General features: G+C 41.3%; 1 protein-coding gene across 11 annotated transcripts; it reads left to right on the top strand.

The window, feature by feature from the left end:
* The first annotated feature begins 38,345 nt into the window (after positions 1–38,345).
* Positions 38,346–123,880, top strand: LOC148037934 (AT-rich interactive domain-containing protein 5-like). 11 transcript variants are annotated; one of them, XM_087676957.1, is made up of 13 exons: positions 38,346–39,222; positions 39,376–39,415; positions 45,314–45,366; positions 45,453–45,498; positions 68,828–68,950; positions 70,756–70,872; positions 70,973–71,024; positions 71,128–71,393; positions 97,383–97,436; positions 102,198–102,287; positions 120,144–120,236; positions 120,373–120,465; positions 123,842–123,880. In XM_087676957.1, the coding sequence occupies exons 1-13, from the start codon at positions 38,483–38,485 to the stop codon at positions 123,863–123,865; spliced, it is 1,791 nt and encodes a 596-aa protein (XP_087533083.1). In that variant the 5' UTR covers positions 38,346–38,482; the 3' UTR covers positions 123,866–123,880. The 11 variants fall into 11 exon arrangements, with proteins under 11 accessions (XP_087533083.1, XP_087533084.1, XP_087533079.1 ...); XM_087676958.1 differs by lacking the exon at positions 123,842–123,880 and adding an exon at positions 123,363–123,494; XM_087676953.1 differs by lacking the exon at positions 123,842–123,880 and adding an exon at positions 122,492–122,756.
* The last annotated feature ends 20,299 nt before the right edge of the window (positions 123,881–144,179 follow it).

Genomic DNA, 144,179 nt, shown 5'->3' with positions numbered 1-144,179 from the left:
ATTGGTAAAATGGTTGTCGTTCATGTTCTCAAGGAGGGCCATGCAAAATGACAGGAGTAAAGTAGCGCGTAGCATTCGCCGGAGTCATGATGCATCCATCTATTCCCGCATTAATCTCAAAAAAGAGCAGCGGGAGATGGTACTCTGCTGGTGCGGGGGGGGTTGCGTAGGGAGAGTCCTAAGTAATCTAATATAGTTACATGCTGTTACAAAGGTAGGGTTTGGCCAGGAGGATAATTCCATCAAAGTCATATCAACCATGGATATTAGGGTCAAAATCTACTTCCACCCTTCGAGGATATGATAGATAGGTTGGATCATTTCGTTCGAAGGGCGAGGAGCCGCAAAATGGCATCCACACATCCACATTGCCGTTCCAGACTCTTCTCTACTTAGATTGGGATTTGTAGCCTTTCACTGTGTAGGGTACCTCCTCAACCTTGTTTTCCCAGTAATTTGGATATTCAGTCCCCCAAGCGGTTGGATTTTTCTCTCTTTCAGCGAGCCATCGGTCACCAAGCTTTCTTTCCATGGCAATTACTTCCATTACCGCTTCGGTGGATAATACTTTTCTCAGGGCTATTAAGTATCGAAAGGTGAAATTGAAGGGTTGGTGGCAATTTTCCCACTGCTCCCGAACTGATAGCTGCGTGTTCCAATTCATGGGTGAGCAATCCCTTTTTGGTGGGATGGGAGGCTCTGAAACTGCAGGTGGTTGCTCTTTTGCCCTTTTGAGTGCTTGATCAAGCATTCTAGTCCTCTTTATTTTAGCTTCTGCCCTTCTTTCTGTTGTGGCATCCTGCTCTTGAGGGGGTTTTGGTTGTGACGAGGGAGGTGGTGGAATCCACTCCTCATCTCGTTGTGCCCCGCCATGGCTTTGACCCTGCTCCTGCTTCCTGTGGTTGTTCTTCTTGGAGTCCCAATGTGTCAATCTCTTGTGTCATCAAGCCCACTCTCAACAGATTTTCTCGCTGATCTTGCCCAATTGGATTGAGGTATGTGTCCTGGATTTGGGAACACAATCCTTGTTTAATCACCTTGCGGGCTATTTCCAGTTTTCTTTTAAGCACCTCAACTGCCTCCTCCTCCTTAGAGAGTGTGATGTCTAAGATTATGTTGAGGAAGGCATGTTGTCGGGCTTCTAGACTAGTCTGAGCGGCACTTGCCCTGCTTTCTGCTAGTATTCTGCTTCTTTCTGCAAGGGCTAAGCGGCTCACTAGGTCCTTCACTTTCTTCTCACTCTTGGCCTCCCAGTCCCTTGTCTTCTTTTTCATCTCTTTCAACAAGCCCTTGCTTTGCCTTTGTGACAGGGCCACTATCATCGGCTCGTGCCTTTTCCATTTTTGCACAAGTTCTTCTTTTTCTTCTATCAGGCGCTCAATCTCCTTTTCTAATCTTGCTTATTCCTCTCTTTGTCTTTGCATTCCACACTCTGCTTCTTCCCTCTCTTTTTTCCGTTTCTCTTGTTCTTGCACTCTCTCTATTTCCAGTGAGACGAGCTCTTCCATGTCCTCTTGGAGTTTTCTCATCTGCGTTTTGAGCTCCATCTGCAATAGAAACAGGAGTTTGTACTCCCTTTGCATTCTGACCAGCTCCTGGTTCTTTTCTTCCAGTCTTTTTTGCCACTATTCCTCCTTGGCCCTCAACTTTGCATTTAGCACGTGGATTTCTTTTTGTTGCATGGCCACTTGGCGTGTCTTTTCTAGGAAGGCTTTTGACATTTCCCTTTCCGTTTTCAGCTTTGTCATTGCGACTCTCTTCTCTTCTTTTGCCCTTTCCAATTGAGCGTAAAGCTCCCTAACATGGGCTGCGGCCCCGTGGTAGTAGTAACTGTTCTTAGTCACTGTTGAGATGCGACATCTGTAGCTGCCAGTCTTTTTATTCCTGTCGTTGGAGTTCCTACATTGGAGGCATGCATTGGTGTATGTGCCTTATTGACCAAGAACTGCACCCATGCCATGAGGTTACTGGCATCTATTGTGGCTGGGCTGTTTGGCATTACTATGATGGTCGAGGTGTTCGACAAGATGGTAGGCAGGATCGGGTGGAGTGGGGCCTTTCCCTTTCCCTCTGGGATGGGTGGAGGGAGGTCTTCTGATGCTTGGCCATTGGTTCTCGACATGTCCTGCCTTGGCGGGCTCATTGTTGCTAGCTCCTCATACATGCATTGCTACTCAATGGACATGTGTACGGCTTGTGTCAAGTCCTCTTCTTCTTTTCTTCTCAACTCTTCTTCTTCTTCTTCCCCCTTCTTCTGTCATTCTTCCTCTACCCTTTTCGATTCTTCCATTATTTTCTTCAGTTCAGCCTTCTCCTTGTTTTTTTCTCTCTTCTTCGGCTTTCTTGGATTTTCTTTGCGCTTTTATTAGATTTTCCTTATCCTTTTTTGTCATTCTCTCTTCCTGTCTCTCTCGTGTGGTTTCTTTATTGGTCATCTTTGCTTTCCTTTTGTTGGATTGAGCTTCTTGCTCTCCCTCCTCGTCACTAACCGTCCTCTCACTTGATTGTTCTTTCTCATAACGAGGAAGTGACATGTTAGGTGTTTCATTCGCTCATGTGGCTCTTTTATCGCCTCTTGGATAAGGGCGGTTAAGATTCCTCCATACCCAATGAACGCGGCTTTGACTGAGGTCTTCTTCCTCTTGACTCCCTTTGACGTTGGGGATTCTCCACCCACTTGGTCTACTTCCAACGGCTAGTACTCTAGCGGATTGGTCAATAGTTTTCCTCACATAGCCGTTCCAATCCACCTCATCCAACGAGTGAGCCGCCACGCTTTCGAGCACGGGCATGCTCATCCTATGCATTGAGCGAGTTGTATCTTTGGTTGGAGAAGAGGGAGTGGATCACCTTGGCTTGCAATTTGACTTCCGCGTCGGGGATGTCCTGGATGCTTATGCCATCATTCGCCAAGACGCTCTCCTTTCTCATCCCAAGCATGGCATAAACGTCTCCTTTTTGCCTCTTTTTCACTTTTAGTTCCAATCCTAGTGCCTTCTCCACCAAGGCCTTATTGAGCAGGACCTGCACCTGCTTGATTCCTTCTATACTTCCCACGATTACTATCCCACTCTCCTTGTCGGGCTCATATGTCCTCAAGAATTTCGCACACTTAGTGTGGTCACTTTTTAATGTACTTGGCAAGGTTGCATTGGTCTACAATCCTCTTGAGACAGCCTCCTCACTGGTCACCACATCTTCGATGTTGTGAATGCTCTTGAATTTGAGCTAGTTGTATGCTTGGTTTTCAAGGGAGAGGTCGTACTTTGCTCTTTCCTATTTCGTGAAGGGAAGGCGATGGGCTCAGCCTTGCTGTGACATCTTCAACTTTTGTCATAAGCCATGGTTTGTCATTAGTGCTTTTCAAAATAGTCACTTGCTAGTGGAAGAAAAACTTCATGCTTGTTGAATTGAAATGTTTTTAGTACAAAAATAGACTTCCCTTCTAAGCTTTATTTCCAAGTTTGTGGCATTTTCCTCAATTGCTATTTAATGTTTTCCTTCCTTTTTTGTTCTTAGATGTGGATTGAGGCTTTAAAATGTGTTTTTCCTTTTCTTGTTTCCTTAGGCGTTTGATTTGATTTCGATTCACCTTACCCCCTCCCCTTTCTGAAATGAGGAGAATCCTTCGAAGGATTAAAGAGGTAGAGGATGAAGGGCCTTCAGCACATAGTCTTAGTGTTTTACTTTCGCATGAGCCAAGCATGGAAGTTTGGATTATATTCCATATGAGTGTATCAGTCCATGTCAAGAGGTCGGATGCCTACTTGGGTGATGTAAGTAAGGACATTGAGCAAGAAGTCACCAGAGTCTAGGCAACTAGCAATGTGCAGTTTCTCCTCGGTGAGGATCTGATCTAAGTAGGGGTGTCCTTGAATATGTTCTTCCATGGAGCGATCGAATGGTCGTTAATACCCTATAAGTGGTTGGAGAGACATAAGTTGGGTCGTACTCCGATGTTTTGATTGCATGCCATTGCTCGGCATTTGTCATGATCTGACATCCCTCGAGCTCCCATTGAAGGTGAAGAATATACCATTTTTTCAAGAAAGGGGAGTTGTTGGTAGCAAGCTGTTTCAGGTCTTCTGCCTCTTGATCGTTGGCATGAGAGGGTGTAAGGCTGGTAGGTAGTTGGGTTTTGACTGAGCTAGAAGGTTCAGCAACTCTGCTGGTGGTCGCTTTGATTATTCATGAGCTTGCGGTTGAGCCCTCTGTACAATAGGCTAGGTTGTGGCTGACGGTGCATTATTACATTTGGGTGGTGTTCCATGAGTTGTAGGCCTAGTCATGGCATGTGTATGGGAGGTAGGCTGTGGTTTGGGTCGATAGACTCACTCAGTTGTCATTGATTTGTGTGTTGGTGATTCTGAAAGCTTTGAATCTAGAGGCTTTTTTAGCCTTGGCCTTGGATGTGGCATGTGAGTTTGTGTGGTCAAGTTTGAGGGTGGCGTTCGATTAGTTTCTTGGGTTGTTTTGGCCTTAGGCATCCATATCCAGGCGTTACCCTCATAATAGCCTTGCACTTGTAATAGGGTCTTGGGGACCTATCACGGCTTGACTATACATTGATGTCTATTGTTGCGTGTTGGCCTCCTAGGGCACGAGGTGGGGTTCTTAGCCTTGCGGGGCTGTGGGTGTCTGCCCCTAGGTGGCGGTTGTTGTTATTTAGGCATCCATTGAAGCTTTGGCTCATGGGATTCATCTTTGACTTCAGTGATTTGCTGGTCTTGAGGCTTGGTGGGTTGTTGACGAAGCACCACCCCCTCCTTAGACTTGGCAGCATGTTTCTCCATCGGTGGCTTTGTAGAATTAGAAGGAGCCACACAGCACTTGCTGAAAGTTATAACTATGTAGACGTTGCCCATGGCTAGATGGATACACTGCAACTCATAGTCGACATTACAACGAGCTTGCTTCTTAAAGATTCGTCCTAACAACGACTCCATGCCTGTATCTTTAGTGTTGGGCAAAACATAAAAGATTATCGGCATGCTTTCATACTCAATAGAAATTGCAGCCTTGCACTTTCCCAAGAGTGTGTATGATCGGCCCCCATGGCCAAGTTTAGTGTTGGTGGATTGTAATTGCGGTTTGCCAATTTGGGTCCAATGATCACGAGTTAAGACATTAAGTTTGGCTCCCTCATCGATCAATGCATTGAGGATGCATGCGTGCTTGGCAATGACCATTATGCTTAGGTGGACTGGTTGTTCTACAACATCCTCATCCTCATCATCCATGTCAGTGATGGTGGCTACTCGTACATTGATTGGGGACTCCAACATTGGAGGCTCATGCAGTGGCTGCATGGGAGGGTAGTAATTTTTTATGCGACTGCCATTGAAGAAGCATATGCCCTCACCTTCCAGGGTTTCGAGTTCCACATTGCCAGTTCGGCTGATGGCCCGAAATCTGAAAGGTCCTAACCCCCTAAACTTCATTTTTTGTTTATGTCCCTTGACTGAGTATAGTAGTACTAAGTCACCCTGTTCAAAGTCTTGCTGCTTTGACATGCTTGTCAAACCAGCTTTTGTGTTGGGCCTTCTCGAATATTAGTGCATGGGTGGCTAGAAGCCAAGTTTTCTATAAAAGCGAGCTCAACTAGGTGTTCCGTCCATGCCTCCTTCCTGTCCCATCTCTCTTGAAGGGCTATCCACAATCTAAATGAAGAATTCTAAGGGTAGAATTGCCTTGGTTCCATAGGTCAACCCAAAGGGAGTTTGACCCACAACCATTTTATAAGCCGTGCAGTAGGTCTACAAGGTCGCCATCAGCTTGTTATCCTAGTCACTGCGCGAAGCAAAAACTACCCTGGTTAGACGTTGACTAAGATTTTATTTCTGGATTCAGCTTGGCCATTTTCTTGAGGGTAATAAGGTGAAGATTTTTGATAGATGATTATGAAGGTGGATAGGAGATGAGCTATCGCTTTGTTGATGAAGTGTGTGCCTTGGTCACTAACAAGCTCAATGGGACAGCCGAATCATGAGATCACTTGCTCCCATAAGAACTTGGCAGCAATCCTCGTATCATTTTTTCTCGTAGCTCGTGCTTCTATCCATTTCGTCAGATAATCAGTGGCAACAATGATGTACTTGGCTTGTGAATACTATGTTGCAGGACTAATGGGTCTGATGAAGTCAATCCCCCATTTTTCGAAGGGTTTTCGTGCAATAATTGGGGTTAGCTCCATGTGATCCTTACGAATAGAGTCCTTAGTTCGTTGACACTTGTCACAATGCGTTACGAATCGTGCTGTATCTCGAAAAAGAGTAGGCCACCACAATTGGGACTGCAGCACCTTGCGGGCTGTCGTATTTCCATTGAAGTGTCCTCCTGCGATTCCACCATGTGCCTTTGTGAGTACATTATGCATTTCATACTCACACACGCATCTGCGTAGCAATCCGTCTTGCCCCAACTTGTAGAGTTGGCTTGCTATCAACTGATAGGGTTGGATCTTCAGGATGAGCCACCTAAGTCAGGCCTTTTCTATTAGTCATTCAGGTAGTCCGTACTCAAGTACTTGAACTATGTCATCTGCCAAATATGGCACCATGTCGACTTTAAACAAATCCCTTTGCAAGATAATCTGAATAGGTGTGTGTCCAATAGTTTGTCTATAATGCCTTGCCCGACGGATTCTCCTGTGGAGATGTGAGACATATGATTAGCCATGTAGTGCTACTTTCCTTTACGTACCACCACAGAGAAGTTAAATTCTAAAAGCAGAAGTAGCCATCGAGTGATGCATCCTATAGCGCAAGATTTATTAATAAGATATAGCAAGGCTTGATGGTCAACAAAGAAGGTAAAAGGCGTAGCCAAAAGATAATGCCAAAATTTATTTATAGCAAACACCATGGCCAAACCCTCTATCTTTGTTGTTGAGTAATTAATTTTAGTCTCAGTGAGTTATTTGCTAGCAAAGCTCAATGGGTAATCCAGGTTGTGTTTACTAGGCTGGCACAAAATAGCTCCTACGACAAATTTCGAAGTGTCAATGTGCACATGGAACGCAAGTGTCCAATTTGGGGCTTGTAGAATTGGTGCCATGATTAGAGCCCTTTTTAGTTCCTTATATGTGCATTGGCATTCCTCGGTCCATTCGAATATGATTAGCATCTTGTATAGAGGTCTAGCAATCAATGCACAATTCAACACAAACCACTGATAATACCCTGTATGGCCTAAGAAGCGCTGGACACCCTTGTAATCAGTTGGGGGTGGAAGCTCGACAATGACCCTAAACTTCGAGAAGTTTGTGGCAATGCCATTCTTTGACACTACGTGCCCTAAGATGCATCCGTGTTTTACCCAAAACTGGCACTTCAAGGGGTTCAATGAGAAATGATATAGTCAACACCGTTCAAAGACCACTCAGAGTTTAAGTATTCCGTCCAAGTAGAGTAAATACACATGTCATCTACGAAGAACTCTAACTCCTTCCTAAGCATGTCTTTGAATATAGAGCACATAAGTCGTTGGAAAGTAGCTGGTGCATCAGTCAACTCGAAAGGCATGACTATGTAGGCAAAGACGCCCCACTCAGTGGTGAATGCAGTCTTATGCCTATCATTAGGATGCACTTGCACCTGATTGTATCTAGAGAAGCCATCCAGAAAATTGTAGGCCTCTTTGCCAGCCACTCTCTCGAGCATGTGCTCGATGTACAACAATGGATAGTTATTTCTCTTCGTAGCAGCGTTTACCTTCTTGTAATTAATGCACACTCTAATCTTTCCATTTTTCTTCAGTACAATGACTATGGGTGAAACCTAGTTCATGTGCTCAATTTCCTAGATGAATCCTATTGTCATTAGCTTGTCAATTTCTTCCTTGATAGCGTGGGTGTGCCTTGGATTCATGGGATACGGTCGTTGCTTTGACCGGTGTTGCGTTAGGTGTCATGGGTATGTTGTAAGTCACTACACTCGAGTCTATCCCTTTGAGCTCTTCTAGGGACCAAGCAAAGACATCTATATACTCTTGTAAGAGAGCAATGAGACTTGATTCCTCTTCCTCAGTCAAGTCATTGACTATAAAGACAAGTTGGTTTGTCTCCCCTTCCTTGGCTAAATTGACCTCCTTGACCTTGGCGGGCCCTTCGATTGGTTTGCTTCCTTGTCCTTGTCGTTTGGCTCCCAGCAAGATCACTACCCTATCTCCCTTTTTGAATTTCGTGAATCTCTTTGATAGGTCTTATGATTTTCGCTACTCCTCTGCTTGTGTTTTCTTAGGCAGCTTCTGTCGTTCCTCCCTTAGCCGTCGGTGCCTTAGGTGGATGGATAGGTCCCCCTTGGTGTGTCTAGTTCTGGAAGGTTGAGGAATCTCAGGATCACTATCTGAATTGACTTCTGACTCAAAATCAAATTCCCTATTCTCGCTAGAAGAGGGAGTCTCTCCTGGTGGCCGTAGCTCAGAAGGTGAGTCCGTTCTTAGTAGTGCCATGTCACTTGGTTGGGCTAGGCCTGGCTGCTGGTAGTCGATTGCACACATGTGCTCCAACTAAGTTCGATCACAATCCATACACATGACTTCTTTCTCTATCCTAAAGGCATTCTACTTGCGTGGTCTGGAGTCAACTTGTATTTGTTTGATTTCACACCCCCTAGTGTCGTATTCTATAGTGTCTGCTTCCCTTTCACTCTCATCATTGAAGGAATATCAATCTTCATATTCATCGTTAGAGCTATCCGTGTCCGATTGCTCATCATTTCACAAGTTCTGATATGTCTCTTCTTGTTGGTCGGGGATTAGGGCCCAATTGTACATCAAGTTTAAATTGTGCACCTTGGACCACCGCCATTCAGGCTCATCCAAGAGATCTTGAAGTGGCTTGAGATTCGTTGCTGGATTGCTAGCCAACTTGTCGATCAAATAGCCTAGGATCTCCAAGAGCTCTCGTCTATTTTTCGAGACTTGTAATGCGACAGGGTTGGGTTTCTCGCATATGCTTCGAGCTATCATGCAAACTTGGTACTGAGGGTGTGTCCTTGGGCTTGCTAATCGTCTTGATCGCTTGTTTGTACTCCTCATTGTCAAAGAATGACAAATCGATGGTAGCAAGAACATGCATCTAGTCTAGCTCCTCCTCACGACACGTGATATACTTGGTCAAGGGCTCGTATGATTTCCTAATTTGGCCGTCTTCGCCCTTCAGCATGGTGCATATGTCATCTAGGTCAACTGACGTAGTCTTCCAGGTGTCCATCTCTACCCTTACAACCTCTATTCAATTACCTAAGAAGATGAGCCTTTTGCCCCAATCTTTTATGACTCTCGCATTGTGCATCTAGGGTTGACCTAGCAGGATGTCATAGTCCACTTCCTTCATGACTATAAAGTCAACAAAGAATTGGACTCTTGTGATCTTCACTGGCCAATTTTTTAACATGTCGAATGGTTTCACCTTCATTCCGTTAGCCAGTGTGATGTTAAACCTAGTAGTCTTGACCGGTGGGTTACCCCAAGTTTGGAGTACTGCATGGCTTAGCACACTCACTCTGGCCCCCATGTCTACAATTCCATTTCTTGTGACATCTCCAAGAGCTAAGAATGGCATGATTGCATGCATCTCTGCACCTTCCCAAAAAGCATTGACCTGCAAGGATTTAGGCATGGAGTGCAGCATCAGGCTCGGTAACTTGCTCATTCGATTCTTCGACCCATTGTTTCAGCTCTTACCATAGCATTGGATGCTACCTAAGTAGGTCACCTAAGCTTAGAGTGACAGGGGTGGTCACCAATGTATTAAGGAGGTTGATAGCTTCTTGCATCTCTCCTAACTCTATGGTTCTTGGCCAATGGCATTGACTAGTTTGTTGGCCCGTAGCATTTAGAATTTGTCTAAGCAGCAGCACTGCTTGTGATATCATCGCATCCCTCGATTTTGGTCGTGGGGGTGAGACTAGCATGCTCATGCTTGAGAGATCATCGATCTTGTCTTCTAGTTTGGGCTCAATGTCTTTTAGGTGCTCTTGGGCTTCTTTCACCCACTCCTCCATCTTCTCGATGGCTTTGAGTCTGCGCTTTGAATTGGGGTACTCCTCGACCTTAGCACTTCCCTTTTTAGCCGTCTTTTGAGCCTTGACATTTCTACGTTTGCGTCAATGACTTTCTTTCTAGCAAGCAGTGTCGTGGCACTTTTGGTTTTGAGCATGACTTTAGCGTCAAGCTAGCAAGAAGAAGAGGAGAGCCACTTTTGGCCATACACAAGAATGAGCTTCTCATTCACTTTTCAACTTTATATACAAAACCCTAAATCCCTTTTGGGCGGTCATCCCCTTATCCCCTTTTTTACATGACCGGCCATGGCCTAGGCCCTTTTTTCCATTGTCCTGTTATCTTCTTAGCTTCCTTCCTACTGCCCATCTACCTTTACAAATTATATGGGTGAGAGCCCGGTGCTCTTTAAATTAAATCATGATGCACTTGCGCTCTTTTACAAAAGTATTGACTTGCACTTTTTCTTATGCGCATTTTTCCTTTATTTGGGACTTTTCTGCACTTCTTGTGTTTCCATATTTTTCATGGTGCACCTTCGTCTTATGTTTACTTTTGCCTTGGCCTTTGTCTTCTGCTTTAGATTTTTTGGATTTTCCACCTTGTTCATCTAAGGGTTAACATTACCCCTCTCCTAGACGAGTGCCAGTCCCATGGCACTCACAGTCGTAGGTAGCAAGCTTTGGCATGCATTGAAGACGTGGGTTGAAGGGACTGCAGTGGTTGGCCTTGGAGGGGTTTTGGTGGTGGTGCGGAGGAAGGTCATTGGGGGCACATTGTTGGCTTGGGTGGCTGTTGGTAGGGTTGTTGGAGTTGGTGATAGGGCTGTTCTTTGTTGGGGATTGCACTGATGCTGGCATAGGTATGGGTTTTTGGAGATTCTGCACATGACGATTTGTTGGTGGATTGCATGATGATGAAGGATAAGAATTCACAGTTGAGTGTTGCTGAAGAGCTGACGGTACTTTTGTTGGAGTTTGCAATACCTGCAATTGAAAACCTCTCATATGTGGTCTCTCCCTGGGGTAGTGCTAGTCCTCTTATCGTGCACAAGACATAATTTGATTAGTTTGGGAGACAGGTCAAACTTAAAGCATTCTGAGAGTAATGTCTTGCACTTGAGGACCCAAAGTGTGTATATATTTTGGTGCAGATATTATGTGAGTGCTCATGTATACTTAGATAGTACGTAGTTAGAAGGCCGCGGGTTGGGTTCCTCATAACATGTGATGAAGCAAAATTGTCCTTGTTGAGGAGAAGTAAACATGAAGGTGTATGAGACATCCTTTACATTGTGACAACACCATGCAGTATAATTGAACATAGGGGCAGCACACTTTCAGTATAGCTGGTAGCTATTGGACTTGCTCAATGAGTACGGTGTACTTTTCATGGCCATTCGTGCGGTGCTTGCCACGATCGATTGCATTGGTATTAAGGCTGAGTGCAAAAAAGGAATCGTACAAATGGGTCAAGGTGACAGGTCTAACCATAGGCGAGACAAGCTCCCTAGGTATGTCCTACCCTTAATGTGCCTTAAACAATTATGGGTGATGCTAGAGGGCTAGGGGACTAGGGACTGAGCCAGCTGACTGAGGTCACTGGACGTACCTAATTTGAGGACCCCTAGGTGTTGTGCGGTGATCGTGCGTGCTTCTTAGATTTTCGTTTTTTTTTTTTAAACTTGCCTGAATACAACCATTGCAATATGTTGAGGCTATCAGCCTTTCAATGGGTTGGGAAATGTTGAGCTTCGAAGGCTCAAGAAATGGATATTACAACGACGATTGTGCCCTAGCCTCGTTGTTAGAGAAGTAGTTGTTGAGATGGGGAGATACGCTTGAGGTTTTGCAACCCTCTTTGGAACGTGCGATGTTGGTACAATTGAGGTAACGGCTGTCGTGAGTGCCTAGTGTAGAGTATAACCCAGAAAGAGAAAGTGGTGATCATGCTTTGGGCCATGCGATATGGGTGATTAGCAAGGGTGATTTTCGCTTTCGGCAGCGCGACTTTGTCATGGCTCTTTGTGAGGTTGGTGGTCTTGCGGTGACTTGGGCATTGAATACTTTTGCACAAAGACCTGCGTCATCCTGCATCTACTTGTCACTTCATGAGAGTATATGCAAGTCGCATGCATCAAGTACAACAAATATATGCAATCACGTCAAGATATTACTTTATCAAAATCTTATGATGCTGACTGCGATGCATAAAGACAAAAAGTTATGGCAAGATGGCCTTTGTCAAAGGATATACCGGAAAGGGGAAAGGTGTATAGAAAGGGATGGTGCTCCGTCTACACCATCAGAGATGTTGGTCAGGGCTTCCTATGGCAGTAATGAGGGTTGCATGTGCTCCACCTGGAGGCGGGAATGGTCACATGATTTCTAAATATGTGGTGAGAGGAGGACCTGAGGAGCTTAGCCTGTCAAACCCAACTCTTCTCCCTACACTTGACTATTGTTGCTTGTGTGTGTTGATATTATCTACACAAAGTCACAAAATTCATTGTTTATAATGCATTAAAATAGAAAAGAAAGCAATGCAAGAGATAAACAAGAAGGGCACATGAACCTTAACAAAAAGCCTTTTCATACATGGATTTGAGCAATCCTGTGAGAGGGTGCAAGAGGTGTAATGGTTTGAGCAAAACATCTACATGTAGATACCATTGACCATTGGATGGCATGTCTGAAGCAAATGTGTCAAATATGGGATTTTATGTACTACCCAAAATCCTACTTCCAATGTCACCTTGCTCGTATCTTATAGTAACAATGTAGTTTTGATCCTTTGTTAGCATTTTAAGTGAACAGATCTCCTTTTAAGTGAATGACCCTCATTGATGATTCAAATTCTAGTTTCTCCATTACGTGGACACTACTAACCAATATTTATGTGTTTAAATTTTTGCAATATAACTAACCACAAAACAAGAAGAGAAGTACTTGTCAAAACATGCTCATATGTAAGTGTTTTGGTTCTCTTCTGCACATGCTAGTATGCAAAATAGAATGTCAACTTATTGCTAAACTGATCATGAAAATTTTAACATATTTGCACAAATATATTTTTCAAAACTCCCCTAAAAATATTATTTAAAGCTTCTTCATTGCTAATGTAAGAAATTGAAAAGATTTATATGTTTTGATATATTTGGGAAATAATACCATCTCACACTAGCATAGGTACAAAGATGCAAGAGACTTGTAAAATTTTCACCATTCAATAATATTCAAAGTAGTCTCTTCATCTCTCGAACTCTTCCAAGCTTTCATGGCTTCTCTCACCTCTTTTCCCTCATTTGTATTTCTATCTCATCTACACTCTTCTCTCTCCTCTCTATCTGCTTCATGACGATTGGTATCAAAGCTTTGGTCTTTGGTCCCATTCAATCCCAATTCAATGAATCTTTTCTTGTTCACTCGGTCAATCCAAGGTTACACAAGTACATTAGGTACAGATCTCGAAGGAGAGTGGTGCAGTGACCAATGGTCCTTCAAGTGAAGAAGGCAATTTAGTTGAAGGCTATTTCAAGATATAGAGGCAAAGTTGTAGGCAAGGTAGATGAATTAGCAGGTCATCATCAAAACACAGGGCATTTTGGTAAAAGAAAAGGTTTCAATAGTAAGATTCCAGGATGGACAACCCTTCCATCTCTTCTCCTACTTGGTGAAGCCTTCATCTCCTTCCAAAACCGTGGGGCAACCATTCCATGGAGTACGCTCAATATGTAGATGACACTTTATGTGGCACTTGAGCGAAGCACAATAGCAACCAACTCAGCATGATTTGCAGTGAATTTTTTCTTGAATATCTTATCCTCTATTAGTCAACTACAACACTCCATCTATTGTCTACACTTCGAGCACTTGATAATCATCAAGATTCTTTAGTAATTTAGCAAGTTTGCTTCATCTTTGGTCTTCTTCTCTTGTTCTTCAAAAACCCTAAATGACAATAGGGCAGCCATAGCCAATAGCTTGAAGCTCTCATATTCTTGAAGATTTATCACTCTCCTAGTTTTAACACTTCTCTACAATGTCAATGAGCTTATGGTCAATTCATATTGGTCTATTAATCTTCATAAATCTCTAAAAGATATAATTCACTCATTAATTTTTGAAATCTCTCTTAATCCATTTGTTGTGGCCTAATCCACTTATTGACGAGAGATTATGACATCCATAGGCTTCAAATGCATAATAAATTAGAGAGATACCTCTTCTTAGATTAATAGAATCCTTTTTTGTTGATTCTCAAGATTAATCTCATTTGGATTGATATTACATTTCAAATTTCTTATGCATTGATTGGATAACCCTGATTTGTGATTGGATTCTTATTGCTCCCAAAAGTATATTGTAAAGGGTAAGTTAATGCAACGAGTCAATGAATTGCAATGGTAAGGCCCTAATCCAATCTTCCATTTCAAATCTCTCTTTCCAATTGATCCTTGCACTTCATTAAAAGCTAAAACCTTTATCTCTAAAAATGCATATCATCCTTGATTTCTTAGATTAACATGCTCTTACCATGTGGAAATACCTAACAAGGAAAAATATGAATGCTATGAGAGATAGTATGACAAAAGAGAGGTGACCCTTCCTCACTATTGAATATCCTGATGGGTTGTGACAACCCAACCTGGGGGGGAATTTGCCTACCTCTCGGTGATTCTAAGGCCATGTAGGGAGCCCATCATACCGCTTTATCCCTCACAAAGGTACAATGAGAGGAGCATTGAAGATTCGAGTTGAACTGAAGAAAACAAGGAGATTATTGATCAACATGCATGGTTTACATGTTATCAATGCCTTGAAGAACAAGTTAAAAGAGCTTAAAGGTTAAACATGGCATTTCACGCCACTTTGGGGGTATTTTCCACTCATTAATAGGTGCTACTAGATATTTTAGAGTATATATAGATTGAGTATATGTCATAACTTTTTGAGCTCCCATAATCCCATAGTGGTTCTTATAGGGTTTAGACACCTTATATTGGACCTATGGATGGTCAAATCTCTAAAACAGGGCATTTATAAGTTACTGGACAATTCTATATAGCTATAAAATAATATTTCCAAAATATTCTATTATGATTCTAATGAAGTGCTTGATAACTCACCTCTAAGAGCTCATCCATGGCTTTGTTGGAATCATAAAGCAAGCTATTTGCATACCAGAGTCAAGCATTATTGCCATCATTCTTATGGGTGGTTTGTTTCGACAACACACAGAAATAGTAGGGAAGAGAAGAAATAATAATAAATAATGATGTTCAACAACAAATAAGGGAATCTAGAGATGTAATGATTGATCAACAACATGAGAAAGAGGATTCTCAAGAATATGGGACATATATCACTCTTAATGCCGCTCTATGCAACCATGAGACCAAGCATTCAATGAGGCATCTTCAGCTTGTGTCCAAATTGGATTACATGGTTGAACAACTAGTAAATTTAAGTGTCCAAACCAAGGAATAATCGAGCATATGGCTCAATCTACTAAAGATTCTTTGGACAAATTCACAATCTCTTCCAAGGATTCATAGGATAAACTCACTGCTCAAATTTCACAACTTTGGTAGCAAAGATGGTTGATAGAGAAAGTAGGGACAAATTTGAACCAAATCGGTCGTTTTAGCCCCCTAATCTAAAATCACAGCCATGAATCATTGGAGGTAAGGAAATGTTCAATACCACTTATGAAACAAGGGAAGCATCTCATGGGAATGAGAAGCCTATCATGAGCATTCATGCATCTAATACTCTAGGGATAAGGGTTCAACTACCTTTAGGAAGATTTCAGATAGCTTATCAAAGGGGTGCCTCTAATAATTTAGTCCCCACTGGAAGTTACTTGGACACATGTCCCCAAACTTCTAATGTGCAGCAAGGTTTTGTTGAAAGGGAACTCCACATTAAGATAGTATTGACCAAGTATAATGAGAATTCATATTCCCCTCCTAATCTAGTGTAGTAGACATCTAAACTCAGGTCCTATTTTGACATTTATCCTTAGATCAAATGATCAAAAGATTCACTTCACTACTCTTCACCTAGAGGGCTTTGCTCGTACATGGTGGAGGTATGTGAAGAGGGAAAACTAGCAACTTGATGGTTGGGAAGACTTCAAGGTGAAGATGAACCAAGTATTTGTGTCTCCCATTGAAAAGAAAAAGTTGGCCAGGAGGTGATATCAGTTAGATTAAAGGAGTATAATTGTTAGAGAGTATACCAATTAGTTCCTAAATCTTACCATGTATGTGGAAAGTTTGAGTGACGATGCCAAGTAGCACAAGTATGTTTATGGTTTGGAGCCTAGCCTCTCAATTGATGTTATGGCCCAAAAACAAGCCACACTTTTCCAATCAATAGAATTAGTTGAATAGTATACTCACAAATATAGAAAGGATGTTTCTAATTAGCCTTGATTTGGACAACATAAGGTTGTAAATAGATAGGGTAACTTTAGAGGAAATGTTGATGGATTAAATACATCTTTTAGTAGCCCTAAAGTCCCTACATACCTGCCCTTTAATGCTTCAAGATAGCAAAGTGATTTCAAGGCAACAATCAGCCCTAAGTTTGAGCATAAGCAATAAGACAATAGGCCCCAGAATAATTCACCAAGTGGTGGACAATAAATTATGCCTATGGATCTTATTAGAGAAAGGAAAGAAAATGGTCTATGCTTTAAATGTGGAGAAAAGTATATAGTTGACCGTGCTTCAAAGTGTACTTTCAAGAATACAAAGGCAAATAACTATAACATGATTGTCCTTGCAAATGTAGAACAAGAAGAAGTTGAGGATCAAAATGTTGTTGGGCATTCTGAAATTGAAGATCATGATGAGGACTTTGATCAATATAAATTTATGGCCCATTAGATGGCTTTCCTTTTGACTCACATGGAAATGCACCATTCGATTTAGGTGAGATTGACTTACATACTCCTGATACTACACTTTGCTCTATCTCTATGGATACCTAGATAGATTCAAGAGCCCCAATACACCATATGCAAGGTAGCCCCAATAGACTATGGCAATATCCATAGTTTTAACCATAAGTCAACTATTGATAGGTTGAGATGTCCTCCCACAAATTTACAATAGCCCACTAAGATGAAAGTAGCCAATGGTGAATAAGAAATTAGCACCCAATTGTGCTCACAAGTTCACATACAGTTGGCTAAAAATTATGAGACAAAAGTAAACTCGATTACTTTAGAAATAGGGCCCATAAATGTGGTATTAGGGTGTGATTGTTTGATGGCATTGGGTAAGACTACTATGGAATTTTCACGATTCTATATGGAGTTTGTTAGTGATCCACAACCTATACATTTACGTGGAATCCATAGCAGATTTTATTTTCAGCTTTTCACTATAAAATAGCTAAAAAATGAGTTCAAAAGGCACTCACTGATATTTGTATTGTACCTAAATAAAGAGGTATTAGATTAGTCCAATAATCAACAAATAATTTGGCATTGAAGGCTCTTCTTGTTGAGGATTACAAGGATTTATTCTAGGTGCCTACAACATCACCTCCTAAGAGAGTAGTTAATCACCCTATTGATTTGAAGCCTCACTCCAAGCCAGTGAACAAGCCACCTTACAAGTTATCTAAATGTGAGAGTGAAGAGGTTGCCAAGAAAATCAAAGAACTATTGGAAATGCGATTTGTTGAACCCAATTCTTCACCTTATGCTTCACAAGTATTGTTAGTTAAGAAGAGAGACAAATCTTTTCAGGGCGTGCACAAATGATAAAGATCTTAATAAGATCATAGTGAAAAATAGGCACCCTATTCCTAGAGAATATGATTTGTTGGATGAGCTCAAGGGGGCATGGTACTTCACGAGGATAGACTCAAGGTCATGCTACCGTCACATTCACATGAGAGAGGGTGATGAGGTAAAAATAGCCTTTAGACTAATCGTGGGCTTTACCATTTCTTGGTTATTCCATTTAGATTGACTAACACCCTAGCCACTTTCCAAAGTATAGTGAACAATATATTGTAGCCATTCCTCTTCAAATTTGTCTTAATGTTCTTTGAGGATATTCTTATTTACAATAGATCATTGGAGAACCATCTCTTGCACATGAGGAAGGTTTTTGATGTGTTGAGATGCCACAAGCTCTTTGCTAAGGAGATGAAGTGTTCTTTTATGCACGTAGAGGTGGAATACTTAGGAAATACTGTCAATGTGACAAATGTATCCAAGTTTATCCTAAAAAGGTGCAATATGTTAGAGATTAACCAACACTTGCAAACATTATCTCTATTAGAGGATTTCTTAGTTTGTCATCATTCTATTGCACATTTATCAAGCACTATGCAACCATAGCAATCCCTTTGATTGACATATTGAAGAAGGAAGCTTTCTTTGGGATACCATTACATATAAAATTTTAAACTAGTTGAAGGATCTCCCTACTTTTTTTCCTATTCTAGTATGCCTAGACTTCTCTAAGGAGTTTTTTTTTAGTGTGATGCTAGTGGCAAAGGTGTAAGTGTTGTATTGTTAGAGGAGTATAGTATTATTTCTTTTGAGAGTTGCAAGCTTAGAGAGGAGGAGATGGCTATGAATGTGTATGACCATGAGATATTGACTATCCTCCATGCAATGAACAAGTGCCACAATTATTTGTATGGTGGCTGGTTCAATGTCAAGAGTGATCACATGGCCCTTATGCATTTCCTCTCTTGATCAAATCTCACTCTAAAGCAATATAGCTAGATGGCTACATTGTAGAATTATGATATTGACATTACACATACAAGGGCAAGAAGAATATTGAATGGCTACTTCTCTTTCTAGGATATGGGCACACAAAGTTTCAGCCATTACTGAGCTTCATAGTGATTGGATTTATTGAAGAGTTACAGGAAGCCTATCTTTTGTTGACATTACCATACAAGGGGCAAGAAGAATATCGAATGGTTGCTTCTCTTTCTAGGATATGGGCATGCAAAGTCTCAACCATTACTGAGCTTCATAGTGACTGGATTGATTGAAGAGTTACAAGAAGCCTATCTTTTGAATGAAGAACTCAGTCATGTATTTTAGAATCTATAGCAAGGGCTTACAGAGGAGAACTCTCATTTTTACCCTTAAGGATGGCCTCATATGGTTGAATGGCAAGACTGTCATTCCCTATTCTTCTCATTTCAAGTTGAAAATTATGGAGAAGACGCATTCTTTGACCATAGCTATTGGACATTTAGGTGATTTCAAAACCTATGATAAGATTTCAAAGAGTTTTCATTAGAAAAGATTGTGGAAAGATGTGAAAGATTATATCTCTAGTTGCATTCCATGCCAACAAAATAAGGATATCACTCATAAGCTAGGTGGTTTGTTGCAAGCCTTACCCATTCCTAAGGAAACTGGACTCACATAACCATGGATTCGTTACTGGCTTGCCTATGACTAAGAAGGGATGGAACAATATCTTTGTGGTGGTGTATAGACTCACCAAGGTAGCCCATCTCATTCCCACAAAGATGTGGTTTACTGCATCACAAGTGGCCAATCACTCTAGCTGCATTCCATGCCAACAAAATAAGGATATCACTCATAAGCTAGGTGGTTTGTTGCAAGCCTTACCCATTCCTAAAGGAAAGTGGACTCGCATAACCATGGATTCGTTACTGGCTTGCCTATGACTAAGAAGGGATGGAACAATATCTTTGTGGTGGTATATAGACTCACCAAGGTAGCCCATCTCATTCCCACAAAGATGTGGTTTACTGCATCACAAGTGGCCAATCAGTTCATGGAGCACATCTTCAATTCCATGGATTATTGTAGGTTATTGTACATGATAGGGACTATAAGTTTATGGTGGGTAATTTCTAGTAGGCAATATGAAGCTCTGTGTTTACTAAGTTAGCTCCATCTACAACTTACCATTCGTAGATTAATCACCAAACAGGAAGAGGATACATTTGGAAAATAATACCATATCACACTAGCATAGGTATAAAGATGCAAGAGACTAGTAAAATTTCACCATTTAGTAATATCCAAAATAGTCTCTGTATCTCTTTAACTCCTCCAAGCTTTCATAGACTCACTCACCATTTTTCTCTCATTCTAGTCTTTCTCTCTCCTTGTCAGTATTTCTCTCTCATCTACACTCTTCTCTCTCCTCCCAAGTCTCCTTCATGATAGCTAATAATTTGTTATTCTCAGAAAATTGTATTGATTGTTGTGCTTGCTTTTACTACTCTCCAATGCTAATTGAAAGCCTTGTGCTCTTATAAATGCAATAATTAGAAAAAAATCATTATTTTAAACTAAAAACCAAGGAATGAGAACTCTCCACAAACCATGCTAATGCTCCAAGACATCTTCCAAACACCGCACATGGAAGAAGATATAGATTACAATCATAAAATGATTAGACTTATATAAGAACTCCTAATGATGATGATAGATGAGTGGATCCATTTTATCCTATTGTTTGACAAAAGATCATGGAATGTCCTAATTTCAACAAATTTAGAAACAATTGTTGAGATAAGTAGTTTGTACCTAGACATTAATCGCAAAGCAATAGAGGAAGGAAAAATCTCTCAATGCATCGTAATATAGCATATCCTTTCACCATAGTATTAAGTCTTTGAATTTGACACTATGTGTAGAGACAATCAAATTTGGTTTGTCATAGTTCGATGTGGAGTGACCAAGCCATGTTTTGTTTTGAAGTAGAACAGTTGTTTCTAACTTAAGACTCTCACCTTTTGATACAGATAAGAAGGCTCAAAGTAATTCTATTGTTCTAAAAGATTAGAGTACACTTTCATGATTTGAGAGGAAAGTTACACAAGGTGCCTTGCCCTTGTTAGCATGCATGTAATGTATGGCTTCATATGCATTCGCAATTTGATGTATTAACCTTTTCAATGTCCACTTGAGGTTGTGCGTCTCCTATTTGAAGATCATGGTCCCTTTAGTGGACTTTAGGAATGTACAAGTGTGGCTTATTTATGTAAGCACAAAATGTTTTTAATCAGTTGCATATTCTAGACACAATCTCATTCAAAATTATTGGAACATTGTATGTGATAGAGATACTCAATAGTTTATGAAGATAACGAGTACTTGAAGTGGACCTAGGAAGGCCACGATACATATCATCCCAAGAAACCCCTCATCGATCATTATCACATAACCTCAATCTTGTCCCTCGTAAAGAAGAGCTAGGGGAGCCTACTTTGGCTTGGGTAGTAATCTACAATATCCTCCTATGCACGTGCCACCCTACGCATTCATCAACATCTACGATGCAAAGATCAATGAAGTTGAACTGTTGGATCAATCAATGTCCCTAGGAAGATATAGGATGAGGCTATGTGAGGGACTCCTCGACACTCCTCTTAGAGGTAGGCCAAGATCGCTTTAAGGTTGTATGGGTACTCCCAATAAAGGAACCAACAAGCTATATCTAGATGGGCCCTCAATGTATTGGTGCTCTACTTTAGAGGCAGTCTCTCTCAGCCTTGTATCTCCATAAGAAAAACACCAAGGCATCTCTAATCTATGTACTCCATGACTCTTAACAAGGGCCAAAATTTATCCTTGAACAACTAATGGAAGCACCCCCGGATCTCATATGCCAAGCAATGGAAAAATTAGTGTTTCTCTATCTCGAGATCTCGTGAGTAGATTTCACATATGCACTCTTTGGGAGGTGTGGACATGTATTTGCTGTTGGGGTAAAGGCGCCTCCGCCGTGCCACCCCGTGTATTACTACACTGACATTACCCGCCACTACACACTGCAGGTGGCAGGCGCCCATCACGTCACTTTATTCTTTACATTCATTTTAGTGACTAATAAATAAAGGAAGGCTCGGTCACACATTGTGATGGTTGGAGTTCCCATTTCTTGTCTCTCTCTTTCTTGCTCTTGCTCTCCCGCCATAGCTCACGTGCAAGCTTCGATCCTTCTCACCTTTCAATTGGTATCGGAGCTTGGCTCTCCAATCTCGTGGAGCTCAACCTCGACTCGCATTACTTCAGCTTTCAAATGAATACCTACAGCCTGCAGTCCTCATGGCAGCCATAGCTCAAAGCTTCAAGGTATGACTTGTTCCTCCCACTCTCCCCAGTTGTTCTCGGACTTGTTGGCCATGCCTCAGGGCTTGTTTGGGCTCTTGTGAGCTCAGCCCAGAGCCCCTCTTTCAGCCCAGACTTCAGTTTATAGGTCAAACAGTGGATAGCAGGGAATAAGGATAGCCATTGATGAACTTCTACTTGGATTTTTTGAAGCACCTTTTCTTCACTAGGCTTCATTGAGCTTTGTGAGCCCTTGCATTGGGCTTTTTCATCTTCATTGGCCCTCGATTGTCTCCTCCCAGTCAGCGTGACCCCATGCAAATTGCGCTGAAATCTAGCAGCTGAAGGACAACTGATTCAACTTCCCTGGGCAGCCCGTCAGTAGTTCCCCCTTGTGCTCCATGTGGTTTGAGCCCACTCAAGGCTTCTTGGAGCACTACTAGTGCCTACCTACCCTTCCCATTCGTCTTCCCCAGCACACGTGGCAATCCAGGCCTGCTCAGAGATCACGCAGGCTGCGCCTTGCTGTGGCAACACTTTACAAACGTGGCATTCCTCTTCCTCCAGCTCCCACTTCCTCCTAGAGCTCATTGGGCACTCAATAACCACCTTGGCCTTGCTCTATGCCCTTTGGTACTGGTCTATGGCACTTAGCCTTTGAGCTTTGAGCTCCACATTCCCAGGTAGGCTAAGAAATCATAGGTCTACATGCTATAATACAGGGCAGCCCCCTGCTTCTCATGCCTGAGATCAATGGTGATGGTTCGATGATGCCCCTTTTGTGCTCGGTAAATGCCTATATGGTTGGGGATGATGTGCCATTGTTTGGATAGGCTTTTGGAGCTAGATTGAGCCCTTGTTTGCTCAGATTTTCACTGTTCATAGGCTGGAAATAGGGCAACACTTGCCTCTTGGATGCTTCACGGTCATGGATTATGGTTATGAGACGTATGCGGCCTACATGATGCCTAGTGCCTTGGGAATGTATGCACATGATTATGCCATGATTTTGGCATGAAATATTGGCTGAAATTTCTCAGTTTTGACAGTCAAACTTGGCTGTAATAATAGTGGGCTAAAGGTACTTTGGATGCTTTGTCACTTACCTATTGGTACCGGATGTATGCTTTGGGATTTGCCATCATGTATCTGACATTTGGGGATGACTATGAGCTCATGTTTGAGTCTATGGAATGTATTTGAGCTACGCATAAGCTCCGTCTTGGTTGGTATTCACTGGCATTTGGACCGACTTGGCATGCTCTTGGACCGCTTATGCCTCATGTCTATGCTTGACAGTTAGGCTTCATACATTACATGATGCCAGGAGGCATATTCCACGGTGGATTCCGTGCCACGGTGGATTCCGTGAGGTTTTACAGTGGATTCCGTAAACTTAGATGACCGGGGCTCATACACAAAGTGGATTCTTTGTGCAAGAAGTTGATGGGGACGCCTGTCCTTTTCGGGCGTTTCATTAATTTAGTGTGTACATGGGTGATTCCATAGCGGGTGATTCCGCAAAATACATATTAAATTAATAAACGTTTATGAGTTTAGAGTGCGCACTCGTAATAAATTAAGGTTAGGATTTATTTCTAACCAGTTGATTTATTTATGTAGCTGAAGACTGCTAGGTATTCACTTTTGTCGGTTTAATTGTATTATTTTACTAACGATTGTGAATGCTTCAGTTGATGTGTAGAGATAGCAGCAGTGGCAGAGGAAAGCATTGGAGTCTAGCGAGTATTCGACCTATGGATTATATTTTGATAGGCGTCACGCCTATATTTTGTTATGTCTATTGAGGCATCGATTATTGATTATTATTTTGTATGCGCCTATGCGCACAGATATGTTATTTCTATTTGGACATTGTGTTGGGCGTGCCAGACTCTATGGGCACCGTCCATTAGCTTTATTTCCTATTTTTGTAAAAAGCAAACTCAAAAGCTAAAATCTTGTCATATTTTTGTAAATTGGGCTATTATTGAGCATGAAGATGGAAATATACATAAAATACATACTTTGTGAAGCGCTCACACAAGGCATGGGGGGAGATTGAACCCAATTGGTCTCTTGCTCTTGTCGTTCATGCTTTTTACATTGTTTTTTGTGCAAAAAGGTAGAGTTCATTGTTCTTGGGGACCTTCTGCGATTCACTACGTGAGCATACTGCGACCGATCTGCGCACCAGTGGTATCAGAGCGGAGCTGAGATCAAGAGCTTCCAATCGCTACCCATCTCATGCGAAGGCAGAGCTCCTGGAACGATCGGGCTCTACAATCAATCTCGTCGCGAACCGTTGATACAAGCAGACTTCTAGCGATCAAGAACCCCTGTTTCTACTCTCAGATCGCGAAGGACCAGGCTGTACAGGCGGAGGACCACGCGTTCATCTCCTTCATCAAGTCGTCAAAAAACGAGAGCTAAGTTTCATCACTACAAGCCTAAAAGCTTAAAAATCAAAAGTATTAAAGCTTAGTATTAAGCTTTAATAAGCTTAACCTCGAAAATTCCATCACGGGCGGTGTCAGTATATTCTTGCCGAGTTCAATCACGTCGTCAACATGCCACAATACCAGAAAATCACATTTGGCTTAGTAAGCCATAAGTTCCATAACTAAGTTAAGTCATTCAAAGCTCTTAACTCCAGCAAGTCAACAAACTTCAGGTCCTACGCACCAGAAATCAAGTTCTGCAAGTCGACTGTAATCAAGTCTTGCAAGTTCACTAAGTCGGCTAAGTCTGCAACTCTGCAACTCACATAAGTCTGCAACTCTGCAAGTCAGACTAGTCAACTGGAGTCAGAACTGACTTGTGCTCAAAACTCCTAGAAGGGCTGTTCCTGCGCAGAAACTCTGAACTGCAAAGTTGTTCGTGGCAAGGTATTCTACCCATACGGAGGTTCGTTGAAGTATTTTCAGCAAATGAAGAAGGAAATATTGCAGATTTTTTGAAAATTGAGAAAGAAATACCCCAAAAATACATAGCCTTATAACCCCGAATTTGAGCTACGCTCATCCCACTAACCTGATTTTGAGTGAGAAAGGTCTTTTGAGTTTTACAGGATGACGACACTACATATGGATGATCCTATGGCTGAAGACGACCTACCTAAGCCTAGCATGGAGCAAAAGTTGGACTTAATCATGATGCAATTGGAAGAAGAACGAAGGGCTAGGCAAGCATTGCAAGCGCAATTGACAAAATTACAAAGAGCCTCTACCGACAAAGAAGAACCTCAAGCTGAAGATTTGATTCGACGTACCATCGACGCCACTCTTGAAGCTCAAACCATTCGCAAGGAATCAAAGATAAGTAAACGAAGTTTCAAATTTCGCACTTTCAATGGCATACGAGAAGGAAAGACTGTTTTATCATTCATTAGCCAGTTTGATGACTATTTCCATGAGGAAACCTATCCAAAAAAAGATAAAATCAAGTGTGTTACTAATCATTTGGTAGACAGAGCATCACTTTGGTGGACTGTAGTACGCAAGAGCATAGAATGTCCTGCTACTTGGGAAGATTTCAAGAAGAAGTTCATGCAGAATTTCCTTCCACCGCAATTTCATGAGAAAGCTATCAAGCAATGGGATCTACTTCAACAACGGGATCGTGAGCCTATTCCACAGTATACAGAGCGTTTTTGGAATGCACTCCTATAGTACGCATGCTTGAAGACGTACCAGAGACGACACATAAGCGGAAGTATATGTCTGGACTTCTTGGACATTATTACGCTGAAGTGAACATGTTCAAGCCTGCTACCCTTGAAGACGCCATCTCACTAGCTCACGACACTGAAGATAAGTTACGCGGTAGAGACAGACGACCACAGCAATTCCAAGCCAATGGTAATTATGGATCTAAACAATTCAATTCCAATTTTAGAAGGTTTAATCCAGGTCGTTTCTCTTCATCATCTTTTCGCAAGAATTGGGCTAAACCACCTGTATTACCATCCAATGTCAATCCAAATCCTAAGCCTATTCCACAAGCAAATCCAAATGTACCCAAACTTCCAGCCATTGCAAATAATGTAACCAAAGCCAAGCCAATAGTATGCTATAAATGTCACCAGCCTGGACATCTCGCAGCAAATTGTCATTCAAAGAAGCCACCAGCACATATCAACTATCTTGGAGCCATGGACGAAGACGAGCATGAGGATATGCCTGATTTCACTGAAGATGAGGACGACACTACTACTACTTCCGACACTTTACCAGGTATGCCTACTCCACATTCATTATTGACTATGAAATGTTTGGTACATGGAAAGGAAAAGACTATCTTGCATGATGACGGTAGTACTCATGATTTTATTTCAGCAAAATTGGTAAAGGAATTGAAATTACAGACTGTACCTATGCACTATCGCATAAAAGCTGTATTTTTAGGTACTAGGTATAATGGTACACAAGAAGTACAAGATTTAGAGATTCAAATTGGTTCATACATTGAAAGAAGAAATTTCTTAGTTGTTCCATTACAGTCGAGTGACATTATTTTAGGAATGCCTTGGCGACACCAGCATAATCCAAATATAGATTATTCCACACACACAATGAATATTAATTTTCAAGGAAAATCTATTACATTATATGGTATGCATGCATCTAATATTTTTTCACTGCTTTCGCATACTCAAGCAAAACGTGCATTATGCAAGTGTAGTAAATCATATCTCATTTGGGTGAATGAATTGCAAGCAAAGGAAAATCATATGCACCCTAGGCATAAGGAATTTCTTGCATATTTTAAGGACTGTTTTGCAGAAGACCTACCACCAGGTTTACCTCCTTCACATCCAGAAGACCATAAGATTGATTTGATACCTGGCACACAACCACCTTGCAAAGCACCATATAGGCACAATCAGATAGAGCAAAAAGAAATCCAGAGTCAAGTTGAAGAATTACTAAATAGAGGTTTAATTCGACCTAGCAATTCTCCATTCGGTACACCTGTACTCTTAGTCAAGAAAAAGAATAATACCTATCGTATGTGTATCGACTACCGAGCTTTAAATAAGATCACTGTAAAGAATATGTATCCTATACCTAGAGTTGATGACCTTATGGACAAACTGCAAGGATCTTCTATATTTAGTAAAATTGACCTTAAGTCTGGATATCATCAAGTGAGGCTAGATAAATCTAACATATTTAAGACTGCATTTAGAACACAGTTTGGCCATTACGAATTCTTAGTCATGCCATTCGGATTGACTAATGCACCTGCCACTTTTAGTAGAATGATGAACCGTATCTTTTTGAAATATCAGTACTGTGTGATTGTTTTCTTTGATGATATTTTGGTGTTTAGTCAAAATGAGAAAGAGCATTATGAGTATTTGTCATTAGTTTTTCAATTATTGAAAGAAAATCAATTGTTTGCAAATCCTGAAAAGAGTGAATTTTTTAAGACAAAATTTGAGTATTTAGGTCATATTGTATCATCTGAAGGAATTAAAGTTGATGCTAAGAAAATTGATGCAATATTGAATTGGCATATTCCTAAAAACGTGCATGAGTTACGTTCATTCCTTGGTCTTAAGTTTGTACGTAATTTTTCATTACTTGCTTTACCATTAACCAAACTTCTGAAGAAAGGAATTGTTTATCAATGGACTGAAAATCAACAGAAATCCCTTGACTTACTGAAACATGCATTAACCAATGCCCCTGTTTTACAGTTGCCTGACTTTAATAGACAATTATTTCTAGTTGTGATTGATGCTAGCGGATCAGGAATAGGAGCCGTATTAATGCAAGACAATCATCCAATAGCATATTCTAGTTGTAAGCTGAAACCCTCTGAGCTGAAATATTCCACTTATGACAAAGAACTATTAGCAGTTGTACAAGCATTAAGACAATGGAAACACTACTTAATGGGTTCAGAATTCATGATAAAGACCGATCAGCAAAGTATTAGACATTTACTTAGCCAACCCCAAATCTCTGACCGTCATATCAAATGGGCTTCCTTCATTCAAAGTTTTCATCCTATCATTCAATACCAACCTGGAAAAGAAAATGTAGTTGCTGATGCATTGGTAGAAGACCTGCAATTCATAATATTTCTGTCATATCTTTTGATTCTTTGATTGCTATGAAAGATACATATCACCAGGATATTACTTTTCATTCTGATTGGCATAAATTAGTTCAAAATAATTTCATTCATGTTGATTCATTGTCATATAATGATGGATTTATGTTTTATGAAAAGAGACTGTGTGTTACTATTCCATTCCGATCCTTTGTTTTGAATGAAATTCATTGTCTCCCATATCAAGGTCATAGAGGTATCATATCTACATTACGTATGTTAACTGAAGATTTTTATTGGCCGCATATGGATGCAGATGTATCTAATTTCGTTTCTGAATGTTTGATTTGTCAAAGAGTAAAGAGACATCATAGTAAACAGTATGGATTACTCATGCTTTTGTCTATTCCATCTAAACCTTGGGAACATATTTCTATGGATTTCATTACTGGTTTACCAAATACTAAATCTAACCATGATATGATTTGGACAGTTGTAGATAGATTTAGTAAGCAAGCATATTTCATTCCATGTAAGAAAACTTTAACAGCATCACAGGCAGCACAGTTATTTTTGAAAACTGTTTTTACTAACCATGGATTGCCAAAAGTGATTATTTCAGATCGTGATTCTAGATTTTGTAACAATTTTTGGATTACATTGTTTGCTAATCTAGGCACAAAGATTGATTTCTCATCTGCATTTCATCCAGAAACTAATGGACAAACAGAAGCCACAAACAGCACAATTCTAGATCTTTTACGTGCATATACTATCTCTAAACCTCAGACATGGGACACTCATTTGCATTTATTACAGTTTGCATATAACAATACACCGCACACATCTACAAAGAAAGCACCGTTTGAAGTCATTTATGGATATAGATTATCTACACCTGTTGCATCTTTGTCTAATAGAATTCAGAGTGCTGATGATATTGCTAGTATGCATAACAGTATTTTTGATCAGGTTAAGGATATGATTGCTAAAGCCCAACAATCATATACCAAACAAGCCAACAAGAAAAGACAAGCCATGAATTTCAAAGTTGATGATTATGTTTGGCTGAGAATAGAAAAACGTAGACTGCAAAGTGTAGGTAGACATCCAGTTGTCAAATTAGCTCCTAGATTCTATGGACCATTTAGAATCATTCATAAAATTAATGATAATGCATTCAAGTTAGAATTACCATCTCATTGGAAAATTCACAATACATTTCACATTAGTTTATTGAGACCATTTAGAGGCCAATTACCTGTCCATCCTGTTTATGAAAACCCACCTTTATTAGAGGAAGAGACTGAAATCCTTGAACCAGAAGCTATCATAGACACTGACTTTATGACCACTAGAACTAGCCGAAGGTATTCTAGATATCTAGTTAAATTTAAGAACCATCCTGTAGAGGAAGCACAATGGATGCACGCTAGAGACTTAAATGCTTTCCCCACTCTCTTAGCTCCACATTGAGCTAATAGCAATTGAGGTCAATTGCTATCCCACCCCGGGGGTATGATGCCAGGAGGCATATTCCATGGTGGATTCCGTGAGGTTTTACGGTGGATTCCGTAAACTTAGATGACCGGGGCTCATACACAAAGTGGATTCTTTGTGCGAGAAGTTGATGGGGACGCCTGTCCTTTTCGGGCGTTTCATTAATTTAGTGTGTACATAGGTGATTCCATAGCGGGTGATTCCGCAAAATACATATTAAATTAATAAACGTTTATGAGTTTAGAGTGCGCACTCGTAATAAATTAAGGTTAGGATTTATTTCTAACCAGTTGATTTATTTATGTAGCTGAAGACTGCTAGGTATTCACTTTTGTCGGTTTAATTGTATTATTTTACTAACGATTGTGAATGCTTCAGTTGATGTGTAGAGATAGCAGCAGTGGCGGAGGAAAGCATTGGAGTCTAGCGAGTATTCGACCTATGGATTATATTTTGATAGGCGCCACGCCTATATTTTGTTATGTCTATTGAGGCATCGATTATTAATTATTATTTTGTATGCGCCTATGCGCACGGATATGTTATTTCTATTTGGACATTGTGTTGGGCGTGCCAGACTCTATGGGCACCGTCCATTAGCTTTATTTCCTATTTTTGTAAAAAGCAAACTCAAAAGCTAAAAGCTTGTCATATTTTTGTAAATTGGGCTATTATTGAGCATGAAGATGGAAATATACATAAAATACACCAATTGGTCTCTTGCTCTTATCGTTCATGCTTTTTACATTGTTTTTTGTGCAAAAAGGTAGAGTTCATTGTTCTTGGGGACCTTTCGGGATTCACTACGTGAGCATACTGCGACCGATCTGCGCACCATTACAAGCTTTGGTTCGTGATATATGCCGCTTGGTTCGTCTATGATTTACCGACATTGGAAGCTTTGCCTTGGATGTATTTGAGCATTTCCGACTCAGTTTGATCATTTACTTGGTTGCTATCGGATGTCATTGAGTTGACAGAGATCTTATTTTGGGATTATGTATTGCTCGTTGGTTGCTTCCATCAGTTGCTTCATGTATGTCATGCTCTTGGGATGCGTATGACGCATTGACTTGGTCACTTATCACTGGTACTTTGTCTTGGGTTGCTTGAGCCCTTGAGCTCATTTGTACGCCTTTTGTGCTAGTGGGAGCATCTTACATACTTACTTGACCTTGAGCAGGGATTACATGCTATTGGAGCAGTTACATGTATTGGAGTAGTCTATGTCATTGAGTAGTTACAGATGTATTGAGACTTTGGGATTATACTCTGACAATTGGATGTTGCATTGAGTATATGTCCTGGTTCACAGGATGCTTATGAGCTGAGTCTCAGTTTTGGATCCGCTTTCTTTTGAGCAGACACCTATTTGTGTCAGGTTTTGGCAGTTGCAGGTACATTTTGCCTAGATTGTCTGGGGATGTGCCTCTTACTGGCAGATGCTATTTGACATCTCTCGGTGTTATGCTCATGTATTTTCACTGTCATTTGGCTTTGCTTTGTTCTCTTTATGCCGGCTTTGGACCTAGCATTGTTTAGTTGACATTAGATCCAGTTTTGGGACAGTTTGCTCTCATTATTGCAGTTCTGAAATTTATTACAGCAAGCATTTATTGGTGGACTGAGCAGTATTTTTATGCTGAAATATCCTGATTTGGTATACCACACTTAGTACTAACTGGGTAGCTTCTTTTGGAACACTTTTCTCGCCATTTGGAGCTCATTTCAGTGGATTTTGGGCATTTTCTGCAGTAAAACAGCAAGCAGTTTTAGACTGTCTGTGCATTTCTAGCCTGCATTATGGCGTCCTCTTCGGCTGCTAATAATGCCATATTTAACATCACAAAGTTGGATGGTACCAACTACTCTTATTAGAAGAGTCAAATTTGGTAGGTCTTGGTGCAGAAATCTCAGATTAAGCCACTTCGGTTGAGCGGGGAGCAGCCTGAAACTATGAACAATGACGACTGGCTTGAACTTGATGAGCTATGCAAGTCCACAATTGTATTGTCTCTCACTGAACAGGTACATTATAATGTATTTGAAGAAGCACAGAGTGCATGGGATCTATGGAATAAGATCAAGAATCTTTATGATAAGAAAAGTCCGGCGAGTCAGATGTACTGGTTGAAGCAGCTTATGGATCTGCGCATGAAGGATAATGCGACTATGTTTGCTCACTTGAGCTAGTTCCATGCTATACTAAAGAACCTAACTTCACAGGATATCACCTTTGGAGAGGAAGTAACTCCTCTTTTCTTGCTTGGGACTTTGAATGAGTCATGGGATGTATTCCGCACTGCCCTATGTGCCTCTAGTGCTACTCTAAAATTGAATGATGTTGAGAGTGCTCTTCTACAGGAAGAGGTTAATCGCAAAAACTTGGATGCCTCTCGTGTTTCACATGCTTTGACAGTTAGAGGCACGAATGACAGGAATGATTGTGGTCATGGGAGTGGCCGTGACTCGCAGAAGGGTCGATCTAAATCTCATGGAAAGTCGCGTAGTAAGTTGCATGGGCGCAACGCTAATGTCACTTGTCATCATTGTGGGAAAAAGGGCCATATCAGACCACAGTGTCATGAGTTGCGCAATGAGAAGCGCAAGAATAAGGGAAAAGACAAAGTGTAGGAGAAGTCCTTTGATCGCAACATAGTACATGCGAAGTCCAGCGTCAAGATTGAGAAAATTAATGTCACGCAGACCGAGGATTCCGATGGTGGCGATGAGTTTATACTTGCAGCCAGTTCTTCTGATGCCTCACACTTGACTGAGACACCTAGTATGTATGCACAGTGCTGGTTATTGGATTCAGGTGCGTCCTTCCATGTGACGCCTTACCGTGAGTGGTTTCACTCTTACCGTACTGTATCTGGATCAGTCACACTTGGAGATGACAGGTCTTTTAATATTGTGGGCTGTGGAGATATTCACTTGCAGTTTTCCACTGGCAGTTCCTTTTTGCTCAGGGATGTACGTCATGTACCTGCGCTTACGCGCAGTCTTATGTTTGCATGATAGTTGGATGATGCAGGGTTTCATGTCTATTTTGGGGATTCTGCCTGGAAGATTACAAGAGGCAGACTTATGCTTGCTAGAGGCACCAAGGCTGGCAGCCTCTATCCTCTTGTTGTATCTGGGTCTTCTATAGACCATGTTTTGGCAGTGGGTTCTATCCCATATGTATCACTCTGGCAATGCCCGTTTGGGGCATATGTCTTTGAAGGGAATGAAAATGTTATCTGGTTTGCAATATCTTCCACCTTTGGACTATGCATGTTTTGACTTGTGTGATCATTGTCTTTATGGTAAGCAGAATAGGTCTACGCATAAGAAATCAGGTAGGCCATGCATGAGTGAGCCCTTGGCTTTGGTGCATTCAGATGTTTGTGGGCCCATGCCGTGTATGTCTATGGGTGGCGCAAAGTACTTTGTTACCTTCATTGATGATTTTTCTAGGAAAGTGTAGGCTTATCCCATAAAGCAAAAGTCCGATGTCTTGGCAGTCTTTCAGCGTTGGCTTGCTCTTGTTGAGAACCAGACTGGGTATAAGCTGAAATGCCTTAGGATTGACAATGGGGGAGAATATGTCTCACGTGTTTTTGAGCAGTTTTGTGATGACAGGGGTATTAAGCGTCAGTTGACCGCCCCTTACACCCCCGCCCAGAATGGTTTGGCTGAGAGCATGAACATGACTATTCGGGAGCGTGTCCGCTCTATGCTTAGCCATGCAGGCCTACCACAGAGCTTTTGGGCTGAGGCAGCTAGTATGGCAGTGCATGTCATAAACCGATCGCCTTCTAGTGGATTGGATTTCCAGGTTGCAGAGGAAGTTTGGGCTGGTAAGCCACCCTCTTATGCGCATCTCCGTGTCTTTGGATGTGAGGCATTCTGCCATGTGCCCAAGGACAAGAGGAGTAAGTTGGACCCAAAGAGCATTAAATGCATCTTTCTTGGTTATGGTGATTCAAGAGAGATGGGCTATCGCCTATGGGATCCGCAAGCGCGGAAAATAGTACGCAGCCATGATGTAGTCTTCCATGAAGACAAGATGCACAGGCAGCCTGAGAAGGTGGTTGAGATCCGCAGAGTGATCTTTCAGGAGGAGCCTAGAGCTCCTGCACAGCCAGTTGGACAGCCTACATTTGCAGCAGATGCTCATGGTCAGGGTATTGGACAGGTAGTTGGGCAGGCAGCAGAGCCTGCAGTGAGACGGTCTGCTAAAGACAGACGTCCACCTAATAGATTTCAGCCCTCTATGCATTATGTTTTGGTTACAGATGCAGGAGAGCCTTTCACTTATGATGAGGCTATGCGCAGGGGTGACAGTCACTCCTGGGAGAGGGCTACGTAGTCTGAGATCGACTCCTTGCATAAGAATGAGACTTGGGATTTGGTTGCCTTGCCTAAGGGCAAGAAGGCTTTGCCATGCAAGTGGGTGTACAAATTGAAAAGTACCCCTGGATACCCAAGTTGGCATACAAGGCTAGATTGGTAGTAAAGGGTTTTAAGCAGGAGCATGGTGTAGACTTTGATGAGGTCTTTTCTCCTGTGGTTAAGATGACCACCCTGCGCTTGGTCTTGGCTTTGGTTGCTCAGCTTGACTTAGATCTATATCAAATGGATGTCAAGACGGCTTTCTTACATGGGGACTTGCATGATGAGATCTATATGGAGCAGTCTAAGGGCTTTGCAGAACCTGGCAGGGAACACCTAGTGTGCAAGTTGAATAAAAGTCTTTATGGCTTGAAGCAAGCACCTAGGGAATGGTATCATAAGTTTGATGCCTTTATGCAGTCACATGGCTACAACAGGAGTGCTATGGATCCGTGTCTTTACACGAAGAAAGCCTGTGATGGTTCATTGCTTATTTTGGTACTCTATGTGGATGATATGCTGATAGCAGGGAAAGCTCATGATAAGCTAGATGCTCTTAAATCTCAACTGAAGAAGAGCTTTGAGATGAAGGATTTGGGAACAGGCCTCTCACATACTTGTTATGCGCATTAGACGCGACAGGCATCAGGGACTCCTCTACTTGTCACAGAGGGAATATATTCATAAAGTCCTTGAGCGCTTCCGCATGCAGGACGTAAAGCCTATTGGCTGTCCATTGCCTTCTTATGTGAAGGTACCACATGCCGATTGTTCGTAGACAGATGAGCAAAGGGCCGAGATGGCCCAGATCCCTTATGCTTCAGCCGTGGCAGTTTGATGTATGCCATGATAGCCACTCGTCTAGATATTGCCATTGCAGTTGGTGTTGTGGCACGCTATATGGCTACACCTGGCAGGAAACATTGGGATGCCATGAAGGGTATCATGAGGTACCTGAAGGGCACAACAGATATGTGTATTTGCTATGGAAGCCAAGATACAAGGGTCGTGGGGTACACTGACTCCGATTATGTAGGACATGCAGATAGTAGGAAGTCCACTTCTGGCTATGTATTCACCTATGCTGGAGGTGCTGTCTCTTGGATGTCCAGGGTTCAGAAGTGTACGGCTTTGTCTACCACTGAGGCCGAGTATGTTGCAGCCACTGAGGCTTGCAAGGAGGCCATATGGCTAGGCCGTCTAGTTGCTGACCTTGGGATTGATGCTATACCTACACTGCATTCGGATTCTATGAGTGCCATTCAATTGGCTAAGAATCTGGTCTTCCATGCGAAGACGAAACACATTGAGGTGAGGTATCACTTCATACGTGGTGTCGTGGAGGACAAGTCTGTTGATCTTGTCAAGATCTCCACTGACGAGAATCCTGCAGATCTGCTCACGAAAAGCCTCACTACTGAGCGCTTTGCCTTCCTCGAGAGATTGATGGGCATTGGATGAGATGTTGCCTTTCCTCATCCCTTGTACCTATGTACAGTTGTACTGTCTTTTTCTTTTCTTTTCTCTCTCACTGGGGCAGATCCGCCTTTAAGCGGGAGCTTGTTGGGGTAAAGGCGCCTCCGCCGTGCTGCCCCGTGTATTACTACACTGACAGTACCCACCACTGCACACTGCAGGTGGCGGGCGCCTGTCACGTCACTTTATTCTTTACATTCATTTTAGTGACTAGTAAATAAAGGAAGGCCCGATCACACATTGTGACGGTTGGAGTTCCCATTTCTTGTCTCTCTCTTTCTTGCTCTTGCTCTCCCGCCATAGCTCACGTGCAAGCTTCGATCCTTCTCACCTTTCATTTGCTAGTCTTAATCTCGAGCTCATACAAAGAGCTGTGTAATTGGCCCTAATAGAATATGTGATCCACATGATAAGTGAGGGTCCATGAATTTCAAACAAACAATAAAGGCATCCTCAATAGAGTGGAGAAGATAGTCTCGATAAAAGGCCATCTTTGTTCCCAACTCATGTACTATTGTCAATCATATCCTCTAGGACTTCAACTAAGTAAGAATCTATATAGTGATCCTGTCAATCTTTGAATTAATTAAAGTGAGAGACAATGCATCAAGAGCATATTGAAACAATGGTAGCCTATCCATGCCAAATCCATATAAGCAAAACCATGATGACATTTGGGCATACGACCATGAAGTATCACCCTCAATGGCAAGTTGGCATGAGGGTCTCAAGGACCATCCATGCATGTTTATGTATGGGTATCTCCCACAAGTTGTGCATGAATGATAATGGTTTGGTAAGAGTAGTCACCACAATTGGAGGAGCTCCCAAGTCAAATTTAACAATCTCATGTGCAACTAAAGCCTTACACATGACCTTGGAAATCATGGACACCAAGGAACTCTCCATTGATCTTCATCCATCATATGTGTGGTGGTCAAGGAGACTAGGGTCCTAAGTTAGCATTCGATAAAGTAGGGTGGATGCGACCAATGTATCAAATAACTATAGCATAGTGTGGAGCTCATGAGATTGTAGTTGTGAGCACATCCTCTCCAAACCACCCATTGATGTATATACCCATGCCAATCAAGTCTCTCTTGTCTCCCTCATGGAGAAAGTGGACCTTGTGAACAAGGCACCCATCTATGTATAGGAATCTACATATTCCACATTCTCTTGTGCATAAATAAAACCCAATCTTGATCTCCTACCCCATTGTGATCTTGTATTAAACACAATAACCTTGGTTTTACCAAGGCCAATTGAAAGCCCATTGCCTTGTGCGCAGAGAGAGAGAGAGAGAGAGAGAGAGAGAGAGAGAGAGAGAGAGAGAGAGAGAGAGAGAGAGAGAGTGTGTGTGTGTATGGTGTTGTCCATAGAACTTTATCAAGAATCGTCATTGTACAATAGAGAAGGGGCCATATAAATGTATTTTGTAGGCTATGGCCTAAACACATGTTGTTGTGCAAAAAAAAGATAGCAAGTATAGACTAGAAGAGAGTAAAAAATGATGAGAATCCACCAATGAGCTACTTTCTTGATGCCTTTTGACTAATCATACAAGGAGGAAAGCTTAAGAAAGTGCAATCTTATTGGGGGGGTGGTTTGAAAGCTTGGCTATTGTACCATAGGCTTGTCGTGATTGGCAAATTAACATACTCTTTTGAGAGTTTGATTTGGCAATGGGGTGCCAGGTATCAAGGGATTCCACAAGCAAGTGACGATTACATCAATGGGGTTCAAGAATGAGTTGCCCTCGTGCATTTATCAACAAAGCATGATATAGAGGGGGGGCTGAGAATGACTGATTTCCCCTTCCTTACCTGAGAGGTGTGAAATGAGGCACATTATGACAATTGGAGTCAGGTACGTTCTTGTTTCCCTTTGCACATGGGACGGGCCTCCACCACCACCAATACATACCTCACTTTGTTTGGTGCATTGCATGATACGGCTCCTTGGCCTTCCTTCTTGCACTTATGCCAGATGGGTTGGGATGCATTGATGCACCATCAATTGTGTACACTAGCATACTCCCTCTAAACCATCCCTTTTGTTGATTTCTAAACCATACTTTTTGGAGAGTTTGATTTGGCAGTGGGTGTTAGGGGACTCCATAAGCCCCCTAGAAAACGTCAAGTGATTTTATGTTTCGTAAAACCTCTAATAGATTTAGTGGTTTTGATGCCCCAAAGAATATCAAGTGATTTCTTAAAACCACTAAGAGTGATGTAATGTTTTGGTCAAGACCACTTGAGTTAGAGTTGGAGCTAGAGTCGATTTGACATGTAGCCTTACTTTTCATCGGATGCTTTCTTTTGGACCTTGCCATTCCCACTAGCATGACAAATTTGAACTTTGCCAATCCATTGACAATTATCGTAAATTTATGCTTTTCACACTATTATGATTATAGACATAGATATATAACCAAAAAATGTAAACCACAATTACTATTGAAAGCACTAAGCATATATATCTTATATTGATGTTTGTACTACTTTATAACGTATAATATGAAACAAATAACATGATAGAAATATACAATGCAACTACAAGTAATGTACTATTTTCTCGTTACATGATGTTATAAGCTCTAAATTACTTTCAATTTTAGATGGGCATTCCTCATTGTTGCCCATCCATAGACATTTACCAAAAATCTTTACACTTTTAAATAGATTAACAATTTTGTAAGTTGCCGGTCTAGTGAAAAGTTTCCTATTATTTTGCCAATGGTAGGACGAGTTGGAGACTCTTGGACGAGGTGGAAGTCCATCGAATCCTACCCCGCGAGACTTCTTGTCTATCTAGGCTAAACAAAACAAATTACCTCTTCTCCCTCCACATTTGTTCTTCTCGTGGTAAACTCGAAACAGGTTGTGCGTGGCAGAGTTGCGAGAGCAGGCCTTTTAACTATTAATACGTCATCAGTTGCCTGTTCCGCTCGTCCTCGTTGCGAACGCAGGCCATGGCGGAGCCTCTCAGCGACGAGGACCTGTCTGATTCACTGGCAATCGACGAAGATGGGAATTCCACGGAACCGGAGGAAGAGGACGACGAGGAAGAAGACGAGGACGAGGACGAGGAAGAAGACGAGGGAAGCATCGCGAACCAACGCCATCCACAGCAGCAGCAGCGTCGCCAGCTCCACTCCCAAGCGCAGCAGCAGCAGCCGCTACCCCCTCTTTACCACACTGGTGGGAAGGGTGACTTAGCTGCCGGGCAGCAGCAACATAAGCACACTCATGGCTTGGCTTATTCGCAAAGAGAAGAAGAGGACGACGATGATGAACAGGGGGAACAGGAAGAAGATGATTACGAAGATAATGACAACGACGAAGAAGACGACGATGAGGATGTGGATGACGGTTTCGAGTCGCCAGAGAAGCCAGAGCACTTGAAGGACTATGATCCCGCAGAGCCTCTTGCGTTAGAAGACCTGATGATGGAGAAAGAGGAGGAGCTTCCTACTGATCACCTTCAAACTGATGATGGTGCCCCCCCTCCAATAATGACAACCGATGTAGCTGGGGATAAAGTAGAGATTGAGGCAGGCCTTTTGGATTTTCTGAAAAGGCCGCCAGAGGAAGACGATGGAACACCAGAGGAACAGGCAGAGTTTGTGAAGGAGTTGGAAAATTTCTTCCTCGAGCGGAAGATGGAGTACAAGCACCCCAAGTTCTATAAAGAGAATCTCAATTGCCTGAAGTGAGTTCTGCATGATATTGTGAGGGCTGACATTTAACTGTGTTCTTCCCCTTTGTAGCAAAGTTCAGAAGGCACATGTGTTAATGATTATTTTCTGGTTTATGTACCTATGTCCCACTGGAACACCTGATTGTTTTGCCCCTTTGATAACAGGTTGTGGAGGACTGTTGTCAGGCTTGGAGGCTATGAAAGGGTAATAAGCTTAATTGAATCCCTTTTGTGACGTATGCAGTAAACATGAATGCTGAGACTGAATTGGTCCAGTATATCCGCCACATACTTCAGATTAACTTTGACATTGCTAAGAATGGAAGCTCATGTGAATGTAGAGAGAGTAGAAGTGCAGCAATACATGGGAAGAGGGTAAGATTGCAATATGATTGCAGAGTAGAAGGCTGTAAGGCTGAAAGTATAGTAAGTCAAGCTAGAGGATGAAGAGGCAAGGTGATGAAAAGCATAAGGTTGAGATGTAGGGTTCTTCTTCATATAATGTGAATGAATAGGAAGGTTTTTGCTTACACAGAGAATTCAAAAAGTTCCCTTTTTCAATGTGTGCGAAGAGTTGTTTGGTGATTGGGGGACATAGTTGCATTGAAAGTTTCTCAAAGTTGGTATTGGAGAGCCATGATGTAATGAAGGCATATATCTTGTGCTCTCTTGGTGGCTACAAGGGACTTGCCAACAAGAGGTTTTTTGAACATTGCTCCTTTTTAGCATAAGCAAAGTAGGCTTGGAAAGCGTCCTTTCTAGTCTCACGTTGTCTATGCCCCCCTACTGAACGCCAAAAACTTTATAAGGTTACTTTTAAAAGTGTGTGAAAACCATGGAAGGATAATTTTAAACTTTGTGAAAATCATGAGAGGACCATTAAAGTGCTTCTCTTCAATGGAGTTGTCATAATGGATTGATAGGTTTCATAATACCTCATTCTGGTACTTTGGTGGCAACATAAAGAGATAACAAATGAGGATTACTTGACCATTGTCAAAGGGATTGTTTTATAAAGTAAGTCATTGGACCACGGTTTTTTCCCCCATGCTAATGCAAACGATGACTTGACGTATTTGTCCTTATCTTCAACAAAGCATTTTCAAAAGGTGGATTCAATATCATTCAAGTTTAAAGTGAAGACGAGGCCCATACACCATATATAACTTGTGACATGATTTCTATTGTTAGGGGTGCTGTATGTCATTGACCTTAGGTGGGTGTGATTAGGGCAATCGATAGTCTTTAAAATTCTTAAAGGGTAGTTAAAGAACAATTTGATGCACAAATCACTTATTTTGTTTAACCTTAATGAAGTCAAAAAGCAAAGAGATCACATAGGCGGCTAGATTGCTCCTACATAGAGGCAATACCAATTTGGTCCCAAACTTTGGTGGTGCTTTTGGTATATTTTTTAGTTGATAGAAAGAGCTTTGTTATAAACGATGACAACAAGTTTGTCCTAAATTTGAGTTGAACTAAGCACCACAAACTAGTCAACTGCTTTGAATTTTTGCTAAGAAGCGTGATTAATGTGACTTATGCGATGTTTGACTTGTGCACCTTACATGACATATGGGGCCAATGTGACTTATGCAATTTAGTCCATGACATCTAGTGTTCCCATAGTGGTGTGGATTTTTGCTCTATGCCTTTTGCTCTTTGGCCTATGTGCCTAGGAGACTTTGTTTGTGGCAAGGCCCTTGTGTGGGTTGTGATAACCAGAAGTGCAGTAATCAATTTCCATGGCCATTGTGGCCATTATTGTGGTCCTAGTCTTTGAGACTCTACATTTGAGCCTATGATAGTTTTTGGAGAGAGCGTATAGTACTTTCTAGAAACACAGACATTTGCTTCCAATCATCTGCTTGGTGGTGACATTATTTCTTTAGGGCATTAGTTGCTAGTGTATACGAAGTTGTCTAGGTGGATCCTATCATGGATTCCTTTGTAGATATTCAAATGTCCATGGTGATCATCATTCTACGGTGGATTTTGTTTTTGGTCACTCTTCTACTTCTAGCAAAACCATTTCATGTTATAAGTAGATTCTTTAGGATTCAACCCATGATATAGTTCTCTTTGAGATTGATGATATCGAGCTTCCTTTGTCCTCTAGGTTTAGTAGTTGATTTTATCTATTCATGTCATGTTACTGATTGTTCTAGCCATATCCATGAGGGTGTTTCTCATGACGTTTCTTGCCTGGATGATTTCATTTATTCGAAAGATATCTTTACTGAGTTTCTTAGCCATCTTGATGAGGCTTTTTCTTCATTATTTGTAGAGGATTTGAATATTCTATTTTGAGAAGAGGAGATTATGTATTCTCATAACATCTCTTTCCCAAAGGAGTCTTTGTAACATATTGTAGCTTTATTCTCTCTTCTATGGAGGATAGGGTATTAGAGGTTATTTTAGTGGAGGATATTTTTGTCTCACAAGAAGACACTTTGACTCTAGAGGAGGTCATTTTAGTCTCAAAGGGGAGAATATCCGATTTTTGTGGGAGCTATTCTAGCCCTAGAGGAGGCCACCTACATTGTTTTCCAGAGCTCCATAGAGGTTATATATTTTTAGGTTCTAGATTTTGATGTAGCTATTCTATCCATGTGTTTCGGATTTATCATCTATTGAAGGATCTTTTTGTGATTGAGATGGATATGATCGAGGATTCCAGGTTCAATTCTAGGTTTTGCGAGATTGAGAGTTCTAGGAGTGACTTCCCAAGTTTATTGTGAAGTTTCTTCACTATTGTTTTGGTAATGGGATTCACTAACTTTTGGAGTAGTCCTTATGGATTCATCTTCTCATTTGAGGGTCTGTCATCATTAGAATGAGGAATGAAGTTAATGAATTAAGTAAACTTTACAAAGAGTTTTAATTAAAGTGATCTTTAATTTTGATATCCCTAGCTCTTGGCATGGTGTCCATTGCACGAGCAATGAAAATTTGACACCTCACGTAGTGGACAAATACAGAGGCTATGTGGTATAAGGGCAAGGCAGAAGGAAGAATGTGCAATGTGAAACTTTCATTGAATTGAAACTTGAAAGTTTGAGTCTTAGAATTGAATTACATTGAAAGTTTTGCCTCAGCTCACTCAACATATAAAGTAGGCCCTAAGCTTAAGTTTGGTCTAGTGAGGAACTCACTTATGATTAAGGACACAAGCATTAATTAGCCCTTAACCGAACTTGAAATCTGATTAAGGAGCAATTGGTTACTCATTTAGAAGGTCGATCTTGGCTATTTGGAGTCTCCTTCTATCTCATTTGAGCAGCCAATTTTGGAGAGAGCCATTATTCTCTTCTTTGCTATAGAAATAGCAAGCTTCAGCCATGGAACATGAGCTGATAACATGCCTAGGGAGAGGAAAGCAGTCATAGCATAGGGAATCCATTCATAGCAGGGTATGTTGCCGTTTTTAATCAAAATATTGTAAAAACAAGTTGTTACAGCTCTATGGGCTAAGACTCTCTCTTCTCCTTTTGAGATCTCAAGCCTTCTGTTGTTAAGTTTGTAAGAAAATGATACTCTCATAATTTAATGGCGAGAAATCCCTCTGTTTGTGAGAGGAATGATGTGAGATTATTGACAATTATGCAAGAAAGTTGTCAAGGCGAATGCTTTGTGAAATTGGGCTTAAATGTTGGGTGTGATTTTCAGGGTTTGATAGGATAAAGTGTTCATATGCGTTCTTGAACACTCTCTAGTTAGTTGGAGGCCAACATTAAAGGTGACAAGGTCATTGTGCACGTGTGGATTAGTTGTGTTTCCACGGGCCAATTTCATGGTTCCTTTGGTGGGACATCACCATCTTTTTAAAGGAGTTGAGCTTTTGGTTCTCTCAAGGCGCAAACACATGCATTTGAGCTGGCTGAAATTCTATTACAGCAGCAAGGTTTATACTCGCTGGAATTCAATCACAGCAAGGTTTATACTTGTTTAAAATATTGTACAACAAGGGCAACTGGTGTACACATGGTTTCAAGTTACTAAAGGCTGAAAATCCTTTAGGACAGTGAGCAATGAGTGTGATTGGTGAGTAGGCAGCTCAATCATATGCAACTCCACATGTACAAGGTGTTTGGGAAGCAAATGTAGTGCTTAGGACACAAGTGGCAAGTGCTGTTATGAACTTGTAAAAATTGATTCAACAACCTCAATTTGTTGAATTTATGCAGTTCTTGATGTTAAAGGGGAAAAAGGTTGCTTTTCATTCTAGATAGCCAAGCGAGGCTCATGGATAATCTTTTTGGTAAGAAGTGGTGCATAGTAGCATAAACTCACTTAAGTTATAAAGTAGGGGTTGAGCTTTAGTTTGGTCTAGTGAGCAGCTCATGTATGATTAAGGCCTAAGCATTAATTAGTTTTTAATGAAATTTTAAATTTGATTAAGAGCAGTGGTTACTCATTTCCATCGTTGATCTTGGCTATTTGGAGTCTTCTTCATTCTTATTTGAGTAGCACAAGTTTCGAGATAGCCATTGTTCTCTTCTTCGTTGTAGAAATTGCAGATTTCAATCATGGAACATTAGTTGATAGCGTATATGGAGTGAGAGAAGCAACCAATCTTCTCCTCTTGGCAAGGGGAATCCATTGGGCAGCTTTATAATTCCGTTTACAACAAGAGATATTGCTATTTTTGATTTTATCAAAGATCTTGAGCCTTGTGCACTAAGAAAGTAACGTTCTCACAGTTTCATCATGAGAAATCCCTCTCTTTGTGAGAGCAGTAATGTGGGATTGCATGGGAGCTATGTAGGACAATTGTCAAGGCATATGCTTTGCGACATTGGGTTAAATTGCTTGTTGTCATTTTTAAGGTTTGTCATGTTGAAGTGTTTATACACATTTTTGAACACTCTTGATGGTTGGAGGCTAACCTTGAATATGACAAGGTCATTGTGTATAGGTGGATCAACTATGCTGTGACAAATCACTAAAATATAACCATTTGTAAGTAATTTCAAGTATACGTCAATAATCTAAAGAAATATCAAAAGGGCACCAAGCTTTGGGGCCAACAACTGTCGTCTGGTGCAAGAGGACTCTAGGTCCAATTGTGTGTGGATTTTCTTGTTGAATTTATTGTTATGTTGAATGAAGTGTTTGCTAAATTGTGGTTTACTGCCCTTTGGATTTTCTAAGGATGGTTTTAGGGGTTGTGTTATTACCCCATTCATTTCATTTTACAGGGGGCTTTTAAATTTGCCTTGTATCTCTAATTGTATCTATCATGTATACTCCTTAGCTAATTCAGGTTTTTGCAAGGTTCTATAAAGTTGATAGGGAAGAATTTGTTGCATAAGGTTGGCATGGGTAGTGAAATTAACGCGTTGAAGCGAGTCTTATCCTTGTAAACATTTTTGGGCATAGCAATGGGGATGGTAGGCATCAGAGGATAGTTTGCAAGTTGGATACACTTGAGTGGTTCACCGAAGTATCCACATGGCATGGTAGGATTTCCTAGCTAGGTTGCTCCACTTTGTTAATGAGGTTAAGTAATATTATGAATAGTGAAGGTAGTTGTATGTGCACCAAAGCAGGTTGAGTAGCAGTTGTGGTAAGTTGTGGGGTAGCTTGTGTTAGGTGGGGATTCCTTGTGCTATGGCTGCCAGAAGGTAGTAAGGTGCTTTGTGCATAAATGGAGCTCCCAACAGCAAAGCATCCAAAGATAAATTAATGGAACTTGGCACATAAGTGTAGATAGGTAGGTAGAGTGTCAGGTAACGAGATAGGAAATGGTACTGACACTTCATGATGATTAGGAGAGGGTAGGAGTAGTGAGATTCAGGAATTGATGCAACAGAAACTTGCTCATATGATGTAGAATCTGTACTTTTTAGCTGCACTAGAAGCTTCTTTATCCATTCAGTTGCTCAAGTTGTTGGTGGTAGCATGATTTAGTGCATCCCATGACTACACATTGTTTACCTAGTAAAACCTTGAAGGTAATTAGGCTGCTTACAAGTAGCAGATCTTATCTATCCATACTTTTTACCTGCACTTGAAGTTTCTTTATCCATTTTGGTTGTTTAACTTGTTATTGGTAGCAGAACTATGCCTGTTTCTTAAGTCAGATTTTTACTGATTGAAGGTGACTGCTCGTAAATTATGGCGGCAAGTCGGAGATACTTTCAAACCTCCCAGGTAACTTTTATGCTTTATTCTTGGATCGAGTAGGATTTTCTTGGTTTTGTCCAAAATGTTCTGATTTTAAGCAATCTGGCATTCAGGTCCTGCACAACAATCTCTTGGTCATTCCGTCAATTCTACAAGAAGGTACTTTCTCCTAGCTTTGTCTAATATGCAAGTATTTGGATGCTCAAGTTTGTGAAATGTTTCAGTATGAAAGTTCAATTTCATGGACTGTGTCTGCGCAGCAAGTGGTTGCAGGGCAGTTGGAGGAGCGAATGTGCTCAAATGATTTGCCACAAAGGTGCCCTATTTAATGACCTACTCACTGGAACCAAATAATGACCAGAAGTTCTTCTAGTATTATAGGGCTTCTCTCCAATCGCTTCTACTGCTGCCTCAGTTTTGCTTTGGTTTTCCTTTCCATGTTCACGTTGGGTAGAATATGGAGGAGTCTTATGGATCTCTTGGTACCCTCTGGGATTTCTTGTTCTAACAGAAATCTCATGGTTTCATCCGAGTTATCTACAAAAAGTTTTATGTGATGTACAAAATTCTTTGGGAAAACAACTATTTTGACTTACACTTACTGTATTGGCAAAGATTTGAAGCTACTGGAATTGTAACGCAGAAGTCTTGTACTCTTCCATTCTGTCCCTGTTTGCTGTGATAGACAGCAGATCAGAAAATATCTGAGTTTCCACTCTCTGATCGTTTATGCATTGTCTTCATGCATGCCAAGTGTGGTTTGTGCAAATATCTCTGGTATTTGATCTCAGAGCTGTGGGATAGATCTGGACGCTCCTGCTACTGCTGTTTGTGGCTGGAGAATTTGCTATTTTGGCAGCAACACAAATTGGTGCAGGTTTTAGTTTAGACTTGTGGTGACTGAACTCCTGATACTCACAAGGACTGACAAAGTTAAGGAACTATTTGTAGTTCACTGCTGAAAGCTTCAATTCAGGCGGAGGGTCAATGGTAAGATTTGTGTGGAAACACATTAGAATTGCTGATTCTTATTTCAGCCTGATGCAGTGTTGATTCTTGCATTGCAATGATGCTATTCAGGCTTTATTTGCTCTCTCTTCAATTTCACAGTCTCAATGATTGCTTTCAGTTATTAACAAATGTGCTTCATATCAGCAAAGAAGCCTAGAAGAGCTTGTCAATTGTAACACTGTGATGGAGAAAAATAATCTCTCTTTTTGCACATGCTATATGAAAGGACATTCCGATGATGCAAAAACAATCTGTTTACTCAAGAAGGGGGACTAGTCATCACATTGCACCAATTGGCCAGATGAACATGGCCATGAACGTTGTTTAGTTCAGGTACAGATGGACATGACATTGAATGCTGGATGAGATGGCGATGCTCAGGACCTTCATCTCTCTTATTGTAGTCCATATGCTGTTAAGTGTGACGTGTCTTCAGGTGAACGAAGTGTTCATGCTGATATGGGAAGATTTGAGTATACCACTGAACCTAATAGGGGCCCTCCTGTCATGGCTCCTTTGATAGTAGGCCAATAGATTGTTTGCATTGGGGGGCTTATGGATGATGATGCCATGAGAGCACTGGTCAAGTAACATGAAAAACTGCCCGTAGTTTTACTATGGAGGAAGATGGGGACAACATCAAATTTTTGGATTCATGCACTCCTTGCCCCCATGTATCCCAAAGTATGAACTTCGAAAGATAAAGTCTCTTGCCAGTTAGCATCCAAGAACTGAGTGCTGTAGATTAGATAGAACAGATGCTCTAGAAACCACCATCGAATCTGTGAGGGAAAAATGCTCCACATGTCCCCTTCAGACAATAAGAGACATGCAAAGGCTCTACTAGGGTCATGTAGTGAATGAGGAAGACCATATCAATGGCTGGTCCACATCTATAAACAAAAGCATAGGCTCGAAGTAGTGGTGAGAGGAGTTGATATAGGCCTTTGTGACTCGGGGTCTAGGGCTATGGGATGCTGAAGGAGTTGATCGCAACATGAACCAGCAGGATAAGTGTGTCTCAGTCAAACGGATCCTCAAGCAAGCAGCCATCCACCTGTCAATGTTAAAATTGTGTGAAAATCTGTGTTTTAAGTACCGATCAGCTGCACAACAACGGAGGACTGCAATATGCAGCATTCTGGCATGTAATGATGATATGGCAGACAGCAGAAGCTGGGTTTAGCAGCAGGAACAGCTGCATGATCTTTTCTACAGTGAAATGCAGCAGTCCGGGCAGTCTTGAAGGCAGCACAGACTGCATTTGACAGCAAAGCAGTTGTATCAGCAGTGTTTGATGGCATGGAAGCTGTAGAAGGTGGCTGGTGTAGCAGGTGCTTCACAGAGGTAGTACGTGGCCACTTGGACCTAGCATGGTAGACAGGATTTCTAGCTAACATAACATTGCTGAGGTTATCATAATGTAATCTCACTCTGCTTTCCAGCTGTATTCCCAAGTCTTTCAGCAGTTTCATTAACCAAACTGCTTCGCAAGCGGCTAAGGCAGCTCCTCTGTACTCAACTTTTGTACAGAAGAGAGATGGAGGCCAAAAATCTTTCTTGCTAATTTCTTCTTCTTCTTCCTCACATTTTACAATATACACAAAGTATAGATAAGATACAACATAAAGGAAAGCTGCTTACTAAGTCAAACAGTGCATATAACAGACTACACTAATCGATTGGTGCTATATCTTTGCCAGCTATAGGTAGGTGTAACAAACTTAATATAATAAGTGATAAGTTAGTGGCCATGTGAGTATCATAATGACCACCAACGTGTTAAGTGTAGATGTGCGGACCTATCTAGCCAAGCAGTCCATCATCAATGTTCGTAGGTGTTGAGCTTGCTATCTCAACACAACTTCCCTTGCAAGAAGGTATTCGTAACATGCATTTTATGCATGATCCAACCTTTTGATATAGCTACTACTATGACAGATGTTATAGAATCTGACAATGAAAATTAAGTAGGTCAACAGTTGCTTGAGATCGACGACATTCTTTTTGTTGGGTGGTTCCCTCATGAAAAACTGCCATAGTTTAACTATGGAGGACAAATATCTTATGAAAATCCTTTGTATTCATTGAATAAATCAGTCAATTATTGAAGGTTAAATTTCACCTGATTTTTTGTAGCTTAATAACCGGACTTGGGCATGAAAAGGAAGCTTAAGAGGAAATGATAAGCAAGCTGCATGCCGTTTTGTCAAAAAAATACATATGCAATTAGAGGCATTCACTCGAAACCCCATTGCACTTAGAGACGTCACAACTCTAGTTGAAGCTACCCATGATTGCATGTTCACTTGGATCCACATTCCACGTGGAACTGCGCGTTTTATTTGTAGTATATTTGGAGCCACGTCACCCTTGTGGAGTCATGAAGGCTACAAGGAGCCACGTGCACGCTTAGTCATGAGCACACGCCAACTACTATTTCCCCACACTTGTGCCCACTTAGCCTCTTTGTTTAACAGGCCATCTCCCTACAAAAAGCAGAAATAAAGGGAACCAAAGTATTAGGCGGCCCTTAAGATTCTTGATGATGAGGAAATGCTGCCATGAATGAGTTGAGTAGGGCCTTATTCTAGCTTCACTATATGATCTGGTTTTTGTTGTGGAATTTATGTTTTTGAGGTTAAGTGTTTGCAAGTTAAAGTTTATTGGCCCTTGGTTCTCGGAAGGCCGGTTTCAAATGCATTATGGCAAACATGGACGGAGCTTGTAGAGTATGCATTGAAGGATCAATGGCAAATTTGGGACTTATTTGCAATGAGGAGACACACATGGAGGAGAAATGATGGGGTGTGCTAGGAGGAGGGGGTGGAGCGCAGGTCATAAAAGAAAAATAGCCTGCATATTTTTTAAAAGAAAAGATACCCTTTTAAAAACTTTTTTATATTGTGATCCCATTTCATGAAACGGAACACAGTAGGAAGAGATGGTGGAGGAGGTGATTGTGCATGCAAGGAGGGTGTGGAAAAGATGGACGTTATAATTAAAAAAACCCCTTTGTTTGGGGTTTTGCAAACCCGTATCGTGGAACAAAATGAAATGTTTAAGGTTTCATATTTTGCTCTACTTTTGGTAACTATTACATCCTTGGACATTCGGATGGGCGCTAGTAACATTGTTCACAGTGGTCATGAAGTGACCTAGTGCAAATGCACTAACACTTCAAGGTTAGGATAGTTGAGTCTCATGATGGTGGTATAGGATGTCAATCTTTGGGATGTTATTGTGACACGAAATGCTATAAGCTCCTAGGCAGGCTCGAAGGTGAGCCCGTTTGGCTCTATGGCTAGGAGATGAGTTTGATGTCTAGTCCCTTATATTCAAGGATATAGCTTGTGTTATGTCCGTGGACATTTGGATGGGTGCTAGTAGTATTGCCCATGATGGTTACGAAGTGACTTAGTGTGAATGCACTAAGGTCACTTCGGGGGTTAGTGTGAGTACACTAAGGATACTTTAGGGGCTAGGGGAAGCGAGTTCTAGGACTGAAGGCCCTATTTTGCACATTCATTGTGTGATCACCACTCTTGGACTCTTGGCCCGTTGGCCTATATATTCAAACACCATGATGGTGTGGGTTGGTGGTATGGGATGCTAACCCTTTAGATGTGGTTGTGACTCAGAGTGCTACTAGCTCCCAGACTCGGGGGTGAGCTTTTACGGTTGGGAGATGAGTTTGATGTCTAGTCCCTTTTCTAGTGAGTTTACGTCATGTCTCATGTGTAGGTTGGATCCTAGGGGGACATTTCATTGGTACGAGTGTCAACCTACAATTGGATGCGAGATTCGATGATGGGCACAAAACCACTTTTGCACACGTAATCACGATGGTTCACACCTTATAGGTACATCTTCATCTTGTTAAGGGTGGTATGGGACGCTGCCGGCAGGAGGGGCGTACAAAGGGGACACCTTGGGGGTGGTGGGTATAAAAGCAAGGTATGCTTTTTGTTTCATACCCGTGCTCGAGTTTTGTGTCGAGGCAATGGTTATGCACAAGATTTTTTGGCGATTTTTGATGATTGGAGTCCAAGGAGTTGCCAATCTAGGGCTATGGCAAATAGTTGTCAAAGGCCGAAATCTTGTAGCCCAGATAAGCATTAGATAGTTGGTCGGCAGTACTTTTTGTCGATTCAATATTTAATATTAATGTTAATGATTAATTTTAATGCTAATGTAATAATAAATGCTATTGTTAGTCTTAGCATTAAGATTAAATATTATGTTAGAATTGATTCATCATGGAGAGAGAAAGGCTATGATTATGGATAAAGGGAGTAATTAATAGTGATGGAGAGAGAAGATGATAGTTGTGGAGAGAGAAATTGGAGGTGTTGGAGAATAGGAAAACATTTGTCGAGGGGAGAGAATTAAATTGTAGAAATTTTGCTGCTGTGGGAGGGGGGTATTAATTGTGAGTCGCTATGATGATGGACGTTGAAGAGAGATTGTTTCTGATGGTAGTGCTAGATCTGCTCATCAAATTTGCGTGACCAGCCTATGCTGTTAATTCTAGTCATCATGGGTTAGGGATACATCCAGATGGGTGTGGTCGCATTAATGGCCATGGACGTGTCAATCCAAGACGAGGGCATTGACATGAAGGAAATAGCCGTGTGTTGGTAATTATGCCTTGAAGGTGCGTTGTGTGCCAATGCCACAAGAGTTTACTAAAATTTCTCTCTCTCTCTCTCACATTATTATTTAAACCTTGTTTTGTTTTTATAAAACGGCTCATTCTGAGTTTGGATTATTAAACCAAAAGCAAGCCCCTTAATCTACCCCCCTCAATTCCCAACCCACAAAAAAAGGGGATCTAGTTTTGCATTTAATGCATACTGCTTTTGCTTTCTCTACTCCTATTCTATGCTCTGTGATCTCCAAAACTATCGTATCGCTTCATCTCACTTAAACTTCTTTTTTCTCTATTCCTTTCTCTAACCCACATCATGGCTTCTCATAGGGTGTCTCTTTTTGATGCGCTCGTTCCCATTGAACCTCAACACTTGGAGGATGCTTGTTCAGCTTCTCCTGAACGTGAGTACACGCATGAGTAGCATCCTGATGTTGAGAAACTACTACTTCAGTTTACATACTTTATTTCGGTTTTGCACTGACAGCCCAAAAAGGGCTGGTGTTTACATTTTGGCCACTTTTTTAGTGGGCATCCACACAGCGGTGTGTCATCCTAGACGGCTTATGCCTATAAATAGGCAGTCACTTTATTCATTCTTGACCACCTTCTTGATCACCACCATTTTCCTTCTCTCGCTAGCCCCTTCCATTGTCCTCACACCCCTTCAGGAGGACATTGTGGTTCATGGCTTGTGGCTGCCTTTACCCTTTCTCTTTTGCTTTAGACGCTCTGTTCCAGCATGAGGCCTTGTGTTTAGAGTATCTTTCACGTGGCGTCATCTTCTGCTTGGCGTCAACACCCTTCTCCTTCAGGCTCCATCGTAACCTACGTTTTCCAGTCTGGAGACCTTCTGGCGTCATCATCTCCGGCTTGGCTTCAACATCCTAGCCTCTGGTGACAGTCTCCATCACCGAGCGTTAGTTATTTCATCACTCGTCCATCATAGGGGCTGTTGGGACATGCGTTTTTGTAGCATGGCTTCTCCTCCATCACGTGGCATCACTCGTTTGTCATAGAGGCTGTTGGGACCTGTGTTTTTGCAGCTTGGCTCATCTTCCATCATGTGGCATCATCTTTATGCACCTTGTGTCAGCATTTGGACTGCTCTCTCTACGTTTGACAGCTCTGATACTTTGGGATTTGTGTTTTGCTGCCCAGGTTACTCCTTAGTATCAAAGGACTACGGTTCACTCCCTCGATAGTTGGTGATCATCTTCCACATCTCCGACGGCATTAGAGGACTACAGTTGGCTCACTCAACTGCTGTCCTTCACCCTCCAGTGATTACTTCGATGGCCCATTGCTCGGCGGATTGTGTTTTGCTCCCTTCACTCTATGTTACTCCCTACAAACCCTACTATCTCTCTGCACTATCGCTTATTTTGACACATGAAATCTCTTCTTCTTCAAGTCCAAAGGAGATTTGTCCCTTGTGGCGATTCTTCAAGCTGAAGTAAAGAAATGTATCGTCAATTGGTTGAGCTCTGCACTTGCCATTTTCCATTTGTGCTTGTAGCCATGAGGACGTTGCCTCTTCAATTCCAACTTGATCCCTTAAAGGAAAGAAGAAGAAATGTGATGAGATGAACATCGATTCATGGCTAGCCAAATGGACGGTGTATTTTGATTTGTATAAGTTCGATGACTTCTTTGACTTAAAGATTGAGGTAGCTCGATGGGAACCCCCATTTACTGGATGCTCTCACTTGCAGCCAAAATGTTATCAAATTTTTTTGCATACTTGTAGATATCCTTGAGTGAATGAAGAGGATTGTGGAGGACCTCATTCTGGTAGTTCAATGGCAATCCAAAAAGGTATCACATGTAGAGCAACACTTGAAGATCGTCTAAGGCCTTTGTTTTATGCAATAGATCTTTAAATTTCTGCGAACACGCATCTAAGCTCTTCACTCCCATATCAAGCTTAAATAATTTTCAATTTAATCATTAGTCGCGAAACGTTTTTGAAAAATGGATTCTAAAATTTTATTCAGAGAATGTTTTGTCAATGCTAGCAATAGCAACAATAGTCCCATTAGTAAAGTTGTTTTTGGGCCACATGATCTTTTGAAGGTCATTAGGCATATAGTGGCCAAGAGGGTACATCTTTATTTGATAATGATTCTACTCATAAATTTATTTCTTCTTGCTCGATGCAGAGATTGTGACTCCATATGGTACCCACCTATAAAGAAATACCCTAACATAGAAAGATAAATAGAAACCGTACGATAAAGCAAAGACTCAAACTCTTGTATCTCAAGGATCAGGGCAGGGGTAATGAGTTGGAGAGTATGTCGTACTCTAAACGGATCCCGAATCGTAACAAGGTAGACTCTGGATGTCGAGCACTGGCAAACGTAGTAGTGAGAAGCTAGATTTGATGCAGATAACAGTGAGGAGAGAGAAAGACTAAGAACGCATGCATGACAGCTTGCAGGAGAGAGAAAGACTAAAAACGTAGGTAACAGGTGAGAGAAAGACTAAAAACGCAGGTAGGACAGCCTGCAAGAGAGAGAAATACTAAAAATGCAGATTGCAAGACTATGATGACATGGCAGGCTGTACGGCAGCAGGTTTGTACAGGAATAACAATCACTTGGTTGGAATTAGCTCGAAACTGTGTGAAGAGGGCTGGAAATCTGGTGCCAACCGATAGAGACAGCAATGAACAGCTTCGGCTGAGATGTCCTCTGCGAATGGGGTGTAGGCAGCAAGCTGAAACATGTGAAATCTGCAAAAATGAGATTAAGGGCTGAATGGAGGATAGCATACATATTTATAGAAAGTTTGGGTCATCCTAAGTGGGTTTGTGCTTATGGGACACAAAAACTCTCTAGGATCGTGTTTTTTTAAAATAAACAAGGTTTCTTCATTAATTAAGCATGTTTTGGGGCTGTTTAAGTAAAGCTAATGCATTTTTAGCTCAACACCCCCTCTTAGGCCCAACAACGGTGCCATGAGAATAGAGGCCAGCCAAGCTCTTTCTTGGTTTATCTTTTACCCCAAGGCATTCCACCTCAAAGTAGCCAGAGCATCGGAGAAAGGGTGTGCGTCGGCGGTCCAATGGCCTAATAAGACTAGAGAGACTATGGTTATCTTACCAAGGGAGCCCAAGTGAATCCCCAGAGAGGACAGTGCATCGGACAAAGGGTGCACGTTGGCTGCCAAGTGGCCTACTAAGCCCTACAAAGGCAAATGGAATTAGCTATGGACTTAAAAAAAAAAGAGGGCTTTTTAGGTTTGATAGATTAAGCATTAAGTGAGGGTTTTAAATTAGGTTTTGTCCTATTGAGTATTTGTGCCCTAAACAAGAGAGTGATAAAGGATGGTCAGACCCAAGACCTTCACAAAACAAGCATACTATCCCTACCATTACTGGGTGTCGGTGATAAAGAAAATGGCTAAGGTGTGTGTATAGCAAATATGCCAAGCAAGCAAGACAAGCAAAGCAAGCAAGCAAGCTGGGAAAGTTTGCCTTGGAGATTGCCATGTGCAATGCCATGAATATGGTGGATCCTAGAGTCGACCATTCCGAACAACCGAAAAGGGATAAATGCGTACAGATGCATGTTTACATGAACAAAATGCCAATGCATGGGGTAATGCAAAGGGAGATGCAAGATATCATGCTCATGCAATATGCTATGCAACGGTGCCACTGGGACAGTGTCCTCATAGGGAAATTGTTCACTTGTCCAAGTGTCCTTTTACAATCATGTTATCCTGACAGTGCGGATGAAGTTACAAATGTCCATAATACAATACAAAAGAATAAATGAATGTAATGTCTAAAAAAAGCTATAAGTATCATCACTGTCACTATTAAGAGTAGAAACCGCCGCCTCTCAAACTGGAAGGAAAAGCAAGAGGGAAGCACCCTCTTGTCAAACTGAAGAAGTAGGGGAGGGTGTACCTAAGCCGATCTTAGGTAGCAGGTATTGAAGAATTGGCCGGTTGACCGCTTTGGTCAAGATATCTGTAAAATTATCTGATGATGGAACAAACTCTAGGTAAATAGTGCCTAGCTCAACCTGCTCTCTGGAAAAGTGAAAGTGAACTCCCACATGCTGTGTCCGTGGTATGATAATTGGATTGCCCGCAAGGGCAATGGTGCTTTGGTTGTTGCAGTAGACAACTAGGGGAGAGTCACATGGAAAATGAAGCGCCGCCAGTAAACTTCTTAGATAGATGGCCTTAGTGGTGTCATCAAAGAGAGCCCGATACTCAACCTTGGCCGTGGAAGCCGCCACTGTCTCTTGCTTACGGCTGGACCAAGAAATGGGAGTTGTGCCCAAGGTAAAGAAGTAGCTACCATGGGAACGTTGGGTGTCAGGATCTACCCAATCAGAATTAGTGTACCCCTGCAAACATAAACCAGAACCATATGTCAAGCCATAAGAATAAGTACACGGCAAATAACGCAACACATAAAGACATGTAATCCAATGTGACATCCTAGGTGCTGTGAAATACTGACTGAGTAAGCTAAATCTGGCCTAGCATGAATTAACCAAAGAAGTTTTCCTACAATAGAACGATAGGTATGTTCATTAAAGGGTTGTTCTAGGTATCCTTCAACAAGTAGACAGTAGGATCGAGAGGCATGGCCACTGGTTGTGGCTGATCCAGAGTATACTGTTCCACGAGCTGAAGTGCGTACTTTTGCTATGACACAAAGATACAGCCCCCAGAACGAACTACCTCCATCCCCAAGAAATAGGACAACAAACCAAGGTTTGTCATCTCAAATGTAGACTTAAGCTTAGCCTTGATTTCCGCTATGGCAACAGAATCTGAGCTTGTGATGAGTAAGTCATCAACGTATAGGAGGATATATCTAAACCTCTCTGCAGTAGATCGAGCATATAAATTCGGGTCATAAGGGGTAGAATGGTATCCGTGAGTCTGCAATAACTCATCCATCCTATGGAACCAAGACCGCGGCGCTTGCTTTAGCCTATAAAGAGCTTTATGCAAGCGGAATACCTTATCCCTAGGGTTCCCTGAAGGAAAGCCCGGTGGTTGCTCCACATAGACTTCCTCCTTGAAGTAATCATTTAGGAAGGCACTCTTGACATCCATTTGTTGTATCGGCCAACTGTGGTGAGCGGCTGGCGCGAGTAGCAACCAAAAGGAAGTCAACCATGCAGTAGGGGCAACGATCTATTCATAATCAATGCCATGCTTCTGTCGAAACCCTTGCACTACAAGGCGAGCCTTGTACTTGTCTAAAGTCCCATCAGCTTTTAGCTTGGTCCTAAAAATCCACTTTTCCCCGATGACTTTCTTGTGGCTCGGACGGTCCACCAATGTCTAAGTCTCATTTCGGTCAATACTCTCTAGCTCCTTCTCCATGGCCTCTCGCCATTGAGGGTGCTGAAGAGCCTCCTGCCATGTATTCGACTCAGAATGTGCTTTATAATCAGCTGTAAACAGCGACAAATGATGCTTGAGGAGCAAGCCAGATAGATCTTCTAGGTTTCTTCGGAGTTGAATCCAGTGGTAGGATCCCCAAATCTCGCATGTTCTGCTGGTACTAGTAAGGTAACGGGTCTTGAGAGAAGGTGACCTAGGAGTGGAAGAATCTGCGGAAATGTCAGGAGCGGGAAGTAGACCAGGCTCAGTAGGCATGATCTTTGATGATGTGGAAGAAGGAATCAGATCGGAATTTGGTGCAAAGGACTACACGATATCCCTCTCGTCAAAGACGACATCCTGCTTAACTATCACCTTGTTTGTCCGAGGATCAAATAAACGATAGGCTTTCGCTTTAGAGAAATATCCCACAAAAATAAGGAGATCAGCTCAAGGAGTGAGCTTTCCTATCTTGTCATCAGGCGTGTGTGTGTACGCACAACACTCGAAGACTCTGAAGTGGCAAATAACAGGCCAAGAGCCAAAAAATGCCTCATATGGGGTCTTCTGAGGAAGAGGTGTTGTTGGGCACCAATTGAGGATGTACTCTGAAGTGTTAACAACCTCGAGCCAAAGGCGCTCAGGGAGCTTTGCTGCGAACAGCATAGAGCGTGTCATTTCCATGACTGTCCGGTTCCTACACTCTACAACTCCATTCTGAGAAGGGAAGTTGGTAGAGGTGAGTTGGTGGGAGGTGCCATGCTTCTGTAGAAACTCGGAAAACTCATGGGAGATGAACTCACCACCGCTATCACTCCTCATGCAACGGACACGACGACCAGTTTGGTTATGAACCAACAGCACCCAAGGAAAAAAATATGTGAAAGCATTTGACTTATGCATGAGAAAATACACCCATACGTATCTGGAATGATCATCTACTATAAAAAAGAAGTATAGCGCGTCGTTCAAGGCGGCAGTGGATGTAGGCCCACAAAGATCAACATGAATCAATCTAAGAGGCACCTCAGCGCGATGTGAGGTTAGCTGAGAGAATGGGGTACGGTGCTGCTTCCTGAGGTGACATGCTTTACAGACATTTTGACCTAGCTTCAAGCGTGGAAGGCCCTTAACCGGCTCACGGCGTGACTACTCATAAAGAGAGTCATAACCAAGATGCCCTAAGCGAAAATGCGAAAGGCGCTCATTGTTTGTAGGCTCATGAGATGTGGCTAAGGCTTGGAAGCTATGGAACACGGAGCCCTCGGCTGTCGGCTCGGTTAGAAAATGTGTCACATGGTATAGGCCATTAGGTTGTGCCTCACCGCGAGCAATCACTAAACCAGTCTGAGAGTCAAGGACATCGACTGTGGTTGCTGTAAAGAAGATTGCTCGTCCCAACTGGCAAAGCTGCTAAACAAATAACACGTTTACTCCAAGCTGAGGGACATGATATACATTGTTCAGCGAAGCAAGATCTGGACCCTTGTTAGTGGCGAAACTGACCAACCTTGAACTTGAATCTTGACCAAGGAGTTGTTTTCTACGCGGACCCGTCCACGGCCACAGGGGCTTGGGAACGGAAAATGTCCGTTATAGGAGTTATATGATGTGTAGCTCCATTGTCCACAAACCAAACAAGAGCTGAAGTGCTCGTGACGAGTGGGCCTTTGTGGTAACCTCGTCAGGAGGCAACTCACAGACGTGGACGAGACTTGCATCGGACGTCTCTATGGAGACGATGTGGGCCTCTATAGACCAGTTTGACAAGCCCTCTGGAGTTGAGAATGTTGTCGATTGAGATGGTTGAGTGGTGGCAGTATGAGTCTGACCTTTAAACTGCCCCTTGCCATCACCTTACCTCCCTTGCTGAGGGTTGCTATACACAAATTCATATGAAACTGATCGAATAACCGTGCGTAACGCAACAACTGATACTCAAATTCATAGAATGTAGGCATGGTAGGCTTTGAAACTATACCTTCCACAAAATTGAAGTATTTCTTGGGGGGTTTATTTAGGAACAGTGTGACTTGATCGCCAGAGGACTTAGGAGTCCCCGTAGTGGAGAATTCAGCGAGAAGATGCCGATACTCAGCTAACTTGACTTTCAAGTTATCGCGGTCAGGGATTTTGAAAAGCTTGAGCTTATGGTCAAGATTGATAGGACGGGTTCTATCCCGAGCCGCATAGCGATCAATCAAGTGTGTTCATCGCTCAGACGCCAAGTCAAAATGCTAAAGTTGAGAATGTAACTCCGGCAGTAAGCCCTGCATTAGCTCGACAATAGCGGAGGCATTTCTAGTCTTCCATGAGCGGACAACCTTGTATGGGATAAGTGCGGGATCGGGTTGGGGTTTCAACCCTTGCACAAGATCCCATAGGTTTTGGGAGTCAAGGACATGTCTCATCAAGTTCTACCAAGTGGTAAAGTTTGACCCGTTAAAACGAGTCTTGCCATTAAATGCAGGCTTGGCAGAAGATGAGCTAGAACCATGAGGTGTTAGGTAGGTGGGGTAAGATGGATGTGGGGGATAAGATGGTGGAGGTGGATATGTTTGATAGGTAGAAGGAGGGGGTAGAGGTGGATAGGTAGAAGTAGGTTGTGAGTGTCCAATAAGTGTCGATTGAGGTGGAGGCATTGGAACATGAATGTTTCCACAAGGTGCCGGTGTAGACGGAGGCACCAGGACACGGAAGCCGTGCCCAAAGTGAGGTTGGGGCACAACAGTATGACCAGAAGGCCCACTAGGTAAACTCATGGAGGCAAACTGTGGAGTCAACTGATCCACACTCAAGAGAGACTGGGGGGGATACCTAGGCTGCAATGATTCCGAAAATGTGTGTGAAGTAGGTGGAACACCACCCCGTTGAGGGAAGGATGAGGTCCTAAAGAATGTGCCTATATGTTTCGACAACCCCCTGGTGTGATGTGTGGTGCAACATGAGGTGTCTGAAACGGAAATGTAAATGGTGTGAATGGAGGTGGAGATGCAGCGAAAGAATGTGGTGGGATAGGTGGGTTTTGAAAATGTGGTGTGTGAGGTGCATATGCATTTTGTTCATTTTTATCATTCAATGATTGGAAATGAAAATGTGAAGATGATGATGCACCATGCAATGAAGAAAAAGCAACATCGAATTCATTCTGATTTTGTGAAATAGATAGAAAAGAAGGAAGGTTAGAAGAAGAGGTATATGGTTTTTTCTTATAATCTCTACGACGTGTGTTAACATACAAGAATTGGTCCTTAAGAGGTCATTTTCCATAGTCAACAGATTGGACTCTTTCTTTCATATGATCTCTACCAGAATATTACAAAGCAGAAGAGGTAAAAGAAGAAGGAACAAAAGACGAATCTAAAGTACCTTGCATCGGAGTGGATGGAAAAGGATGAAAGAAAGGAACATAGTCTGGGTCTTGTTCTCCAAGAGGGGGGCCCATCCCTGATGGAGGTCTCGACGGCCCTGCAACATCATCAGATTTATGTGCAACATCTGAAGGGAGAAATTCATGCATACCTTCATTTAGAAGCTTTTCTTGAAGGGCAATTCTTTGATCGAGCTCCTCAATCTTCTTTCGTCTATAAGCTATGATCAGTTTGTATTCTTCAGAGGTCAGCTTGCCTAGCTTTTCTTCCATGTAATCAGAAGTTTCTTCCACCATGTCGGAACTTTGTGGAGCAAGCTGATCGGCCTACCCTCGCTCGGTTCTCGGCATAGTTGGTTGTGGAGACTGAATTGGTGTTGTTGTATTCAAAGTCATTTAAACCTACTGTTGTTCTTGCTTTTTCTGTAGAGCTTTCAGATCAAAGGTCTAGGTTTCTCAGAGAGTATCAGACTGTGATACCATGTAAAGAAATACCCTAACATAGAAGCATTAACAGAAACCGTACGACAAAGCACAGACTCGAACTCCCGTATCTCAAGGATCAGGACAGGGGTAATGAGCTGGAGAGTGTCGTACTCTGAACGGATTCTGAATTGCAGCAAGGCAGCCTCCAGATATCGAACACCAACAAATGTAGCAGTGAGAAGCTGGATTTGATTCAGACAGCAGTGAGGAGAGAGAAATACTAAAAACGCAGGCAACAGGTGAGAGAAAGACTAGAAACGCAGATTGCACGACTGTGATGACATGGTAGGCTGTACGGTAGCGTCTGCACAGGAACAGCAGTTGCCTGGCTGAAATCAGCTCCAAACTGCTTGAAGAGGGTTGGAAATCAAGCGCCAACTGATGGAGATAGCAATGGACAGCTTCTGCTGAGATGTCCTCCGCGAATGGGGCGTGGGCAACAAGCTGAAACACCTGAAATCTGCAAAAAGGAGATAAGGGCTGAATCGAGGGTAGCAAACGTATTTATAGAAAGTTTGGGCCCTCCCAAGTGGGATTGTGCTTATGGGACACAGAAACTCTCTAGGATCGCGTTGCTTTTAAATAAACAAGGTTTCTTCATTAATTAAGCATGCTTTGGGGCTGTTTAAGTAAATCTAATGCATTTTCAGCTCAACACCAGCCGCTAACCAAGTTTTGTGAAAGTGCGCAATAGAAAGAGGAAAGTGACTATGGAGAGAAGAAGACAAAGAGAGAATGCAAGAGAGAGAGTGATCAATGTGATAGCAATGGTTGAAGATACAAGGCTGCAATAGTGAGCCCTAACACATAGCTTTATGCATCAATGTGGATGTTAGATGGTAGTAGGGGAATGGATAAATTTAAAAAATTATTGGCACTTGCTGAAAATCAGACCAGCAAGACATTAAAATGCCTTCGCTTTGACAATGGGGAAGAATATGTGTCCAAAGCCTTTCAGACTTTTGTGACAGTAAAGGGATTAAGAGAGAGCTTACTGCTCCTCATTATCCGTCCCAAAATGGTGTTGCCGAGCGTATGAATCGGACCATTCAAGACAAGGTCCATACAATGCTGTCACATGCTGCTTTACCCCATGGTTTTTGGGTAGAGGCTGTGATGATAGCCGTACACTTGATTAATTTGTCACCAAACAGGTCTTTGGGTGGGGGAGTTCCCCAAGAAGCATGGTCGGGCAAGCCACCTTCGTATGCACACTTGAAAGTGTTTGGTTGCGAGCCATTTGTGCACATACATAAGGAAGAACGTAACAAACTTGAGCCAAAGTCCTGTAAATGTATTTTCCTAGAATATGGTGATGAAGGTGAAATGGGGTATAGATTATGGGATCCCGAGAAAACAAAAGTAGTACGCAGCAATGATGTCATCTTTTGGAAAGATCGCATGCATAAACAGCCCAAAAGAACAGAGGAAGTCAAAAGGGTTGTATTCGGGGAGGATGTACCAATAGGACAGCAAAGAATGCCCGTTAGACTCGTCTTTGTGACGGATTGGATAAACCCACACTTTGCGTGTGGCATCATTAACAAACGTAATAAAATACTTCTTCCCCCTTAAAGATAACCTTGGCATTTGACATACATCTGAATGTACTAACGCTAAGGGTGAAGACTTTAGCGAAAGAGATTTTTTGTGTGACGTTTGAGCATGTTTACCATAGATGCAATGATCACATTGTTCAAAATCAACATACCTCAACATACCTCAAACACGGTAAATAATCCAAACGAGAGAGCACTTTCATTCCAGATTGACTCATGTGTCCCAACTGGCTATGCCACAAAGAAACACTTGGTTGCTCAGTTATGGCGACAATGTGGTCATGCATACTAGATACATGTAAAGGATACAGAGTATCACTTTTGGACCCCTTGGCAACAATGTAAGAGCCCTTACATATTTTCCATTTGCTATCTCCAAAGGTGGTGTGATAGCTTTCATCATCTAGTTGCCCTGTGCTAATCAAGCTCTTTTTGAGTTGAGGTACATGTCTCACATTATGCAAAACAAACATGGAGCCATGCTGAAAACTGCACCATTATAGTTAGAGAACCACTCATGATGTGGTGTGACATGAAAGGACGCACCTGAATCAAGTATCCAAGTATGAGTGTCATCCTCAGAATCTGCAATTAATGCATGTGCATCCAAAGAAGAAGCTAGAAGTATATCACCATCACTGCCATTATTATGAGTGACTACATTAACCTCTTCTATTTTCACAGTGCTCTTTCTGGAATGCTGGCTGTCCTTGTTTTCAGCCTTGTTGGCTCCATTGTTTTTGTTTTTACCCTTCTCTTTCTTTAGCTGAAAGCAATCCCTTTTGTTGTGCCCCTTTTTGCCACAATGATGGCACTCCACATTCTTTCCACAAGACTTACTGCGTGCTCGGTTTTCAGAACTGCTCTTATGCTGAAATCTGCCTCTAGTGTGTAATGCATTTGAAGACTTGTTTGCTGAGTTGTTTTGCCTATTAAGTTCTTCCATCAACAAAGAACTCTCCACATCAAAGTATAACAATTGAGCATTCGAATTACTCAAAGCTGTCCTGAAATTATTCGAAGTTTTAGGTAGGGTGCATAGCAAGAAGGTAGCTTTGAACTCTTCATCAATATGAAAATCCAAAGCAATCAATTGACTGAAAATTGAGTTCATAGACATGGCTGTACCCTCTTTCATGCGAACATCCATCAGTTTTTTCAGCCAATAAACCTTGCTGGCTGCACTTTTCTGAGCATACAATTCTTCAAGTCTTTGCCACATTGCATATGCTGAATTCAACTTCTCAATGTTGAAGAGCAAGTTGTCTGACACTGAGATCTCAATGGTAGAGCGAGCAAGTTCGCCCAAGTCATCCCACTCGTCTTGTTCCATGTTTGTTGGTTTGATTCCCTTTGTTTTGATGGGCTTTACATTTTTTTTTTGCACCAAGACATTGTAGCATTGCTTTTGATAGATGGAAAAATTATGGGCACCCTCAAGCTTCTTAATGTGTAAAAGATTACTGCTGTCACTATTTCTAGCCCCAATTTGACTAACCAGTCACTAAAGGCAAGTCCAAACATGACACAAGTGACCACAATGCACAAGAGTACCAACTAGCAATGAAAATCCCGAGATTGCAGAGATTTTCAGATCTGCAAATGAATTTTTAGAATTAAAAAAATGTCATTTGCCACACTCTTCAAGCAATTTTTGACACGATTAGAGACCAAGTCACTAGTTACATGTGAAATCCCCAAAATTTCACTGCAATTTCTGCTCCAAAGGCATTCTCGAGCACAAATTTGACAATTTGGGTCAAAAGCCCCAAATTTTAAGAAGATAACTTGTTCAAATTGCATCAATTCAAGTACCCAAATGCATATAGTAGGCAATTCTTGCACAAATTGATGAAATTCTGCAAAGGCCCAAATCTTTCGGGTCTGGTGTGCACCCCAAAATTTCATGGGCAATTGTGCATTGATTTCACAATTTTTGAGTCAGATTGTCCACTTCTGCATTAAAGTTCCCAAATCCGGGAAAAGCCCCAATTTTTTAGGAGCAAATGTGCACAGATTTGTATTCTGTGCTTGTATTCGCGAACGTCCGTAGAGAAAGGAAAGGAAACCTCTTTTTCTTTTTAATTTCAGATTTAAAAAAAATATTGACAGCTAGTTATGGTTCATGATGACCCGCCTAGTCACGGCCCTCACGGATGACTTGTCGGACAGGTCACCGCCTCTCCAGTCGGAGCGCTCGCTGAAGCCCGTCCCGTCTGGTCCGATCACAGCCCTGTTGCCATGTCTGTCCGCTTCTCCTATGGCCCGTTTCGTGTCGCCTGCCCTTGGTCGCCTCGTGGTCGCCTGCAATGTGTTCCCTACAGTCTACGACTTGCCGACTACCCGTCGAACTTGCCGCTTGGTTTGTGGCCTGTCACCCCGACTGTTTGTTGTCTCTTCTGCACGTGTCAACACTGATGGTTGATGCCCGTCTAGTTGGCCTACCTCTTCTGCACGTATCAAAGATTGACAGCTGATGCTTGAAGTTCTTGCTCGCCTGCCACGAGCTTTGAGAAACGTGCACAACTTGTGTGCTCTGATACCAGTTTGTAGACAATAAGTTTGTCGTGAGCTGAGCTGATAGTCAGATGTGAAGAGTTGAGAGTAGTAGAGAGTGAGAGAGTGAGCACGACACTTGATGTTTGGTACAATGACTAGTGTACCACATTTTAGGTTTTGAATATATAAAAAGTACAAAGTGTAAGGGTGCATTCACACTTGAATACAATAAAAGGCACGGTGACCCTTTATTCCCAACAAGGTATTGGCTGTAAGTGGGTTTATAAAATTAAGCGTAATGCAAATGGTTCAGTTGGCAAGTATAAGGATAGGATGGTTGCAAAAGGCTATACTCAAACATATAGATTATGAAGAGACACTTAGCCCAATCGCTAGGATGGCAACTGTTCGATGTGTGATTGCTTTGGCAATAGCCAAAGGTTGGAATTTGCAGCAAATGGATGTCAAGAATGCCTTCTTGTATGGTGAATTGCAAGAAGAGATGTATATGGAGCAGTCGGGAGGTTATGAGGATTTAGAGTATTCCTCATATGTGTGCAGGTTAAAGAAAGCACTCTATGGGCTGAAGCAAGCACCTAGAGCATAGTTTGACAAGATCAGAGAGTATATTGTCAACATTGGCTTTTATGTTTTTGATACCGACCACTTACTTTATGTGAGAAAGGGAGATGCAGGCTTTGTCATTATAGTCATCTATGTGGATGATTTGATTATTATAGGTGATAGTGATAGTGGGATTGTTGAAGTTAATGATTTTTTGAAGAAGTTCAAGATGAAGGATTTGGGTGAGTTGAGGTACTTTCTTGGCAGTTTGGTGATTAGATGTGATGAGGTATATGGCTATCCTAAAGGTAGTATGGCTTGGATATGTTATCCAAGTATAGTACGATATCATGTAAGCCTCTTTTAGTACCATTGGAGCAAAATGCGAAGTTGAGTATTGACATTGGAGGATGAGATTGAAGACCTTACTATGTTCAGGAGGATAGTAGGGGGTATGATTTACATGACTATCACAAGGATATACTTGAGCTATGTTGTTGGCCTTGTCAGTTAGTTTATGAAGATGCCTAGAAAGCCTCATTTGGATGTAGTTAGACGCATATTGAGGTATGTGAACTCCACTTTACATTATCGACTTTTTTCTGAGACAGGTAATGATGCATAGGTGTTTGGATACACAGATGCGGATTGGGCTGGTAGCATGTCAGACAGAAGATCTACCAGCGGATTGACGTTTTTCCTTGGTAGTACAACTATCATGAGGATATGTTTTTTAGAGACCTCACTTAACATGTGGATTAATTTTTAATCATATGATTAAGTAAATGTTACACATGGTAGGTGCAACTGGGGTTAGAGTAAATTTACGAGCCTGGGACTTGAGAAAATCATGGGATGTCAAAGGCAAAAGTTACTATAAGTTATGATGCACAGGTACTTGGTGGTATCTGGTGTCAATTGTTGGCCTAGGTCATTCATTTGGTCATAAGTGTCAGTTAGTGACACTAGAGATGTGGCGTTTAATGGCACGTAACGCCGATCTAATGGTCAAAGATGGCACAAAGAGACTCAAGAGCGGAAGATGCCTGGACAATTTAATTATTGGCCAGTCAGATTATTTTTTTGGGCATTGAAATAATTATCAGATTGATTTTCAGTAATTAAAGGCTGAAAATTAACATTTAATGATGGATAATGTTGGAAAAACCATTTGGGAAGGTTGCCACGTGTCAAACTTGCCCATACAGGCTGGTTAAAGACTGAAGAAGAGGAAAAACGAGATAATTCTTGCTGTAGCAAATGTGGGAGAGCTGTGAGCAGCCATGGCCTGCCTATTTTCAGCCATTGCAGCCAGCCAGCCACGAGTGAGTTTTGAGGAGAAGATTGCAGTTTCGGACCCTCCATAGTTGGACGATTGCATCAAGGTACAAGGTGACAACTGATTTGGATGTCTCAGCTGTAGGCGACAGTATTTAATGTTGTTGTGGCAGGGCAGCAGCTGCATTTGACTGATTTTTCAGTCGTTCTTCGTGGCAAAACTTTGAATTTTCTCTCTCTGTAGCTTTCTCTCTCATCTCCCAGCCATTTCACAGCCTTGCTCCGAAGATCTCAGCATTTGGATCCTAGTTGGCTGAGAAATTGCAAATTCCTTTGTTGCAAATCCTCATTTACAGCAGAAATCAGGGTTTAGGAGCAGCCTTGTAAAGCGTGCCAAAAATTGGAAGCTCCAAGACTTGGATTTTTCAGAGTTGAAGGTGAATTTCAGCTAAATTCAGGTGGAGGACTAGCCAACCATTGGATTCGGGGCATTTCCATTGTCTATGAGGTGGGTGAAGATGAATTAAGTGTTCGAATCAAGGGGCAAATCAAATTGAAGACTTGCTAGTCACTTTGGACAGCAAGGGGAGTTTGGATTGCGAAGGGGATCGGGAGAATCCCATTGTAAATCAACTTCTTCTTTAATAAAGCTAAAGAAATACTGAAAGAGGCGCCAATTTTGGGACCAATCGAGTGTGCATTGTCCAAGATTAGTTGGTAAATGTGTTTTTTCAGATTTGCATTTATTGTTTGCTGTTGTAATTAAGTTGTAATCAGGGATTTACCACCCATCCACGGAAGAAAGGGTGGTTTTTTTTCAGATTTGCATTTATCGTTTGCTGTTGTATTAAGTTGTAATCAGGGATTTACCACCCATCCACGGAAGAAAGGGTGGTTTTAGCAACAATTATATGGAGTAGCAAAAGCAACCTACAATTGTTTTATCGAGTACAGAGGCCGAGTATAAAGGTGCTATTATGGCAGCATGTGAGGTGGTATGGCTGCAAAAGTTATTGGGTGATTTGGATGTGCATGGAGATGGTCCGGTTGTCATTCACTGTGACAATATGAGTAGCATACTGCTAGCTAGGAACCCAGTGTTCTATGCTAGGACAAAATACATTGAGGTGCACTAGCACTTTGTGAGAGAGAAGGTATTTGTAGGAGAGATTGAGTTGGTATATGCTAGCACATAGGATTATATAGTTGGCATTTTCACAAAGGCATTGGGTGTAGAGAAGCTTTAAAAGTTTCGAAGCTTACTTGGAGTTGTAGAGATACAATTGAGCTTGAGGGGGAGTGTTGAGATAGCAAGCTTAACATATGCAGACATTGATGATAGACCGCCTGGCTAGATGGGTCGGCACGTCTGCACGTCGGTGGTCACTATGATCCTCACATGGCTACTAACTTATTACCTATTATATTTAGTTTGTTACACCTACCTACAGCTGACAGTTGACTTAGCAAACCACTTTTCGTTATGTTGTATCTTATCTATACTTTGTGTACATTGTATTGTGTGTGGAAGAAGAAGAAGAAACCAGTAAGAAAACGTTTTGGCCTCCATCTCTCTTCTTGTGTTCTTGAGTGAGCTTCTTCTTCTGTGTATGGTATGTGTTTGGCATAGCAGCTCTAGCAAGTCCCCCCACCACACGATTCTTGACAGTTTCATCACCACTCTTAGACTCTAGGCCATTTAACAATGCATTTGTAGACGGGATGGTGTGGGTTGGAGCTATGGGGCCAATCCTTGGAATGTATCTGTGACCTAGAATGCTGCTAGCTCCTAGGCTTAGGTGTGAGCGTGTTTGGTTTTCTAGCTAGAAAGTGAGCCTGATGCCATCTCCAGTCCCTTATATTGGTGGATATAGCTTGAGTTGTGTCTCATGTGCAGGTTGGATCCTAGGCATACGTTACAGTTACTATGATTCTGTGTCTCAAAATTCATTAGGTGGAAGCATCTCTGTTTTACAGAGTCAATGTCTCATGTGCATGTGCATGTGCACAAAACAGAACAATATTTATGACTGAGATTTCGGAATTCAAAATTGATCAGGTGGAAACCACGGTTTATCAAAGTTTAATCTCTCACATGTGCATGAACATGGATGTGCACTTACATAATCAAATTCAAAACCCCTCTCTATTTCTCCATGTATAGAGCAGCTCATAGAGCTAGTTTTCACCATGTTAACTTCATTGCCCTTTGATCTCTCTTCTCCAGGACTAATCCAAAAACAACACTTGATAGATGAAAGCAAGCTGCAATCCTACTAGCTCTATCTTGCGAATGCTTGTGGTTAAACATGTCATGTGCATCCTCCTCAAGCAATGACAGGCACTCAATTTGATAATAAATTACTTCAGAATCCTAGATATATCTCCTCCCAAGTATTTGCATGATGGATGCTAATTTTAATCCTTACGTCTTGTTGTTTATGGTAGTTTTTGTGGAAGCAAAGTGATTCTTATTGTCTATGGTGCTCCCTTTTCCCCCTTTTCCGCTTGTTTGTAGATATGGTGCTTATGTCAGTTGCTGTAAGGTTTCTGTTGCATATTTGCACATTAAAGATGCTACTCTAGCATCTTGGATTGTCTTACTACTTGGAACACCTTTTAAGGTGTTCATTTGCAGCTGTTATCGCTATTGCTTTGGGATTTATGTGCAGACTCATCTAATGTGATAATTTATTTTCTGGAATGCAGGCTTTACTGGACTATGAGAGGTTCAAGTTACATGGAATTCATCCTAATTCCCGCCAAAGTGATACACAATGTAAAGGAGGAGCAGATGATATATCTAATTCTGATCAGCTAAACAGTTCACAGGTCTTTGTCAAGCTTACTCTTTTGGATGCCATGAGCAGTTTCATCTCTTTTCCATGAGCATGTCTCCTGTTTGTGTGCATGGATTTCTCCCTGAGCCATGCAGCCAATGTATTGATGGTTAGAGTTGATCCTGTGCAAGAATGTGTAGCATTTGGGTCTCAATCTTAGACTTCAAAATAACTTCAGGTTTTTGCTCATTCACCATGATTTACAATGATGGAAATTTATAGCTCAGGACCTTATTGCTTATAGCAATGATATTTCTATCAATTTTATGCATAGACCAGCACTTAAAGCTGGTATACAGATGATTAAAAGCTTCTGTGGGAGATAGAAACTGTCAAATGTCCCTTGTGTGCTGTTCTCTATGTATCTTAGATGTTTCCTACAGATCTTATAATGTGTCTGGTGCTTCCAAGGATTTGTTGGAATTATCATTTGTGTACAATGTTTAGAAATTATTCCCTTCGACTGTCACCAAAGCTCCATGCTAAGAAAGTATGCATTCGAACATTCTAGGGCCTGCTTTAGTCTTGTTCTTACGTGTTTGTATTAGATCTTGTTCTTCAATCTTGTATATCCCAATAATGCATTGTACTTACATGGTCTGTTGTGTAGTTTTACATCACACATATTTGTGCTCATGTGGTCTGTTTTGTGATTCTTCATCCTGATGCTTTACATTGATTTTGTATCATATGTCTGGTTCTTTAGTACGAGTGATGTGCTGTGTTGAGTGATTCTTCAGCACATTGTTTTATATATGTGATTCTTCAGCAACTATTGATGATTAGTCCTTCATACTACCTGTGGCAAATTAAGAGCATAAGGGTGGTGGGATATGAGGCACTAGTTGAAGAGAAAGCATAATCTGAGATTCAATAAACATCTTTTGACAGTTAGTCCTTCATAGTAGCTGTGGCAAATTAAGAGCATAAGGGCAGTGGGATATGAATCACTAGTTGTAGAGAAAGCATAATCTGAGATACAATAAACATCTTTTATGTATGGTGCATAAAACTTTTCGGCAGGGTGTTGAAGTCCTGGTATGAAGGTGTCAGGACTTAGAAGGAAATACTCACCTGGAAAAAGCACAGCTATAGCCTTAAAATGACAACTTTCTAGGGCTGCTCCACAGATGTCTGCTGAGAATGTAACCACTGGCTCCAGGAATATATTTTACCTTTTTGGCAGCTGAAATGAGGCCGTCAAAGCTCTTCCTGGGGTCATCTTTATGTTGTCCTATTTCGTGCCCTGGGAACACACTAAACAACTTGTCTTGATGTCACCTTGTTGAAGATTTAAATTTAGGTTGCTGCAGATGACGACTTTCCTTGAGATTTAGTATTAGCTGACTGATCTGCAGGACTTGGGAATTGGCAACATAGGGCATCTGCACAATAATTATGCTTTCCATGAAGGAAAGCAGCAACATGGATCAAGGTTGTGTGATGATTTGGCAATATATTTTCTCATAACAAAGAATAACAATAGTCCTGTATTGTTTGTTACCATCCATAGTTGTAGGGAATGACCATTTTTATGGCAGTAAATAGTATGTTGATGCATGCTGTTTTGGTTCCCAGTCCCGTCCTGTGTGACTATGTAATGGACTACTTGTTTAAACTTGGCCTAACTTGTCCTTGTTGACTATTGAAGGATGTGCCAATTGTTGCTCAAAATCCAAAAGCAATGTTTCATCATTAGCTGGAAGTTAATGTAGAATGAGTTGAATCCCTTCATATTTGTATTCTGAAATGATTATAAGGCTACAGCATTCTCATTTGGTGAAAATTGCCATTCAGCCCGGCTTCATCACAAAGTCCGGACGAGCAAGACGAGATGCAGCTTCAAGAGCTATGCAGGGCTGGCATTCTCAGCGGATATTGGCTAATGGGGAGATTGGAGATCCTGTAGTCAAGGTATTAGTGTAAATTGTAAATTTGCTGAATCATTCTTGTACTATATGTCAGCTTGTGTAGTGTGGTTCAAACCATATTTATGTTTCTATTCTTGTTTCAGCAAGAGAGGACTTCTAGCTCTGGTGCAAAGCGAACAAAACAGCTTAAAATGGGTACAGTTAAATCTTGTTGCATGGATACAGGGTGTTACAGGGCTCATTATGGAGATTACCTTTGTGGTGTATGTCATTAATAATGGTATCTACAATCTACCAGGCGTAATGAAGCGGAAAAAGTCCACAAATTTTGAAAGAGGTGTGCAAGCTGCTCGTGCAAGGCCTCAGTTTGTGAATGCTAATAAAGCAAAGGATGATGGTTGGGAACAAGTTGGTAATCAAGCATTTTGCAATAGTAAGAAATCTACAAAGCAAGAGCATTCAAAGCAAGGGTGGGCGGGCATCAACACTTTCACTGGAGTTGACATATGGGTCACAGATGAGGGCCCACAAGCTGACTGGGTCAAGATAAATGTGCATAAAACGGTGAGTTGTGTTTCTCTTTTAAACTCATTCATCAAGAAGGTTTGCTAGTTTCTGTAAGGCATTTGGGTCAAGATAAATGTGCATAAAGCAGTGGGTTGTGTTTCTGTTTTATTACTCATTTGTGAACAACTCTTATTGGAATTGAATATGCTAATTGTGCTCAATGAGATGTACCAACAATACAACTCGATTTAGCTAAAGCTTTTGATACTGTTCATTGGGATTTTATCTCTCAGAAAATGCAATGTATGGGTTTCACTCCAAAATTGCTGTAGGTTATCTACTGGCTATATTTTTATTCTACTGCTTAATGCATTATTGTAAAAGATTTGTCACAATCATGTACTTGGGGTAAATCTGTGAGATAGGGTTGCCCTGCAAGTGCTCTGTTGTCATATGCCATTGCTCCCCACCCTTTGGTTCTCTATATGGATAGGCTCACTAAAGCAGATATATATACTGTAACTTTGAGGTGACAATCCATTTTTGGCTCAGGCATATGCCGAGGACTCTTTTTTAATGCCTAGAAATGACCTTTGAGATGTTCCATTATCATTATTTTTGCCCTAGACTAATCATATCTGTATTTTATATCTGCATTCATTGATCATTTGCAGAGGTAGTTGTTGTGGCTTCAAGTCTCCTGGCCATGAAAGTCTTGCATAGAAAGAGAGGTGATGATGAAACCAGCCTTCCTTCTCAGGTAGGGTGGTAGATGACCTTATTCAACACAAATTACAGCAAGCAACAAATTCACAAATCTGATATTACACACTTTTATCGATTAATCTTGGACAGCTGACACGCAATTGGCCCCAACAACTGGCACCCCTTGTGGTATATCTTTATCCTGTATTGCTCTAAGTTGAAGTATAGTGAAATATGGACTGATCTCTTTCAATCTTTAGTACAAATGGTTGTCATAAATGACTAGCAACAAGATTGGGCACAACTCCTTGAGCTCTTGCATATGGGCCAAATCTTTTGACCTAAATAATGCATTATATATTGATTTAACTCTTTATTACAGCCCCAACACATGCTTATTACTAGACGTTATCGGTAAAAATGATCGCTTTCCTAGAGAGTGTTTGTGTGCCACATGCAAACACTAATTTGGGAGAATCCACTTGTCTATAAATAGACTGGCTGCATACCACTCAGCCCCATCAGCGGTTTTGCAGATTGCTGGCACTTGATTCTCCACTGTTCACACTCCTTTATAGAGGATATCACAATTCGAGCTGGTATCCATTAGTAGGCGCTTGCCTCTAGCCCTCCATCAGCCATTGGTGACTATCTTCAGCCCTCAAGGCCTGCATTTACTGCTAGCGATTGCTAATCAACCATCATGCGATAGTTCCCAGCCTTCTCTTCTTGCTTGGCGTCCATCGGTTGGCTGCATTTTGCTGGTGGAGGTCCACACAGCTCGGTTTGTTGACTAGAGCTGTCACCGGCCTGCCATTGTAAAGAAATGCTCATTTATAGACATGCCATCATTATCAGTTGTGCTTTCAGTTTCGGCAGCTGTCTACATCATTTCGGGATTATTTAATTTTGAAAATTAATTAAATGGTTGGATAATGTTGAAAAATGGGTTTATAAGGCTGCCACTTGGCAAAAATGCCCATGCAAACTGAGAAAACGTTTTTAGGGGTTGGGTCTCAGTCATTTAGTTAGTTTACAGCCTAAGAGAGAGAGAGGGGGGGTTGTTGGTCCATTTTTGATCAGTGAACAGTAATTTGCTGCAGAAGACAACCATGTGGGGGCCTCAGTAGGCAAGGGACAGCAAGGAGACACCTTCCAAGGACTGTCAGCAACATTACTGATTAGGTTATAGCATTTTGGAGGTGCTTGGCAGTAGATGACTGCATTATATGCAGGCTGGAGTATGCAGTAGGCAGATTCTAGGGTTTTCTCGTGGAAAAAATCAGATTTCTCTCTTATCTTGGCTTTCTCTCACCTTCTTCAGTCAAATCTCAAAAGATCTGAGCATTTCTTAGTCATTCTCAGTAGATCTCAGCCATATTTGGTGGAGACCAATAAGATTTTTGTGGTAAACCCTAATTTTTTGTAAAAATTAGGGTCTAGTAGCCACCTCGGGACTCGTGCCAAGAAGATAAGGCATCGTATATTGAAATCAGCACCTGCAATTTGTATCGATAGGGATTTTAGATGCCAGGTCATCCGTTGTGAACTAGGGTAACATTTGGCGAGTTAGTGGTTCCATTTGTGCAAGTCTTGGGTAAAAATCAAGGGGCCATGGCATTAGATAGGGCAATTCTTGCGTCGAAGCAGCCAGGGCATTGGACAAAGGGTGCATGTTGGCTACCCAAAGGTCTACCAAGACTACAAAGGCGATGGTTATCTTACCAAAGGTTGGCAAGTGGGGCAAGGAAATGACGTGATGAATAAAGTGGAAGTATTTTTAAAGTAGCTTGTTTAGAAAGAATGTCACACATCATCTAACTTTAGTGAGCCAATAGTAGTGAATTCAATGAGTAATCGCCTATATTTTGCCAACTTGACTTTCAAGTCATTTCCTTGCTTATTTAATCGAAAAAACTTGAAGCTCAAAATCGAGGTTGATATGTCGGGTTTGATCTCTCACCACATAGTAGTTGAGGAGATGACTCCAACACCTAGATGTGAAGGGAAAGTGTTGTATTGAGAGTGGAACTCAGGAAGCAAGCCTTGTATTATCTCAGCATTGGTTATACCATTTCGAGCTCTTCATTGACGGATGTGATAAGGTGAGCTAGTCGAGGGTCTAGCATAGGCTCCAAACCAATGACTAGGTCTCAAATATATTGAGATTCAAGCACTTGTTGCACAAAGTTAGATCAAGTGGTGAAAATCGGCCTGTTAGAGTAAGTCTTATCCATGAAGGCATTTTTATCTATAACAACAGGAGTGGTAGTGTTGAATGAGGAATAGTGTGGATAGGGTGGGGGAGTGAGTACACTTGGGGATTAATCCCAGAGTATCCATGATGCATATGGGATGCATCCATAGTGGATCTAAAAGTGAGTATGGGCTAACTGGGCATGGTTACGATAGTTGCATGTGTAGCCCAAGGAGAAGGAATGGGGACACAGTAGGTAGAGGATGGAAATCCTTGTGTGGGAGTGACCCATGGAAGGAGAGACGGTTCATCGTTGGTAGAGGATGGAAATCCCTACATTTGAGAGACTGATGAATGGTGGGGTGAATGTCTAGGCTTAGTGAGGGGGATGTCTATAACAGCTGTCCCAAGATAGATAGATGTGCTCACTTGTAGGTATGGGTAAGGCACATTATTAAAAAGGTGAATTTTTTGCTAACAATGTACCAAGGTACTAGGAACTGAAACATATGATCCAAATCCCAGTGTGTTGGATGAAGATGTGCTGTGCAATCCTAAATTATTGAAAGTAGAAGAAAGGAAATCTACGTGTTGACCAAAAGATGGAGGGATGGAAGGAGTTTGAGAAAAATGACTACCAAAACATGCTCAAATGAAATAGAATTGTTAGATATACATGCGGAAGTACATTTGCATTGAGAGCCTCCTTGATTTACATTTACATACTCAAACCTATCATTATTCGGATCCTACATACCAAAAGGAAAAATAGGGAGGGGTTTTGATTCAAATAATCCAAAAGGGTTAGATGAACTTGACATTGGGCATGGCTGTGATGAAGAAGATGGATTGCCACTTGTCCCAAATGCCGTATGTTCTCCCTAGTCGGAGAGGTGGTCAGCCGCATCAGCCGATTTGGATGGATTAGGAGTTGGAGAGTGGTAGCGGCAACTGTGCGTGATGCACAAGTATTCTTGGAACTCGTCATTTATTATGAATTGGGTATCTGGCCAAGAAGAGGAAGGTGAAGGTGGAGTGTTGTCTTCCTTGTCAAGTCCATTAGATCCTTAGGGTCTCCAATGATGGGTAAGCGTGATAGGCATAGTAGGATCCCAAGGAGTCAGATACATTGTGAATTGGTTAGCGTTGTTTGTGTATCTCACACAAAACCAAGATCTCCACTATAGCCATAGGTACTCTTTACAAGAGCACCAACTCTGATACCAGCCTCCAATGATGGATAAGCATGATAGGCATAGTAGGATCCCAAGGAGTCAGATACATTGTGAATTGGATAGCGTTGTTTGTGTATCTCACACAAAACCAAGATCTCCACTATAGCCATAGGTACTCTTTACAAGAGCACCGACTCTGATACCATGCGAAGATAAGCTGGGTTTTGCACTGAGAAAACACAGAATGTACGAACATGACTAAAACACAAAAACTTAGACAGCAATGCAGAAATTCTTAACGCAGAACACAAAACACAAAAACGCAAAAACACAAACACAAATAGAGAAAGAAAGAGAACTTTGAAGTGAATGAATCAATGATGTAAATGAAGGAAAGAGCATATAAATTGTTCAAAGGTAGAGCAGTGAATGTAGCTAGAGTGTGATGGTGAGAGACGGATCTCGAGTGTTGTAACCACTAGTCGGAGCTGAGAGAGTGCTGAATGTGGGAAGGTAGCAAGCTGGTCACCAAAACGCAGCAGCTTGGAGATTGAAATATGGTAAATGCAGCAGTGTACCACCTGTTGGAGGCTGAAAAGTGGTCACTGGAGTTGTAGATAGTAGGGTGACAGCTGTAGGAGGTGCGTCGGGTGCAGTTTGAGTCTATACTATCAAAAACAGCAGGAGTCTGATGTCCATGCATCAACAAATTAGCAGGGCGGCCAGCTGGAATTGCAAATGCAGTCTGTTTGGGGCATTTAATGCAGTCGCTAGTAGGAGGAGGAGTCGCCAAACAGCAGTGGGCAGGTTGATAATGACGTGGTAGTAATCACTTGGGCTGGACGGCCATTGATGAAAGGGTGATAGCTGAGAATCGGCAAAAATAGATGGGTTGAATGGCGGGCAGCTTGTCTATTTATAGATGCAGAACGATCCTCCCAAAGTAGGGTTTTACTTATGGGACATAGAAACTCTCTAGGACCATCCACCATTTGATGAAGTTAGGATTGGATCCAAATATTTACTCACATTTGAATTCAGATCAACATTATTATGGAAAAAAATTGAATGACATTGTAGCTCAAATGATTATACTTTTTCAATAAAACAAACATAAGTAACAACATCTAGATCACAAAGGATAGGGACCATCAAGTTCAAAAGATAGTACATGAGTTTTATGGTCAATGTACGAAGAAGAATATTTATAAAAAGACCATTGCATGCTAGGAATGACATCAAGATTTTTGGTGAAAGCTCATCAATTGAAAGTCCAAGAGCTTATGATATTGTTGTATCAAAAGATCCAAGCTTGGCACCATTTGATCCCAATGATCCATAGTAGGGCCCTCTGCATAATGGACACAATAAGCTTGGTTAGCGGATATTGTGTGGAGCTATAATTTTTGCACCAATTGAAGCCATTATTGAATAAAACTGTAACTTCTTGGCCTTTAATACGACTAGTGATGTTTAAAAAGTCACATGGACCGAACATAGTTTTATTTATAGAATAACCATTAAATTACTCGCATTAACAAAACAATCTTCCGATAAAAATTGAGAGGAAATACCTCCAAGGAGCAGATTGAAGGCCAACCACCCCAAGCAATCCAAGGGGCAAATTGGTTTGAAGGCTTGTTGGTTGCTATGGACAGCAAGATGTATTGAAGATTGAAGGAGATCAGGCTGGAGCTCAGTGTACTTCAACCTTCAGCAACACAAGTTAAAGAAATACTCCATGGGATGTCAGTTTCGGGGCCAGTCGGGTGTCCAATGTCCAAGATAAAGTTGTAACATTTGCATTTTCAGTTTATGTGAATCTTATGCTTTCTGTAATTAGTGCATAATCGTGTTACTTACCACCCTATCCGAGAGGAAAGGTTGGTTTCGGATCGGCACTCGCTCTAAGGTTTTACCCCCCTTCTGAAATTGTTGGCACCATTAGAATCATCATCAAAACTACCATTCAAAATATTCTCTCTCCAACTGACTTTCTCTCTCATTCTCTAATGTTCCCTTAGCAATTCTCAGCACATTCCCACCCCTAGTGAAGAGCAGTACTGATTTTTGCTGTTGAAACCCTAATTCACAACAGCAATTAGGGTTTGTCAACCACCTCCGAATCTGTGCCCATTAATTTAAGACGCACTCAGAGTAATAGATGTGAATTGAGAATTTATAGTGAATATGAGGGGTGAACCCATTCCCATTAAATTTTGTAAAGAAATACTCGAACAAAAAATACAAACACCATTGTATGACAAAGTACAAATTGATAAAAGAACTCGGTAGGGTTAGGGACCATGGTAACTTAGAGACAATAAACATAGAAGTTGATAAAATGATAAATGAACAAATACAATGCTCAATGTAGTAAACACACAATGCAAAGTGAATAACAAACCTCGAACTTCTGTGTCTGTAAAGGATCGAAGTAGAGGGTATGAGCTAGAGAATGTGTCATACCCTAGAGTCTATACAGATCTCAAAACACAGCAGACAGCCTCCGAATGTGTTCAACAGCAGCAAACACAGATTTAGACAGTTTGCATTAGGCTGTATATGTCACGAGCATCTCAATAGAGTGGGCAGTAGGTTGAATACAGTCTCTAAGACAGCTGCTGAAACTGAAATCACAGCTGATAATGATGACATGGCAGGCTCGGAAGCTGTGTGGACCTGCAGCAGCAAAACACATCCAGCTGATGGATGCCATTAGGAGGAGAAGGCTGGGAAGTGTTGCCTAATGGCTGATTGGCAATCGCTAGCAGTAGATCTGGGCTTGGAGGGCTGAAGACAATTGCCAATGGCTGATGGAGGGCTAAATGTAGGCGTCTATTGATGGACAGTAGTGAACTGTGATATCCTCTGATGAAAGGGTGTGGATAGTAGAGAATTGGGCGCTAGCAATATGAAAATTAAGATGGGGCTGAGTGGCAAGGTGTCTATTTATAGATGAGTGGATCCTCCCAAATTAGGGTTTGGCATGTGGGACACAAACACTCTCTAGGAAAGCGATCATTCAATGATTAACTTTTGGTAATAAGCATGTTTTGGGGCTGTGATAAAGAGCTAATCAGTATATAATGCATTTTCTAGCTCAGCACACCCTCTCAAGCCCAAAATTGGAACCAAGAAGGGACTACAAAGCATAGCTCAGCCATAGTTATCCAAGTGCATTGAGCCAAGGGTGCAAGTTGGCTGCCCAAGGACCTACTAAGACTAGAGAGGGGATGATTACCTTATCAACAAAACCCAAAGGGTCACCCCAGAGAGGCCAAGGTATCGAACAAAGGGTGTTGGCCTACTAGAACTTGCAAAAGCAATGAAACCACTTTGTTAAAGCAGAGAGAGAGAGAGAGAGAGAGAGAGAGAGAGAGAGAGAGAGAGAGAGAGAGAGAGAATCAATGGTGACGGTGGACTCTACCGCGCATGTCCAAGGTTTTGTGTTGAAGCGACTGTTCTTGGCATAAGCGAATTGGAGAAGTGTAGTACCACACTGAAGACGGGGACATCCAGTGTGAAAGCAAAACAATCGTTGAGTCATCAGTTGCTGGAAAGAGAGTGGGGATTAGTAGTGACGATCTTCTGCCCCTTGTCGCTTGCGCGTTTGGGCCCTAGCACCGTTTGTGTCTAGACTTCCCTGCTGCTGGGTGGACTTACACACGCCATTAGTTTGCGTCGGAACTTCCCACGCTAACCCCCTATCCCAGATCGTTTGGCCATGTTGCACACAGAGATTCATCTGTCATGCGCCCTTCCTTGCCTCCTGTGGGGGCTCGACTATCAAACAGAGAGAGTGAGAAGGCGAGAGAGAGAGAGCAGACTTGTGCGCTAGCCTGCAACAGGGGTGCTGAGCATCTAGTTCTGTGATGGATAATCTGCAGGTGACAAATGGTATCAATATGGCCTTTCTCGACTAGCATAAAGGGAATGGGAATGACCAAGTTCTGTCGGACTCGGATAGTGATTCGTTGGTTGAGGATTCTGGGCCGTTGACTGATGGGGATGAGATAGATAAACGTCAGAAGATATTGGTTGAAGAACCGGTATTATGCCCTCGAAATTTGCCTCAGCCAGAGGTTCATGCTTCTGGTTCACAGCTTGATTGGTCTCTTTAGTTCATGATGGCCACTGCCAGTCATCTTATGTCTGATTATGTCCATGTTAATGAGGGCAAAGCTAACTCTTTATTGGATGGGGATATGTAGTTGCAGTCATGGGAACGAAACTGGTCCTACAGCAGATTGCTGCTTTCCATGAGAGGGCAGCCATCTTTTACTTTACGAGAAGGACTCCCTTGATCAGTAAGACTCGTGCTTGGTTGCACTCCATGCTTGTAAGTGTTGAACAGTGCCAAGATGATGCTTCGGGACATGTGCAATCCCCTCTTGTTGAAGAGATTTATGATGGTCCGAAGGGGTTTTTTGAGGTTCTTTTTTGTTCCTTGGAAGCGTGGGCTTTCATTATGCAGCGCATTCCTTTGTTCTTGGATGGGCAGCTTGTTCACATGGTCCCTTGGAGGCCCATGGCTGAGTTTCAAGAAGCGTTGAGGCAGGCATGTGTCACGAGGATGTGAAAAATTTGATGCTTTGCTTATGTTTAATTGACATTTGATTAAAGGATTAATCAAATGTGCAATTAAAAGATGCACATGTGAGGTACAAGCTACTTTATTTACAGTTGAAGGCCGAAGGACCCTGTGAAAAAGATGGGTGTCAAAGGCAAAAGTTGTAACAAGTTACACTTGTTAGATTCCAGGTGAATTTTGGTGTCAGTTTGCCCCTAGGATCATTAATTGGCCATTAAGTGTCAGTGGTGACACTAGGGACTAGGCATTAATTAATGGATTAATGCTTATCCAAGGGTCAATTAATGCGTGGGACCACTTTGGGTTGCAAATGGCCTAGCCAATTAATTTTTGGATGGGCAAGGTCAATTTTTTGGGCAAGGATTAAGGGCTGAATTAATTTTCAGAATTAATTAATTCTGAAAATTAATTAAATGGCTGGAAATTGCTGAAAATGGATTGAGAACGCTGCCACTTGGCAAAACTTTCCCATGCAAGTGGAGGAAATGTTAAATACGGCTGAAGGGAGAGGGAAATCTTGTTTTTTCATTTTGGAGCTGTTGGACTGTTGCTGCCAGCTTTGGGGCCATTTCCCAACCATTGGAGACCATTTTGGTGATGGAGATTGTTATGGTGACTGATGCTGCCTCCATCATCCGATGAGTGTTGACTTTTATAAGTCCATGTTGGGTCCACAAGAGATTTTTTCCAGTGCTGTTCACTCTGCTTGCTGATATATTTGCGAGTTGGTCAGTAATCAGGTTAAACCAGAATGGGTGGATTTAATGGAGGCTGATATTTCAGAAGATGAAGTGTAAGAACTGCTGTCCCACTTGCCTCGAAGGAAAAGTCTTGGCTGGGATGGGCTTCCTAATGAGCTGTTTTCAGCTCATGTGGAGTAGCTTAAAGACCCATTAACTCGCTTGTGTCAGCAAGTGTGGAATTCTGGTATGATGCCATTAGACTGGAAGATTGTTATCATTCGGTTGTTGCACAAGGTTCCCTCTCCAACCTCTTTGAAACAATGGAGATCCATTTTTGTTATGGGTTCGTTGTATTAAATCTTCTCCAAAATCATTGCCAACAGATTGCAGAATTTTTTTTGCACTTGGTTCATCCACGTCAATATGGGTTCATTAAAGGTCGGAATATAATGTTCAACTGGGAATTGACTATGCCAAAGCTTCAAGCCAACAAGTGGTTATGCTTCAGCTGGATATTGAGAAGGCATTTGATCATGTTAGTTGGTCTTTTTTGTGGCAATTATTGTCTATAATGGGATTTGGTCCTTGCATAGTTTCTCTTGTTGATACCATTAGTCAAGGTGCTGTGGCTTGTATTGCTCTTAATGGAGGGATCACGAAGGAAATTGCCTTATCTCAGTCTCTTAGGCAAGGCTGCTCTCTCAGCCCTTAGCTGTTTGCGTTGGTTACTCACCCGATACTCATTGTTGGATAAGTTGGCTGATCAAAGCGAGATAGTTGGCTTGTCTCTTCCGAGTGGTACTCAACTTGTGGGTCAATCTTTGGCAGATGATTCTTTTATGTTTCTTAAGGCGGATCACACTAATGTTAATTGGCCAATGGTGGCATGGAATCTTTTTGCTTTGGCATCGGGTCTTCATATTAATACTCAGAAATCTACACTACTCTTCTATACAAAGAATGATCTGTAGGCCTTGGGCTAGCATGGAATTTTGATCTCAAAGGGAAATATAACCAGAAACTTGGGATATCCTATCGGTGTGGAGGTAGCTCCTCGTGCCTTACTGGATTGGATGGCCTCCCGGATTCATGACAGGTTCATGTACTGGAAATCTGAAGGTTGGCCTTTACATGTCAGACTTAAAGTTGCTCAATGTATTATGATCAATATGTTATCGTTCTTTTTGCCACTGCTTCCCTGGACTAAGAAGTCCCTTTTGGAATTGGTTCAGCCTATTAGATTCATGTTGTGGAAAAAGAAAGGCAATCATTTGGGACAAGTGTGGATTTCATGGCAGCATGTGACTACGCCTAAATGGATGGGGGATGTAGCTTTGTTGGATGTTAGTTTGCATATGACAGCCTTGAGGTTGGCCCTTTTGCAAGCTTTATATGTACAGAGTCATCCTTGGTTAGATATTGCTAAAATTTTCATTGAAAAGACTGTCATCTCTCATGGTAACACGGTTATGCATGCTTCCTGGTGGCATGTGCTTAATTTCTCGAGGCCTATTAAGGTCTCCCAATCATTTCTCCTTTCTCATTTGATTGCATCTTGGCAAGAGATCTTATGTTTTTCAGTTTGGTGCCCGCTCGATACTCGTAAGGAGGTGAATTCGCTGCAGGGAGAAGTATTGGCATCCTCTAGGTTGTTGGATTGGCTGGACAAAGATTTGCAGAGAGTCAAGTTTAATCAGTTTGCTCGTTTGGGGTTGCAGATAGTTTTTGATGGTGTTATTCTTGGGCAGTCCCGTCTTTATTCTTTTCGACGTATTTGTCAGCACTTTTGGGTATCCCGTGGATATTGTGATATCTGGTCATCCATAGAGGTCAGAGGTTCTCTCCTTTGCTTGTGCTACAACCATTGTATCCATGGCCTGATTGGATGTTTGTGCTTCCAGATGATTTCGAGAAGAGGTCTACTAACCAAATATATCAATATATCATCGAATGGTGGAGGCCAAGAGATGGGTCACTACAAAGGTGAATAAGTTATGGCATATTAGGGATGGAAAAAAGAAGCGGTAGGAAAGATTCATTCAACTTTGGAAGTCTAAGGCTCCCTATGAGGGTAAAGTCTTCTTGTGGAGACTGCTGATTAGTGGTCTTCCAACTAGAGAGGTGTTGCGTGCTCGGAAGATCTCTGCTGGTCGTTGTGTATTCTGCACTACATGTGATGAAACATTGCTTCTTTTTTTTGTCTCTTGTCTGGTTGCTCGATAGATCTGGAGTTTTATTTCCCGCGTGTAGTTCTCGGTGACTCAACACCGGCCGTTCATGGATCATGGGAAAGCTGCCCTCTGTGTCTTCTTTGCATTTTGATTATTCCTGTCTTTTCCATTTCTTTAGATGGACTTTGGCATATTTAGCGTACTCGGAATGCCTTTATTTTTGACTCAGTTTCAAGCATCCATGGTCATGTGGTCCGTGTTCAAGGTTTAGTGCTATGGCAGATTTCTTCTATGATATCAGCTGACCTGGTTCTTCTTGACATTGCTGCTCCTTGGCTGGCTATTGTTCACTCTACTCCAGCTGTCCTTCTTGTGTGATTTCTTTATGTTAAAGTCTTGATAGTCTTTCGTCAATTTCTCTGAAGACTTGATGGTCTGATGTAATAGAAAGTAAGAGATAGAGAGAGAGTGCTGACGTGATGGTCTGATGTAAATATTTACTACTTAATTCAATTATCTCTGAGAGAGAGAGAGAGAGAGAGAGAGAGAGAGAGAGTTTACGAAAAAAAAGAGAGAGGGAGAGAGAGAGAGAATGTTGGAAGTCTAAGATTCCTTATCAGGGTAAAGTTTGCATATGGAGGTTGCTTATTGGGGGTCTTCCAACTGGGGATGTGCTGTGCGTGATCATTGTGTATTTTGCACTACATGCGATGAGACATTGCTTCATCTCTTCATCTCTTGCCCTGTTGCTTAACAGATTTGGGGTTTTGTTTCCCGTGTATGGTCTTCAATGACTTGGGAGCGGATATCAGCTCATTCGTGTGATTATTTGAAGGATGCGCAATCAGATCATTCCCTTTTCTATGTCCTTCGTTGGACAGCTCTGTGGCATATTTGGCGTACTCGGAATGCCTTCATTTTTGATTCTGCCTCAGGTATACATGGTCATGTGGCCCATGTTCGTGGTTTATTGTTATGGCCGATCTCCTGTATGGTTTCAGCTGACGTGGTTCTTCTTGACAGTGCTACTCCTTGGTTGGATATTGTTCGCTCCACTCTAGCTGTCCTTTCTGTGCGATGTTTGTGTGTTATGGTCTTAGAGGCCTTTCGGCTTGATTTTTGTTTGTTCCGTTTTTTTTAGTGGAAATTTCGGGATTGTAGGTGGCAGTTGGTTTTCATGCGAGTGGTGATAGGCTTGTGGTGCTCCACTCTAGCTGCCCTTTCTGTGTGATGTTTGTGTGTTATGGTCTTAGGGGCCTTTCGGCTTGATTTTTGTTTGTTCCATTTTTTTTTGGCGGAAATTTCGGGAGTGTAGGTGGCAGTTGGTTTTCATGGGAGTGGCGATAGGCTTGTGGTGTTGAGCTTGTCCAGGCTACACACGGTTGCCAGCCCACGCGGTTGAGGCAATGGGGCGGCTCGTGGCCTTTGATTTGGGGGGGGGAGGGGACATCATTTGGCCATCTGGACACAATGGCATAAAAAGGGCCACGACAGGATTCAATTAATCCTTGCATGCCATGTACAAACAGGGTAGGGGCAGCCAGCATGTTAATGCCCATATATTGCATGTGGTGCTCACAAACACATTGGGTGAGGTGCCAAACTTCTTGATGGTTGGATCATTCATCTTTGATCCACAATTTTCAAAGTTTTTAAAGGTCCTCGTTAAACCAAAGTAAAACTGGCTTCTTAAGTAAGCCCCTCAAGCTACTCCCTACTTTTTTTAAAATAAGTGCAGTTTTGTATTAAATGTAGATTACTTCTTTTATACTTTGCTCCTCTTTCGCACTCTTTAACCTTTGAATTCTCACATCTCTCTCTCTCTTTAAACCTTCTTCATTCTCTACATTCCTTTCTCCTATCAACACCATGACTTCTCACGGTCTCTCTCCTTTTGATACACTCGCTACTACCGGACCTCAACACATGGAGGATGCCCCCATCTGGCTTCTCCCAAATGCGAACTCATGCACAGGCAATGTCCCGAAGTATCTTTTTTCCATGAAATTGGATGGAGATTCTTTGCAACTAGTGAGTCTCCAAGATCAAATCAAAGACATGCAACTTTAATTGGCCGAGATGCACACTTCCCATTTTCCATTTGTGCCTGTAGCCATGAGGACATTGCCTCTTCCAATCCATCTTGGTCCCATTAAAGGGGAGAAGAAGGAATGGATGAGACCAATATCAACTAATGGCTGGCCAAATGGAAGGCTTATTTTGATTTGTGTTAATTCGATGATCCTTAGTGTATCAGACATATACAAATCAAGTTACAAGGAAAGGTGTATGCTTGGTGGGCGGGTCTACGCACAAGCTGGAAATATGGGTAGATTTTCAAACTGTTTTTCGGAAGTATTTTGCAACTGATGATCAGATTGAATTTTCATAAACTATTTGCGCTCTTGGACATCCTCTAATAAATATAATAGATTGTAGAACACCTCATTGTAGTAGTCCGTGGGCGACTCAAAAAGATAATGCATGTAGAGTAACTTGTGAGGATTATCCAAAGCCTTTGTTTTGTGAAGAAGATCTTTGAATTCATATGAACATGCGTCCAAGGTTTTGTTCTCTATGCTGAGATCTCTTGGGGAAATCTATGAACTGGCTGAGAGAATGGAGAGAAAGCTGGAGAGAGACAAATTTCAGAGTTTCATCGCCAAAATTGGCTGAAATTTGATGCTACCTTGTTGTGAATGATTGATTTACTGTAGCCCACCATCAATGGATCTCCACATGTAGTTACTTGCCCTTGTGGCCCCCAATCTTGTTGTCACCTACCGTTACATAGCCTATAGGGGTTGTTACATGTCTCCAATGGACCAACTGTTAGGGATAGCTCTTTGACAGTCTCCAATGGTTGGGTTGATCATCAATGGCTGGAAAATTGCAGCAACAACTCTCTCTTTTTCTCTCCTAATCTTCACCATGCTAGAATGAGGCTCCAACAGCCTTTAATTGTCTTTCCCCCACTGGCATGGGCAAGTTTTGCCAAGTGGCAACCTTCTAATTGCATTTTTTAGCAATTTTCAGGCCAATTAAAGTAATTTTCAGAATATTAATTCAATTATTAATTATTGCTTAAAAAAGTCACTATATTAAGCAACAATTAAATTGGCTAGGCCAATTTGTAATCCAAGTATGCTTGAGCATTTGTTAGCCCTTGAACTGTCATTAATTAATTAACTAATGTCTAGTTTTTAATGTCACCATTGACATTAATGGCTAATAAAATCTTCTAGGCGAAAATTTGACACGGGATACCACGTAGTACATGCCAAGGAACTCATTATAACTTTTACCTTTGGCATCCATTGACATCTTGAGATCTTGGGTCCCACATTGCAAAATAATGAACTTGCACATCACATGTAAGTCACATTTGCACATTTGATTAACTGTTAATCAAATGCTAAGTAAAGCATTCAAATTTGACATCCTGGTGATAGACCTCTCCCTTGAGATTCTTGCAATTGTTGTTAATTGCATTGTAAGTTGTTAAAAGCATCTATTGTCACTATTGAAAATGCATGTTGCTATTATAGTCAAACAACATATGTACCTATTGCTTAACCATGCTCTTGCTCTTTGCATATTTGAAATTCGAGCTCAATAATTATAGTTTACATGCGTGAATCATAACCACTGTTAGAATCATAACCACATGTCAAAACCCAACACTATTTTGACCACCAAGGCAAAGTCATACATAAACTAAGTATTAACAATACTTCATAGCAATGATGTATCACATGATAGTATATATCAATTGCAAACCGCATGTAACTTGTGCAATTGTACTTCTCTTGCATTACTTGTAAATGTATAGTTTATAGCATCCATGTATTCCATTCATATACTGTAAATGTAGCTCAGATTGAAATGTATATTCCATGTATTCCATACATGCTAGCAACCTTGCAAATGTATAGTTTCAAAGCTTAGGTGCAAACCATACAAATCTACATACCAACTCACATGAATTAGTACATTGAGTAGTAATCTCAATGGCAGAAATATTGTTAGCATATAGTATACTGGATGCAAGATAAGGACATTTGAGATTAACTACATAGCCGAGCTGTTTATCACTAGGGAAGTGGAGGTGCAACTTTCCCATTGAGCATTAAGTAATACTCTAGATCTTCCATGCTCTATTGAACCTAACTGAGTCCGAACCAAAGTTTGCTCTAATTGAAAAGCCCGAGCTAAAGTTGCAACAACGGAGAGTGTAAGTGCGAGGAAGAACATGAGAATGACAATATTAACCAACTTGATCAATTATCACCATGAAAATTAGGGGGAGAGAGAGAGAGAGAGAGAGAGAGAGAGAGAGAGAGAGAGAGAAGATTTGGATCCTTTCCCCTTTGAGGAATTTATTGAAATAAAACCATGGGTACCAGGTGTCTAAACCATATATGAAATGATTGATTTGTTGCAAATTTTGAAAATTGGGATTTTGAAATCCTAATTTCTGCAAATTCCGAGTAACAAGTTGATTTTATTGTTTAGTGCTTGGATTATAAGCTAAGTAGAAAGTGTTTCTTGGACGAGAGATAGATAGGAGAGTACAAAGCATGCAACTGCAATTTCAGCATGAGAGGTTGTTTCAAATGAAGAGAGAGACCTCTAAAATATAGGTGTGGGACTTGGGTGCTCAAAAGTGAAAAGTAGAGGTTACAAACGTTAAGTGTTTGCTGAAAAAGACAAGTGTAAAGATAATTTTCTCTTCAAAATGACACATGCTATCTTCTAGATGCTACATATTACTTTTTTAGAGAAAAAAGCTTCCAAACCTTCTATTCTAAAAATTTCTCAAATGGTTAAGAATTTGAGATAATTGTTGAAGAAAAATTATTCTTTGAGAAATTTCGGAGCCTTTGTCGCAAACATAATTTCCATTTGAGCAACTTTAAAAAATAGTAACCTCCTAAATTTTAGGAGTTGTCAAATTTAGCTTTTGGGGAGTTTCATTATATAGGTTCACTAGTTTATGGTTTGTTTCTTCGATCATAAGCATTTAGTTTTACTTTCTGAAATCTTTTTGGGCAATCTAACCACTCGACTAAACTTTTAATTTCTCTTGTGTATCTCATTAATGACGACCCAAGCGTAATTATAGAGCGTTTTAGCGAATGACTATTCGTAAATAGAAAGATGAGCATTTAATTATATTTTGAAATACTTAAATAATACAAATCTCCTTTCAAAGTACATGAGCATCAAATTAATTTGAAATCATTGAGTCAATATGTCTTAGTAACAATATATACAAAAGGTTTGCTATATCCCTTCCTCTTGAAATCCATCTTTTTCTCAAGACATTTCTTGAAGTATTTTTGATCCTTCAGCTTCTTCATAAGTTGAAAGTATTTTTGGATAGTCTTTAAAATACTCTTCTGAAATCCATTTAGAATCTAAGCGAGAGTAATTTTTAATTTTGAAAATGAATTTTCTAGAAATGTTTCTTTTTCTTTTTCTTTTCCTGATCATATGAAAGACTATTTACTTTGGTTGAAGTATCTTCTCTTGTTCATCTACTTTAGGTGGATTCTCTATTGCAAGTTCCAATGATAGAGGCCCTTCATTAGGCTTCAGAAGATGGATATGAAAAGCATTATGAATTTTTCAATGCTCTGTAAGTTGTAACTTGCAATAAATATCATTAATCTTTTCAGTAAGTTGAAATGGCCCATAATTTCTTGCTTCAAGCTTAGTTACTTCGGATGAAGTCTCTTGGAGATGCTTAGGTGAGCTTTGTCAAATTTTAGCCACATCCGATCTCCTTGTAAAATCAATTGCCTTCGATGCTTATGTTCTGTTTTCTTTTGCTTTTCTTGTGATCTTTGGATAGCTCGTCTAGCTTGGGCGAAAGTTGTATCGATATCACGTACAAACTCATCGGCATGAAATATCTCATTCTTGGTTTTGAGAATAGATAATAAAAGTGGTTTTCCATATATGATCTCAAATGGTGTTTTAATTGTAGAAGTATTAAATGTGTTGCTATATGTATATTCTATCAAAGGCAAATACTTTTCTCATTGTTGATTGACTTCATGGCAATAGCACTTCAGCATATCCAATATTGTGACATTGGCTATTTCACTTTAACCATTTGTTCGAGTATGATAAGTAGAAAAAAAGTTAAGCTTTGTATCCAAATTTTCAAAAAGAGCTCATAAAAAGAGACTAGTGGTTCGTGGATCTCTATTATCCACAATGGATTGTGGTAACCCATGATACTTAAAGATTTATTGAATAAATATTCTAGCCATACGTTGAGACTTCATAGTCTTCTTGACTGGAATGAAATGAGTCTATTTGCCAAACTTGCCAATAATAGTCCATATGCGATCATTGCCATTTGTTGATTTTGGCGAGTCAAAAATAAAATTTATAGCAATGCTTTTTCAAGGTTGGCTCAGAATTCGTAATGGTTGTAAAAGTCCTACAAGCTTTTGATGATCAAACTTAATCTTTTGGCACATAATACATTCTTTGGTAAATTGCTCAATGTCTTGTCAGAGACTTAGCCAAAAGAAATACATTTCAAGTGTCTTGGGTGTGGCCAGAATATCACGATGAGCCATGTAAGATGTTGTATGACATTTTTCCATTAGGCATGAAATCTTTAGTAACACAGCTTATTCTCTATTATAAGAAATCCATATTTAATAACATAAGAGTTTACCCTTTTACCAAGTTGTAAATTCTTCCAAATGATTTTAAAATCTTTATCGGAAGCATACATGTCCTTGATACTAGGGAAATCTGTATGATGAATCATGGATACTGCATGAATTTGAGGTCTTCTTGATAGAGCATTTTCTACCTTGTTTTGTTTCCTAGGAATAAGCAATATTTAAAAGTTAAATTAAGCTAAATAATTAGCTTATCGAATATGCTTTTAAAAAATCTTTAGTTGGTTGAGAAATGTCTCAAACTATCATGGTCTGTCTTGATGAGAAAGTCTCCATCTAAAAGAAAAAGTTTCCAATCTTTTGAAGCTTGAATAATGACCATTAACTCCTTTTGATAGGTAGTAGCATTCTTTTTCACATTTTGCAATCTTCTACTTGCATAAGCAACTGCATGTTTTTCTTGGTTTAAGACTGCACCAATGCAGTCTCTTAAAGTATTACATTTCACAAATAACGGTTTCGATAAATTAGGTATAATTCGAATAGATCCTTTGCTAATATAGAACTTTAGAGCTTCAAAAGCTTTCTTTTTTAGTTTGGTTAATCGAAATGCCATTGCTTTCTTCGTTAAATTATGTAATGGTTTAGCAACCACTGCAAACTATTTAATAAATCTCCTGTAATAAGAGCATATCTCAAGAAACGTAGAACTTCATGAACATTGGTTAATTCTGGCCATTCTACAATAGCGTTGACTTTTTTTGGATCCATTTGAATTTCATCTGTGGATACAATATGGCCAAAGTAGTGAGAATGTCTTCTAGGAAAAATTTCATAGAAACAGGGAACGGCCGTTCTGGCCTGTAGGAACGGTCTAACGTGTTCCAAACCCTCAAAGGAGGTGAAACGGCCAGGGAACGTTCCTTGCCGTTCCCCCTGCCGTTCCCTATTTGGAACGGTCGTTCCAAGCCTGTTGATCGAAAACTGACGTTTTTTTCGGTTTTTTCTTTTTGCTTGGGTCACACTCATTCTACCATATGTTCACTCATCTCCATTGCCTAATGTGCACACACTAATCTCTCTCTCTCTCTCTCTCTCTCTCTCTCTCGGGTTGAAGATTCAAAGTGTCAAAGACAACCCACAAGCTAATTAGGAGTCTATGCAAAGTTCAAATTTGATGCATTATCAACTCTTGCAAATCACAATCAAATCTCAGCCTATCCTCAATTCCAAGGTATTCATCCATTTATATTGTCTAATTCGAAGGAAAATTGGGATAATTTGGGCAATTCAAGGCAATTCGGAGCTATGGGGATAATCGAGTCAATTTTGGGACATTTGGATCAATTTCAAGCATTGAGGGGTATTGGGGCAATTAGAGGGACATTCTTTGGGGCAATTTGGGTCATGTAGGGCATACTTGGGGCACTTAAGATATGTGCCGTTCCCCCCGTTCCCGTTTCCGTTCTCGTTTCCCATTCCAGGTAACTATGAAAAATTTACTCTTTCTACCATTTACGTAAGAGTTTGTGTTTGCGGAGTTTTTGAAACATTATTTTCAAGTATTACTTATGTTCTTCTTCATCTTTTGAATGTACCAAAATATCATCAAAGAAAATATTTGTAAACTTTCGATGTGTGCTAAAGATTCTTTCAATAATTCTATTAAAGGTTTGGGAGCATAGCACAGGATACTCTTATAAACCAAAAGTTATCTTGAATGTTGTTTTATGAATATGAGGAGTAATTCTTATCTGATGGTAGCCACTCTTAAAGTCAATTGGAATGAGTTGGATCCATCCAATCTATCCAAGATATCATCAATTCTTGGAATGGGAAACCTATTCCGAATTGTAATTTTGTTGAGAGCCATGTAGTCCACACATGCACTAAAATCCATCTTTCTTTTGTGCTAAGAGGACTGGAGAGCAAAAAGGTGAGGAACTCGGTCTTATTAGACCCTTCTCCAAGAGCTCATTCACTTGCTTCATAACTCCTATTGTTGTGTTGGACTCACAGAATAGGGTGGCGTATTTGGAGGTGAGCTCTTAGGAATAAGATCAATGTGATGATGTTTTAGTCTCTCCGGTGGTAATTCGTCATGTAAAGTGCCTGCAAAACAATCTTCATATTACTTTAAGAAACTCATTTGATTCTTGTTGATATTTAAGATAGACTCTTCAATTCTAGACTCTTTATTAGAATCTTTGATAAAAATCAAGTACGAAGAAATTTCATTGCTTTACAAAATTGTTCATGTGATAAGATAGGAATAGACTTTTTTTTCCACCCCACATCAAAAGATACATTTTTACCCTTGAAAGGGAATCTAAACTTATTTTGATTCCAATCAATGGTTGGATCTATTCTTCTATGCCAAGGTATTTCTAATACAATATCACAATGATCAAGATCTCCCATGAGAAAACTCTCATGATCTACATAATCTTATATCTCAATTCGTAGTTTCTCAAGAATGGAAGTAACTTCAGAGTCCATTCCTTGAAAAGCAACACTTCACATTGCTGGTGTTTTAAACCTTTCCTTTGGTAGATATAGAGCTTCAATAATGCGAGGATGGATATATGATATATAGCCCCTGTGTCAAAATGTATGAGAATAGGTTGATTAGTAATCTTACTCCAAGTCATAAAAGGCTTCTTTTTCTCTGACTGAGTTTCATTCAGTTGCAAGGATTCCTTAGGTACAACATTTGCTTGAGGTGTCTTTTGGGGCTGGTTTTTGTTGTTTGCCTTATTAGGGCATTGACCAGCCATGTGTTCTTTTTCTCCACAAGAGAAACATCGTTCTTCTGTTGTATATTTTACTAACTGTTTATGTTATTTTTTTAAAATGGTAATTGTGGTCTACCTCTATTCTTATTTTTTGATTTTTTTAAAATTTGGCTTCTTTTGGTTAAACCTCTCGATCTTCTTTCTTTGTGGTTTTTCTTTTGAGACTTTACCAAGCACCCATGGCATATGCAGTCCTTTAGCTTCTAAGGTTGCAGCTTGGACTGCTTTCAAAGTATCAAGCTTTGTCATCTTGACAGCTCGTCATATCGTGGAATGTAATCCATGGATAAACTTTCTCATCTCCATATTGAAAGTAACTTCATTAAGAGATTAAACTTAAGAGAAAAAACTGCAAACCTGTTGATATATGTTTCAACTCATCCCATTCTTGTTGCACATTGACTTCAAAGGATGAAGGTAAAAACTTGTTGAACATCTCCTTAAACTCTTTCCAAGACTTGGGTTCTTTTTCCTCTTGAACAACTTTGAGCCACTAATTCAAAGTGGCATCCGTCAGATGCATTTTAACTCCTATTTTTTGATATTTTGGTATAATCTTCACCACCAAAAGCAACATTAAATTTTCTAGTAAAAGACAGCTTTGTGAGAATCTCTCTTACCATAGAAAATGTCAAACTTGATGCTCTTCTCTCTAGGCTTGAAGTCTTTTTAGCATTGTTTTCCTTTGCTAAAAGTATCTTTGGAGATTTAGCTACCATGGAAATAGTGGGTTCTTTGATTTTTTCCATGTCCTTCTCCATGAAGGGATTCTTGGGACAAGAGGAGGCATCTTGTGTATTATGAGACTTTAAAGTCATAGATTGGGTGGATCCTCGAATGATAGGTGATATGTTACATTTTGTAGACTTAGTTGCATCAATAACATTGATACCTTTCATGCTGAGGTAGGCCTTCACAGTCGTAATACTATCTGTCTCAAGAGTCTTCTCGGTAAGGAAATCTTCAAAGACCTTCGCTTCAGCTTGTGCTTTAGCCCTTTTCTCTATCAAAGCTTGAATTTTTGGACCGCTAGCTTGTAGCTCCTTGTATCTTTGTATCTTCTCATAATTAGAGAAGCATACAGATATAGAGTGTTAGGAGCCTTCTGGTGGTTCACCAAAATTCTTCTCTTCGCCTATTGACATGGTGAGAAAGTTGGGCCTAAAGATCTTATCATCCAAAAAAGTTATTGCAAAGAAAAAATCCTTGCTTTGATACCAATGTAATTGCGAGGAAGAACGTGAGAATGACAATATTTGAACTCAACCAACTTGATCAATTATCACCGTGGCTGATATCAATATAATTGCAAGGAAGAACGTGAGAATGAAAATATTTGAACTTAACCAACTCGATCAATTATCACAATGAAAATGTGAGAGAGAGAGAGAGAGAGAGAGAGAGAGAGAGAGAGAGAGAGAGAGAGAGAGAGAGAGAGAGAACCTGTCCCTTCCCCTTTTCAGGAATTTACTGAAATAAAACCACGAGCACCAAGTGTTTGAACCATATACAGAAGGATTGATTTGTTGCAAATTTTGAAAATTAGGATTTTGAAACATGAAATTTAGAGAGAGAGAGAGAGAGAGAGAGAGAGAGAGAGAGAGAGAGTCGACACCACGTTGAGAGGGAAACTTGTCCTTTCCCCTTTTTTAGGAATTTATTGAAATAAAACTAGAGGCACTAAGTGCTTAAACCATATACAAAAGGATCGATTTGTTGCAATTTTTGAAAATTAGGGTTTTGGAACTCTAATTTTTGTAAACTCCAAGTAGTAAGTTGCTTTTCTTCTTTAGTGCTTGGATTAGATCAAGATAAGTAGAAAATGTTTTTTGGATGAGAGAGAGATAGGAGGGTACAAAGCATGCAATTGCAATTTCAGCATGAGAGCCGTTTCAAATGAAGAGAGAGATCTTCAATATATAGGTGTGGGACTTGTGTGCTCAAAAGTGGAAAGTAGAGGTTACAAATGACAAGTGTTTGCTGAGAAAGATAAGTGTAGGGACACTCGTCTCTTCAAAATGACACATGTCATCCTCTAGATGTCACATGTTACTTTTCTAGAGAAAGAAGCTTCCAAAACTTTTACTTTAATATATAGGTGTGGGCCTTGGGTACTTAAAAGTAAAAAGTACACGTTACAAATGACAAGTGTTTATTGAAAAGGCAAGTGTAGGGACACTTGTGCTTCAAAATGACACATGTCCTCTTCTAGGTGCCACATGTCACTTTTCTAGAGAAAGAAGCTTCTAAACATTCTACTTTAAAAATCTCTCAAATGGTTAAGAATTTGAGATAGTTGCTAAAGATAAAATTGTTCTTTGAGAAATTCCGCAACCTTTGACACAAAGAGAATTTCCATTTGAGCATCTTCCAAAATAGTAACCTTCTAAATTTTAGGAGTTGCTAAATTTAGCTTTTGGAGAGCTTCATTATATAGGTTCACGGGTTCATGGTTTGTTTTTTTGATCAAGAGTATTTTGTTTCACTTTTGAAACCACTCATTATATAGGCTTGTAGTCCATGTGACTATCTAACTGTAAAAGTCTTAGTCATCTGAGCTTTTTGGTCAATTTGACCGCCTGACTAAACTTTTAATTTCTCTTGGGCATCTCGTCGATGAGGACCCAAGTATAATTATAGGGTGTTCTAGCCATTGGCTACCCTTAAATAGAAAGATGAACATTTAATCATATTTCGAAACACTTGAATAATACAAATCGCCTTTCAAAGTACATGAGGATCAAATTAATTTTGAATCATTGAGCCAATATGTCTTGGTAACAATTGATATACAAAAGGTTTGTTACAAAGAGTGGTATGCCAAGTTACTTTCTTTTCTCCACTTAGCATCTATCAATAGGTGAAACAATACTAAACCTTCGTCAAGAAGCACATGGACACTTTACCTCTAACTCTTCATGCCATGAAACCTACACTAGGTTCTAGGCCTTTTTTCCAAACCTAGGGATTTGATACAATGTGGAACCAATATGACATGTTGTAGGTGAAAAAGGGAGGATAAGTATCATCCCATAATATCTCTCACGGGTCTATTTGACATGGACATTGGATAAGTTGAAGTGTTGAGGCACGGAAATATCTTTTGTACGAGAGAGAGAGAGAGAGAGAGAGAGAGAGAGAGAGAGAGAGAGAGAGAGAGAGTCATTCTGTTTGTACAAGAGTAGTTGGGTTCAAACCTCGGTGTAGACATACGATATTTGTTCCACTATATCGCCTTGGAAGATGGACAACAGTGCTGAAGTGACGATCCAACTAGCAGACATATGACCTTGGATTGTCTATGCTGATAGTGGGATTTCTCTTTGTGGTAGCATGTAGGTGGATATGAGTTTCTCCTTTGTGCAGCATGGTGGGAGTTCTCTTGAAGGATTACAACATCAAAATGATGCTGTGATCCTTGGAGAGGTAAACTAAAATCAGCACAAAATGATCAGCATACCTTAAGACAGGGATCAAAATTCTTGGGAGTGGTGCTCTTGCTTCCCCTATCCTTTCTGTAATTTGAGCAGGCTTTTCAAGGTATAGTCCACAGAATTTGTTTGCAAAGGGACAGTCCTGGTTTACATTGTTTGTGTCCTCTAGACTATGTCAGATGTCCTACATGGGCCTGTTCAAGGTATAGTCCACAGAATTTGTTTGCAAAGGGACAGTCCTGGTTTACATTGTTTGTGTCCTCTAGACTATGTCAGATATCCTACATGGGCCTGCCTGTCAGTGACATGATGAGAGTGGGGATCCTGCATATCATGTCTTGATCAGAAGAGTCTTTACCCTTTGCACATGTGCTTGCTTGTATCTCTCTTTCAATGAATGTATTTGAATGTATTCCATATGATTTTCAATCATGTTTCATGGCATATGCAAAAGTTTTACTATTGTTTGCCCACACAAATCTTGTATGGAGCTGAAATAGATAATGTGTGACAAACCAGCCCCAGATCCCTCGTTCAATTGCCCCCGTGAGAGTTGAGCCCTCGTAATGTCTCCCTGTATTGTGTGATTTTCATTCACCCATTGCCTCATGAAGAAAAAAGCTCACATGCACAATGATTGCATGTGGAAAACTGCCTCAGTAAGTTTTGGCATTCTAATATGCTCAACCTGCTTGTACTTCTGTTTTTCTCTTGAAATTTTGAATGGGAATCACTGTGTGTGATCTTATTTATGTTACACAAGCACATGGGCATGTGCACACGCCTGCACACATATTATAGAGTGTATGATGGTAATGTGGTTTGGTTTAAGCCAAAACCTTGGAATGGGTGGACAAGAGTGCCTAGCCAGCTTTCGGAGATATAAAGTTATTTGCTTGCCTGTAGCAGACTATGTACACTGGGTAGCATGGATGAGGTTTTGGAGTGTCAGAATTTGAAATTTTACAACCAACAGTTTTTCTTTCTCAAAATTTGGACTCTCTGCTCTCCTTAAACGTTCTTTACATAATTTCATTATTGGCCAGAGGAAATTGTTAATTACCAAACGGATCTGTTTTTTCACTAATTTTCCCTCAGCAGAGTGTGATCACATTCATACATAAACTTAATAGACCAATTACTTTACCAAAAGAGTGTGCAGGGAGCTGGTGATTGAAAAATAGGAGGTAAATGCGATTGTTTGAAATGATCAACATGGACTTTTCATGTTTGGCTTTAGATACTTGATCCTGAGAGCTTAAATTGAATATTTCTTTGAAGTAATCTATCAAAAGAGCCATACAATAACAATTAATCTATCAAAAGAGCCATACAATAAATTGGTTATTTGACTGATTGACTTGTCCTTCACATGTTGTCAAGCGACTGAATGTGAAAACTATTAGATGATCTATTTCTGTGGTCTATTCTCTATTCAATTAACAAAAGTAGTGCTTTTACTAGGGGGAGAGGAGGTGTTCTACAAGAGGGGGGAAGGGAGAGGGAGATTGAATGTGTACATAATCAGTGGGTAGTTGTGGCTTTTTGAATGGCAAAAGGAGTTTCATATGTTATGTGGTAGATGAACTTTTAAGTTATCAGTTTGCTAGAACTCAAAGCAACTAACCAAATGGTTTGTATGTAGCAGCATGATTGCTTTGAGGTGTATGCTTTGGTGCCTGGACTTCTTCTGGAAGAGGTATGCCAAATCACATTTTTGATATGTGCATGTGCTATGTATGTACATCACGTGTATGTGATTACATGCAGTATATACAATAAGAGATTGAAGTATTCATGGTCTCTTTGTGTGTGTGTGATGGAGAGAGTTGGTGTTTATACTAGACGTCACAACACCAAGGATTGCTGATAAGATGAAGTATTAGACAACATCAGAAATAGGAGCAAAGAAAACTCTATTCAAAGGTTTGTTTAAGTACATGTCTAGTATGTGGAAATACATGTACTGCTCTAAAGAGGATACATGCCACTAGAATGCATCACAAATTGGGAGTTCGTATGCAAGTAGAGGTTGAGATGGTTGGGGTTGAATTACTGAGCTCTTTTAACAGGGATAATGATGTTAAATTTCTTCTTTGAGAAATGTGTGCTAGACTGTTAGGACATATTCTTAATTGTAAGCAAGTTTTTCTTTTTTGACGTGTGGCGACCTCGTGAATCCAAGCCTAGGGGAAACCCAACCTCACCATGGTGTCCTCTAGGAAATCCCAGTCAACCTCGTCATAAGCTTTCTCGAAATCCAAGAGTAGTATGGCCAGTCTCTGCCCACTGTGCTGAGCCCACTTTGTCGTCTCAAAGAAGGTGAATACATTGTCTAGGATACTCCTATCCTAGACAAAGCCTGTTTGTGTGTCATGGATGATGTCTGGCAGCACGGGGCGTAGTCGCCTACCAATCATCTTTGCCAGTGCCTTATAGGCCATTGACAATAAGGTGATCGGTCTCCACTGGGAAAGCTCCAATCGGTCTTTCCCTTTGGGGGGAAGACTGATAAGGCCTGCCGAAGGGCTCCCGCATCTGTCCTGAAGTGAAAATCTCTTGGAAGGTCATCAGTAGGGAGTCCTTCACCACTTCCCAGTAGGTAGTAAAGAAGGCCTTAAAGAGGCCATTCTCTCTTGGGCATTTTTGCACCCGTCCTGTGTATGGGAAGCCTCCTCTAGTTCCTTCTCTATGAAGGGGGCTAGGAGGGAGCGTCTCATCTCCCCTGTGACAAGGGACAAGATGTGATCCCAGACCTGCTGCTTACGTCGCTGTTCTCTAGTTGAGGCTGTGAAAAAGGCGTCTGTAGTAATCAGTGGCAATCTCCATCACCCAGTCTGGGCTAGAACGAGTCCTCCCATACTGATCTTGAAGGTTGCGTATCTGCTTTCCTGAGGTGCGAGGCTGGTGCACTTGGAAAAACTCCCTGCACATCGTGTCCCCCTTCTGCGCCCAAAAAATTGCTGAGGTGTGGAAAAAGAACACAGAACGCTTGTCCTCTAGGCCAGCAATGACTGCTCGCGCTCGCACCTCCTGTGCGTGGAGGGTGGGATTCCCTGGTGCCTCATGTAGTAATCTTTGTGTGGCTGCAAGGTCCCACCGGAGCGCTCTCTTCTCCTCCCAGTTCTGCTGTCTAGCTTGTATAGCTGCCTCTTGGCAGATTCTGCTAGACTCGGCTAGGACCTTTGTAAGCTCCTCTGCGATCCGGTCCCTCCTGCCCCACTACCTAGTCTAGAGCCGCTCTATCTGCCTCGTCACCTCCTCCCTCCTATAGATCGAGTCAGGGATCCTACAGGATCGAGTTTCTAGGGTAGATGCTGGGGGATCTAGTGGCAGGAGAATCGGGCAATGATTAGACAACGTGGTGCCCGCCAACTGCCCAATCTGGCCTCCATGAGAGCCTCTCTATTCTCCCATATTAAACCTTTCCAACCACTCCAGCAGGACTCCACCTAGCCACCTGTGGAAGATAGGGTCTCTCCAGGCATCACGTGCATCTACTGCCAATAGAAATACCTCCCATGCCTCCTGCCGCTCCTGGATCATGCCATGGTAGTTTTTGCCTTTGCCGTGTTGGTCCTCCAAAGTCTCCAGGTTGTTGAAGTCTTCTCCAACGATCCGAGAGTCCACCTTTAGGAGTCCATCCGCGATCTCCACCCAGAACCTGTTGCGTGCCCTAACCTTCATAGGGGCATAGACGTTGAGGACTCCAAGGCATGAGTCCCCAATATCCAGTGTGATCCATAGAACCCTCCCTGCCACTATCGTTCTGTGGTCTCGTACACAAGCGGTGAGACTCGGGCCAATAGAGGTGCATACGCCTCCACTCCTGCCGTGGGCACCTATGGCGTGCTCCTAGTAAGTGTGCGAGCTGCCCGGGAGTACCTTCCCTAACCGCTGGGTCGGGGAGAGAGTGAGCTTGTGCTCCTGTAGAAGTAAAATGTCGATCCATCCAGCAAGGGCAGGCTGCAGCTCTTGCCGAACAATCAACTTCCTGGAACCACGTGCCCCATTGTAGTGGAGACTATTCACATTCCAGGATGCAAGGTGTAAGCTCATGGGGAAACTTGTGACACACCGAACAACAGCTGTTCGGTGTGGAGGCTGCTGATGAGGATGAGAAACTATGGAGCATGCATGTACGCTTTGGTGCAGGTCTTGACGGCGAACTCCAATCCCCTATGGTGGCCCTCGGCCGACCATAGGGATGATAGATGCTCCAGGTGGTATTATCAATGCATCTATTAGCCATGCTGAGAGTCGCGACTCCGTACACTAGTAGAAACGGGCCACCTGTGCCAGGGGCCACTCGATCACATCCCTCGGAGCCCTCCACTGTGGAGGATCTCGAGAGATAATGCTCAAGTGTGGGACCTCGGCACCAGCCCACCAATTAATGTCCATCATGCAACCAAGCCACTACTGTGTAAACAATGCTAGTTCTTCTTCTTCCATCCACTGGTAGATGTGGTCTGCCACCTGACTCTTCAACTCCTCTATCTGTGTCGTTGTCCAATCCCCTGAGTGAGAGGGCTGAAAGAAGAAAGAGTAGTTTGGTCCATCTGGTGGTGCTAGTAGATGGACCTTGCTCCTCCTTGACTTGCGAACCACGAAGATCCCCAACTCTAGAGGTAGTGGGAACTCTCCGTGCTCCGCAACTCTAAGGTGGGACCATGGGCCACTGCAAAAAAACTCCTGTGGCAACAACTGTGCCCGTCTTGGAAAGGTGTGATGGAGAGCAGGGGCAGATGAGCTGGTGGCTGTGTGGGCGGGGAAAGACTGCTGGTGCGAGAAGGATGTAGGCGTGTGTGGCTAATCACTTTCGGTGGGAGGAGCAAGAGTGGGTATGGGGAGGATCACCTGAAACGGGTGCGGATTGGGGGGGTGCTTGGTAGGGGAGATGGTGGGGGGGAAGAGGGTCGAGGGATGGTCGGAAGTATGTGGTGGGGGCTGGTGGCCTTGGAAGGGGGGGTTGTGGGCCAGGGTTAGTGGGGGGAGCTTGGGAGGTGGGGGAGGGTGGGTGTGGGGGCTATGGGATCTCAGGTGGGGTAGTCTATGGCGCGAGTGGTGGCTGTGGGGGACTGTGGTCCTGTTGGGTGAGACGGGCAAGGGGGGGCTGCGGAGTGCTCTGCCGAGGGGGTGTTGCTCGCCCTCTTACGCCTTGCTGTCGAGGCTGTGATTGAGGCGTTGGCTGCGACCCCCCTGCTGTCTCTCTGTCTGTCGTCTCTGGACCCGTGTGAAGTTGTTGGCGTCCACCTATGGGCCTGTCGCCAGAGCCGCCTTGGCCCCGAAATGCGTACAATCTGCTGCTTGATGTCCAAAGTCATGGCAGCACAGACACTGCCCTGGTTGCCCAGTCAAAATGACCTGCTGCCTAAAGGAGTGACCTCCAGCCTCAATCTCCAGGAACTTTGGTATGCTTTTTGTGTCTTTCACGACCACTCGTACCTTTGGGACTCCTGCAGTTGTTACTGCATCCGCGAAGGAAGCAGGGAGAACTGTGCCAAAAAGGCGTCCAAAGTCCTCCACTAATTGGCAGTATTCTACTGCCAGTCCGGGAAAAAGTAGAGTGACTGGGTGTCTAAGAAAACTGTTGTGGAGTGCAAATGACTCCGCTGTGAAGCCGCTATACCAGGGAACCATGTAGATAACCCCCTTTGTGGAGGCATAGGGCGAGCTCTCCACCAACTCACGGGATGTGTTTGCAGAGATGAGTCGATCCATGAAGATCCCTCGGCCCATGAGCAGTGCCTCCAAGATCTGTGCCGTGCCAATGCGCAGCGTGGAGTGGAGCCAATCCTGCAGCTGGGCTCTCGATGGGGAATGTCCAACGACCTGACCAAAGATCGCTGTTTCTTTAAGCTCCAACTTTGTGGCCCGGACGGCCAAGAGCTTTTCCTCAGAGAGGATGATGCGCAAGGTGTTTGACTGGGGGGCACTCGTAGAATGCATTGGCGTCTGACTAGAGGTTTCCATTGCGCTTCCCAACTGAGGACCTACCACTCACGGTGGTGCGCTGTTGGAGGAGGGGGGTATGTTGCTGCAGAGGAAGGGAGTAACTGGAGGGTAGGAGGGCCGATGGCAAGGGGGGGGGGTGGGGAATGCTTGTTTACACAGCGGGGGAGGTATTGGACATTGATGTAGTCCAGCTCGCAGCGAGGCGAGAGATTGTGTTAGGTCTATCAAGTAGTGCCGCGGGCCACAGTACGGGAAAAGCTGGGGGGGAGGCAGTGGAGGCCGGGGGGGGGGGGAGTGCGGAGGGGCAGGGAACCAGATCCTTAGGTAGGAGGACACGTCGCAGGTTCAAGTGGGTGGGGGGGCAGGTTTTCGGGTGGGGCAGCAGTGGTGTGTTTGCAGCAGGGGAGGCAGGGCTTGCGGGGGGGGGGGGGGGGGTTCGCGTTGGGAGGGAGGAGTTGCGTTGGGGGGAGACGGAGGGATCGAGCTATTTTTGATTGTGCAGAGGAGGAGGCTTTGGATACATAAGTGCACATTGAGGAGGCTCTTCCCTCTTTGGCTTTTCAGGAGTGAGGCGTTATTCTCTTCTTCATTGGTAGGATTCCTATGCTTGCTAGGATCTATCAATGGTTGACATCTATCCTTTCAGATTGATTGTGTGGAGGAGATCTTCGCTGAATTTCATGGATTCTACGAGGTTGTGCTTCTTTCTACTTTGGCACGAGATAACCTCCTCAATAAGCAGTCCCTTTTCTTTAATAAACAGTTGGTGCATATTGTGTCGTGGTGTCCAATGACAGATTTCCAATGTTTACTCAAGCAAGTATGTCTAGTATGGGTGGAAGTGGAGAGCTGCCCGGTTGTTTATTGGGCCCTTCTCAAGGATGCAATGGTTGCAGTAGGCCTTGTGTTGTTACCCCCAAGTTTGAAGGCAACCAACTGTAGTCGATTGTGCATACTGTGGAATATTGCCGAGAAGCGACCCAACTAGTTGCGTCTCAATTGTAGCAGCATGTGGTCTCTTTGGTTCCGGCTCGAGTGGGGTACTTTTGCTGGCCATTGTTTCTTGTGTGGTCTAGGTCACTTCATTGCCAAATGTCTTGACCGAAAGAGCACCCTAGTGGATCAGCCCATGGATATGGACCAAAACAAGGACCAAAACAAGCCTTCACCTTCTACACAACAATAGATTATTCAGCCCATTCACGCTAAAGGCAAGCAATCAACTTCTTCCTTAGATTTGGAAGCACAAGGATGAAGCATGGCGCAACAAGGGAAAGCGAGGGATACTGAGCCTTCTTCTTCACAGGACCTTGTTTGCACTGTCATCATCGCTGAGGTAAAACTTTTGATGGGCCTACTACCTGAGTTCGTACTCCCACCAAGGAGATACTGCTCTCCAAAGAGCAACTGCAACAACAACAATCAAGCCAATTGTCACCGCTTGCCCGTGGCCCTACAGTTCAGCTGGCCTTCGATGTTGTTGGTAGAGCCATCACTCCATGGGATTGCTACTACCTAGGTTCTACCTCCCATCGTGCGGAATTGCATTCTTCCTTGTGAGCTGAACATTAGAGACCCAATCCCTTTGCAGTATTGGGAGACTTCTTTGAAGATGGTGTAGTAGAGGCATTGGCAGCAAAGGACAAAATCTTGTCAAAACTCTTGATCCTTTGAGAAGCAGCCCATCTAGCTCTGGCGTGCCTCTTGCAGTTGTCCTTTTATATTTGTTGAATCTGTTGTATGTGGTTTATGCGTGATGGTCTACACCCAACTTGCACCTTGTAATCTTGTAATCTTGTACTTTCTTTTGTAATTAATACAATTAGCTATTGAGAGAGAGAGAGAGAGAGAGATCTCCATGGTATCTTGCATTCAAGTCTCGTGGTGGCATATCCTTAATATTTATGCCCTTTTTTGACATCTTCCTCTTTTCTAGTGACTCATTTCGTTTGTTCATGGAAGTTGGTTCTTCAAAAGGTGCATTGGTATCCAATAGAGGATTGCTTGGAGGCTAACTCTTTTCTTGATGGATTTGTTAGTTGTGTCAAGGCTGCTCTCCTGGGATACGAAACATAAGGATTGATCAAAATTTAATTATATGGTATGTTTGGGTTTGTCTTCTGTTATTGATGCCACTTTGGTGAGTGGCAATGGTTGATGTGTTGGGGATAAAGGCACCTGGGCCTAGCTGCCCGTGTATTACTACACTGACAGTACCCGCACCTGCACATTGCAGGTTGTGGACGCCCATCACTGCCACTTCTTTCTTTATTCGACATTTGAATGAAGGGAAGGCCGGTCACCCATTATGACTGTTGGAGTTTCCGCATCATGAGTCTCTCTCTCTCTCTCTCGCTCGCTCTCTCGCTCTCTCGCTCTCTTGCTCCATTTGCCATAGCTCACACCTCTCTTGCTTCCGCTTGCTCGTGCTTCCACTTGGGCTTCTCCCTTCAATTGGTATTAGAACCATCTTCTTCGTGAGCTCAAGCTCAATTTGGAATTGCTTCAGCTGTCATTCGAGTTACCTACAATAGGGTTTCACCTTTGGCAACCATAGCTCCATCTCTTGAGGTTCTTGCTCTAGGACTTCTCAGAACCTATTGGGGCTATCTTAGGGCATTCTTAAGTCTACATTGAGCTTATTTCAGGGAGTATTCGACTCAATATTTAGGGCTGGAAATACAAAAACGTCTTTTCAGCTATGGCCATTTTCAAGCACTTGTGCTTGCACAACCACTCCCTGGCATTGGACAAAGGCTTTGGCATTGTTTACCACTCCTCTCGGCATTGACCATTAACATTGAGCATTGGTTTTGAGTCATTTAGCTTCAGCTATTAACTGTGCAAACAGGGCAGTATGCTGTCATAAAGCAGGGACAGCCATATCTTCAATATGCTTCTCGGGATGCCCGTATACCTATGTTTTGTCGCCGGATACTTGGGGGATCATATGTCATTGGTTTGAGATGCTATTGGACTGATTTGAGCACTCTTTTAGTTCAGTTTTCTCATAGATATTACGGCTCTCATAATAGGGCTGAATGCTATTTGTCTGGGAAATGTCATGCATGCTCTTGGCTTATGTGATGCTCTCAAGATGCTTATTTGATGCTGGACACTTGGGGAATGTTTGGCCAATCTATTGGACTGATTTAAGCCCATATTTGGCTCAGTTTTACTGTCATTTTTACTGCTATCATAAGCAGGGCTGAAGGCTATTTTATAAGTGAAAGCATATGCCTATTGCTTGTTGATGCTTCCTAGCTACTTGGGATGATACATTGATGTCTATGGTTGATGCTACATGCTTGGCCATGCTCCCGGAATGCTTTTGGGCTTTGATTGAGCTCACTTTTGCTCAATCTTGACTATCGTTTTACTGCTGTACATACAGTGGACAACAAGCTTTAACAGGGACAGTCTATGCCTAATGCTCTTTCATGCTATTCGGGCATTCTATCGGATGTATTGGTGCATGGCATTGAAGCTCTATGCTTGGGTATGCTATTGAATGCATTTGAGCTTTGATTTGAGCTTAGGACATTTGACATTGGTGGTCGGTTACTTCATTGGGTGCTTCAGAGGCCTATGACCTTACATGCTTGAAATTTTTATTGGGTCTTATGCTCTCGGCTATGTACTTGATATATCTTGGATGCTTGGATGCCGCTCACATGAGGATTTGAGCTTTGTTTGCTCATTTGGCATCTGACTTTTGTTCGAGTGGGAGCCGATTGCTTGATACTTGGATGTTACATTGAGCTTTGGATGTTACTTGCAGTTGAGCTTAAGCTACTTCAACTTCTGCTCACATGTTGCAAGTTGTTTTGTATCAGTGATTGCCCTTGTTTGGCATTTATTTCTTACTGCTGTACCTCATTTTCAGGATGCTGTAATTGCAGATTTTTGTATTATTTATGAGAGCAATCCCCTCCATTTGATGCAATTTTGGTCTTAGTTTGTGGATAGCTCATTATTTAGTCCGTACCTCTTGTTTTGAGCTTGTTTTGGCAGTGGTTTTGGGGCTGTTTGCAGGCATTACAACAGCCTGTTTGGTTTGTACATTGCCTATTTTTTCTTGCAGTATGGCTGGTCATTCAAATGACTGTGCCATCTTCAACATTGAAAAGTTGGATGGTAGCAACTATGGCTAGTGAAAGACCCAAATTTGGCAGGATTTGGTGCAGAAATCTCAGATTAGGTGGATCAAATGCAAGAGCATTAAGTGTGAAGGTCAAGATCATGATATATGGGATGACTTAGATGAGCTTTGCAGGTCCACGATTATCGTGTTCCTCAACAAGCAGGTTTATTATAATGTTGTCACAGATAGGCAGTCTGCATGGGATCTTTGGAAGAAAATGTGTAATCTCTATGATAAGTAGAGCCGTGCTTCTCAAATGTATTAGCTAAAGGAGCTTATGGACCTTCTTATGAAGGAAGGTAACAATGTTTCTCAGCATTTGAGTGAGTTTTATGCTATCATTGGCTAGTTGTTATCGCAAGGTATTGACTTTAAGGACAATCTTTCACCTTCGTTCTTGTCGGTCACATTGCTCGAGTTTTAGGACACATTCTGTACTGCTATGTGTGCAAATATGTCCAAGAATGGGCTGAAATTGTCTGATGCATAGGGCACACCCTTGATAGAGAAGATAAATAGGAAGAATGTGGATGCTTCTCATACTTCTCACGCTTTGACTGTTTGGGGTTGCAATGATGGCAAGAGCAGGAATGACCGCCATGGTAAAGACTCGCTGAAGTCTTATTCTAAGTCTCGTGGACAGTCCCACAATAAGTCTCATGGATATAAGTCCGATTTGACATGTCATTATTGTGGAAAAGCAGGACATATTAGGCTGCACTGCCATAAAATCCGCGATGACAAGCACAAGGAAAAGGGCAAAGGGAAAGTGTAAGACAAGTCTGATGATTGTAGCATTGTCCATGCTAAGTCCAATGTTAAGATCAAAGAGATCAATGTAGTGCAGCAACCTGACTCTAATGATGATTACATGCTTATAGCTTCTTCTTTGGATAAGTTACAACTGACTCATGCCTCACCTAGTTTTACTCAGTTTTGGTTGATGGATTCAGGGGCTTCCTTTTATGTGACCTCTCATAGCGAGTGGTTCCACTTCCATGGCAGTATGATTGGATCTGTCCGTTTTGGGAATGACTTGGCATCGCAGATAGTTGGTATTGGTGATATTCGGTTGCAGTTTGGTTCAAGCAGTATGTTTACTTTGCATAATGTTCGACATGTACCGGCTCTCACGAAGAGTCTTATCTCTATTGGCACATTGGATGATGAGGGTTACTTTATTTCGTTTGGGGATTCTTCTTGGAAGATCACCCGTGTAAACCTTGTTCTGGCATGCAGTGCCAAGTTTGGCACTTTATATCCCTTGGTTGTATCTGGATCTGTAGGTCATTTTTTGTTTGTGGTTGCAATTCCACATGTATCTCTTTGGCATTGTTGCCTTGGGCACACGCCCTTAAAGGGAATGAAAATGCTTACTCGTTTGCAATGTCTTCCGGTCCTTGACTATAAGTATTTTGAGTCATGTGATCATTGTTTGTATGGCAGACAGACACGTAGTATGCATAAGAAGTCTGGCACTCTGCACATGGGTGAACCTTTGGCTCTTGTTCATTCTGATGTCTGTGGACCTATGCCCTGTCAATGGTTAGGAGGCGCGAAGTACTTTATCACATTCATTGATGATTACTCACATAAGGTCTTGGCATATCCCATAAAGCTGAAATGTGATATTTTGGCTATCTTTCAGTATTGGCTTGCATTAGTTGAGAACCAATTTGGGTATAGGTTCAAATGCTTATGGTTAGAAGCTCCAGAATGGTATGGTTGAGCACATGAATAGGACCATACAAGAAAGGTTCCGTAGTATGCTTAGCTAGGCAGGCTTACCACAACAATTTTGGGCTGAGGCACTGACTAGTGCCATACACTTGATCAATCGATATCCTTAAATAGTACTATTAACTTTCAGCTTGTAGAGGAGGTGTGGGTTGGAAAACCTCCCACGTATGCTTATTTGTGTGTCTTTGGTTGCGAGGTTTTTTGCCATGTATCCAAGGACAAGCGCACAAAGTTGGATTCTAAGTCCGAGAAATGCATCTTTCTTGGTTATGGGGATGCAGGTGACGCCTATGGGATTTACAGGCTCGGAAAGTCATATGTAGCCATGATATAGTTTACCATGAGGAAAAGATACATAAGCAGTCTGAGCGGATAGTTGATATATATAGGGTTATATTTCAAGAGGAGCCTCCTGCTCCCATACAGCTAGCTAGATAGCTTGCAGCAGTAGTCGATGCTTTAGTGGCCCATGACTATGATGTTGGATAGAATGTGTAGGCTTCTCAACCTACCTTGAGATGCTTTGCTAGAGTCAGACGTCCGCCTGAGCGGTTTGAGCCCTCCGTTGATTATTTGATGGTGAGAGATGCAGGTGAGCCTCTCACTTATGATGTGGCCATACGCTGTGGTGATAGTCACTCTTGGGATAGAGCCATGCAGTCAGAGTTTGGCTCTTTACAGAAAAATCATACATGGGAGTTAGTTTCTTTGCTTGGTGGAAAGCGTGTATTGCCATGCAAGTGGGTGTACAAGTTGAAGAGCACCCTTGGACGCCCCAAACTTGCATATAAGGCCAGATTGGTTGCTAAGGATTTTAAACAAGAGCATAGTGTTGACTTCAAGGAAGTCTTTTCTCTTGTAGTCAAGTTGACTACCCTGCGCCTAGTACTAGCGTGGTTGCTTAGTTAGATTTGGACCTTTATCAAACGGATGTTAAGATGGTTTTCTTACAGGGGGACTTGTCTGAGGAGATTTATATATAGCACCCTAAGGGCTTTGAGAAAAAAGCCAGGGAACACCTAGTGTGTAGATTGAGAAAGAGCCTTTATGGCCTTAAGCAGGCACCTAGGGAATGGTACCATAAGTTTGATGCTTTTATGCATTCACAGGGCTATAAATGCAATGATATGGATTCGTGTTTATACACGAAGAAGGCTCGTGATGGTAGCCTTTTGATTGTGGCACTGTATGTGGATGACATGTTGATTGCTGGGAGAGCTCCTGGTAAGCTGGATGCTTCGAAAAGTCAGCTCAAGAAGAGCTTTGAGATGAAAGACATGGGATAGGCTTCACATATTCTTGGGATGCGCATTACGCGTGATCGCTCTCAGGGGCTCCTTGTCATAGAGGTATATCTAGAAGGTTCTTGAGTGGTTTCATACGCAGGATGTTAAGCATATTGGTTGTCCTTTGCCTTTTCATGTGAAGGTGAGCTAGGCCAATTGTCCATAGTTTGATGGGTAGAAGGCCGAGATGGCCAAGATCCCTTTTGCATTCGCAATTTGTAGTTTGATGTATGCCATGATAGCCACTTGTCCTGACATAGCTTTTGCAGTGGAAGTTGTGGCACGCTATATGGCTATATCTAGCAAGCGGCGTTGGGATGCCGTCAAGGGTATCATGAGGTACTTTAAGGGCACAACAGTTATGTGCATATGTTATGGTGGCCAGGGTACAAGAGTCGTGGGGTACACTGACTCTGATTATGCAGGACATGGATAGTAGGAAACCCACCTATGGCTATATGTTTATCTTTGCTGGTGGTGTTGTTTCTTGGGTGTCCATGGTGCAGAAATGCATGGCCCCTATGTACACATTGTACTTTGTCATTTTTTTCTTGTTTTCTCTTCACTCGAGACACATTCGCCTTTAAGTAGGAGGTTGTTGGGGGTAAAGGCACCTGTGTCTAGCCGCACGTCTATTACTATATTGACAGTACCTGCACTTGCACACTATAGGTGGCGGGCGTTCATCACTATCACTTCATTTTTTATTCTTTCAATGACATTTGAATAAAGAGAAAGGCTGGTCACACATTGTGACTCTTGACATTCCCACATCTTGAGTCTCTCTCTCTCTCTCTCTCTCTCTCTCTCTCTAGCATAGAGTGGGTTCGGGACACCATTGAGAGTCTACAGAATGGTCGAGCGGAGGACCATGAAGGCTTAGTAGCAGAGCACCCGACCCATGCCCGAGACGTACTTGCACCCCTTCTAGTCCACATGTTTAGCAGAGCCTTATGTGAGGGCTTCCTTGCTAGCTGGTCAGCCAACACCATAATAACTATCCTGAAGGCTGGAGATCCCATGATCCCCACGAACTACCGAACAATCATGGTTAGCCATGTACTAGCTAGGCTCTATGGATCCATCCTGAACCACGAGCTGAGGAAGTGGACGGAGCAACACCAGCATTGGGCGACTGGACAAGTAGGGTTCAGGAGGGGGTTCTCCACTCTTGACCATATGCTCACACTTAGGGCCATTATAGAGGAGGACAGGGCACATGGGAGGCAGGTATACTACTACTTCGTGGACTTTTGCAAGGCCTTCGACACGGTACCATGAGCCAGTCTCATGTAGAGACTACAAGAACTGGAGGTCCCGCCCGAAATGCGTTGGGGGATACTGGCACTATACGAATCGGTCACGGGCCGAGTTCGAATATCAGGGGGCTGTCAAAGGAGATAACCAACACCATTGGAGTTAAACAGGAATGCCCACTCTCACCTACTTTATTTGGTCTCTACATTGATGAGATGTTAGAGTACATGGATAGATTGGGAGGGGAGGGATCTAGCCTAGGAGGGATATTGATATCCATCTTACTATATGTGGACGACATAGCTCTCATCTCCAACACACCCAAAGGGCTACATTGCCAATTGGAGGCACTACGGGCCTTCTGCTAGGATAAATACCTCACCGTGAACCTAGGGAAGACCAAGGTCATGGTGTTCAACAACACTTCAACCCAATGGATTCGATGGTCAGTACCCCCTTCACATACGACGGGGAAACCGTGGAAGTGATCCAAAGATACGTCTATCTGGGGATTACATTTTTGAGACCAAGATTCACTTTGCGAAAGGGAACAAAAGATAGATTGGCAGGAGGCTATGCAGCCCTCGGATCCATGGAGTACCAATGTGCCCGCATACAATTCCAGAAGCCCCGTACAAAGCTCTGGCTATTTGACACTCTAGTTGTCAAAAGATGACATACCAGCGAGATAGTAGGGTTTGCGGGGAGGAACACGGAGTGAACTCAGCAAACATGGAGAAGAGAAGAGAAGAGAGAAGAAACTCTAATGAATGGAAATGTTGAAGTTCCGAATCATGGAGTGAATGTTACACAAGGAAACAAGGGCGCCGTAGCACAAGGAAGATGATGAAGACAGCCACGAACCACGAACCGCAATGTCCTTCTGAAGGGGTATGAGGGTAGTGGAGAGGTTGGAGAGAAGAGGTGACGGGTTGAATGAATCAGCCGTGAGAAATGAATGAGAGAGTGGCCTATAAATAGACACAGTCAGTCTAGGATGACATCCCTTTTTGGGGCTGCAAACCCTAAACGCCAAACGCAGAACGCGAAAACGCAAACTGTGGGTGAAGGGTTTCTCAATATCCCCTCTGAGACCCAAAAAGGGGAACAGGAAAAGAGTCAGGTGGAGACGCAATGCTTATGCAGCAAGTGCCACTTGGACAGTGTCCAAAGTTGACGTACCAGCGAGACAGTAGGGTTGGCGGGGAGAAATAGACTAAAAACGCAGGTAGAGCAGCCTACAGGAGAGAGAGAGAGAGAGAGACTAAAAACGTAGGAAGGACAGCCTGTAGGAGAGAGAAAGACTAAAAACGTAGGCAGCAGGATTGTGATGACGTGGCAGGCTGTACGACAGCAGGTTTGCACGGGACTAGTAGTCGCCTAGTTGGAATCAGCTCCAAACTGCGTAAAGGATCTTTGCCGCTGTTTGAGCAGATCCAGCTCAGATACCATGTCAAAAGATGATGTACGAGCAAGATAGTAGGGTTTACAGGGAGGAACACATAGTGAACTCGGCAAACATGGAGAAGAGAAGAGGAGAGAGAAGAAACTTTGATGAATGGAATGATGAAGTTCCGAATCATGGAGTGAATGTGACACAAGGGAACAAGGGTGTCGTAGCACAAGGAAGATGATGAAGACAACTACGAACCACGAACCGCAATGTCCTCGTGAAGGGGTGTGAGGGTAGTGGAGAGGCTGGAGAGAAGAGATGACGGATTGAATGAATCAACCGTGAGGAATGAATGAGAGAGTGGCCTATAAATAGACACAGTCAGTCTAGGATGACACCCCTTTTTTGGGCTGCAAACCCTAAACGCAAAATGCAGGAACGCAAAAATGCAAACTGCGGGTGAAGGGTTTCTCAACACTAGTCACACCAATACTCTTGTACGGGGCCCCCGTATGGGGATCCAGTCTCTATCACACAAGGAGGGCCACACAAGACTAGCCACTGCCTCAGGAGGAGGTCATCTATGAGGGATGGGAGCAGATGGAGAGACCCCTAGTATTTATGATATCACGGATGATACGGAGCAAGCCCTCTGTGCCACACGAGATCATCAGAGCAGAGATGGGGGCACCACCCATCGTAGCTGAGTCCCTCTTCCAAACAGTGGGCTTCTTGCAGTGACTATGGGACTTGCCCCGGCATCGGTACCCTAGACTCGCGCTGGAGTCATCCAAACAGCTAGCACTGCAAGGGGACACTGAATGCTGGTATGCTCGAACAGAGATCTGGCTACGGCCACATGGCCTACACATGGATCACCTCCCCCCACTACAATACAACCTAGATTGCCCCCAACTGGAGCTCAGTCGGGAGGAGGTGAACTGTATCATCAGAATGGACATCATTCAGCAACACACGGCCAAGACATGGGTGACTCCTACAGAAGACCTAGGGACAAAGAAGACTTTCTACTGGGAGCACTTCCTACACATATCTCCAGACGGCTTCATTACCCGCCCAAGCTACATGGACACACACTTGTCCCATGGAGTCAGAAGCGCCATCAGATAGATTCGTACATTTTTACACCAGCTATGGGTCGAGACAGAGGTAGATACAGGGCCCACCCCCTCCCCCTAGAAGATCGGATCTGCCAAATCTGCTAGCTCGAGCCGGAGATAGAAGAACACTACATATGTAGGTGCCCAGCGTACTATGAGATCCGAGGAAGCTTCCACTACCTGTTCAGAGAAGGATTCGGGCCACTATCCAAAGTGATGGATTTGAAGGACCAGAGATGTCTTGGGCTCTTCTTGTTGGAAATACGATGCCACAGAGACCACCTCCTTTGGACGTCGGAGCAAAGACAGGGAGCTGGCCAACGCCTGCTCACAGAATTCTACCGAGAGTCAACTACCATCCCCACCCCCGAGCCCCCACCAGCCCCATTGACCTCCTGGCAGCAGGGGACCACCCTAGCCATAGCCACAACAAGAAACAAAGCTCAGCGCCCATGCCCAATCAGCCCCCACCCCCGCAAGAGGCACATGTCGAGGATACAAGGGATATACGCTGCCACTGGAGGGCCCATGCCCTACCGATTCAGCCTCTTGATGTTAGATAGACCCATGTGGGACATTTTAGGATGACCAAGCTCCATGAGCAGTTCCACACCATACTTGGAACACATATGAATTGTACCCAGCTTATATATCATTTTGTACCTACTCAATTAGTTTATCATAGCATTAGATGGTAGCTTTATTGGGACCTGGAAAGTTTCCCAGACATTTTATATGTAACGTTTTGGTCTCATAGGCCAACTTGGCCTTTCGTAGACGTTAATATAAATTTCTTTCTTTCTTTCTTTCTTTCTTTCTTTCTTTCTTTCTCTCTTGCTTCATCTGCCATAGCTCACACCTCTCTTGCTTCCGCTTGCTCGGGCTTCCACTTGGGCTTCTCCCTTCATGACGTCTCTCCGTACGTTAGGAGGCTTTTTCAAATGCCTTGCTCCTACCACGACTTATGGGGCTAGATCGAGACCATATTGCAGCCTAGGCAATGCTTTTTGACCCTTGATTTTGATTGCTCTTATAAGGATTGGGATCTTGTAGGTTGTCTCAATCTTGATAAGGCTTCGACTAATTAGGTGTATCATCTCATGATTAAGGATCATCGTTGGCTAGTGATCAAAGCCAACTTTTTTTGGGGCGTACATAAATCTAAGGCTTGGTGGAAAATGAATATGATGGAAGGTTGGCTACATAGGACTATGTTCAGATGCAAGGTCTTTCTTTGGAGACTACTGATTTGTAGAATTCCCCTTGCCTCGGCTCTTTGAAAGCACCAAATCTCGAATGATAATTGTTTTTTTTGCCCTACTTGTGTGAATCTCATCATAGATTTATTTCTTGCCTTCAAGTAGGAAAATCATGATCCTTTTGCTTGATATTTGGAAAGCTATGGTTGGCCCATTGTCGTGTCCCTTTGACAGGGTCTTTGCTTGGACAAAATATCCCACTCTAGCGTAGCCATGTATGAAAATTTTGTTCCACTTTCTCCCACTTTCTTAGATTTTGGGGTTGTTGGCATCAGTGGGTTACTAGAATGCATTTGTTTTTGTCTCCGTTGCTAGTGTGAGGGACATATTGCTAGACTCTTAAGGGTCTTCTACATTGGTAACTAGACCTCATTTAGCATGTTGATCTTCTTTCTCGGGGGAGGATTTAGTTTCTTGGCATACAGAAAGATCTTCTATTCCTTTGTGGTGACTTTTGTATTCCTTTGGGGATTTGATATAATATATTACTCATTACAAAAAAAAGAGAGAGATGTGCAAAAGACAAAAGTGGCCTATGAGACTTGAGCATATAGTACAATTGTAGAGATATCTCATCAAAAAGTCTAATCAAAGTATGTTTAAAAAAGTAAATCAAATCTTTAGATTTAAAATGTAGTATTGAAATAAATAAAACTAGAAGTATGAAATAAATTTGAAAAAAATAAAAAAATTGGAGATGTTGTCTATTTTCATCCTAGGATCCTCCTCATAGGGGCTAAGGTATCTCTCTAGACGTCTCCTGTGGCAGGCAATAATGACTCATATCTGTTAATAGTGAAAATGGCTAGGTCATGTTAGCTATCTTGTCAGCTCATGAGTGAGTCTAGGCATGTGCCTTAATGGGACATGCATTACTGATTATTTTAGGTATTTTTAATTATGATGGTTATTTTGGCATTATCTAGCCCCTAATCATTTTCTTGGCATATTTTTGGCCTTCATACTTTGGCTCCCTTCTCCACAACGAGTCATTCATCATCTACAAATTCTAGTATAGGCCTCGTTGGAGAGAGGGAGTTCGTGCTGGTACTCGCAAGCCACTCACTGTTGTATGTGATTGTCTTGTGTTTGGTATATGGATTCAATTTCTCGAGCATATCTCTGAGTTCTCCCTTTGTAGTGTTTTTTTGTTTTCTCTTTTCTCTCGTGTTATGTAACCTATGACAGTAGTATCTCTCTCTAATCTCATAGTAGACAGTGTAGGCATATGTAAAGCTTCTCTATCCTGTATAATTGATAGATTCGATCCTTTGGCATGATATCCTCAAATTGACCTGTTTCTATCCATGGTTGGTGTGATGAAGTATGGATTTGACAAATGGTACATTAAAGGCTATGTGAGAGGTGTGTATCCACATATGATGGGTATGTGACAAATCCATTATGAGAGAGGTGCAATAAGTGTGTGCAGTAGAGTATCATCTTTGTGTCTAATTGTTGCATAGGGTTCATGTCATGAGGACATGTATTTTTGAAACCTCACTTAACATGTGGATTAATTTTGAATCACATGGTTAAGTAAATGTTGCACATGTGAGGTGTAACTGGGGTTAGAGTAAATCTATAAGCCCGAGACTCTAGGAAATGACGGGATGTCAGAGGCAAAAGTTGCTATAAGTTATGCCGCACAGGTACTTGATGGTATCTGGTGCCAGTTGTTGGCCTAGGTCATTCATTTGGCCATAAGTGTCAGTTATTGGTAACACTAGAGAAGTTGTATTTAATGGTACCTAATGCCAATCTGATGGTCAAAGATGGCGCAGAGACACTCGTGAATGGAAGTTGCCTAGCCAATTTAATTATTGGCTAATTAGATTATTTTTTGGGCACCAAAATAATTGTTAGATTAATTTTCAATATTTAAAGATTGGAAATTAATATTTAATTATGGATAATGCTGGAAAAACCATTTGAGAAGGGTGTCACTTGTCAAAAATGCCCATGCAAGACTGAAAAACGTCTTTGAAGACTGGAGAGATGCATTTTAGTGTATTCAGCCTATACGAGAGAGGGAGGTGATGTTGTTGGTCTGATCTACAGCCATTGGAGGACCTTCTGAGGTAGCTAGGTGCAGGAGAAGACCAATCAACAAGAGGTGACAGCATCTCTAGGTTGTTGAGATAGGGCAGCAGTAGTGAATGGCTGATTTTCTTTAGTTCTTCCCATCTACAAGCTATTGAGACAAGACAACAATAATAAATGACTGATTTTCTTCAATTCTTCGCAAAGAAATTCTAAAATTTCTCTCTCCTCAGCATTCTCGTTCATCTCCCAACCTTTCTATAGTCCTGCTCCAAAGATTATAGCATTGACATCACCAAAGGCTGAGAAATTTCCGATTTCTCTGCTATAAACCCTAATTTGCACCAGAAATTAGCGTTTAGCAGCAGCCTCGAGAAGTGTGTCAGGGTGAGAGCCCGGCCTCCTTGAATTAAACCATGATGCGCTTCCGCTCTTTTACAAAAGTTGATTTGCGCTTTTCCTTGTGCGCCTTTCTCCCTTATTTAGGACTCTTCTCCTTGTGCGTCCTTGTCTTCCGTTTCTCTTTGCCTTGGCCTTTGTCTTTGTCTTCTGCTTTAGCTTTTCCAAATTTTCCACCTTCATTCGTTTGAGGGTTAAGATTACCCCCCTCCTAGACGAGTGCCAGTCCCATGGCACTCACCGTCGTAGGTAGCAGGCTGTAGCATGCACCAAAGACGTAGGTGGCAAGGACGCCTGTGGTTTTCATGGAGGAGTGTTGGTGGTAATGTGGAAGAAGGTCCTGGGGGCCTGTTGATGGCCAAGGTGGCTGGTGGAAGGTTGGTGGAGTTGGCGGTAGGGCTATTCTGTGTTGGGGATTGCATTGATGGCCAGCACAAGTGTTGATTTGTTGGGGATTATACATATGATGATTCTTTGCAGGCTTGTCGGATGGTAAGGGATAAGCATTCAGAGTTGGGTGTTGATGGAGATCGAATGACACTTTCGTTGGGGTCTTCAACACCTGCAATTTGAAAAACTCTCGTGTGGTCTCTCCCTAAGGGGTAGTGCTAGTCTTCTTATCGTGCACAAGACATATTTGATTAGTTTGGGAGACAGATTGAACTCTAAGCAAGCTGAGAGTATTGTCCTGCACTTGAGGACCCAAACTGTGTATATACTTCGGTGCAGATATTATGTGAGTGCCCGTGCATACTTAGATATTACGTAGTTAGAAGACTGTGGGCTAGTTTCTCGTAACAATGTGTGGATGAAGAAAAGTTATCCATGTTGAGCAGAAGTACACATGAAGGTATATGAGACATCCTTTGCATTGTGACTGCACAATGTAGCATAATTGAATACAGGGAGGACACCGCACTTTCGGTAGCTGGAAGCTATTGGACTTGCTTGATGAGGACAGTGTACATTTCATGGCCAATCGTGCAGTGCTTACCACAATTGATTGCAATGGTACTAAGGCAGAGTGCAAGAGAGAATTGTGCAAGTGGGTCAGGGTGACAGGTCTAACCATAGGAGAGACAAGCTCCCTAGGTATGTCCAGGCAAATTCAAGTGGAGGTACCAACAAATAAATGAATTTGGGGCATTTTCCATCTCCATTAAAGCAGATAAATACCAATTGACAACACAAATTAAGGGGCAAATCAAATTGAAGACTTGCTGGTCATTTTGGATAGCGAGGGGAGTTGGAATACTGAAAGGGATTGAGAGAATCCCATTGTACATCAACTTCTTCTTCAATCAAGTTAAAGAAATACGCAAGGGGGCACCAGTTTTGGGGCCAACAACCTGTCCATTGTCCAAGATTGTAAGTTAATCAGTTTTGTAATAAATGTTATTGCTGTAACTAAGTTGTAATCAGGGAATTACCACCCACCCATGGAAGGAAGGCTGGTTACAGTTCACCTAGGTCCTCTCAGTAGTCGCTCTCACAAAATCTATTCTAATCATTTGGTCTAGTTCTAGCTGATTGAGTCAAAGTGTAGGACAATCAGGACTGTAGTCAAAAGGTGGGAATGTGTCTATCCTCATCCCATGTAGGGTTAGCCATGTGTATATTTGGGCATACCAGCAATGTGTGTCTTCCTTTGTTGCTAACTGTCTAGAGGCCATGAGTGCTAGGTAGGGGTATCTCACTTGTGGGAGTTTTCATAGTCTCTGAAGAAATGTCACTGCCTTAAATAGGGCCTATGTGACTAAAGATGCAGCGCCTAGCTTTGCTCTAATGATCTCATGGTGCACTAACATTTTACATAGTACATGCTATCATCATCACCAATGGTCTCTCCATGGGATACCATCATAGCAACATGGAATGGAGGTAATGGGGGCTTGGGATGGGGGAGTGCTGTTCCTTCATGGATAGGAATGGGGAACGTGCTCCAACTGCTAGGAATGTACTTTGTCACGTCCTTGACAACATTCCCTGTTGGGAATGTTCCAACTTGAAGAAACGTTGTGGGGAATGCTATGTTCCATATACATATTGTCACGGGGATGTGAATTCTTAATTCTGCATATTGTCATAGGGACGTGAATTTTTAATGCTTGGCTTAGCATTTGATTTAATTATTAATCAAATGTGCAAATGTGAGGTGCACATGTTGTGCAAGTCAGCTTAATTATTAATCAAATGTGCAAATGTGAGGTGCATGTGTTGTGCAAGTCAGCTAAGTTGCAATGACAGACCAAGGACCTTGAGATGTCGGGGTGTCAAAGACAAAAGTTGCAATAAGTTATATTGGACAAGTGCTAGGTGGTGATTGGTGTCAGTTTTGGCCTAGGGCATTTAACTGGTCAACAAGTGCCAGTGGTGACATCATAGTATCCCAAAATATAACGGCCGTTTCAGACCAAGACGGGAACAGGGAAACGTTGTTTCGGCACCTTGTGTCGGATGGGCAGACTGGTTTTCAGTTTCTCTCCTGTCTTTTATGCGACCGTTTCCTCCTCTTGGTCAAGCACAATGAATTATTAATTTTGTTTTAAATAGCAATATGATGTATAGAAGGTGCTGGAAGGGTGCCTCCCCTTTCCTATCGCGTTCCCTATTCCATGTTCCATGCTGCTATGGCTGCCATCCATTATAGAAGTCTCTCTCCGGTCCTCCTTGCCTTGTAAGTGGCTCTCTTCTCGTGTGGTAGAGGCAAGGCCCCCAGATGTCTGCTCCATAGAGAAGTTGTGATCAATGTAAACAAAATCCCATAGTGTGGTGCATGGTTCCTAGAACTGTACATTTGCACATTGTCTCTCAAGTGCTCCCAGTGCTGGAAAACTTTGTGCTAGCCTAGCTTCTGCTGCTTCTTGCATGGGAAAATTTGGCCTTTGAAGGTCACACTCAAGTATACATGAGATTTGACAATCTCAACTACTTGTATCCCAAAAGTTCACTAATATTCTGAACGGGTCACCCAAGCTGGCATGGTATTGAACACCATAACCTTTGTTTTTCCAAGGTTCAATGAGAGGTGTCTGTCTCTGCAAAAGGTATGTAGTGCATCCAAATGCTGCTGCAAGCCCTCAAGTGAGTCAGAGATCAGCACAATATCATCTACATACACTAGAATGGGTATCATCACCTCTGTGAGCCATGCACCAGGGTCCTGTAATCTGTCTATATAGTCTGCTATCTTTTCAATATAAATGCCAAACAGGGTAGGTGACAATGGGCATCCCTGCTTCACCCGATTGCGCTGGTAACTTTATCTGACAATCCCCTTGGTGTGCATTTACTCTACCTGTTACTGACTCATACAAGGCATAAATCCCCCATTGTAACTCCTCTCGCACTCCAATGTCTTGTAGTCTCCTCATAAGCCTGGCTTGTGGGACTGTGTTAAAGGCCTTATGGAAGTCTACAAAGCAGCAATATGTCCTCCTCCCTTGTGACCTCTATGATAGCCCGAAGTGTGAGTATATGATCTCGTGTTGTGTATCCCCTTCTGAAACCAGCCTGTCCTATGGTTCTGTAAGTATGTCTTTCTGCCCAACCACGTCGAGCTTGTGCTCAAGGATCTGGTCTCTCACAGTGTGTTCACACACAGACACACACGCTTTCTCTCTCTCTTTTTTTTCGTAATGGAGCTCTCTCTCTCTTTGTAATGGGTACACACACACACACACACACACACACAGTGTGTGCGTGTCTCAATTTGGTTCATTAATCTGATTTTACTGTGAGGAGGGCCTATGTGACAAAGTACAGTTGATGAAATGGCTCCATGGATTGTTGGGCTGAAAATGCAGGTACGAGTTCAGTGTGAGCCTGGAGGACAGCTTGTTATTGCAGGTGAACCAGAGCAGGCTAACAATCCTTGGGGAGTGACGGCCTTCAGAAAGGTTTGTTTTTGCAAATCCTAAGCATCAGAATTTTGAGGGAAACCCCACTGGTCAGACAATGAGAGATGTTAAATTGTACACTTGAGTATATTGATGATGTCATATGCACTCTGATTGTGGAATCTTGTGTTGTTAGGTTGTAAACTTAGCTTCCCCGATTGATGCTAGCCAGACATCTGCAGTTTTTACACGTCATGGGCAACTTTTTGTTCGCATACCATTTGGCCAGGTGCATATGTAAACTAGTTTTGTAAATATAGTTTAGCTTCCTTCAGACTGAAGGCTGGTTTACAAAAACCACCTTCAAGGCTGTAATAGTTAGACCTAAGTATTAACCTTATTTAAGAAGCTTTTCTGTATGTGCTGGTAAGGACTCGCTAATCAGGAATCCAGTTCTAATGTGATCATTTAATCTGTTGTCATGAAGGTAAGACATGGTTTGGTTTCAGATTTCCAGCATGATTATGTTGTGCATTTGACTTTCAAAGGTTGGAACTGGCAGTTACTGTTGACAAAGGATGTGATGACAGAGCAAGACATCTTTAATGATTTTTGGATGTATTTATTGAGGATGTTTCAAGTATTGGCTGTTAGTATGTTTAGGAAATTGTGTATCATTGTTATGGAAGTCCAATCTTTCATTGCCACTAAGGTTTTGGAGAGGATCTTATATTTGCATCTCGTGGGCAGGAACAAAGACTCTTTAAGAATTGAGTTTTTCCTTGCATAGATTGGGATGTAGATTTTGATGAGTAGATTTGGGAAATGGCAAGTCAGCTACCTAGAGAGAGGTGGAGGGTGGTGGTGATGGCAGTGTGAGCAGCGATTGTAGCCAAATAGTGGTGGGAGGATGGAGTGGCCGGTGGAGGGCAGGATTGGAGGGTGGTGGTAGGTTGGGTGGAGATGGATGGATAGGTTTACATAACCGGGGCTAGAGGTGGTCAACAAGGGTAGAGGAGAGTAGATGAGGGCATGTGAGGGTAGAGATGGGTAGAAAGGAGGTGTGGGTAGTAAAATGTGGGTAACAGTATAAGGGAATTGGTGAGCATAACTAAGCTACAGGGGGATAGTTTAGGCATAATGAGAAGGAGAAGTGTAGAGATAGGCTGGGAAGGGTAGGTGTGGGTAGTGGTACAAGGGGATGGTTAAGTGTGACAAAGGGGATAGGCAAGGGATACAGGGGAACAGAAGGGGTAGCTAGGGGGGAAGAGGGGTATAGGTGAGGGTAGTGGGATGTAGGTAGGATGGCTGGTTAGAGAAGGGTGTATATAAGAGGATAGATGGGGGCATATGTGGATAGAGATGGATAGGCAAGGGAAGGTGGGGGTTGTTTAAGTGTGACAAAGGGGATAGGCAAGGGATACAGGGGAACAGAAGGGGTAGCTAGGGGGGAAGAGGGGTATAGGTGAGGGTAGTGGGATGTAGGTAGGATGGCTGGTTAGAGAAGGGTGTATATAAGAGGATAGATGGGGGCATATGTGGATAGAGATGGATAGGCAAGGGAAGGTGGGGGTTGTTGAAAGGTGGGCAACTGTATTGGGGGATAGGTGATTGTAATGAGGGGGTAGGCAAGGGACAAGACGGGGGTAGTGATAAGAGAAGGTAGGCAAGGGCACTATTAGGATATGCCGAGGTAGATGGGTAATGGTGATGGGTGAGTGGTCGATCGAGGAAGTATGAATGGGTGGGGATAGATGGGGAAAGGCAAGGATAACAAAAGATAGGAGGGTAAGGGGGGTAGGTGGTGGTAGGTGAGTGGTTGAGCAAGGCAGCAGAGGGGGGTGGGTGAATGAGTAGGTGAGAATAGTTGGTGGTGGGAGTGGGCGAGGTAAGCGAAGGTACATGGGGTAGGCTAGAGTGGTGGAGGTCTGTAGGGGAGGTTGTCCTTACACACGGGCGCGCGCACACACACGGACGCACACACACAAACAAGGCCCCAAAGATGAATTAAGGTTCCAACATTTGGTTTCAGTAGTGATGCCAAGAGCGGTGAGGAAGTCTTGGGTCTGTCTCATTGCTAGGCAAGAGCTTAAGTCTAAACTTCACCACTAGGTGCTGCCTTTGCACTGTTGGGGAAGGTGATTAAGGAGATTAGAAAGGGCTCATGCTTGCATGCGTGAACAGAACACACCCTTATATTTAAGAGAAAAGGAAATACGAGAACACACCCTTATATTTAAGAGAAAAGGAAATACGAGAACACAAATTGTTGGCCAATTGGCATGTTGAGAGAAGACTGGTTTGTGGATTTACAGGTTGAGGGAGGTTATTCCAACTTGAAGATTGTTGGCGGATAGAGAGAGAGCTTTTGCCAAATTCCATGTATTATCAAATAGTCCAATATTATATATTGTAATAGTTAATGGAAGAACTCATTAAAGCAAGGAGTAATGAGAGTTTTTGCCAAATTCCATGTATGTTCAAATAGTCCACTACTAATAAGTTGTATTATTTTTATGAAAGAAGTCATATGCATAGTTAGTACTTTTGGCCATCACAAGCATAAATGATCGATTGTGTTTATATTTTGTCGGACACAAGTATCAAAAGTTTAATATCCAGATTTGAAGTTCAAAAGCAAGCATAGCTAGTCTCAAAGACAAAGACATGCTTCTTTTGGGCTCAAAGAATGCAAATGAAGGATTGTTGAAACGAGGAGTGTATGGGGTAACTTCAATATACAAAGTAACGAGTGAGATGCCATGTGACATGAATAATTAATAAAAGGAATTGAAGTTGGGCATTGATAATATACTGGAAGCTTGATAACAAGTCTGTGTCCTAGGATACTTTTATGTCCTGCTTATGGCTTGAAAACCCTTGTATTTTTTTAACGTCTAGTATTGAGGTCTACAAATGTTTTGGGGTCCTCTTTTAAATTTAGCATCTTGTTTTGAGTCGAAGGTCAAAAGCATATGCTAGAAGCTTGATAACGAGATAGTACCCTAGGACATTCTTGTCTTATCTATGGCTTGAAAATCCTCATTTTTTAAAACGTCTAGTTTTACCAAAATTTTAGGGTCATTTAAATTTTAACATTGTTGTTTTGAGTCAAAGATAAACTTTTATGGTAAATATTCTCACATATTAAAGATCTCACTTAATATGGACTATGTATTGTCACAGGGATAACTTACAACCTTGTAAAGTGAGTGATGTATTGCCATATCGTAACTTATAGTGCATGAAGTCTCTATTGTAACTTAAGCAGTGTTTTAAGACATTGGGAACTTGGAAGGTTCAAATTGTACTACGATGACTTTTCTTGTGCAATTGTTTGTATGTAGTTGCTTTTGAATAGAGTTTAATATGAGCTAATCATATGCACAATACTAGTTTGAAACATTGCTTTTCAACTTAGATTTGGCGTGTTTTTGAGGATATGATGTTATTGGGCTTGTATGAAAATATACAAGCTACTTGTGCAAAGCTTATATTGAAATTTATAATATCCAACCACGAAAAGTAATCGACCATGCAGTGTGATTAAAAGCTTTTTGAAGTCTTGCCATGTGATTCATTTAATGAGATTTGTTAGTATGAAAGAACCGTGTCGCGTTGGAGATGGAGCCATAGTAGCCTTCTAGTGTTGCTTTTTTTGCTAGGGTGTGGAAATGTACGGAATCTAGGACAGGGCAGTGAGCTACAGTGGATGGAAGAAGAAAAATAAACTCATCATGACAGAGACACTGGACTTGATTGTTACACAAGTGAATTAGGCTCCAAGATTGAAGCTCGGACTCATAAACACAATCTTGTGTATTAGATTGACAAGTACAAGACTAACACTAATTGATAAAGAAAAGCATAATGTATTTATTCATATGAAAAGTAGTAGTCAAGTACAATGCTTTATAGTTATTGGATGTGTATAATTTTTCCTTTTTGTACATATATGATTTCTACAGTTTGTATGTTTTTATTCCAAATTGACTCATACAAAGAGGGTACATTAGGTGTGATTTTTAATATTTTAACACTCAATCACAACCAGAAAGTACAAATTGTGTACATGCTTTAGTAAAAGTAACACCTGCTAAGTGGGCACACAAAAAACGTGGCAAAACACCAGAGGCTGTTGCAGAAAAGGCTAAATGTGGGTACCACAAATATGATGGTCATCCAAAGGCTGTAACAGGGGCCTTACAGAGGTTGTAGTACAAGGCTACATGAGGAGTTTACAAGCTTATGATAAAGACATTTGGGCTAGACATTACAAGGCTAAAGAGGTCAATAAAAAATGGGATCAAGAATCGGTAGGCCCTTGGAGTTTTCATCATTTCTTTGGTATGGATCTTCAATTCATTGTAGTTCTTGTCTAGCTTCTTATACTTGTACTTCACTTTGTTTGCCACTTCAAAGTCTTCATGATTTTTTTGCTACTGCTTCTTATTCTTGTTCTTTTGGTCCTCTTGATCTGCTTCATTGACTTTACTTGCAACAGTTGCATCAGTCTTTATGTCCATGTTTTCCTTAAGCAAATGTATCATTGTCTTTGAGACAGCGGAGATGACTTCAAAATCTTGTACTATCTTCAAGGTAGGAGGCATTTCTTTAAATAATGATAACACTTGAATGCTTATAACTCATCATTCTTTGGAAGTAAGACAAACAAGTCTTCCATATAGTGTTGTTAAGCAACATGAGTCATGCTACTCTTCATGAAGTGTATCCACATAGAAATCTTCTTGCTTGTCATTGACATGACTTGAAATTAGTATCCACAACTAACAATGGGTTGGTCTTATTATGTATCAAAAGACACTAGCATTGGTAGTGCAGTATTAAAAGATACCAGTTTGAAATCTAATGTTTGTTGCTTGAGTTTAACTTGACTCTTGATGCTTGTCTTGTCCTTCAACCTAAGTCCCCTCCCTGTTGATGGATAAATTTTACTTGAATTCTTGTTGGAAAATGAGTTGGGAGCTTAGATAAGAGTGGCAGCAGCTTCAATGTACCAATAGGAGTGAGAAAATGAAGAAAATTGAAGCTTTTGAGAAGTCGGCTATGGTTGCCAACTCTAGGGTTTCTGGAAAGCCTTGGTTTTTCAGTCTGTGTGCATTGTGTCCTCAACTAGTTTGAGAAATTTTTATATGGTAATGAAGCTTGGTTAATGGGCTTCTAAAGCCCTATGATTCTAGGCAAGATCGTAGTCTGCATGCAGCATGCCAGCAGTACGATTAACAGCAGGCACGATTCTAAGTAGTACATTGAATTTCGTCAATGTTGAATCATATAGTGGCCAATGTTGCATTCTGAGATGTCACTGAGTAGAGAAGGATGTCCACAGAAGGAATCGCGAGTTGATTTGGCCTGTAGAGTCAGATATAGAAGCTCCAAGTGTTGTATATCCTGTCTGGCTATTGCTACCAAATAGTGGCTATGGGGTTCAAGTGAGAAATTGGAGTCATACACTCACACTGAGCTAGATGTGAGTTGGGTAGAGGTTGAGAGGAACCAAGAGAGGTTGGAGAAGCAATGCCATGCTCGACTGGGCTCTGATACCATGTGAAAATGTGTGGGATCTAGGACATGGCAGTGAGCGACGATGGATGGAAGAAGAAGAATGAACTCATGATGATAGAGACACTGGACTTGACTATTACACAAGTTAATTAGGTTCCAAGATTGAAGCTTGGACTCATAAACACAATCTTTTGTATTAGATTGACAAGTGCAATACTGACAACTGATAAAGAAAAGCATCATCATGTATTTATTCATATGAAAAGTGGTAGTTAAGTACAATGCTTTATAGTTGTTGGATGGGTACAGTTTTTCCTTTCTGTGCATATGGGATTCCTGCAGCCTGCATGTCTTCATCCCAAACTGCCTCATACTAAGAGGCTACATTAGGTGTGATTGCTAATATCTCAACAGGGTGGTAGATTGATAGTGATTGTTACCTAATAAGGCCATAGTTTGGGCCACTTTATGTTCTTATCGATTGTTTACCTCCATTTTAGTCATAGGTTTTTCAACTACTTTGCACAACTACATTTATGTGTCCCATTTATTCTTATGCACGCATATGTCATTGAGTCATGTTGTTTAAGGTATCAAATAATGATGAAGATCCAAAGCTTGGTGTAAATCTTTTGGCCTTTGCAAGTTTCATAGATGTTTGCTCATAAGCATTGTAATGTAACTGTACTAGGGATGGTCTTAGCATTACGTATGTACTTTGACTTTTGTATTTTACACATGCTTTTGCTCATGTAGACTCCTTTGTAAGGAATTCTAATCTTCAATTTTATTAAATATTGTTTAAAATTGAGACAAAATAATGAAGGATTCACCTCAAATACATTGATTTCTCAAACCTCATAAAAGAACATTTTTATGTCCTTGGATTTTATCACTATTGTTAAGTCGCTTTGACATATGAATGGGTTTCTGATATTCCCATGAAATCTTAACAAAAGTGAGTCGCTTGATATGGACTCATGTTTTTTTGGTAGATCATTGTAAAATCCTAAAAAAAGGAAATGATAATCTAGGATGTTTGTTAGGACATTGTATGGTTTGAGGATCTTTGTAGTCATGTAAAAATCTCAATTTTATGAGAACTCAAAATGCTTTACTAAGCCTTAAGAAATCCATCTCTTCTCATTGTGGCCATGTAAATTAGGATGGGTTACACTTGTCACTTTCAAGTTCAAAGACTCCATTGTTTGATTGAATTTGGAGTTGTAACCAATGTATGAGAGAGAGAGAGAGAGAGAGAGAGAGAGAGAGAGAGAGAGAGAGAGAGGATGAGGTGTGGTCTTTTTGGAAATGCTCAAAGGTGATGGAAGGTGAAAATCCTCAATCTTTGGAGTATCATTTAATTGGGATATCAAATATCTCTTTTACAAATAGAAGAGTATCATTTAGTGGGGATATTCAAAATTGAATAGGAAAATGATGTATTTTATTCAATTTAGTTTCTTAACTTGCTTTTACGACAACATTGACACTTTTAAGATAAAAGGTTTTCACACGTGTAAATATACAACTATTGGTACGACTTATGTTCCTTAGTATTGGTTGGAACATCTCTCAATCCAAAAGATATATTTTCAAGTAGCATGTAAGAAAGTTGCATGGCCATATAGCGATGTCTATGATTTGCTTTCTATTCCATCATACTAAGTGTGTGTATATGTGCATTGAATACTTAGAGCACACACTAAATATATTAGGCTTGTTCTATTAACATTTAACTATAATATGGCCTTTCAACTTTTTTGTAAACCTATGTGCCTATGAACTCTTCAATTTGGATTCCTTTTGATTTCAAGATGTCCCATTGGAAATTATTAGATTATTTGGGAAAGCATGTGTAACCAACAAAGTGAAGATGTTTGATGAAGAGAATAATCCACTAGAAAGAAATGCTTATTGCACTGAGCCAATGATGGCACTTGTAATAATAAGTACAATAATGTATGTATGCATGTATATGCACATACATATGTATGTATGTATGTATGCATGTGCATGTACTTATTGTAGCTAATAAGCAGAGCGATCGTAAATAAGCACTAGCTCTTTAAAGGTGGCTTACTCAAATTGTAACCAAGTGGGAAGGCTTAAATGATAAGTCCTCAATTACTTATAATGTAGCCCTTCTAAAAGAATTGAAAGCTTTAGCTTATGATAATGTTTCATATGTTGGCGGCAAGCGTAATCATAATGCTTGGCCTTTTGATTTTATGGATTTTAACCTTGTTAATGTGGCAACTAGTTTTCCTTGATTGGTGGAAATGCAACAAATAGTATGGTAACTAAGAGAGAAAAATACAACTCGCTCAATTTGCACAAATTCCTTCATAGAGTGTGCACGTGAGTAATATGGTCAAGTTGGCAATCAAAGAGCAATAATGTGATTTCATTTCACCATTAGTGTTATCACATTAGTTGGGGTTGGTTGCATGTTGATTTCCATAACATATTAGAGAGCATTGATGTGGTCTGACTTTACCATGGGTCGTGCTATCTACATAGCATGATCATATTCATGGCGTTAGTTACATGTTGATTTTCATAACATGTTAGAGAGCAATGATGTGATTTAATTTCATAGTTATTATGCAATAGTTAACCTAGTTTACATAAATATTTGTCTTATAAATCGACTTAATCAATAGTAGAACTCTTGAAGAGATTGACTCATCTTGCCTTACAACCTTCTAGATTGGTTGGATTGGATAAGCATTTTACTACTTTCCTGGTCAAACATAATCATCACTTTCCTAGCATACTATGGTATATATCCCCCTCATAAAATGATTTTTTTCATTGTTCATGGTGATGCTTATTTCTCTCACATGGACAAGAAATTGACCCCTCTCATATGCTTCTTAATACATTTGTTTGCCATGTCAATAAAAGAAACTTGCGAAATTTGAAGCTTGTTCAAAAATCATACTCAGGATAATTAGTGCATGTCTATGTAGTGAATAAACATGAAAGTTTTGTGGTATACATTCAAGACACACAAAGAAAAAGCACAAGGGAGCCCTTAGCATCAATATAAACTTTTAGAAAATGCTCAAATCCAACAATGGAAGCATTGGCCATGTTGATTGAGGAGTGTTATAAAAGGGTCCTAAATGCTATGCTTGGTCACCTCATTTGAAATGATGATAAAATGGCATCACTACTACTTGGAGGATGTGGTTGAAAAGTTCTCTTTCTCTATTGTTGAGAATTTGAAGTGATATCTTGAACACACTTATTGTGGTGCTTCTCTAGTTTGAATAAGGAAATTCCTCAACCAAAGATGAGTTTAATAAATGTTGGTAACTCAATTATGACGGATTTATCTAGATTATTATTAATAGCTCACATTAGAGGGTTCTCTATTGTGTTATATTTTGGGTTATGAAGGAAATTGGTACATCTATTGGATTGATTCGTTGTATTCAAGTCATATAGCCAAGTGAGTAAATAAATGGATCATCATGGGCTTGCATATCATTATTGAATCATTAATTCCTTTCAAGTCATGGAAGCAAGCCTATGTAAAACTTGAGCATTGTTATCTCTCCAAGGTGATTCATAAAATCTTGTTGGCAAAATTTGTAAAGGCCAAGACCTAGAGTCTAATGACATTAATGAGCTAGATAGCTAAAAGGCTAAGTGGAGGGGTGGAAAACCTATCCTCTGCTATAGTAGATAAAGTCTAGAAGTAGATAGTGTAGAGATGTTTGGTGTATGCAAAATTTGGAGCTCTTCACCTCTACCTTTTCCTCTCTTCTCTTCCCTTCATAGCTTGAGCTTTAGAGAGAGCGGGGTTTCTTGTGAGAGATCTCTCATGAGATTGAGTGAGAATGAGGTTGCTTGCTTGTGTGAGTGAGAGCTTTTGTGAGCTTGAGAGTACAAGAGTTTCTCCTCTCCCTCTCTTAAGTGAAGTTCTCTTCTCTTCTACTCTCTTCATGGGGGTATAATGTTACTGGATCTAGTGGAGCTCTATAAGCTATCATTATTTATTGAAATATATTGGTTGCATCTCTTCTTCTTATGGACTACAATAATGGAGACTAAGACAAAGTTAAGTGCTCATTATGGCTCTTCATTGTTTTGCAAACTTTCTCGTATCTTGGAAGAAGGGTAGTGAGTGTGACTATGAATGAAAGGGTGGAGATAAAGTACCCCATGTGAGAAGTAGGTGAGCTGTTGAGTTTGGAGACATCGTAAAAGAATATGGCTAACATTATAGCAACTTGAAACCCATTCTAGATAGTTTCAAACAAGGTCAATAGAAAGTTGTCTCAGAGGAAGATATGATTGAATTGAATGAAATGGAAAATTTTAGGTTTGGATTTCAATCCCATTGAGATCTCTTCAAAACAAGCACATGATTGCATAGTTTGATGTTTGAGGTAGGATAAAATAGCTCTTTGGAATTGAAATTAGAATATTAAAATTGTGATATTAATACAAAATCATGCACCTCCGTTTTTGCATAACTTTTGATTGTGAAATCTAAATTGGTTCATGTGGCATTCAATTGATCAAGGTGATATTGGTTAGCAAGACTACATGGCTAGAATTGAAAACTTTCATCTCTAATATACATTTAGATATGTTTAGTGATTATTTTTTTAAATTCTTTCTCGATATACTTGTATTATTAAAAAATACAAGTTTATTTGTGTATTTTATGCTATAAAATTAAAAGTGCAAATATGGATCACAATAATACTCCTTGAATCCTAATTCATAGTGACTAAGGTTCATCCCAAGATTCATCTTAGCCTCACTTGCTAGCTTGGGTTCATTACAAGGGACTTCTCCACCATCTACTTGTGGAGTAATGTGGGATCTTAGGCCATATAGGGTGTCTCACAAAGGTGATATCATGACAAACTGATCATTATATGACATTGTGAGTTGTTGACACATTGCATTGTGTTGGGCTACACACATACTGGTGGGACATTGGATGGAACTTCACTTGTTTTAGAAGCTTCAATGCTCTTTAACTCGGCCACCTTTCACATGGTCGACTAACAATTAGATGTTACAACCATTCACTCTCTTCTCCCTATCCCAAGCAAGCAAGCAAGTAAACAACCAAGAGTTTCTAGCAAACTCACTTTTGCGCCTTTGCATGTTCTAGTTAAAATGCCTTCAAAGGTTTGATAGTGGCCTCATAGTTGAAACAATGCTTGTTCAATCTGCTCCCACTAGTCCACTACAAGAGATCCTCTTCTTGAGTGCTCTAATGGAAAAAGGCAAAGTAGAGAAGAAGAAGAATGCCATGTCAATCTCATCCTTTACGTCTTACCCTCTAAGATATGGAAGAAGGGATGAAGAGAAGAATGTAAGGACAAGTGAGAAGCTTCACTTTCCAAGTGTCTCACTTGCAATCTGATCCTTGCACTCTCACTCTCCCTCACTCTCAACATGGCATACAAGAAGATAGGCTAGAGACAATAAGAAGGTAGCTATCAAAATCATAGACACACGACGAATGAGCTCCTCTATTCACCTTTTGGCTTTTCTACTCTCACTCTCTCTCACTCTCAACATGGAATACAAGCAGATAGGTTGGATACAATAAGAAGGTAGCTATCAAAATCATAGACATGATGAAGGAGCTCCTCTATTCACCTTTTGGCTTTTATACATAGGTTAGAGTTCACTTCAATAGTTGGGCATCCTACTTAATTTTTAGGCTCTTGATTGGTCTTTTTCAATTCATGCATAGATCTCAAGTTAATTAGAAGGATCCTACCAAAAGCAAATAGAGGCTTAGTGACCACAACCTTTCAATTTAAATGGGAGCAAGCTCGACTCTTAAATAATATTGCAAAAATAGAGTGCAACCATTAAATAAGTGAAATACATTAGTGTTGCACATTGTAGGAAGACAATGTGGCTTAATACAATGAAATCTAGAAAATGTAATTCTTTCCAATTCAATTCTGGCATAATACCCTTCAGCTTAACTTACATCATTCTTTTCCATTTGATGTTTGCACTACCTCTCCTAGATGAATGCTAGTCCCAATGTGCTCAACATTGCAGGTATCATGTTTTAGCTTATACCAAGGATGTGGAATGCTTGTAATATTAGGTTGTTGAGAAGTAGTGGTATTTGTTGATGAGGAATGCTACTTTTGATACTTGATGGTTGAAACTGCAATTGATGCCAAGCTACTGAAGTGCTTATTGTTGTTGGCGGTGAGAGGGAAGCAATGGTGGCATTTGAGTTAGAAGCTATGGAGTGTAGGAAGGTTGAGGGAGAGAAGCACACAAGAGAGTTCAGTGGGGAAGAAAGTGAAGATACTATTCAATGCCCATTAGCATTTTGCACTCAAAATATAAACTCTTCATGAGAAGATCTACAAGTTTACCATCCATATGGATCTTGATAAGCTCAGTGTGGTTGTCCTTAAGCACCTCACTTCATCCATATGGATCTTGACAAGCTCAATGTGCTTGTTCTCAAGCACCTCCTTGATGAAGTGATACTTCACCTCAATATGCTGTTCTTTATATAAAAGAAATGGTTCTATGCCAAAACTATAATAGTGCAATGTAGGCACCCCTCCCAAGTCTTCCACTAGATGACTTAGCCATATGGCTTCCTTACAAGCCTCATTGATTGCAACATTTTAGCCTTAGTGGTAGGTAAAGCCGTAGATGGCTGCAATCAAGAGACCCAAGAGATGGCAATACTTGCAAAAGTAAATATGAAACATGTGATAGACCTCCTACAGTCTACACTCCCTGTAAAATTAGTATCTACATATTGAAGAACAAATGCATTATTCCTTTTGAAGCATATGCACATAACTCTAGTTTCATTCAAGTATCGTATGATACTCTTCCACTACCTCCCAATGTTTCTTGCTAGGTTTGCTATATACTTGCTAAAAGTACTCCATTACATAGGCAATGTCTCAATGGCAACAACCATGGCATACATCAAGCAATCAATTGTGTATGTGTAAGGAACCTTGACTATTCTAATCTTCTGCTAATGTGATTTGGGGCTATTCTCTTGGATAAGTTTTAAATATGGAGGTAATGAAACACACTGATTGTCTTCCCCCTCTCCATATTGGAATGCTCCAATAACTTCCCAATGTTCTGATTTTGAGACAAACAAAGTATATTTTGTTCTCTATCTTGTGGAATGTGCATGCCAACAATGTGACCCACATTTCCTAGGTCCATGTCAAAGGTTTTATACAACCTTTTCTTTAGTGCATGCACATCCATGAACGACTTCTTAGCAATCAATATGTCATCCATATAGAGAATCAAAATTACAAGGCTTCCATCCCTAGCCTTTTAGTGTATAGGCAGTAATCACATGCAGTAATCATGCTTACTCTTTGTGTATAGGTAATAATTAGTTTGACTTTTGGTGTACCCCTGAGAGTGCATAAATGTATTGAACTTATGTTAGCTTTCCTAGGAAGCCTATTTCAAACCATATAGACTCTTATGAAACTTACACATCAATTGCTCCTTCCTTTTGTTCACAAAAAACCCTTTAGGATGATGTATACAAATGTCCTCATGCAAATCTCCATGTAAGAAAGCTATCTAGCAATGCAAGTAGTGTATGAAAGGTGGTCATCCTGACTACTAGTGGGAAGATCTGATCGAAGTCAATCCCCTTCTCTTGCTTGAACCCCTTGGCCACCAATCTTGCCTTGTACTTAAGCAATGCATCACATGGAGATACCTATGACTTATACACCCACTTGCATGGTAGTGGGTATTTGCCTTTAGACAAAGGAATAAACTACCAAGTAGCATTTTTAACTAAAGAAGCCATCCCTGATTGCATAGCCTTCTTTCACTTATGAATGTCATCCCTAGTCATTAATATCATCATAGCAAGAAGGCTCATGGTAATCTGTAACCATCACATAGTCTAGAGACAGAGTGAGTCTATCTTGTGGTCTATAAACCCTTGTAGACTATTATAAAATTGGCTCAATATGAGCATGTGGGGGTTTCCCTTGTACAACATGAAGCCCTCCATCTATTTATGGCACTCCCACATCAACATTAGTTGGCTATCCAAGCCATGTATAATGTGGAATAGGACGTGCATTATGTGATGCCTATACATCCTCTTGGAACACTACCTTGTGGATCTCAACTATTTTAATGGGCTTCCTATGCATCTTATCCTAATTAAAAGTGACATCATGGTTGCATACTAATGTCTTAGACTTAGGATCCCATAAGTGACAACCCATTTCTTTTTACTCTCTATATCCAAGAAAGATACACTTCTTGGACTTAGGAATCAATCTTATTTTGCTTGTCCCTATGCACATGCATAAATGCTTCACATCCAAAGACACACATGTGATCATAACCAACTCTCTTTCTAGACCATAACTCTTATGGACTTTTACCATCCAATGGCTTGCCAATAGATCTATTGATCAAATGCACTATTGTCTTTATAGCTTCATCACAATACCCATTAGTGTGATTTGTGTTAGAAAACATACTACATATCCTTTTTTGAATGGTTATGTTCATCTTGTCAGCCATACCATTTTGAGTATGATTTTTAGGAACTATAATGTCTCTTTTGATACATGTTAGTTCTTAATCACAAGCTTTTTATTGATTGATTTTTTTGAAAATGCTAAGAACTTCTAAAACACATCTAGCACATCACTCTTCTTATGAAGTTGGTAAGCCTAAACTTTTCTAGTAGTATCATCTATGAAAGTGACAAAGTATGAAGCTTCACCCAATAAGGCCATGAGCATGGGCCCATATAGTACCAAAATCCAAGCACTCTAATATTATAGTTCCATTCTCTCATGTGCCAATTTAGTTTGTTTGCCAAAAAGTCAACAGTCACAAAAACCAAGATCAAAGAAGTTCAAACACAAAAGGTAATTCAAATGGCATAAAGCTTTAATTCTAATAACTCACATGTGCCCCAAATGACAATGCCATAGAGACCTATTTACTAACAACTACAACATGATCTTTAACCCCTAAAATAGACAATGGCTATAGAGTAACATATGTAGGTCCTTTGGCAACAATGATACAGCCTTTGCAAATTTTCCATACATGATCTCCAAAGATCACCTTATAATCACAATCAAGTTGTGTATACTAGTCAGACTCTCAATTAAGTTTGAAACATGCTACATATCTCGCAAGACAAAACAAGAGCTATTAGGTAGTGATTTGTATCTTTTATACCAACAATGCCACATGCATTGTTATTAGTCCCATCCTCCAATGTGGAGATCAATGAGTTTCTTCAACTAGTACACTAGTGAAGCAACACTTTCTTCTCATACAAGTCAAAAGCTTCTTCCATACACTCTTTACACCACTTGTCATGTCCTTTACATGAAAATACATAGACTTTGAGAGTGTCAATATAATACTGGAATGCACCAACACATCCATTTTTTTTCATAGATATGCATCCATGCCCTTAGGCTTAACACCATTGCGTTTGATTGGCTTTACCTAATTCTTTTGAACCAATACATTTTAGACTCTCTTAACAATACAAAAAATTGATGCCATCCAATTTTTCAATAATAATTTTTTTAAAAAATAGAAGTGGATGAAGTCATAATAGCTACAATATGACTTGCATACCAAAATGCCTAAAGTATGCTTAACTGTAGGTCAAAAGAGACCAATCTTTTGCAATACGAATATCCCACAAAGCTAAAAAATGGGTAAAACAACCAATAAACCAAAATTGAGATAAATATACATCAAGCAACCAAGATATAGTCAATTACATGTCTAAAAAGTTGTAAAACCAAGTGCTTATTTGCAAAGACAAAGACAATGCCAAAATAGCTAAAACACTCTTCAATACATGCCAATGTTTTCACAATTATTTTTTGGAGTTTTTTGAGTGTTAATATCAAACCAAAAAATCTCCCAAACACATGTATCTTGTTTTTTAAAGTATGATTCTAACTAAATTAGCATTAATTCAAAGGTTACAAAATGGATTTCTCTAATAAAATAGATTCCCAATAGTTTTCAAAAGACCCAAAAATGTAACAGGAATAGGAGAATATCATCATGCCTCAAAATTCATGAAAGTAGGTTGTTTTTACCATAAACAACTTCTTGGGCATCTCAATAAGTAGCAGAGCCAAGAGATATCACTATCTTAGCAAATCATCAAGTCTCTCTCTCTTTTCTTTGTTTTGTTATACAAATTGTAGCAGCCCCCTACTTAAAGGCCCTACTTAAGCTCTATGATTTTAGCAAGCAAGTCCCCTATGTCTAAACAATAAGCTTTCTCTTGCTTAAGCAAACTCCTCTGGTTGCATATATGAAAATAATGTACCAAAATATCTTTTAGAGCATCGAAGACCAATCTACTCTACTTGCATTCCAACCACTAATGGGACATTGCCCAAATGCAACTAAATTGGGCTATTGCAACCCCTAGATTAAACCTTAATGGATCCTTGATCCAAAGTGCCTCTTTGTCCTAAACATAGAGCTCAATGATGAGAATACTAACTCTCAAGATGTAGAAAACAATCACAAATATAATAGAAAAAGCTCGAATCCTTGATCTATGCGATGAAATTGCACTCCTTGCACTTATTGGTCCAAACACAAGCTCCCACAAATATTGCGAGTTGAGAGGGAAGCAATGGTGGGATGTGATGTAGAAGCTATGGAGTGCAAGAGGGTTGAGAGAGAGAAGCAGACAAGAGAGTTTAGTGGGTACAATGAATGGTACCTTATTGTTTGTTATCTTCACTTATATATGATTATGCAATGTGTACTTATACAAGGGTGCTTTCTTGGGCATTAGCCCCATTGGCATTTACCTCAACAAGTGGTATCCTTGATTGATGGCCCCTTTTGGTTGGATAGAGTCTTATCTGCATGGGATTGTAGGTTGTAGAAGATGGAAGAGTCATAGTTGATGTATAGATGATGATGCATGAGTCTTATTATCTTTTGTTCTTGTAATAGAAAACATCTCGTCCATTCTCTCCCGAGGGAAGGATTATTGGGGGTAAAGGCGCTTGTGTATTACTACATTGACACATGTACATTGCAAGTGATAGGAATCCATGACTGTCACTTCATTCTTTATTATTTTAGTGACATTTGAATAAAGGGAAGGCCAGTCACACATTGTGACTATTGGAGTTACCATATCTTCTCTCTCTCTCTCTCTCTCTCTCTCTCTCTCTCTCTCTCTCTCTCTCTCTCTCTCCACCATAGCTCTTGCTTTCACTCGCATGATTCCACTCTGGGCTCACTCCCTTCAACTGGTATCAAAGCTAACCATTCAAGGAGCTTCTTCATCCTTTGCTTTAGCTCGGATTCAAAGCTTCAACTCAAGGTGTCATGGTAGCCATTGTTTCTTTCTCTCATTGAGTCTTTCCTTCTTCCAGCTTGTTCCAACTTGCTCTACGCTTGTTGGGGAACTTCCCAAGGCTTAGTTGAGCCTTATTGAGTACTTATTTAGCTGACGAGCATCCATTTTATCAATTTTGAGTGAATATAGAGTGTGATGTAGAAGTCATGGATAGTTATGACTCTAACTGTAGTGTCCAAGTAACATTCAAGGATAGGAATGACAATCAATGTCAAAGCAACCAAGTTCCAATCTCAGCTTAGGAGCATGTCATAAACATATCCATAGGCATACATGATAACCAAAGTATCACTACATCCAATATGTGGTACTTGGTAGCTTCAACATTCAAGCATCAATACCAAGACCTAAAAGCATCAAATAACAAGAGGCATATGCTTTTCCCAAATAAATTTCATTCAACCCTGACAAAAGCCTCATTCAGAGTAAAGACTAGTAATGGTTTGCAAACTCTTATGGATTCTTCTCTTAATTTCTAGTAGAAATTAAGAAAGTCATACCAGAAGACCTTTACCCAATGTATCACATGCTTATAAGATAGAAATTATTGACATTGAGAACAAGTTAGCCAATGCTTTCGGTGGTATGCTCTATGGATCTTGGATATCAAGATGTCATTCAAATGATGTTTTGAGCTTTACTTGCTCATTTGGCCTTCAACTTTTGCTTCAATGAGAGCTACTCGGCTTATGTACTGAGCCACATTGGCACTTGGATGTACTTATAGTGAGATAGTGGAATTCATTGTGACATGTGCTCTCTTGATAGTTATTGGATGTAGTTACCCTATCAAGGAATGATTTGATCTCTTAGCTTGGACCTGGTACTTATGTTTGTCAAGGTGTTGTTAGTGGTATTTATATGCTTCTAGGTTATGTATTGAGCTTTTACTTAGTGGATTATGCATTTGGTAGTTCTCTTTATTTATCCTTGATACTTACCCAGTGCAAAACATCTATGCCTATTGCATTATATGGCTTCTGACACATTGCATTTGTGATAGTCTTCCGTGTCGGTATTTCCTAGCTTCTTCCTTCTTGGTTGCTCACAGTTGGTTGTTGGCCAATTGTTGCAGTTTATTACAGTAGCCTGTCATTTCAATTTTATGCATTTTATTTGAGGGCAGTTACTTGAACTTGATAGTCTTTTGCTAATAGGTTGTGGACAACTCATTACTTTGGCAATATCTCCCCTGCTTGATTTAACAGTGGTTTTGGGATTGATTTTCAAGGTATTATAGTATCCCCCATCTTGCCTTTCTGTGTACTTGCTTGGTCTCATCGTGGCTAGTGGTTCTCATGAATGTGCTATCTTCAATATTGATAAACTGGATGGGACCAATTACAACTATTGGAAGACCCAGATATGACAAGTTTTAATGCAGAAATTGTAGGTTATACCACAAAAATGGAGGTGCCAAACAACCTAAAACCGAGGATTGGGATGAACTAGATGAGCTATGCAAGTCCACAATCATTTATCACTCTCAAAGAAGATTCACTACAATATTGTAATTGGAAATCATACTGCATATAAGCTTTGGACACAGATTAATAATCTTTCTGACAAGCAGAGTCCTGCATCTCAAATGTATTGGGATAAAACACTTTTGATGGACCTTCCCATGAAGGAAGGGACTTCTATATCTACACACTTGAATGAGTTTCACTCCATCATTAGCCATTTAGCTTCACTGGAGATTGAGTTCAAGGATACTTCTCATCCTTTATTTCTTCTTTGTACTCTGCCTGAGTTGTGGGACACTTTCCTTACGGCTCTTTGTGTTAAGGATGGGCTGAAGTTGCAGGATGTTGAGAGTGCTCTCTTGACAGAAGAGGTGAGTAGAAAGAACGTGGATGATTCTCCTACGTCCCATGCATTGACTATGAGAGGTCGGCAAGATGGAAATGGCCGTGGTAGAAACTCTAACAGATCTTAGTCTAGGATACGTGGACAATCTTGTAGTAAGTCCTGTGATCGTAGGTCCGATCTTACTTGTCACTATTGTGGAAAAGCAAGTCATATTTGGCCACAATGCCATAAAATGCGTGAAGACAAGCACAAGGAAAAGGGAAAGAATAAAGTGCAAGATGAGAATGATGATCATAGTATTCTGCCTAGCAAGTCTAGTGCCAAGGTTGAGGAGATTAATGTGGTGTAGTTTGATGTATTTGATGATCTTATCTTGGAAGCTTCTTCTTTGGATGCTTCATAACTGATTGATGCTTTGTCATGATATACTCAGTATTGGTTGATAAATTCAAGGGCTTTCTTTCATGTGACCTCTCCTGATTTCTCATGGAAGATTTCTCGTGGGAATCTTGTTATTGCACGTGGTGCTAAGTCTAGTACCCTCTATCCTTTGCTTGTATCTGGGTTAGTTGACCATGCTTTGGCTGTGGCTTGTTGCACTTCCACATGTATCTCTTTGGCATCTTTGATGTCTTTGATGATAGGAATGAAAATGCTTACCAATTTGCAATATCTTCTACATGTAGGCTCTAAGTGTTTTGAATCTTGTGATCATTGTTTATATGGTTGTCAGAGACACGGAGTATGCATAAGAAGTTTGGCATGAAGTGCATGGGTGAGCCTTTGGCTCTTGTTCATTCCGATGTATGTGGTCCCATGTCCTACGTTAGGTGGTACAAAGTACTTTGTCACATTCATTGATGATTACTCATGTAATGTACCCGCCTTTATTACATGATGAGTAACGTTTTAGTAGTCACCCAAAGTTTAGCTTCCAGCCATCGCCATCCGTACTCTAACCAGAATGATCGGATTTTTTCCGGCTCTATAACCCTAGGTCTAACCCGCAGGGGAAGCGTCCTGTCGTTACCCACGGAGGACTGACCTAAAGGTTCCTAATTGATCTAATAGTCACCTATCAACAACTAGCTCACATCCGAAGATTTCCTTTAAGAGGCTTCTTGTCCGGAAGGAGCGACTACCATTACCCTTCGTTCATGGAGTACAATGCTTTTTTCCAGTAGTAGACTAAGGATTTATGAAATCTCTTGCAATGCTCTGGCACAACCGCCATACCTTTCCCCTAAGATAATTTATAGTTCGAGTTCTAAGACCAAACCCTAGGTAAGTCATCAAATCAATCCTTCCTAGAGTTTCTTCCTAGCGTTTGTTTTTGGGAAAACCTCTCGGCTAACTGAGACCACCCTGCCATAGGACTGGATTTGTCGGGAATCCATCCACCCACTTCCATGTATGGAAGTTCTTAGTTATCTAATTACCTACCACATTACGTGAAACATATAAAAATAGCTTCATTAATTAAAATGAATCCTTTTATGCACAGTTGTTCGTTTGTGTAATTTACTCACAGACATACACTCAGAGTAAAACAAATTCATTGATTATATTCCATAATATGTGTTCTCCTATCCATACACGAGAAAAATTACAATTTCACGTATTGCCTCATTTGGCACATCTATACGTCACCAAGATCAAATCTACCTATAGCTAGCGTTTTTAGGTGTCCCGAGTAGAACTTGGGCCATATAGGGGACCAAGTAGTTCGTAGGTGCATAAATGATTTACTAGCCAGAGCTGCCCTAGCACCCTATCCACCTCCTACTTAATACGATCCCTACTTGGAGATCTCTCACCATTGGAGCCAGTCTATGCTTCCATGGTAGTAAAAACATCCCATCTTGGTATGGGGATTTGGCACCTATCCTTGGGGGAGGTATAGGGCTCCTAAATTTTTATTTATATCAATACTTAATTCAATCAGGATCTAATCTAGAAAATCACAAACAAGATTGATGACTTCAAGCAGTTATGACTTCAATCAATCATGCAACTTTTAAGTGATGATTAATCTAGTAGCAATCGATACTTAAATTTCACATAATGAACTCTTCCCCTTGGAATTTAACTAAGGGTATATAGATTTTGGGGTCTCTAACTTCCCAGTTTAAGGTTTATTCTTGTAACTAAGTTTCTTGGCCTTAAGTCAATTTCTTTAACTTAGAGTTATTTTCGATTTTTTTAAAAATCTTCTATCAAAACTTCTAGATTAAAACTATATCATTGGCTAGTTTCTTTAGGGTTTCATTCTTAGTAAATTCGTCTTGAGTTCACTAGTCTTCTTTTCTATGGGGTTAACATTAAAATTTCTCATGATTTCTCATGAATTCTAGGTTTTCATAGTTCCCCTAATAGTTTCTAGCCTATAAGATGTTCTAATAATTTACCAAGTGAATACTCTAAGATTGTAGTATTTCTCAAGAGACTTATATTATTTCTATTAAATTCAGATAGAAATTTTTAGAAAAACCTGTGGTATTGCAATTGATAAAGGGTTGTTATCCGTGCCTGTGACTCTGTTAGTGACTCCTATGTTCGCAACTCCAACTGTTGCTTCCACGTTAGTAGGGTCATTCGTGATTTTCGCTTTTGAATTCTTTTTTCTTCTGAGCCATGACGGAAATATGATTCATAGAAGAAGAAGAACACAGCAGTAATACCAATTGGCAAGGGTGTAAGACTCTTAATGATGATGGTGGTTATTGTAGAATTCAATGATGTAGGCCTCGCAGATGGTTCTTCTTGCCTCGTGGAGAGCAATACTTCTCTCTTTTTAGTAGATGGAATAGAAATGAGAGTAGAGGTATGACTTCTAACCGGATTAATAAAATATGATAAAGTTCTTCAGTGTCTTCTCTTCTCGGATTAGAGTAGAAGAGGATGAGAGACCTTCTGTGTATCCCCTTCCTTGGGTTGAATAGAATGATGTCTCTTTGTCTCGTGAAATAGAGTCTCCTCCTTCCCGATCGGCATCTTGTCCTCATCAAGATTGCTCTTTCCCCCTTCCTGGTCATCCCCAAGCCCTTAGTTTATAGTTTTGCAGGGGGTAAAAGAGAGGATGCTTGCTTTTTAGCATTTTTTGATGACATCATTGATGACAAGGAACACTTTTTTAAAGCACTTTTGATGACATCATTGATAACGTCAAAGAGGGAGCTTCATTTTTGTAGCGCGAAGATAAAAATTTTACGAATTTATGGGCGAGCACTACATGGCGCGTTTTCAGGGGCCCGCCGTCACTCCAAGGGATAAAAATTTTATGAATCTATGGATGAGCACCGAGTGGTGCATCATCAAGCGACCGTCACTCCAAGGCTTATGACCAAGGCGATGAGTGAGGCATAGACCTTGGCATACTTTTCAACAGGCTACAAAGGATTCATTGGCACCATTGGCTGCGCGTGAGAAGCTCCCACTAGCTTGTAGGAAAATATTACCGAGAGGTCACCCATCCCGGCAGTGTTGTCACACCCAAGTGCACTTAACTGCCAAGTGACTATCCACTAGGCTAGTTCTTTTTGTTGTTCTATACTACAAACATAATTTTAATAAGCTAGTCTTGGGAGGGTCTCCAAAGTCTTTCTTTCATAAACTGGCATATAATAACTCATTAATAATAATAATTATCTTCATAATGAGAGTCAATTTCATAATTAGAGCTAGTATTTTTTTAAAAAAAATATGCAACATAAATCAATTTTCTTTGGAATGTATATGCACATTAAAATAAACTAAGTAATGGGGATATTGCAACTAACATAAGGTTTGAGCTTTCCCTACTAAGCAGAAATCAGATATCTTTTCTATCTTTCAATGTTGGCATGCTCTTGTTGAGAGCCAACAGTCTTGATATAGGTTGAAATGCCTAAGGGCAGATAATGGGGATGAGTATGTCTTAAAAGCTTTTGAAGTATTTTTGCAATGAGCGGGTTATTAAGCATCAGTCGAATGACCCCTACACCCCTCCCTAGAATGGTATTGCCAAATGCATGAATAAGACAATTCAGGAGAGAGTCCGCAGTATGCTTAGCCAGATCGGCTTACCACAACACTTGCGCTGAGGCAGTTACTATTGCTGTGCACATGATTAATTGGTCCCCTTGCACTGTTATTGATTGCCAGGTTGCAATGAAGGTATGGATTAGAAAACCCCTATCCTATACTCATATACACATATTTGGTTGAGAGGCATTCTACCATGTTCCCAAGGACAAGCACAATAAGCTGGATCATAAGTCCATGAAATATATCTTTCTTAGTTTTGGGGATGTAGGTGAGATGGGCTATCACCTATGGGATCTGCAAGCTCACAGGATTATCCATAGCCATGATGTAGTTTTCCAAGAGGAAAAGATGCATAAGCAGCTTGAGCTGATAGTTAAGATATGCAAGGTGATGTTTTAGGAGAAACCTCCTACTCCTGTACAACTAGCTAGATAACTTGTAGCACCTGATGCTCCAATGGCCTATGCTTCACCTATTGTGTAGGACCCACATGTCTTGAGATGCTCTACTAGAGCCAGACATCAACTTGAGCACTTTCTGCTCTCCATGGATTATGTTATGGTGACAAATGCAAGTGAGCCTCTCTCTTATGATGAGGCCATGCACAACGATGATAGTTACTCATGGGACAAGGCTATGTAGTTAAGAGTTTGACTGCTTACAAACTAACCATATGCAGGATTTGGTTTCTTTGCCTAGTGGCAAGAAGATATTGCCATGCAAGTGGGTATACAAGCTGAAAAGTATCCATGGACATCCAAGCCTGCTTATAAGGCCAGATTGGTAGCTAAGAGTCTTAAATAGGAATACATTGATGAAGTTTTTTCTCCTAAGGTCAAAATGATGACCCTACACTTGGTACTAGCATTGGTTTCTCAACTAAATTTGGACATTTATTAGATGGATGTAAAGATGGCTTTTTTACATGGAGACTTACACGATAAGATCTATATACAACAGCCTAAGTGCTTTGAAAAAAAGGCAAGGAACACCTAGTGTGCAAGTTGAGAAAGAGCCTTTATGGCCTTAAGCAAGCACTTAGGGAATGGTATTATAAGTTTGATGCTTTTATGCATTCACAGGGATATAACCATAGTGCTATGGATCCGTATTTATACATGAAGAAGGCTCCTGATGGTAGCCTTATGATTTTGGTACTCTTTGTGGACAATATGCTTATTGTTGAGAGAGCTTGTGATGAGCTCAATGCCTTGAAAACTTAGCTCAAGAAGAGC

This window comes from Lygodium microphyllum, chromosome 4, assembly GCF_053477565.2.
Source record: "Lygodium microphyllum isolate KBCC chromosome 4, Lygodium_microphyllum_v1.1.10, whole genome shotgun sequence".
NCBI lineage: Eukaryota > Viridiplantae > Streptophyta > Polypodiopsida > Schizaeales > Lygodiaceae > Lygodium > Lygodium microphyllum.
Note: the sequence above shows the minus strand (reverse complement) of the source record. Positions and strands in the feature narration are given on the sequence as shown.

Excerpts from the sequence above, each read along its gene's own strand:
- LOC148037934 (XM_087676953.1), top strand. The coding sequence starts at position 38,483 with ATGGCGGAGCCTCTCAGCGACGAGGACCTGTCTGATTCACTGGCAATC. Across the intron at positions 39,416-45,313 it reads GGCTTGGAGGCTATGAAAGG|GTGACTGCTCGTAAATTATG; the intron begins GTAATAAGCTTA and ends TACTGATTGAAG. Across the intron at positions 120,466-122,491 it reads TTCGCATACCATTTGGCCAG|GTTGAGGGAGGTTATTCCAA; the intron begins GTGCATATGTAA and ends GTGGATTTACAG.